This window comes from Anopheles cruzii, chromosome X (assembly GCF_943734635.1).
Source record: "Anopheles cruzii chromosome X, idAnoCruzAS_RS32_06, whole genome shotgun sequence".
In the NCBI taxonomy this organism is placed as follows: domain Eukaryota; kingdom Metazoa; phylum Arthropoda; class Insecta; order Diptera; family Culicidae; genus Anopheles; species Anopheles cruzii.
The window spans coordinates 3,086,800-3,202,623 of NC_069143.1; the positions used below are offsets into that span (position 1 = coordinate 3,086,800).

The following is a 115,824-nucleotide window of genomic DNA, read 5'->3' on the forward strand; positions in this document are numbered from 1 at the left end:
CTTGCGCAAATGTAGTGGCCGACCGAGACAGAATCCGTTACAACTCGCTAGAGACGAAACACCGCTTCTCGTGGCAAACATGCAAGATAAAGTATTGATTGTTGCAAAACTACGTATTCATAATTTGTTTCTTCCAGAATCTATATACGCGTTACAGCTGTAATAAGCAATCAGTGCATCAAATTGCAGCTTAAAATTTCCTGCTGTTGGTACAATTTGGATCTCGTTTGGTGGCGTCTATGTATTCTGACACTGGATGGGTTCGCCTGCTCATCGATCTGATACCGTCACATTAGTGGTCCTTCTTTTGTTTTCGTTAGAAAACAATAAGCCGAAATACCTAGATTGTCTCGTCGCTTAAAATCTATGGTAGAAACAATATGCAGGTACGAGATGGATGTTTTCGTCGACAGCGGTAGTATATAGGATCGAAGCTTAAAGATAGAATGAGTATAGAAATAAGTCCATGTGGGTTTTCATATCGTTTCATTCGCCAGTTAGTAATATTAAATCTCTCCAGATGGCACGAACACTAAAAGAGTAATAAAGACCGCAAACCCGGATCTAAAAACGAGCCTTCAATGAATCAACATGCGTTTTGAGCCGCCCTAGGGGATGTAGCAGTGGAAAACATAAACTGTTGAGAAAATGGTTGCCACTTCTACACTTCCCTATTGGCGTAAGCACACATAATGACCCCTGAAGTCGTCTCTCCGCGCACGGTGCCGGAGGAGATCCCTACCTCCCACGCAATACCAACATTTGATGACGGTGAGATCTATGGCACTGTAAAAAATACTTATAGCAAACCCATCATACCTAGGATAACAAAATTGTATCAATCACAAGAAACTATCGCAATCGGTTGCACTGAGTATCTTATCTAATCGCTCATGTTGACTACTGCTAGCGTATAAATGTGATGACAAATGTTTTCAAGATAATTGCTTAAAAGGCAACCTATTCTTTCATATCTGAGTTCAAATTAAACGTACTAGCGCGCATTTAGTTTTCTCCGGATATGGTTATCTAAAAATGAGAGACAGTTGAGAATTAGTTGATTTTAATTGTTTTTGGTATAGCAAAAGTATTTACCTTTTATCGTCGTCGATTTCCATTTCTCGGTGATATTATCTCTTGGTGCTTCAACCAAAGTTCTAATCCTTGATTTAGTATGGCTATATGCTATACCTTAATATTATCAATATCAATGGAATCATCACTGGTAGAATTATTCTACTAGATTTACCTTTTACGGACAAACAATTTTCTCTATGATCATTTTTTGCATACAAAAAAGAATTGCCACCTTAACAACGCTAAGGCACATGGTTTATATTAGACCTTTATATCAAGTACCTTAGAACTGGAATGTTTGCTATTTCAGAGTCATGGAAATTCAGCATGTAACGTCTATTCATCTTATTTCGATCGCCAATATTACAAACATGGAGGCAATTTGATAGTCTCGCTCACTATATTAGGTGAAAGAACATCAAAAACCAAATGAGCATACAGTATTTATAGAAGAAAATAGAAAGACCTCGTTACCTGGCGTTATTTGTACGGTGTCGCCCTGTATGTCTTATTCCTTTCCGTTCATTGGTGGGTGGTTTCATTATACTATCATACCCAAGATCCCAAACACGGTAACGTCCGTCTACGAGGGGAAATGCGAAAGAGTTCCGCAGTTCACAGACCTTATCGCCATTCTTCCGCTGTCCTTACTCTTTATTACCAGTTGTCACAAAAAAGTGCCTCGATCTATGTATCTGTTGTGTTATTAATCGATGGAATGTTCGATTAGCAATCTCTCCCGGCTTCACTATCTTCACTACTTCACTAGATGCAAAAGAGAACAAAATTATCGATAGACCTGCTATAAACATGGTCGCATCCCATCAGGACTAACAACAACAAGAACACAGCCCAGGACAAGGCAAAAACGTTACTATAATTTACGTTCTCATTTCATTGATTAATATTTCAATATATTTTTCATTAAAAGAACGAGTTCATTTCAAAATAGAATAAAAATTTTATTAGACCCTTTTCCATACTCTTCCATTAGCGCAACCCACTAGGGAGCGCCTGGGAGTTGGTAAATTTGGCATTAGCATAATACCTTTGTGAAACAACGTTTGAAATTTAACAAGGTGTAACATTCGTTTACACAACAAAGTGAGGATTGATTGTTCATTTTTTTTTTCGTGCATCTACAGCAAGAAATCTGCCAACATTACTGTACGTCGTTTGAATTTATCTTGGAATTTATACCATTGGGATTGTTTTATTCTAGACGAACGAAAACACGTTGTACTTGATGTTTTCTGTGTCATTCTTCAAGTCTGTGGTCCAAAGTAAACACAGCGAGTTGTGTCTTTTTCACAATACCGTTGTTTTCATTCCAATTACAATTCCATTCTGGTGGATGCTTTCGGCATAACATTACACACACTATAAAATCATCAACGAAAATATTGCCAGCACTGTTGATTTGTGTTTCGATAACATAAAATTGGATATTGTATCAGGAGAACCCTTTTATCTGCTTCAACGTTTGAGCTCAGCAAAACTGTCGGCAAGTTCAGGATATTCGCTCGTAAACATTGCTTAATCAATCACTTAAATCCTGCCACCGTTAAAATGTCATTTTGTTGCGTATTCTGGACAAAGCCGTTTTCCAAGTTATTTGAACAATACCAGAAAGATGCTATTTCATCAATATTTCTTTACAGTACTATGCTTACAAAATGCCGGTTCCTTGAGCAATAAAAAGCTCTATGAAAGAAAATTGCCGACAATCTTGACTATGATCTCTTCTCGCTTGCTGCCCAATTATATCGTTGGTCATTGTGGTAATCAAATTTTCCCGCTTGCCGATCATAGATTTTCATTAGTTTTGTCCTTCAATTTAGCTCTCTTCTTGCTGGTCATCCATTCGGGTAACCCGTACCTTCGCTTATCAGGACTCTTCTCGCTTGCCGAGCAAACCACTATTGTGAACCATTTTAGGAATCACAAAAATAACCCAAACCAATGTAACACAGACTGTTATCCCATCTTCATGCGTCTCTCAGCTTCCTCTTCGCGCTTGCCTGGGCTGTGAACATTACATAGTTATATTGGTCACCTCACGACCCAGAAAGTAACGGTCTTCTCATCTTTTTGCAAGCAATTTTTTTAATTGCAAACCGTTTAGTAGAATAGCCAAATAGGTTATTGGCTAGTATAAAAACAGATGACATTTTGTACGTTGATTTTGTAGTCCTTGTACGTGCGTTCCACATCGGAATCCAACGTTGCAGTGGGGCTGCCTTTCAGACGTATTATCGTGCTCGCTCTCTCTTATATTCGTGGCCATCAGTTATTCAACAGTATGTTTTAGACGAAATCTTATCACCATGGTAGGAAAATCGACATCGTATACAAATAGGTGGAGTGGTTTTGTGTGGTTTGTTTCTATTTGTTCAACTTATTATGGCTGACATCTGGGTGTGTTCTGATCATGTACACGTGAAAACGGGACTCGTTGGGGGCGCAGTACACGTTTGTGCTTGAGTGCCCAAGTGGCTCCCATACTCTTAAATGTTAAGAGGTGACAGCTCTGTTAAGTTTAGCCACCATTTTAAATTCGTAGTTGAGGTGCTGGTATCTTTCGCCGTTCCTGTGTCAGCCAGGCAGCAGTAGTTTGTTTTATGCCACAGTTTATGCCGGTGTGTTTCGTATAAAACCAGGATTTGCGACGTTTGTTGTTATGGGCCATTTGAAAGAGAGGATTCACTGCCGACGCATTTCCAAGAAGAGAGCAGAAAGGACTAGAGAATCCTTTGGATCCAAGATGTGCAGCATACTTCGATACAGATACAAAACTTATCAGCTTCGCGTTTTCGCTCCGACAGCGGTAGCCCAATTCCAGCTAAATCGCATTCGAAGATTCCCTCAGTGTCAGCTTTTTCACAGCATCTTTCATAAAAAAGACTGCACTTCATTTGCTAGTCAGCAACAGTAACTTCCTCCGGCGAGTAACATAAAAGTCTGCACACAATCTCGTCCGGTAACGCGTGAAGCAGCTTCAGTACCAGCGCTAGGACGTCATGACTCATCAATCCATCGCCTTTCCGTCGACATCAGTGGCGTTAGAGCTCTCAACTTGACTTCCAACTGTTAACGAATTTACATGTAATATATGGCCATTACATGCGTAATTGCATCGGGGACGATACATAGAATCACATCCTATTGCAATGTAACTTGTAATCGTATCACTGATGTACAGATTACAGACTCGGCACAGTCTATTATTAAAAAAAATAAAATTACAAAATAATACCCTGAAAGATGCATTTAGCTATCATCCAAAAGTGCGTGTATGCTCGTAGATTGGTTCGTAGATCAAATTTATCACAGATTAAAAACATGGAACATGAATTTGAGAAAATTACGAACTCGGACTCAACTTCAGCCAAAATTACAATATTTACTTACTGACCTATATAACAAAAAAACATCATTGTTAAGCTAAACATATTCCTGTGCATTGATCATTCGCACTTGCATCAGATGTGGAAATACAATGTTTCTGCATATTGTGACATATCATTCGATTGTTAAACGGAAGCAATACATCAACTCAATGGAAGGATAATGTTTCTATCTTCTCATCCCTGTTTCTTCATATTATTCTTCAAAAAATTACGACTGTTTCAAATAGTAGGAACAACAACTAACATGCGAGACACAGTACGTCAGCTATGGAATGCGATGTAACAAAGGTTTACAACAGCTATAATATGCAACCTTTAAGTTGCTCACATGCTTATCACAAGTAATAAATGTTACTTTTTCGTAAGATCATATATTTTCCCCTATCGACAATTGATAGCTACGATCAATAAATGTTGTATGAATATTGTAAAATCCTAGCAACGACGTTTACTTTACAAAATATCCATTGGACCATTTAGCTGAATAGGATGCGTGGGGCAGATGTTTTTAATTTTTGTCCACAATCCCGCCTGGGTCCAAAACCTTGCAACCCTCTTTTGCCGCTACCGAAATACGGTGTTTTAGAAAATATTACGTTCTCGGTGGGCAATTAAAATGTTTGTTCTCAAATTCGCACATGGTGTACCATACCAGTTATGATGCAAAATAGCTGCTATTTCAGACGTATGCATCTCAGTCACATTGGTAGTCGTTACTGGATATTTACCAGTCTAGATAACCCAATCAAAAGTAGGTACGTACTTTACTTGCGTATGTATGTAGGATGACGGAATAGAATAGAAAAAGAAACACAACATTCCCGAAAGCCTGCTGTTTAAAGGTATAGGTGCTATTTCAAGGCATTCAGTCTTATTTGCAAATAAAAATGTGTCATGGTTTAGAAAATATACCATATTTACCAGTCTACTTCATTCGTTTATAAAAACTGAACTTTCTTTTACAGCGTCTATAGAATACCAAACGCGTTTAAAGAGAAACTGAAAAATTGAAAAAAGGCAAACTAACAAACTCATGCGCTGTTATGTTTCAAGTTCATGAAATAGGAATAAACTCCAACTTGACCATGCGATGCAAATGTAAAACATGTTGCCCTGCATAAAATACTTTTCATCACAACGCTTGTAGAACATTATTCTATTTTCAAAATTCCAACAACCCTCCTTTGAAAATACGTTGATGTATCAAAATTTGCATCCTCCTTTAATTGGTGGGAAATTTCGACGAAACATGGATTGCATTCCATTATGTAATGGAACTGAAATAAATACGCCGCTAGCTGCAAATATACAGTTACCAGATTAGTTGTAAATAGTTATTGTTATACTATTAGTCTCCTAATAGTGAAAAACTAGCCATGAAATAAAATTTCAACCTACCTTCTATGTTATAAATGGTTCGTGGGAAGACGACAGCTCTTTATTCCTCACGGTTGATAGTAAGAGGTGGTGCATGGCGACGCCGTCTGAAAAATAAAATTTTGTTTGTAATATATTGTAAGCAGGTTTTACTAATATAGCATTAGTATAAAAAAAAAGTAGTCAACTGTTCTGTAACCGAGGCTAAAAAATTGCTTTATGGTACTTTGTATAAGATTGATTGAGATAAACGTTGTAAAAAAAGATTGATATTTTCACTGCATTAAAGTAACCATAGCTTTCCTTGCCTGCGGTGGCACTGTAACATGTGTGGCTCTTTCCAATGAATAGATAGAATTGTTGCTTGAAAACACAAAGTTACCTTTTCGACGAATGTATGTCTCATAGTGGCAATCTTAAAACGGCCATTTTCGATATCGATGGACAATCGTTTCATCATGCATTCATTAATGCATTGAATTTCTAAATAGCTCATTGCATTGCCGAATCAAACTTCCAACTACACCTGTACATAATACCCTTACGATTGCATTCAGAATCGTTTTGTTCCCATTGCAAAATCATTTCACGTCAGAAAATGTCGACGTTATGCCTATTGCCACATCGCACAATATAGTCAGCGCTCGTCTTGTTCTTCGACCAAGGTTGACCTTTTTTCTTCCATTTTTCTTTTCCTGTGTATACCAGTTTTTTCTTTGTGCGACTTACGACATTTTGAACGCATTGTTAAGCATCCTAGAGCAAAAGATTTAGCTCGATGCAGCAGAGGATTAGCTACGATTTCGCGGTCACATTTTGTTTTTCGATGCTATATTTTTCATATTTTGTACTACAGTATTGACTGGTTTTTGTTCTTTAATTGACTACCTCACGTCTGTAATATAGAAAAATTGCTATAACACGTAAATGTCTTTTCCTTTCGCATTTAGGTTAAACTGCGCAACACGTAGAACACCGGAAGGACACAATTGCGTCGTCGTCGTCGTCGTCGTGTCGTAAATCATGATTTTATTTGTATTGCACTCACACTGTTGATCGTCGCAATTACAACAATCCGCTCTCGCGGTTAGCCTTGAAGGTCTTCGTCGCAAACTACACAACTGAACTCGACGCCAGCACGCACCTTTCTGAGCTCTTGCAGTGTTTTGTTTGCGAGATATAGCCAACCACACAAAGGCAGGTCATGTTGCTCGCTCACTAGTGTGCGTATGCTCGCGGTGTACGACTGTGCACTCTACATGAATCAGCGGAATCCCACACACTGAACAAGTATGCTTCTTATTGTGTCTTTGGCATCACCTACCATCACGATCTGGAACATTCCTTACAAAAGGAAGGGCTGCCGCGCAATAAAAACCAGCGAATAAGAAGGGTTTTAAAGTAAACGCACAAACTGCGCACAAAACATCATTGAATTAACCAGGAAAACGGCAGAGATTGCTTTCTGAGGCAGCGCATATTCTCTAGACAACCGTTTGGTTCAGATATCTGCTGTTTGCTTGTATTTCGTATATTATGTAACAAACCAACATCCATTTATACCAACATATGTATAATAATGAATTGAAAGACACATTGCTCGATGTACCAAAAAGTCGAACACACGTACTCCACAAGCCAGAACGTCGTTGATTACCTTGATTTTGTTAAAGTTATGTTTGGCACGCACAACTAAAAAACATAAACCTAAGCCCAAGGCTTTAATTGGGCTTCATTCTGTGTTTTATGCTGGGAAAGCAAAACAGCTGATTTTATAGCGCTTGTGTTGGTTGTTTTTTAAAGAAAACATGTATTGGTACGCGATCGATCGTTGAAATGTATGGTGATAAGTATGTGTGAGAAAAGCGGTATCCCTCACACTACGAACCGTAATGTAGGTAGGAATATTTTACAATGCTGAGGATACTGACAATCGTTCGAAAGTAGCCAACAAAGCGCTGCTTGTCAGCTGTTTATTTATGGAATATGTTTTCTTGTTACAGTTTTGTTATGGATTTTGTAGGGAAACTCTTCTGTGACATGCCTTGAGTTGAGCATAGAAACTGGCCACAGCTCTTTGTAACTGGCGCAAAACATTCGCTCGTATGGATATGCTCAAAGTAGGACAGCTCATTTACAATAATGCATATCTTCTACGCACATGTAAACAGCAAAAGTGTAACAATCTACAGGTAAACGTGCCGTGCAGCTGTACTGGCTATGCATTTCAACAACGTACAGCACAGAAAAGCCCAATACCATATTTGGTAGTTAGTTTAAATCTTACGATTCACTGTAGTGCAGTGTAATATTCGTAAACAAATTACACCACTCAAACATTTACACTTCAATTGTTGATTTTTTCAAAACTATACTTGGTGGCATACTTTTATAAAATTAAACTGTTTAATTTTCAATATTATAGGTTAACCATAACTGATTATGAAATGATGTTAATTTGGTTATTCGCTGCTATCCTGATGCTCGTTTCGCCGCTCGGAAATTTCTAGCTTAATGCTTGTTGGTCATTGCACACTGCGCTGTGCAAAGACGGGCATAAAATTTGTAGTGAAAAGTCGCTGCAAATCATGAGTTGCTAGCAGCATGGCAACATTATGTTTCAACCACTACTGTTCGTACTTTGCGAGCTTGCCAACCGTCTTTAGACCAGTGGTACCAAAGAAGAAGTCTGCACGATTAGGGCGGCTTCCAAGCTTCCTATGGTACAGTTGTATGCTTGAGCTGGGCGTTTGACAACAAACCATCCATGATCCAAAACCATCCACACCATCCATGAACCCATGGTGTTCCGATCTACCGGTTTGTTCTAAAAGAAGAAAAGTCGTACTCAGTACTGGTATCATTCAATTGAAAACAAAATGAACAAATGACTCGAACTACAAAAACCTCGTCATCAAGATGCAATCGTTGTAATGGTCCCAGTAATGCTGATTGACTAAGTCAGGAAGCTTATGTCATCGTCCAATGGTAGAAGCGCGATCAGACCGGTAGGAAGAAATCGCTTCTAGTCGATCATGTTGCCTCCGGAGAAAACATCAGCCAACTGAAGCGTTGACACGATGAACACACTCATCTGTTTGCGAACCATCGAAGTATAGCCGTCGGGGACGGGAAAGAATAACTGAACACCGGATTGAGCTCTACAACTGCAACAAGCAAATCAAAATGCGGATAAAAATAAACGGATACATATGGATTAGTAAAAACATACACAGAAGAATGAGACGTTCCTTATTATTTTAGCTCCGAGCTAGTCGTTTCCTTCGAGCATGTCGTTTCCTCCGTAGACCTGTTGGGCAGCATGCTGGACAGCCAAAACAACCACGCCGAGAGGAGTGACCGGATGCGGATTCGTATCTGGCGGCTAACGTGCGTTTTTACTGCACAGTGTTGCAGCCATTTATTTTCGGGAAAAATTACTCAGGACTCGTCCTGACCTTTGGATGAACACTGTTTGTTCAAAGTTTCTAGCCAGTGCTGTGTTAGCCATTGTTAGATCGATGACACACTTTCCAACACTTGCATTAATCTTAACTGAAGTACATAGATTATATCAGATTGGTTTCGCTGAAGATATTGCTGTGCGTATTTCCGGGCATATGAAACTATCGGTTTGATGGAACGCACAATGCTTGATCATGATGTGAAGATGTATGAATTATGTTAAGTGTATGCTAAATTGTAGTGTAGTTTAATAAATGTATTTAATAAAACAGTTACGACCATTGCGTACATATGTAATTTTGCAAACTTGTATTAATGTAAACTGTAAATAAACTCAAACCGTAATATGATGGCATTTATGTGTACCGTTTAATGCTGCCGGAAGGGGCTTAAAAGTAATGTTCTGTCTATTCGAGTTTGATAAGTTTGGCCTCGATGCTCTTTTCATATTGTTGTACTTTACGCGCAATAAAAGTATTAATATATACTCTGTTTAAATGTATACCGAGTAAGCCGTCGTCATCGTCATTTTGCAACATGCTGACGCTTCCCCTTTTTCGTTCTCCGTCTAAATTGCTTCAGCGAATATTTTCCGCAGAAAGAAAAAAAAAATCAAATGGAAAACATCTTTCACTCTCATTTCCGCCCCCGAAGAGACGCTCGTTCTTTACGTGGGCGTTCTTCCACGATCCCAGCTTCCTTCCAGTTCCCTCCTGGCTAAGTGGTGCTCATTTTTGGGCGTTATAATAACGAGACGTATTTTGGTTCGCGCTGTGCGAAATACACAGTTCGGCCGCAGCACTTGCTCGGTCGTCATCATTCTCCGTCTGCTCCGGCCCGATTTCACCCATTCCACCCGCTTGCTGTGCACGGCCACTTCGGACTGTTTTTTGTCCAGGTGATCTCCTGCACGCGATGGCGTTGAGGAGCGTGTTTTAGGAAAGGAAATGATCGTGTACGGCAGCCCTTAGTCTGAGAGACCGCGAAGTGCCAGAGCGCCGTGTTGAGGATCGTACGCATGCGAAGGCGAAACCGAATCTCAGTTAGCACGAAGTGCTGCCACGAACCGGACTCGGTGTCCCACGGCGAACGAAAGTGGGTGACAGGCTTAGGAGAGGTTGCATTTGGCCCAGGAAACGCGATCTTGCATCACTTTCTTGGCCGAGCTATACAAAGAAAGTAGCTAGAAAAAGCAAAACGTGACTATATCGCGTCTAGTGAAATGGTGTGCTGATCATATGTCTTAAAAATTTATGGAGGATTGAGAAGGAAGAAGGAAGGAAGGAAAAAGGATTCAAAGTTGCAACCAACGCTTCCAGAGCAGTGCGTTTGTCAACCATGTGCTACATTACCGCAAGATCCATGTTTTCGTAGGGTTCGACTATGCATGTTTTATCACATCACAGGTTACAAACCGACCAATGCCATCATAGTAGCCCGACAAAAGTACTAGTGCTATTTTTCTAGTAATAGCAAACTACCTGACGTGAAGAGCAATGCATGAAATTACCAAAACTCTCCCTGACGTCTGTGCTCAAGGCGTCATCTTAATGAACCGTTTTTTAAATTCATTGGTTTCATGGTTAATGCAAAATTCAGCTTCAGTCAGCCGGATGTAGTTTTTAGGAAAAAGCATGCAAGCACACCAGCGCCAAGGCATTCCGATAGAAGCTAATTAGCAGCGAAAACAGATGGATTGTTTACAAATTCCAATTTCGAAGAGGAGTTGCCCGCTAGGCAAGGGGGTCTGGCAACTAAATTAGAAATGCCCTGTAGCAACTATCGAGAAGCTGTAGGGCGTTGCTCCTCTTAGTCCCGCTGTTTGTTTTTTTTCTACGATTTCAGTGGTGTTTTTACAATTTTACGCGTTGAGAAAAAACTTGGTGTACTGCCACATAAGGCGGGAGTGTTTGGGACCACTATTTGCTGCGTTATTTAAGAGCTGATTTTACTGACTCAATTGTTTGCTGGCATTCAGTTAACTTCTGCCTGTTGTTAATCTTAGTCAAAGTTTGTAGCGTTTGCTCAAATAGACAGCTCACTTGGTATATCTTCTAACGGAGAAGGCCCACACGGACCAGAGTTAGTGGCACCTAGCAAGCTAATGTAAATTTTCTCAACATTTTTTCTTACCTGAACACTTTTCGCTAGCATATACATGTTATATTTCAAAGCGCTGTATTGCAAACTCAAAAACAAATTCTAGCATCACAGGACAATTATTATGTGAGGTTTTGACTTCGTCTGAAAATGATACTGCTAAATTTTACACCAAAAGTATGATGCCATGATGCAACGAGCAATGGAAAAAGAAAGTATCTTGCCAAACGGATGTTGTAGGGATATACAATGTAACCCTCATCAGGACAAATTTTAAAGCACATAAACAATCGTCTTCCTGTTTCGAATGGCCACAACAGCCCTGTAAACTTCATCCGAATGCCGTCACATGTTTTTTAATGGTGCATGAACAATAGTGTTAACGTAGTCTCAGTCAAGTTCAAATAGAAATGGTACAAATCTGGTACAAATCTACCACGATAAGCTGTTTCTATTTTATACTCCAAATTGCAGCGCTATTTCCGTAACCAGGAGTCAGCATAAGCGTGCTTGATGATCGAATGATGCCTAGCGTTGGGAATGGATACGGTTCGGTTTTCTATCATTGTACGCCTTTCATTCTACTCTTCCTGTTCGATCTTACTTACACGAAAATTAACGTCTACCCGGGGGTGGCTTGCATCTTTTCAGGAGAATGAAATGCGCTGGGAGGACGAATATCGAATGTATTACCAGGAATCGGATGGAATCAGTGATCCGATGGACGATGCTGACCGGTTGCGATTGAGTATATCGAGCGAGAGTGACGTCGGCGGGGTAGAGATTTCGTCGCCGAACCAGCCGCATGATTTCGGAACGGACGATCGAGACGGACACAGGGAAATATGGAGTAACGGAGACATCGAGAGCTGCCTAAAGGAGCTGCCCGATGGTGAGCGTATCGCTGATTTCTTGGGTTGCTGTTTGGTACCGGTCGATGGGGATGTACTGCGAGAATTCACACAGCATGTGAATACTTTTGCGCTGATGGCCGTTTGGTACCGAAAACATGATCTGCTTCGCAAGGTTCTTACGGACGAGAGCGCCGACGTAAATGCGACAGATGCTGCCGGCCGAACAGCACTGCATCTGGCTTGCTACGCCGGCGATCACCAAGCAGCCGAAATGTTGCTACAACACGGTGCGAAGTCACAGTCGTGGGATAACGAACGGATTGCTACACCGCTGCACTGTGCCGCCAGGTTAGCTAACCGGTGCATTAGTTCAACATCCGGCGCCTATTTAACAATCAATTATTCAACACTTTCAACAGCTGTGGTAGTTTGGAATGTGTGACTTTGCTGCTCGCACAAAACGCGGACATCAATGCTGGTATAGAGAGGTATTCGCCGCTCCACTACGCGGTAATGCGCAACAGTAAACGGTGTGTGGAATATTTGCTTCTGCATGGTGCCAACCCAAATACGCCGCAAGTGTACACTCAAACGCCACTTCACGTGGCTGCGGCACTTGGCTACGCGGAATGCATGGGACTGTTGCTAAGTCACGGGGCTGATGCGCGGTCTCAGTTTGGTCAGAAAAAGATCACCGCCCTACACCTGGCAGCTTCCGAAAATTATCTGGAGTGCGTGAAGCTTCTGGTGGTCGCCGGGGCAAATATTAATGCTCGGAACCGAGACCAGCAGACGCCGTTGCACTTGGCCTGCCTGTCTCAGTGCCACGAAACGGTAACATACTTGATCGCACAACACGCCGATGTCCATGCGATATACCGCGACGGTCGGACGGCGTTACATGCCTCGATCGTGAAAGAATCACGCTTCTGGGACTGCACGCTCAGTCTTTTGAAGGCAAAGGTGGACGTGAATCGGGCGGATAACTTCGGCTATACTCCGCTCCATATAGCGGCATTGAACGAGTTCAGCACCTGCGTCTACATGCTGATCGAGTTCGGAGCCGACATTACAGCCCGTACAAACGGGGGCGTTTCCGCCTTGTCATTTATCATACGACGTACTCCTGAGATTATCCCGAAGTATATCGCAAAACTGGACGCAGCGATCAGTGTCAATAGTATACACGAGATTGGTGATGTTGACTGCGAAATACGACTCGATTTTCGACCGCTGGTACCGAACAACGACCGAGGTGAAACGGAACTGCTGCTGGCATTCATCGAGGTCGGTCAGAGACGCATTTTGAAGCACCCGCTATGCGAAACATTCCTACTCCTTAAGTGGCGTAGGATCCGAAAGTTTTTCATATTCAGCTTGTTTTATCACGGACTTTTTGTGCTGCTGTTCACGGCGTACGTTCTCGGAGTGTACGTGGAAGGCTGCCGAACCAGCGTCTGTGAAATGCCGCCGTACGTTCCACCGATCGGATACATCATCACACTATTCAACCTGGTGCTGTTGACAAAGGAAATTTTTCAAATGATGCACGGGTTCGTCAGTTACGTTCGCTATTGGGAAAATTGGCTGCAGTGGAGTATTGTAATAGGAATATTTCTCTGCACGGTGAGTGAAACGTGACGCGAAAAAGTGACGCGTTAGTTTGCTGCGTTCAAACAGGATATCTCCTTTCGCAGCACAACGCTCTCAGCGACATCAACTCAGTAATGACCTGGCAGCACCATGTGGCGGCGGTAGTGATTTTTCTAGCTTGGCTCGAGCTGATGATGTTGGTGGGGCGTTTTCCCATCTTTGGATTATACGTGCAAATGTTTACCACAGGTAATGTCGTCAACGTAAAAATGAAATTATTGTGTTTCTATTTCGCCTCAATCAACTCCATTTCCTTCACTATTTACAGTCGCTGTAAATTTTTCTAAATTTCTCATGGCGTACTGCTGTTTGCTAGTAGCATTTGGGTTAAGCTTTTGTGTCCTGTTCCCGAATCATATTGCGTTCAAAGAGATCCCACGATCGCTGCTGAAAACCATCGTTATGATGGCCGGGGAGCTGGAGTTTGAAGATATATTCTATGGCGAAAACTTGAAAATTGAATATCCGGCTACAGCGCACGGGATGTTTCTGGCGTTTGTACTGTTGGTGACGGTGATTCTGACCAATCTGCTTGTTGGTCTGGCGGTCAGTGATATACAAGGTTTGCAGCAGTCGGCCGGATTAGACCGCTTGTCCCGCCAAGCTGAGCTTATTTCACGTCTAGAGGGGCTGATGTTTTCCAAATTGCTGAGAAAAGCGCCGATACGGATATGGGTAATATTCCAGAAGATAGCGCTACTGAAAACGTCACGATGCCGTTTGCATTTTCGTGTCAAGCCAAACGATCCGCGGGAGAAACGGGTACGAAGATCACGATGCGATGATGCCCTTTCGAGGTGGCATAACAGTGCAACACGGACTCACAGGTCGTGTGTGTTTGAACCATTGCAGATTCCAAAGGAATTGATAACATCAATCTACCAGTTGGTGGCCGAACGGCGCGAACGGAATCAATCAATAAGGAGAAGACGAACGTATCGAAACATAGAAAGGTTTAACGATTTGCAGAGCGATGATAATGCAGTAACTTTGCGCCGGAAGCATTTTAAAACACTTAATAAGAACCGCACGTTTTCCGACAACCATTACGGCGGTGTCCGGCCAGATACTATGCCCCCAGTGCCGCTGTATTCGAGCTCAACTGGTTCGATAAAAATGCTCGAAGAAACGCAGAAGGTAATATTGAAAAGGTTAGATGCCATCAGAGAAGATCTCGATGTGGTGAAAAATAAAATAAAAATGATGTAAAAAGAAAGCGACTATCTGTTATTTGAACTTACCAACAACTCACACGTGAGCAGATCGCCATTCGTTAGTTCAACCGTCGACGTCCCGAATCAAATCACATGGCACTTTCATCAGCAGCTCGTTTCTTACATCTGACGCTGCTTTTAGCATCACAATTTGCTTATCATGTATTCTCATGTTGTTACCTGTAACACGGGCCGGGGAACAGTAGCTAAAAAGACATTGGCTGGACCATTTAGTAGATTTTCTTACTCAGCGAGCAAGCGAGAGCAGCGCTTACCGTTCATCGTTACACTTTGACTGCTTTTAACTACGGATCACAGTATCGACTTACTCGTTTCATGTTTAGTTCCAGCAACGTACAATCATTTGGCAAACTTTATCAAAAACAACACACAAAACAAACTAAACTGACAGTTTCAATTGTCAAAACTCGTTTGCCTAGTGGTTGAGGAGAGTTGCGCGAGCGAAAGTAAATGATCTACAATGGTTCGAAACACGGCTAGACACGCTCGCTTCCGGGTTATTCGAAGTCGATCACTGGGATTTTACGGACCAACGTGGAAGCAACACGCGGCCCCCGTGGTCAAGCATGAGACCAGAACCTGGTGGTGGGCCATCAGGAGGTTTCCTGCATCGGGAACAAATACAAGATTATCGTATAGATGGGTTGAGTCTAAACACCAAACGCCCTTGCAATAAACATAAACGTGTATCGACTTTAACAACAAATTCGTGCCTAAGCTATGCGACAAAATAAAGTCAAAATTTAAACCAAACGATTGATTTACGACAGATTTAAACCAAACGTCAAAATTTAAACCAAACGAATGATGTACACAAAACTTGCCACCGCCGCCCGGGTTCACCTCGGCTGCTGGACCGTTCGTTACTACTCTGCCGTTTCGATCATCTATCGCTACCTTCTCACCCATACTCAAAGTCCTAGGCCCCGTAGCCCTAGCAGCCCTTACTGTTCCGAATGGCCAGTTCTAGCAATGAATAAATTTGCAAAGGCAGCTTTTAGAGGACATATTACTCCAAATACTCTGTCACATGAGCGCATGGGGACATGGGCTTGATTTGAATGATTTGAATAAAATTACACAACTCAGAATGGTTAGGTATGAATTGTATGAACATTGCATTGTGTTCAAGTAATGCATTAATACGTGAAAATAGCAGACTCGAAAATATCAACATGACTCGAATAAGGGGGAATTGGGTTGTACGAGACTTCTTTTGCTCGCATTGGTTCTAATTTGTGTTAACTCTGTGGAGAGGATATAGTCTAAGGAAAAGCGGAAGAGCGAAAGAGCCTTGCGTACTATAGTTTGGTTTCATTTTACTTCGCCTATTGCATAACGAACTCGTCCTTGGCCGCCTGCCATCGGATGGTGTACTAGGTGTAACTAAAGCCAGTTGCCTACTAGCATCGCATCACCTTGTCTACACACAGTCTGGATGATACTTAGTCTATTCCTAGTTCCTGTATCCTAGTGGTTAAATTTATTTAACCAACAGAGAAACTAGGTAAACCGCAACCGCGTTTGTGTAGACAAGAGGGGGCGGTACTGGTGGGCAACTGACTTTAGGTGTAACGAACTGCACGGCACGTACAATGACAACGCGACGAAACGTTGCACAAGTTTAAACAGAATGCCTTGTTTCAACAAATAAGGAAATATGTTTTTTGATCCATAAGATCAAAAACCGTATTACGTAAAACGTAAAGCGTAAACGAAATAATTCATTATGAGCACAGTGTAGCCATTGACGCGGTTACGTTATGCATTCAGCACCGTTTCCTTCGGTATGCTGTAACTCGAAAAGCCGATTAAGTCGAAGACGAAAGCGACGAAGGAAAGCGGGAAAGGAGGCACGCTCGGAAGTGATCGGCGAAACAAAATGTAAACGTTACATTGTGTCGAAATCCCATGGCGTATTTTTTAATGTCACATAACTACGAATGGCGTGTGAGAGTTTATTAGTAAAATCGAAGTAACAGAGAGCGTTTTAACTTGGAAATTCTTGCTGAAAGCATACGGCGCGACAACGAGTAAAAAACTAGCTGGCCGTAGTACGGTGGAATACGGCTAAGCGGCTTAGATCTTCATTTTCACTGGATGCGGTCGTACGCCAACCGTAGCCGCCAGTTGCTTGTTAGAATTCAGCTCAACCGGTTTGACTGTGAAGCTACTCGATTGCGGCCAGATTGCCAAACGAAATTCAAACTAGTGAATTGACCGCGCGTCGCATAGAGCGGAAGGAATGGATAACTGTGACACTAGGGTTTCGGAACCGCTGTACGCCCAGGATGCCGAGTTAGCGGATGGTGGGGCGTTCGCCAAGAAGCGGGAACATCCGAAATGGGTCCGAGTGATCGTTGTTTGCATTTATTTATTCACGGTATCGTTTGCGGCTCTACTTTTATCGTTCTACTACATCTTCTTTTGGCAACCAAAAATCGAACAGTTTCACGACGATAGCCCAGAAAGACTAACGGCTAACTGTGATCAAGGCAACTAGTGGAAAACAATCAAATCGACAATCAAACTACTATCGCACCGAATATATTTATCAAACCAAAGTAAGTAAAATTAGTGCTCAGTTTAGTAATGTGAGTAAAAATAGTGCACAGTTTCATAATTTTGACATGAACATTTGAAATACTCTTAAGATTTTCTAGGACTTTGTGGTGAAACTGTTGAACAGAAAAGCCGTCAGTACCCTTCTCCGAAGACACCCTTCTCTAGTTCATTAATGGCAGCTGATTAGCTAGCCGATTGATTGATTGTTAGGGAATTGGTGTAAATCAATTAATCCTAATTTGGCTGATTAATGACATAGCATTTCGGAGTGCTTCCATTGCCGAAGAGCATTCCAGTGCGCAACTGATGCGTCGCGATTGCTAATGATTAACCGAAATTGAGGGACGAATCAAAATGTACTAAATACATTGAAAATTTTAAATAAAACAAATTTAAAAAGAGACATGTATTGGATGGTGCAGCTGCAGCAAAAGCGAATTCTGTTGTAGTCAACTGTGCAAATCAACACTCGTGCTGGTTATTACTCTAGGCTGGCTTCGTTTGCGCCAAAAACAGAGTCGTTTGCGCCAAAACAGTATTTTTCCGATACAGGTCAGATGCCTTTGTGTGTGCATGGTATCGACGTAAAATAATCCCCTTAGTAACGAAAATAAACGTGCATTGCCTCCCTGACCCTGTGATTTGACGATTTCCTCTCACCCAAACTCTCTTTTGCATGTTATTTCTCTCTTAGTCCACCACTTGTTTACACTTCTCTCTATTTTTCCAACAGTAGCCAACTGTGTTCTACTGCAATTGCAGTGGATGGCGAGTGGAAAAACTTTCCCGGAAGGTAGCGACCACTTGGAAAATTAGAGAATTTTCAAGGCACTTCGCGCTCAATCTCGCTTTCTCTCTCGCCCCGGCTCTGGGAAGTTTGTCGGTGACCCATAGAACAGCCACAGATCCTTAGCGGAACGACTGCGAACGGGTGAAGAAGAAGCATTTTTCACGATTCATATATGCTGAAGTAAATTATTGCTTTTGACAGTGAGTAATAGCAAAGTAAAGTGCATCGAACTAAAAACATATGATAAACGTGTCATCGGTCCATCGGGCGTTCACCTAACGGGTAATACTTAGTTTGTTCGGTTCGCGATCCGATCTAATAGGCCCGTACCAGGACATGCAATAGGAAATGCAGTGATTCAATCGCTCATCGCCAAACGGATCTAACTAGCTCTACCTTCAACCATCGTCACGAACCACGGTTCCAGCTGCATCGAAAATTGCTACTGTTGAGCACACACTGTTGAGCGATAAACGTAAAATGTAAATTTATTGCCACAAGGAGCAAACATAAAACAGATCTTATCCGCCTTGCGTGGTGCTCGTTCTGTTCCGTTGAATACACTCAACATCTGTCGTTTTGCAATGATACCGTGTTTTTCTCATTGAAGTTCGAGATTACTCACGGTCTCATAAATCGTTCATCAATACGCGTAAAAGTATCGAGCGTACCGAAAGGGATTCATTGACCTTGGAAGTCGCTGGAAAAACAGACACGCAGCAGACGTTAAAGTGTGGTCAATAAAACGGATAGGTTTTTCGCTCCTTTTTATGCACCATTTTTTTTCCTGTGGAAAAAAGTGGCATAATTGTGGGTCAATAAAACATTCGCTGCCTCACCACTAGCTTGGCGTACGCTTGTGTACGTGTGTGTTATAATACTGTTCAGCTCAAGACTCCATTAGCTAATATTGACTACAAGTAATTAAATGTGGTGGTTGCAGACAAAACAACAACACTAAAAATCGATAAATCGCGGTTGCGGTCTGGTTTCGAAATAGAACTCTTTGCAGCGTGCAAAAAAGCATTGCCACATGTATGCGAACTTTCTGCGAATATGCGCAATTGCTGTATTTTCAACAATAATATTTTCCGGATCGGAAAATATACTTTCACGGACGGTGCTGCAACTACAGTTCTTCCCGGCCAAGTCGGAGCACCGCTATTGAACACATTTACACTCGCCCGTGCACATACACATAGAAGCACAATCTATTTGCATACCACTTGTTTGTTGTTTAGCTTTGAATTCTACGTCTTTCAGAGTTGGTACGTTGCAATCCGATGCAATACACCGGTGAGTTTCATATGAGGACACCATGAGCTACACGGCGGAAGAGAAAATAAAACTAGCTGGAGAGGACTCGAAGGATCGTCTGTACGAAGTGAAGCAGAACCAGAAAGCAATCCGTATTCTAACGGTCGCAGCTTACGTGCTGTGTGTATCGCTAGTGGCCATCATGCTATCGCTGTACTATATCTTCTTCTGGGATCCCAGTACGAATCCGATGCAGCAAAAAACACAAACTATCGGTTGGTTGTAGGCTAACTTGTCATTATCATTATCATTGTTTTCGTATATTTAAGAGTTCCCCATATCCGCGCTTTAATACTTCCGCTTGATCGCTTTCGTTTTTTTTTTATCTTACAGACACCCTTATCATTCCGGAACACTTGGCTATCCGATTGGCTAACCGCAGCGAGATTCCTGCCAATCGATTTTTCCATAGCTTTTACCAGAGCCTCGTCCAGGATCGTCTAGTCAAGATCAGGAAGGAGGTACAAATTACGGAATCGGGCAACCTGACCAAGCTTATTGAGCTCTACCACCAGGAACAAGATCGGCATCGCACAGACAGAATGGTGGCGGCACGCAAACGGCAGCTTAAAGCGGCACTCTCGCAATCTGAATCGATGGGAAGTTTCAAGCAGCAGGAGATATTAGCCACCATCGCTGACCAAGATCAGAGTGCAATAATGGATGAAGATGACGCTGGAGATGATTATGAGCAGAGTGGCAACGAGCTTTATTCCAACCATACCACAATTCAGCTGGATGGTGACGAGTCGGAACAGTAACTAGCAACAGTTACAGCGTTACAAATAGAACTTATATTGGGCTGCACTCGAACACATGCAGGAAAGTTAAACAGGGATCGCACGCACGATTTACATGACAAATGTGCACGTAATTTCTTTGAATGGCATCCACCATTGCACATGCTCGCCTCTTTTACGAATGTGAGGTATACGCGCGAAACGAAAAAATGTTTTTTGTAAAATGTTTGTAAACTTGTTATGTTATAGTCTGAGTGCCCGTTTTTCGTAAGTTCTTTAACAGTAATAAATATTTAATAAAACAGAACTTTAACGCTCTCATAGCGTGGTCGATTTGAGTCGTTGGAGCATGAACAAATTATAAATTCTACCATCAAGTTCTACACAAGTATCGTTCTCAGCCTTTAAAATCAGCATAGCTTGCCGATCTGGAAACACAAATCTGTTAACAAACATTTTGTGACAGACCCATCATCGTAAAAATAAAAATATTCGTGATATAGTGAACTATGCAATAGTTGCCATTAGTAGAAACTCTGGTTTTGTAATTTCCGGAGCACCCGTATACAGATTGTCGGAGGGCAATCGAGGGTGAATTTGTTATTGGTTAATAAACATAAAGTTTGACCTGCGTGCATTACATATACATGTTGCAACACTTTATTATGTTTAATGGATGGGTTGGGAAAAGTCTTTGAAACATCCGAGGTCCTTCCGAGTAAAACTGTTCAACTGTTCCACGCTTTCTTTTCGTTCCGTGAAAAAAATGTATATACCATGCACACACGGTTTTCGTTCTTCCAGACAAGCCAAACGTATATTTGCTAGTCTAGCTCAATGGAGGTCTCACTGTCATCTATAATTTTCTTCAACCACTCCTCCTCGTGGGCATCCGGTTCACTGAAGCTCGTTTTCGTAAGTATGTTCACTGATTCTCGCATTTTTCCTCTTTGATGAGGTTCTTGATTGTTTTAATTTTTTAAGCAAATTAATCGCTGGAAAAAATTCTCCTACCTTACTGTCATCTTCCGCCGGGGGGTCATAGAGTTTATTGCGCCCCATATTCGGTTGATGGTCGATAGTCGGTGCGTTCGATTCATCTGGCTCTTCATGAGAAGATTTGGGTTCTTTCTGCTCCACGTTGATATTGGTTCTCCTGAACTGTGGCTTGGGAAGGAGAGGCAAAGATCGGAATGGTCGTTTGTTGATGTCTTGCACGCGCGTCTCGGTTTTACGCCCAATACGAGCCAGTGGTTTTTCGATTGGGGCTGTCGTATACCGATGTTCTGTTGCAGCTGTCTTTCCGATGCGATGCACGTCTCTACTATCTTCCTCCGAACGGTTCGCATCTTCTGGTTCCTCTACTGAGCTCATGCCGTCCTCGTTTACCGTTTCCTTGGCGCCAGCATCAGTTGCCACGTATGAAGTTGCTTGGTTATCACTGGGAAATAATGCAATGTTTCCATTCTCATCTGAATACCGCTCCGGTTCGAACGTTTCGGGGTCGTCGTCATCGGCATTCTCGTCTATAAAATTTTCTAATTTCGTCCTGCGTCTGGGATCCCCTTCCACGTCATATCGGCGACGCATAATGAAAATGCATGGCTTCATTTTGATTTTTACCGGCAGTGCCGACTTGTACTGCAAACCTATGCTGCTGAAGCATTCCACAAACTCGACGATCTCGTGTGTTTGAAGCAGAAAACGCATGTAATCCGTGTACTTGTCACGAGCTTCCGAAAGCAGATAATCGAAACGATCCAGCATATCGTCGCCCGGTTGAAGGTTTTCTTTTTTACTGTAGCTGCAGTGTAGCGGTTAAAAGCACTTAAGCCAGTGAGTATTACGGTAAACATTTAGTAAAAACGTGTCAACGAAGAGAACGCACCTCCAATTAGGATTAATCTGAGCGAAACGGGAGACGCCGCTCTGGGCAGACAGGTTATCAATGTGTACCGTGACGTGCACTTCGCCAGCCGCCAACCGATGGAATCTGTAGTGAATGGTAGAACGAATGCAGGCTAACTAACGCTGGTGCACTTACCCGGTGTCTTACCTAGATATAGCAACTCCACCGGGATAGTTGGTTCCTGCCACCAACAGGAGAAACATGGTCAACAACGTATTCCCCAGCAGATGGCCGATGCAAATGAAGGACAAAAATTTGTTCCAAACCGTCTTGTATCGGTTGATCCACCTGTGTAGAAGAATCAGACTTGAGTGATTGACTCACAAAGTGGCAGGCAGTGTTCAACTTACAAGCGATTGCATGCGCAAGCGGCAGCCACGTTAAATAGTGGGAAAATGTAGATAATAAAACGAAGCTCCTTGTGCGGCAGGAAGGAAAAGAGTATCACAAACACCACGGCCGGGATGACCAGTGAACGGGTGCGCGTTTCGGTGTACAGCCCGAACGGGACAAACAGTATGGAGAGTCCCATAGCGCGGGGAAGCGCAGAGTAAAGGTACCACAGAAGCGGTGCGGTGCCCCAGTCGGAGCTCTTGTTCTGCACAGTGTTGAACCAGAAGACCTCGGCCTCTGGCCACAGAATCCGCCGCCAGAAGAAGCTATCGACAGCGACGGTGAGCACCACGAGGAAGATTCCGGCGGGAATTGCTGTCCGCAGGAAGACAGGCAGTGCGATGCGCTTGTAGTACAGATCGTACAGGAGATAGAGCCCGAGCAGCATAGCTAGCTCGGCGCGAAAAATTATGATTGCCGCACCGGAGCATACGATGAACAGTTTGACGCTCCGGTTCAACCAATAGCTTATGGCGAGCAGCACCAGCGGCATCGCCATGATGTTCGGCAGCGGGCGGCTCATGTAGAACATGAAGTGAAACTGTGTCACGGTGATCAGCATAAACCAGACGCCGACCGTCACGCCGAACTTGTGCAGAATGGTGATTTTCAGCCGATTCCACGCGAACGCCACCGTGCCGGCCAAGGCGAATCGCACTGCAAAGTGACGTGGGGCATGAGGGGGCGCAGAATGCAATCGAGGCGAACGTGGCATACGTACCAGCATACTGCATCCAAAACTTGTTAATGTCCAGCGCCTCCAGCAGCGTTGCCAGCGGGCTCACGAGGAAGGTAATAAACAGCGGGCCCAAAAAGGTACGAGGAACTACTCCCGGGTACTCGTGGTGATCGTACTGAAACATACAACAATCGATCCGACAATCAGACGGGATGGAGTGTGGTGATCTGGTTTAGTTGTTTGGGGGGGGTGGTTAGCGTGTTGTTTACCTCGGAAAGATTGGCCCGGTGGTAGAGCAAATCGTGCATCGCCTGCAGATTGAAGCTTTCCTCCACCTTGGTGAACGGTGTGTAAACACAGTGGGCTGCGGCTATCAGAAATACGAGCAACGCCATGGCATGGGCTTTACTTGGCCTTCGGCATGGACGGTGGCTGCTCTGCTCTATCGAACGAGGGACATAGAGGGCTGAGGGCCAACACACCGCTAGCCTCTCACCGGCACAACACCACACAGTACACTTGGCCCGCTCCAGCAGGTGGGAGGGCGGGGGTTGGCGATGGTTGGCCAGCAGCGACCCGGGAAGTCGGAAATTCAACTACACCCGCCACGTGTACGCGGGGCAGGCACCGCGGTGTTTGCAGTGCAGTGCTGCTCCGTTTTGTGCGAGCAAAAAATAAATCTATCGCACCGTAGTTATTTTTAATAGCAATTTCTAAAATAAACTCCACAGGCACACACCGGTGCACCACTACACGCTGTCGCACCAGACCTATACCACTGTCGAGCTGGCCGCTGGGGAACGGCATCCGCACCGCATGGCCTACAGTTTGGCCGCGAGTTTTCTCGTGTTGATGACTTTTCCACCACGGACGGACGAAACGGGGCCGGGTACGTTCCGGACCGATCGGTGGTGCCAATCGCGCCAAACCGCGAATGTACTTCCCGGCCTATACTGCAACGATAATCCGGTCCGGCACGCACTCTGGCAACCGCCGCCGGGCACAGCAGAGTAAAAATAATCCACAGTTAAGTACCTAGAACGCGGACGATCGTGGGGCTAGAAACCCGGGACAGGAAACAATCGTATGCAAGCGTTGAAGAGAAGTCGCCCCCTAGACTGGTTGCTTGCGTGTCCTGCCGCCGACGTTCGGGCGGCACATTTTTGCCGTGAATTCAATGAACCGAAACCATCAAAAACAAATCATAACAAACGTCCCCGGACCGTTCGTACACACTCTCTCTGTCAGCTGTCGGTAGAGATCCTGAAGCCGAGCGGCGCGCGTAGTTGCCGGTCGAGTTGTTGTGGTGTTTGGAAGACGTGGCGGGTTTTTCGTCGGCGCAAATATGTTTAATTCCCGCACGAGCCGCGTCGCGTCTGTTCGAGACGCGCTGCGTCGCGCAGTGCGACCAGCTTGCGTGCAATACCACGCGTGCAGCCATAATTATGGTTATGGCAAGCTCACAGCATTCGATAGGCTGTCCACAGCACTGTGAGACGAGCGCGTGTGTTCTGCCCTCTGTTTACCAGAGACCGTGGTCTGAAATTTTCAGTCCCTGACCGAGGTCCGGGCTCGCTCCAAGCCCCCAAGATTGCCGTTGGTGGCCATGCATCGAATGCATCATTCGCTTCGTTGCCAGCGTGTGTGCGCTGAGGTTCGCGGTTCGACGTTCTCGCGCGAGCCATCACCACCCGAACAACAACAAAAACAACAACAACAACAGGTGGAGTAGTTGGCACTCCTCCTTGCTGGGCAAGCTTGCGACCTCCGGCTTGCTCATCGTCCGTCGTTAATTTGTGCCAAAACCAATCCAATAGCAGCAGGAACGGCGAATAAACAATGCGCCCGCGTGTGTGCGGCGAGTGTGGGGGTCTAATTTTAGGCCACGACGACCCGGCGACACCACCTAGAACCTAGCGGGTACACTCCGACTGGAGCACCCCGAGCAGCAGCACGACAATGCGCACCGACTGGAGGCGGGACATGGGCGAAGGCGCTACGAGCTGAACTGAGCTGTGGTGGTGCTACGCTCGAACTGTGCCACTAATGGGCCGGATTATATTTATCTTCTGGTCCCCGGCCGGGTCGTAGGCCGAACGGGCGAACGCTGGGACAACTGTCATCGCCCTCGCCCGTGGTCGCCGGTGCGGTCCGGCGCATCATTTCCTGCTCCGACGGATGCCGGATCCGACCGCCGTGACGCGCGGTGCGCGCGCCGTTTCCCAGACCCAGGCCAGCATGTATGTGGCCGCGACCTGCCCGCGAGCGGACAGGAGTCCCTTAGGCGGGGTTAATGGTGCGCGAGCGGTGCAGCGCGCGTGAGATGATCCGTGCCACCAGGGAAGGCCACCGGCCACGATGCACGGGGCACGGAATGATGCAAATCGATCGGCGAACCGCGCATAATGTCTTCATACGTTCCGGCCGGCCGCAGCTTTCGCTGAAGCGCGGATGACGGGGTGCCGTGGTGTGGTGGGGGACCGCAGGACGGGTTTGTTGAAATTTTCCGTTTGATCTGCGCGAGAAAATGGAGCTTCCGCGACACGGCTAAACGCTCAGCTCAGCTCAGGGAGCTCAGGGACCTCGGGGCTCAGTAAATTGGAAAATCTCACAACGTCCTGCCCGCAGCCGCAAAATGGCGTGGCCACCAGCGTTTCGTCACGCGTTTCGGAACGTTGAAAATTCGCCAATTAAGACGTCAGGACCGGTCGGTCGGTCGGTCGGCCGGCCGATTGCCGGCCGGGATTCGAAGCGGCGGGCCCCGATCATTATCATTATCTCATTTCATCCGCCATTTAGCGTAAAGTGGAAGACGGCCGCGGCCCCTGTGTGGGGCGCGCGCAATCGGGAGAAGGACCTGACAGGAACCGGGCCGCCCACGACAGTGTGCCGGGATCGGACCGTGCGTGCTAAGCTGCGCTTAGCTAGGACACGAGCATCGCCCATTACTTAGTTGCCGCTCTCTCTCTCTTGCTCTCTCTCTCTCTCTCTCTCTTTCTTTCTTTTCAGCTTGTCTCGTGGCTTGCCCCCGGGACAGGACAATGATAGATGACGTCGGCGTAGATTTATGACAAACGACACAAAAACCGAGCCGCGGAGGACACAGCAAAGGACGGCGCAAAAGGACGCTCCATGACGCTTGACACCATGATCCGGGCTGATCTGTGTTCGGCACGCTGTGGGCTTTGTAACCGAATCCTCGCCCTCGCCGCTCTCGACCATGTGCTGGCCGAGTCCTGGCACCCTTCCGAAAGGTCTGCCGCGGGTCCGTCGCTTTTCGTCTGTCGCGCGCACGGATACGCGCGCAGTTAATCAGCATAATGAAAAACAAACGACACATCGGCTGCGGTGGTGTCCGGTGTTCCAAACGGGCGCGCCGCTACACGGCGGCGCGCCCGTTGGCTCGTTAGCGACACACCCGAAATCCCTCGTCCCTCGTTCCGGCCGCCCTGGGCCGCGGTCCTGCGGAGGCGACGACGGTGACGACGGATGACAAACGCGCACGGCGCGTTTTATCTCGCTCCCGAATGGCGGTCCGCCGGCGCTATTTCCGCTTCCGCGAGGCGATCTTTCTTCACACACACACACACACACGCATACGCACAGGCAGAGCCTTGAGCCTTGAGAGGGCCTCGGGGCCATCCGGTCAACACGATGGAAGTTGTTTGCGAAGCCCTCCAGTCGGCATATTGGACGCCACTCGAGCAGCGTCCGCAGCGATCAATGTCGGGATGGAGAGGAGGAGCGAGCGAAGGGGGGGGGGGGGGTATGGGTGACTCTTCAAGAGCGACCCCGGAGGCGACGTGTTGACAGTGGCACTCGGCATTCTCGATAGGATGCACCTCATCTGGGGCCTCCACTCCACGCTCGGCGCTCGAATCACTTAACCCTGCGCTTACAGGACACCCGGAAATCGGTACACCTAGCAGCAACAGCAGCAGCAGCAGCAGTATCGGCCAATCGCATTCCGGGGAGTGTTGATAGCATCGAACCGGTCAGACAGTAACTGGCACAGCGTTGGAGCGACTTCTTCATGAAGAACGTATGTGAAGTTTCATTTCTGATCTGCCACTTACTTTTTTTTACAAGCCATTTAGTATCGACATGTCACAATGTTTTTTACAATGAAAAAAATCAAGTATCGTGCAGTGATTTAATTTCTAGTTTTTGAAAGCTTTCGACTCACCGACTCACCTTCACCTTCAATTAGTACAATGAAAGAGGGGTTTCTGAGTTTAAACGTGGTCGTAGTAGCCTTCAAGACGATCCACGTTAAAGTCGCCAAAAAACAGACACAACATCTGAAATCGTAGAAAAAATACACAATATCGTGTTGGAAAATTGTCGAATCTCTTAAAGACATTCACTATAAGGCCTAGCCATCTTATTGAGCACTGTAACCAATATTTTGACTGAAGAATTGGGTTTCAGAAAGATGTGTGCAAAAAATGAAACAAAAAGGCATTCGAGTGAAACTTTCTCGGCAACATTTAGAGCGTTTTCGTGGTTCTTCGGTTCCGAAACGTGTTCAAGTCCAGAAACCGGCCCAAAAAGGTGTTAGCATCAGTTTTGTGGAATGCGAATGCAGTTTTGTCAGCCGGATTACTTGGTAAACTGATAAAACAATAAATTTCGATTATTGCTGTAACGTTTCCGACCAATTGGAAGAGAAAATTCGTGAAAAAATACCCCAGGTTTGCAGAAGAAAAACAACCTCTTTCATTAGGGCCAATGCACCGTGTCACAAGAGCATTTTGAAAATGGTAAAAATCCATAAATTTAATTGTTCGAATTGTTGTTCGAATCTACCGTATTCAACAGATTTAGGCCCTGGTGACTTCCAGACCAAAAAAAAAATCATGCGTAAAAAAACGTGTTTCATCGAACGAATAATAAAGTGTATTTCAAACCATAGAAATGATGTTTTTCTTATGGAACCGCATAACTGATTGAACAGTAACCCAGTAATAGTAATAGGAATGATGGATAACAACATCGTCAAGGACACAGCCACGCAGTACAGGACACGCAGGTCAAGCACACTCCGCGCGGTCTCTTGGCGCGGCAAATCGCGGCCGCCTGTTGGACCTACAGAGTGAAATCGATTTTCGTCCTCCGAACGCTGTTTTTTTTGTTTCACCGTTTGTGCCCATTTTCCTACGACCTGGCTGGCTGGCTGGCTGGCTGCACTGGGTCTGTGACCCGTGGCGGTTCTGTGGTTCACTTCCCACCGACACACACCGCACACTGCACACCGCACACCGCACACACACACACACACACAATGGCTAAACGAACCGCATCGAGGCGGAAAAGGGATCTGCCCGGGCGGGCTGCCCGATCCGCGTCTGTGCTGAACGGCCGGGGTGCGTTCGTCCTTTGGCGGAACGGGTAGCCGATGACACGCTACGGCTAAGGGGAAAAGGAAGCGCCATCAAACCAGCACACACACACACACACCGCACACACGGCGGGGACGATTCTCGGGGGGTTAAAAAAGGTCGTGAGCGCGCGCGCACGCGGTCCGATCGCGTTGACAGATCGCGCGCTTTGACAGATCGCGTTGTTTTTGTTATTGTCCCTTGTCGCCGTTCCTTTCCCGGGCCCGGGGAGAACGGGTTGCCAACCGGCCGGCCGGCCGGCCGGGTGAGGGACCGGAACCGGAACACGCGGAAAAACCAGAATGGAACCGGACACACACACACACACATGGAACGGTTTGGAAAACTCTGGCTGGCTGGCTGGCTGGAGGCCGCCTCTCGGGTGGGTCAATTGTGTGTGTCAGTGCAGTGCCGTCCATCGAACTGGCCCCTTCCGCGCTTGGCCGCAAGAGCGAGACGGCGAATGGCGAGCCGTTCTCCTGGATGCGCTCGCTCTACTCGTCGCTGTTGTTCCGTTCCGTTCCGTTCGCGCGCACCGATCCGGTCCCTGCGGTGGCCACGCCCCCCGAGTGCGCCGAGCACGGGAGCGCGCACACACACGGCGCTCGCACGCACGCGGACACGCCGGGTGACGCCCATCGGGTGGTCGGGTTCGCACCGATCGCCATTCGCGCGCTCTGGCTCATTGTCAATTGCGCCGTGCCGTGCGATAGATAGGACGACGACGACGACGCTGCCTGCCGCTGCTGCTGCTGCTGCTGTTGATCGTTTCGCGCGCGCGCGACCCACCGAGTCTTATCACCGAGTACGTGTGCGCGAGTGTTAGTGTGTGTGTGTGTGTTTGCGTGTGTGCCACCGGGGGACGATAAGAGACGGCCGACGGACGGCCGGAAGCATTCCGGAGAACGCAGAACAAATCGAGCAGAGCAAAAGCACCACAATCAGCACCGCGCGAATCAGCACAGGAACGAAGCGAAGGAACCAAAGGAGGGGTGGGGATCAACGCGATCAAATCGGAAAGCAGCGCATGAAAAAAAAAACTCAGCGAAGCGCGATAAAGGACACGGACACTGTGAAGTAGTAGTGTGTGCGGGTACCGTGCTGATCTAGCGCCGCATGGCACCCACTTGCGGTGTGTCCTTGCGTCCTTGCGGTCGGGGACGCTGGAATGCGGGAATGCGGAATGCGACCACGCGCATCGAGGACCTCGAGGACGACCGGGTGTGGGTGTGGTGAGGAGGCGATCAGCGATCAGCGGACGTGTCGCCGTGCCTTAGCCGCCTCCCCGCCCTGCCCCCCTTAACGGCCCCGGCAGCACCGGCAACCGACAACAACAACAACCAACAACAACCAACAACAACCACGTGCGTGCGTGCGTGCGTGTGTGTGCAACGTATAGTACAAAAAGTGTAGCAGGCGTGTAGTAGCGAGTGAGAAGCGAGCGAGGACCTCCGTTCGGGAGCGCAGGATAAGAATGGTGAAACAATAGAGAGAGTGTGAGAGAGTGAGAGTGAGGTTTGGCAGGTATTTCAGTGGAACACAGAGTGCCGAGAGTACGAGCGTGCCAGCGTGTGTGTGTGTGTGTGCGTCGTGTGTCTGTTGTTACAGGCGACAGGCGAGGTCGGTGGTCAGAGTCGACCACCAGGATCTGCCAGTGCGTGCGTGCGTGCGTGCGTGCAAAGTGTGCGTGGAGCGCCCACTTTAGTCTTCAATCAAGGAGAGGTCCCTGGGACCGCGGGGGCCTAGCCAGCCTAGCCAGCGGCAGGACACCCACCCACCCACCCATCGCAACCACTACCGCAGCAACAACAACAACAATCAGCAACAGCTAGCGAGAGAGAGAGAGAGAGAGCGAGAGAAAGGGGTCGAGTGAGAAGTAGAGTGGAGTGAGAAGTGGAGAGAGAAAAAAGTAACGGAATTGCCACCAGGAATTAGAGCACGGTGACGTGAGAAAACCCCCACTCGTACCCCGACCATCGGCTGCCGGTATCCACAATCAACCGCATCGAGCCAGCAACAGCAATGGAGCCAGGTGAGTGCGTTTTTTTGTTGGATGGGTACTGTCGTCCTGGAAGCAGGACGCAGTGGTAATATATGGCAAAACGAGAAGCGAAGAAGAAAATGGAACGGAAAATCAATCAACGGAAATTGGGTGGCCGCACAGTTCGGGACCAGCAAGGACTTTTCGGCGGTGGACGCCATTGTGGCTTCGCGGAATTCTGCGCAGAAATCCGTGCGCGGGCCGTCGGAACTCATGACCCCCCTGCATGACCGGTGGGAGGAAGGGGGCTTCCGCCTCCTGCACCGGCCGCACTTCAGCGTCCCGGGGTCCCGTGGTCCCAGGGTTCGGACGGTTTCCGGACGTGTGAGACTTACACCGGACACCGGGGGAACTTGGACCGAACCGAAAAGAAATAGAGAGAGAGAGAGAGAGGGTGCCGAGAGATGAGGAGAGGAAAAAGCAACAAACAACAAAACAACAAACCTGTTTGGGCGCGCTACCGTGTGCGGTGCGGTGCGGTGGCGGCCCGAAACGCGAGGGAAAATTTGTTAATTTGTTAGCTACCGAGCGGCACCGGTTTGGGAGGTCCTTTGATTGTTTGGCGATTCACCTTCGCCTCTTCTGTTGGCTTCCGTTGGCTTCTTGTGTGCCCCTCTCTCTCTCGCTCTCTGTGTGTACCGTGTGTGTGTGTGCGGTATGTGTGTTTGCTCTTCGACGGGAAGAGGAAGAGCCCAGAGGAGGCGTTCGCATCCAAAGGTCATAATAGTGGCGGTCCTTCAGACGGGCGGCACGATCAGTCGCCTCCGCCACTAATCTCGCATTCTTGAAGGGTCCCAAATCAAACATACACACACCACACCAGGTTTACCAGTGTATTTACTCTACACACACACAGAGCCTGCTGGCACATTCAGCGAGACGCAGAGTAAAAGGGAAACAAAAATCAGAGAGTAGACGAGTAATCGGTAATCCCCACACCTGGAAAATTGGGGAAAACTCGGGGCCAGGGGTTTTGTGGTCCTCCCGCGATGAATGGAAGGCGTTGCATCGGGCTTACTGCGTTAGGTTTAACGTCTAAAGGTCTTCTGTCGGATTTCTTTGTCGAGCATTGGCTGGATATTGCTCCAAGATACTAAGATGACTACGATCCTAACCTACGAACCTGCAAGCTGCAAAAGTGTCGAGACTTTAGCACCTCGCGCGAAAGTGACGTGTACGCGAGGTGTGCCTAAACATTTTTACGACGGGTTTTGCTTCCAGTTTTCTTCGATTGCCGTGGTCGTGTTGCCAAAGGATAGAACGGTCAATAAAGAATATTTCCTGCAAGTTATGCGTAATCCGCCCGAAACGCCCGGATTTCTGGGAAACTCAAAATTGGCTGTCGCATCCCTGCTAACACATCGTTGTTTCTGCGCGATTTTTTTTACCAAAACAACACTCCAATGATGCCAAACCACCGTATTCTGCAGATCTGGCCTTCTTGTTTCGGGGACATTAAAGGACGACGCTACGCTACGATTTTGGAGATAAAGACGGCATCGGCGATGAGCCAAAACACGTCCAGCAAAAGGGCTGTAAAAAATTAACAAAAGTTGCAAAACTTTTTAAACACACCTCGTATTTGGAACGTTCCAGAGACTACGGCTACTGGCAAGGCACACCAAGTGCCCAGCGTCAACGCCAACAGCCAACACACTTTGCCGCCGGAACGTTACCGCCGCAGGAGCTGTGTGCCTTCCGTTCTTGTACAATTCATTTGCAGAGTGAGCAAATTAGAGCGCACTTTTTCATTTGGTCATAAAACAGAAACGGCTGTATATTTTTCGATGCTTAAACTTTTATTTGAAAGGTCGATTCGCCAAATTTATGTAAAAAACACTATTTTGTTTGCTGAAAAATGGGGAAATATGGAAAATTTATTTCCAAAGTCGTAGGTCGTCATTGAATCCTTGGTGGCGATGTTAATAATCAGTATTGTGGTTCGGAAAGTCCCACACATCATGCAAGAGAAGCCAATGCACCCGTGAACGAGTGACTGTTTGGTGCGCATTTTGGTTGACTGAGTTCTTCGGCGAAATTGAAGCTGAAAACTTGGACGGCGCTACGTGCCATACAGCGACAGCCAAAATCGGTATTTATGTTACGCGAACTAACCAGCAATGAACAGTATATCCAGGGTGATCCATCGAGTGGTCGGATTTTAATTTACCGACTGCTTGACTTTTGAACCCTTCGTCTGGAACTTCATTCTGGAAATTGAACACATTTAGTTTGACAGATTTGACGCCTGACGAAATGGCTTGCAGAAAGTTGGACAATATTAAAAACTTATTTGCAACCGTGGTGAGTCACAACATTGATCCGTGGCTACCACCAACTCACCAGCAACACACTGACCGACTGCTGGAGACGACGACACGATGAGAACCAGAGTTTCCTTCCTTTTTTTCCTCCTCCGTTTCGGAACGCTAATTGGCAGGCTGGGCGCTTCAACGGTTCAACGGGGCTGCCAAAACCTCGGAAGGTCCTCGGACCCTGCTCGGGCGCGAGATAAAGTTACCGCAGGCCCTCACGTCCGCCCGCCGGGTATCAGTGCCCGCTCCGCTCTTTCTGATCCCTGCCGCCGAGCAAGCGCAAGCGAGGACTTGGGCAGGTGTCGCGGGTGTTCCCGGACAGTTCCTGGACACGGTTCTTCGGCTTGTCGGCGGCTGTTTGTTTGTCCCCGCGATTAGCCCGAAGAGTCTGAGGTCGAAGCGGCCTCAGGGTGATATGATTGATTTTGAAATGTTGATTTGGCTACCGTTTAGTTTAGGAGGCGCAGCGGAGAGGCGGAGACCGCTACCGTGTTCGCCGGACTGGCCGCCGGATTTCTGAGGAGAGGTTTTAATTTACCTTCCCGAGAAAAAACGCCAACGAAAAAACCTGATCCCGGTGCCCTCGGTAATTTGGGCCTCGCCTTCGCCGCTTTTGCTCCTTCCGTTTTGTTGCTTTGTTTGTTTGTATTTTTTGCTCTCGATCCTCCCGGTTCGGGGCCCCGAGACCCGACAGGATCGAGTGCCAGGGCTCCCCGAAAGGAGCAAACGGACCACGCCACACAGGGAGACAGGCACAGGCTGAGGCGCTGCGGGAGCTGGTTCCTTTTTTCCATTTAAAAACCGCTGAATTCAAAACTGATGGAAAGGATATGGGGCCGGCGCGTGTATTTCGCATCCACAACTCGGGCCACTTGACAGGACCGTGTTCGGCGTCCTGTCCTGAGAGAGAGCTTACCGAGGGCCATCGGGGCTAAGGCTATTATCGATTATTGGTAATTATCCATTATCCAGGGACACGGGGACACGGGGACCGGAGTGTGGCCGGCCACGGCACACGGAGGGTGGGGTACTCCTCAAGTACCTGACCCACCGAGCTGTGTGTCGCGCTGTTTGCCGCCCTCATTGTTTCAAGTGGGCCCGCTCGCTCGCTCGCTCGCTCTCCCGGCGGTCGGGGCATCCGGTCCGGTGAAATGGTAATGGTCTTATGGCCCGAAAAAGGATGCCAGGATTGCTGTGCCGCGCTCTCATATTTTTGGTTTTTAATTTGACTATTCAATACGCTCACCCTCGTGCCATTGTGTCGTGTCGGCGGTGATCCTGGGTTTGGCCTTTGAAAAGGATCTCCTAATCTTTCGCTCTCTCCCCGGGACTCTCCTGTCCTGAGATCCTTCTGGTGATTGTTTTTTTACTTCACCGCCTTCGGCTCACGCCGCGCTGTTGTTATCTCGTTTTAAATCTGATTTTCGCCTTTCGAGCATCTTAACCGTGTGCGTGTGCGTGTGTGTGCGAAGTCCTCGTTGGTAACCACTTAGATGGCGGAATGAAGAGTTGCGCTGTGGACTCGTGCATCGGACGGCGGCCGAAGAGCCGATGGTCTGAAGCCCATCGGCGCGGGTATCGGCTTCGGTGCGCTTCCGGGCGTTCGGGATTAGAAACTGATCCTGCCCTGGCCCGGGCACCTCCCTCCTACCGCTCGAGGTACTCTAGAGAAAATGAGTAAATCCTTTAAACCGCATAATGGAACGAAACGGCTCCGAGAAAGGTCGAAACGGGACCCCGGAGCGGACCGGGGCTTTTTTCAACAGCTCATCAGCCGCATCATAATCAAACAGCGCGGCCCAACACACGCTCACACAATATGCACGTACGTACGGGGGACGCCCAAGCCTATAAGCTCAAGGATCTCGGGGATCGGATCGGCCCAGTCGCCGAGGCCGTTCTGTGTTCTTAGATTTTTTCTTTCCGTGTGTTGTTTCCCATTGTAATGAGCGACGGCCTTTCAAGGAGCGAAGGGCCCTTCGTGTGACTCCTTCCAGCGCAAGGATCGCTTCGACACTCCCGAAGGCGAAGACCTTTCCCCGGGGTCCTCCTGGGGTCCAAGCGTCGCGTGGAGGGAGGCCCCTGGGCGTGCGCGCGCTTTCGCCGGAAGGCTGCGTTTCGGATCCTTTCGCTTCGGCGGTTTGATCCTCTTTTCTGCCGCCCCGTGTAAAGATGGGCGTTAGTGATATGTCGTCGCCCCCGAAGGCGACGACCCTGATCACTCCTTTTCTTGGCTTGGCTCGGCTTGTCTGTCAGTCAGTTTTTTTTTTGTGTTTTTGCTTTCCCGTCGAACGGACCGAAGGTGATGACTTTCGGGTTACTACACGCACACGCACGCATGTGGGAGGACACAAACACGCGCACGCGGGGCTCGAGGGCGACGACAGTGAACAATGGCAGGATCTGGTTGCGTTGCGGTGCCAGGTGTGTTGGTCGGTAAAGTCATGGCTTGCGGCGGGCCCCGAACCGAACCGTGTGCTGCTCAAGGGCCGAGTGTCCTCCCGGTGCAATTGGTAACGTTCCAGCCGTATACTAGGCTGTTCAATAGGTTCGTAGCCTCGTTAAGAAAAACACATTTTTATGGTTTGAAATACACTTTACTTCATCATGGCCTTCCTGAACATCAATACACTTGGTCCAACGAGACTCCAATTTATAAATTCTATCCCTAAAGCGGAACGTCTTTAAAATACGCCTTCGCAGCTGTTATGACGTCATCATTTGATCGAAAACGTTTTCCGGTCACGTTTTTTTTCAGGTCTGAAAACAGATGGAAGACGCTAGGCCAAATCTAGTGAATACGGTGGATTCGAAATTTAATTCAAGGATATTTGCCAAAATGCTCTTGTGACAGGGTGCATGGCCCTGATGAAAGAGGATGTTTTTCTTCTGCAAAGCTAGCGTCTTTTTCACGAATTTTCTCCTTAAGTTGGTCTGAAATGTGACAAAGATAACCGAAATTTATTGTTTTATCAATTTGCAAGTAATCAGCCAACAAAATTCCATTCGTACCCCAAAAAACTACATTTTTGGGCGATTTCTGGACACGAGCCTCATTTCGGAGCCGAAGAACCAGGTTCACACCACTTTCTAGCACTCTTGTTTCGAATCAGGATCATGGTGATAGATGCAAGTTTCATCTATAGTGATGAATAGACTCACAAAATCCACTATATCCTATCGAAAACGCTCTAAATGTTGCCAAGAAAGTGGCACTCGAATGCGTTTTTGTTCCATTTGTTGCGCACAACATTCTGAAACCCAATACTTCAGTCAAAATATTACTCATCATTGCTCAGTTCACATACGCTCATATGAAGAGTGTACCCATTAGGGTGTGCTGTGGGTTTTTTGCTGTTGATGACTCACTCGTCCCCAGGATCCGGAAGAATTGGTGAGCTCCAACCTGTTACATCCAGCCAACAGCAGTTCGCATTCCGCAACATCAACAGCATCCGATCGCGTTGGTCGTTGCTCGGGGCCGGCTCAGTGCCAGTGCCGGATTATTGTCGCGGCCGCCGTAATCGGATACTGCGTACATAAAACGCCTCAACGGTCTACAACACTGCGGTGACGTGATGCTGGTGCTGCTGGTGACGGAATTCCAAAGAGCATAACAATGCGGTGATGCGATGTGGGGCTAACTGGAGCAGGCCGGATGCCGTAGCGACGCGATTTTACGAGCGACCCAGCGTCGCTCTTTTCGTGGATGGCGTGACCTCATTGCCAGCGGTCCAGCTGGCCACATGGACTAAGAAGTCCCGAGCCAACGAACGGGAGTTTCTTTCCGGGTTGAAAATTGACTATATTCTCCTTGTAGTTTGCCTCCAAAATTTGGCCTCAGCTTCAGTAGCAGTATCCTCTTCATTCGAGCGAAATTTCCCAACACCGGTGGGAGCAACCGGTTTCTTTTAGGAGGTCCGGTATCGAGGAACGGTATTTTTGCACCATCAAGAAGCCGTTTAGAATTAAAACACAAAATTGCGGTGCGGCATCGTTTCAGAAAGCACAAAGGCGAGAGAAAGTGAGCGGTTGTTGGTTGATGTTGCTGCTTCGAATGGCGTTTTCTTTGGAATCCATTACTCATCCATTCGTACAATGTGCCCAGCCCATTGCCACTTTTGTTTCTTTATCATGACAGAAACTTCTGGATCGGCAAACATTTCGTAGATTGTAGAAGATCTATTGTGTTCGATCCTCCAAAATTCTCCATCTTTCACTGGGCCAAGAATTCTTCTAAGGATCTTTCTCTCGAAAGCATTTAATCTGCTTTCTTGAGTCTGAGTCAGGACCCAATTCTCCGATCCACAACACAAGACAGGGTGGATCGTATCGTATCGTATGTATAGTCTTAGTTTACCCTGTTTGTACACAATTTTTGACTTGATTATGGGCAATATAGAGAAATATGTTCGGTTGGCTATTTGTATTCTGCGACGTATCTCGCCTTCTTCATTACCATCTGCTGCCAGGTTGGTACCGAGATGTACGTAGCTTCCGATCTTCTTCAAATTGTATTCGGCAATTGTGTTGATTTGGCTTTTTTGGGCGCTGTCTGCGGGACTATGTCGTTGTTTTATCCTTGTTTATTTCGAAACCTGCCTGTTCAGCTGCTCTATCCACTAGCACAAAAGACTTCGTGGCCAACAGTTGTGACCGAGACATGATATTAGTATCGACCGCATATGCAACTATCTGTGTTGATTTGGTGCAGAGTGTCCTCTTTGTGTCCGCACTGGAATTAGGCGGATCACTCGTTCCAGCACAAGATTGAATAGTATAGGAGAAAGCCCATCTCCCTGTTTCAGCCCGCTATCTGTCAGAAAGCTCGTCGATAATTCTCCGTAACAAAGCAGACAAGGCTGGATCATTCTAATTAGTTTGCTGGGAATACCCAACTCTACCAGAGCAGCTGTTGTAGGCTGTTTCTATCTATACTGTGTCGTAGGCTTGTTTGGAGTCAACGAACATTTGATGGACGTCGACGTAATATTCCCAGCATTTTTGGAGAATATTTTTGACACCGAATATTTCGGATCGGTTGTTGATCTTCGCGATCTGAAGCCACCTTGGTATTCCCCTATAATGGTCTCCGCTATTGGTCGCTAATCGGTTCTCCAGCACCTTAGCCCACAGCTTGTAAGACGTACATAGTAGAGCTATTCCTCTATAGTTGGTACAGCGATCTCCTTTCTTGTAGACTACTACTATGATACTCTTTCGCCATTCTTTGGGTATGCACTCCGTGGTCCAGATTTTCAGTATTAGTTCGTAACAACGTAATGGCTATATCCATGTTTGAGTAATGTCAGAAGGATCTGCTTTCTGCGAAAAGGGATGCCGGAAGTTTGCGAAAGAAAAAAAAGTGTTTTAAAATGGCGGTGGCCGGCGGAGGGTGGGAAAGCGCAGTAGAGTTGACAGTTGACAGTTGTGTGCGCAAAATCCCAATCTACCCAACCCCCCCGCACTTTGTGAGCTCCCACCGACCGCTTCACCGAACCACGCCGGTGAGTGGATAACAGGACCAGAACTTCTGTCCTGTCTGTGAAGTCCTGAAAGAAAGAGACAAGGAACCACTTAAGACCGATGGGGGACGAGGCTGGAAGGTGTTCCCGGTGGACGTCCAACGTTCGTCCCGAGCTTCAGGCCTGACCATAATCCAATTCCGCCAACGCTCCTGCCCATCGTCATCCTCATCATCATCCTCATCGTCATCTGGGCACAACGCACCGCGAGTCCGTTGGCATTCGGCTCGAACCCCCGCCTCGCGCGGTTCCCTCGCCGCTATCTCTCGTCCTGCATCTGCTCCCGGGGGAAAATTCATTTCGATTTACCATCAAAGGAACAACAACAAATCGATACCCATTTCCAGGGCCAGGGCCCAGATTCTTATCAGCGCGCAGGCCTCTCTGCTGCTGCTCAGGACTCTCTCACCTTCTTTCCCCTCCCTTACTCTCTCTCGCTCTCTCTCTCTCTCTCTCTCTCTCTCTTGGTGCCGTGATGCTGTCTGTGGTGGCGGAAGAGTGTACGTTGTTGTGACCGGAACCGAATTCGAGGCCAGGCTCCGGCACACAATCGCTCGCACTACCGGTCCTACCGGCACCCCGATCCGACCTCCAGATTGCTATCGCGGAACCGCGCCGGGCACGGTTTTGGCAATTTCATTTGGCCGTCGCTTTTTTTGTCTTTCGGTTTTTGGGGTTGTAGCCGCTTCTGCTGCTCCGAACAACATCAAACCGAACCGAGGGTAGCATAGCGAGAGAGAGAGAGAGAGAGAGAGCGAGGCGTAGCATATAATCCATCGACCGTATCTGGACCATAAGATCTATGGCTGCAAGGGCCACGCCGGGTGGGGGTGGGTAAAGTGCATTTCGCTGCTCCTCGTCGGGAGGGAAAAATAATTACTTCACTGATCGCTCACCTCCGCTCCGCTCGAGGGTGGGCCATGTGTTTTCCGCGCGCCCTCTGACGTGGGCGGGAGGGGGTGCGGAAGGACGGGAGTGCTGGCGGAGGGAAGGGTTGTCTTTCGGCCGCCTGGCGCGGCCCGGGCAATTTGTTGTGACAGTTTGAGGGGTTTTCGGTCGATGGCGATTGCGCCAATGTGGTCCCGCGAGCGCGCCCGGGAAATGGGTTTCCCCTTCTTGCCCTGCCCTTCCTCTGCACCACCGGCCTAATGCCCGCGATCCACCACACACGATAAGACGTCTAACAATCGCAACAATCGCAGGGCGCATTAACCATTCGGGGATACAGTAGCAGTAGTTGCTCACTCGAAGCTAGCGGTACAAAGAGTGAGAGCGGGGTGGGATGATGGGGGGGAGGGATTAGGGTTTCCCCTTGGTACGCCGGTAATATACGGTCCCGATCCGACTCGATAAGGCGGAAAAATCCTGCGGGCGCTAGCAGGACTCGGGCGAAAACCCTGGCACACCCTGGACCCTGGACGGAGGGTAATGGGTGCGAAAACCTGGTAGTGATCGCGGATCGTGATATCCCTTTTTTGGCGGGGATAGCTGAGTGAATACGAGGTGTATTCAAAAAGTTCTGATAATTTTGTATTTACGCGGGTTACGTATGTTCGATTTTTGTGTGTCTTTAGGTTGCTACACATGCCAGTGACTTACGGTGATAACTTTGGCCATTTTGAGTAATCAGTTCATATTTGACAGTTGTTTTACTGTGCGCGTGTTTTGGTCATCGTCGTTTGGGTTTGGTCGTTTTTTCTCTGTCCTAATGAAAGAGAATGTTTTTGTTCTGCAAACCGGGTCTTTCTCACGAATTTTCTTCTTCAGCTGGTCTAAAAAGTTACAACAGTAATTGAAATTTATTGTTTTACCAGTTTGCAAGTAATCCGCTAACAGAATTTTATTCGTATCCCAAAAAATTGATGCTAAGACCTTTCTGAGCGATTTCTGGGCACGAATTCGTTTCGGAGCCGAAGAACCAGGGTCACACCACACTTTAGCATTTTGTTTTGATTTAGGATCATAGTGATAGATCCAAGTCTCATCCATAGTGATGAATCGACATACAATATCCACTTTATCCTATCGAAAATGCTCTAAACGTTGCCGAGAAAGTTTCACTCGAATGCGTTTTTGATCCATTTTTGGCGCACAGCATTCTGAAACCCAATACTTCAGTCAAAATATTGCTCATGTTGCTCAGTGAGATGGCCTTATACTAAATCTCTTCCAGTGATTCGACCATTTTCCAATACGATATTGTGTATTTTTTCCACGATTTCAGGTGCTGTGTTTGTTTTTTGACGTTTTCGACGTGGATCGTCTTGAAGGCTACTACGACCACGTTTAAACACAGAAACCTCTCTTTTAATGTACTAATTGAAGGTGGCGAGTCCTTATACACTTTCAACATTCGTTCATAATTTTACATCCTTTGCTTTTAAACCTTTAAAAAAAATTGAATCGTGCAGTGAGCACGATACTTGACTTTTTTGCTATTGTAAAAAACACTGTGACGCGTCGATACTAAATGGCTTGTAAAAAAATGTCTAAAATTTACCGATTGAAATGAAACTTCACATACGTTCATATGAAGAGTGTACCCATAAAACAAAAAAGAATTAGGCTCGTAGCAGCGCCCTCTGTTATCGAGGCAAAGAACTTATCGAACACCCTAGTACGTAGACTACTTAAATACAAAATTATCAACACTCTTCGAACACACCTCGTACGGACGAACGGTCCTGAAACAGGTGTCCTTGAGCGAAATGGGAGTTTCCGGTTGTCAAGAGGCACTGTGGCCAGCGGCACAGACCTCGCCGATGGCCACGGGGACTGACGGGACCGGAGCGAAGTCGGGAGCCTCGGCCCAACTCTCGGAGGAACAGAACCTCCGGCTGTTCCGGGTCATTTGGGCGAGCCACCACTGTAACCCAACGTTACAGAAAGTAACAGAGATTGACATTGTCTCTGGTGTCGGGAAATTAGTATCTTGTGTCAACTTACCGATGGCCCCACCGATGTGAGTGAGGATGCCTTCGGCACGCTCTGTTTGCTCCTGCGAGGTGACGACAACTTTCTCCCCTCATATGCGAGAGAGAGAGAAAGAGAAGGACATTTGTCGTGCGCTGTGCGTTCTGAAATTTGTTCCATCTTCCTCTGTGGTGACGCTGCTGCTGCGGTTAGCCATATGGTTCACGCTGCGTCTGCGCGCATCATCGCATGCTTGTGTGTCTGTGTCAGAGATCTCGGGCGAATCTCTTTTAATCTTTCCCGGTTTGCGATTTGTTGCCGTGTTTTTTTTTGGCCCACAAATTGCTTGCTCGCTTCTTTTATTCGATTGCAAACGGTCGGAGACGCGCCGCCGAAAGATGCTGCAGTTCTACGCGACGAAGAAGAAGAACCCGAAACCGGAGGAAAAGACTCGAGACACTCAACCCAAATCGGGAACAAACGGGAGCAAAAAAAAACGGCAGCATCACCAAAAAAAAAAAAACGAAAACCGGGGGAAAAAAGATTCGCAAACCGACGTTCGGCATTCCTCGGCTGTAGGTTTTTGGGGGGAGTTTTGCGGGCCACTCGTGCCGGCCGTCTCTTTCGCACCGTGGCTTCCCGGCGGAGGGAAAGCGTCGGAAACCATATACCATTCGCCAGAGGTCGAAGAGAGGGTGCGCGCCGTATATTAGATTGCTGCTGTTGCTGTGTCTTTCATTTTGCTACACTTCTTCGCGCTTGTTGGGCGTTTTTTTTTTTGGAACGCTTTTTTCCACCGTTCCGCAGCCGGCGGAGAAGAAGGGGGCCATTGCAATCCGTATTAAAAACATAAACGGGAGCGGGTACACGCGGGAGCGCGCGCACAATCCTCGAGATGACTTTCCCGGCAAACTGCCCGGGGCGAGGCACCGAAATTCGATCGCGCCCCGGCCTCGACCTGCGGGGCCCGGGACACCGGCGGGAAGGGGGTTGTAGGGCATTTGGTGCAGGGATTTGGTTCTTTTCTTTTTCGGTCGGTTGCTTCTCCTTCTCAAGGAATGCACTTCTTAAACATTACACCTTTTTCGGGGAGTTGCGGTGTTTTTTTTTTCTTTTGCTATTTTGGAATTACCCTTGCGGTGGTGCCGTTACCAAATCACGGAGAAAGGATTCTCTTTGCACCGCAAAAAACCGCGTAACCCGGTGCCCCGGTGAAAAGCTGCGGTTTGCCGGGCGGAGCCGGCGGTGAGGCCAACTTTCCCTTTTGGGAAGCGCAGACAAGTAGAAGAGCCGAAAAAAAATCAAGGATGGATCGGCACAAGGATTGGCAGCGGAGAGTCGCGCTCTGGGCTCGCCACAGGACCACGCTCAAGGTGAGCGCTTTTCTTTCATTTGATGATATGTTTGGTGGTTGGCGTGGAGATACTCACGCCTCAGTCCTCGAGGTGACTGCGTATGCTCGCGAAGATTGTAGGATTGTGTTGAAAAAAGAGCACCCTTTTAAGGGCAAAATTAATTAAAACGCTTGCTTCACTTCACAAGATTGTGCTAGTTTTTGTTTTTTTCCTATGCTACAACGATCGCTCCATCGCTATAATCTGACGTGAGATGTGCTTGGCTAGAAAGCTTCGAATACTAACCGCCGGACGATTGGTTGGTCGTTGCGTGTATTTCATTTCGGTAGCTAGCTGTTTACTACTGAAGGGTGCTTCATTTATGATCTTTTTATTTCATTTGGGTATAAAAAACGGCTAAATATTTTACGCTGATTGAACTTTTATTTGGAGGTTGATTCTTAATATTTTTAAAATAAAGGGTGTTTGGGTCAAAAATTGGTCAAACATAAAAATTTGTAAATCAGTCAATATCATTCAACCCTCCGTCCTAAGGAATACGAATTGCCGGACCTTTCGTTTTACTTCTTTCATCAAATTTTGCACCGTTTTCTTGGTCGCTTTCTCTGCTACAGAACGTCATTTTTTTCTGAATTCCATCCAACTGACAACTGTTTTATGAGTCCTCGTGAGATTCCGGTTGATAATGACCCAATATTTTTCGATTGGGCGAAGCTCTGGGGTGTTGGGAGGGTTCATGTCTTTGGGCACCACCTGGACTTTGTTTGCGGCATACCACTCCATGGGCTTTTTTCCATAATTACAAGATGCTACATCGAGCCAAAACAGAAAAGAACTCTTGTACTTTTTTAGGAAAGGCAACAGACGTTTATTTGGACACTTTCGGACATAAATTTCCTGGTTGATGGTCCCGATCGCGATGAAAATGCCACTTTTTAAACCATAGGAACAGAAAGCCCGCATTCGAGATATTTCTTTGCGAATTTCGACAGCTTTATGTCCTTGCAAATCTCTCCTACATTTTCTCTTTCAGTTGCACTATAGTACTTCTGTCCAGGAAGCTGTTTAAGGTTTGCCTTGACGTAGGTTTCATCATCCTGCACTACGCAGAAAATTTCGTTAAAATCTCAATGCACAGATTCCGCGATCGTTTTCTGGCCGACATGTTTTGCTTGTCGTCACGATTTGAAGTCACTAGTTTCTTCTAGAATGCTAGACTAGCTCGTATTTGAGTTCATCGCACGGTTGAAAACGAAACTTCTAGCTTGCTTGCGACATCTCGAACGGAGAGTTTGGGATTCCGCTTGAAACAACTGATCACCCGTTTCGTCGTTTTTGTGGTCTCCTGGTTCCGACTTCCACCTGATCCAGTCTTTCTGACTGTTGTCAAACATTCTCCGAATACTTTTAATACATTGGTGACCGTTGATTTGGCCACATTCAATAATTCGCTAACTTGGCGTGCGAGTTATTCGGATTTTCGCGCCGCCATAGCAAAGTTTTGAGACGATGCTCCTCTTGTTTGGACGCCATTTCCACAAATGAAGGCCAAATGTCAAAATCGAATAATACGTATGATTCAAGACAAAAACATCTTTAAAACGAGAGGTGTACAGGATTTTTTGATGCACTATGAAAAATAATACGTCAAGCTGAAGTCGACAAATTTTTGACCCAAACACCCTTTAAAACAATTTTGGTCAAATGTCCACCACGATTGGTTTGGTAGTAGTCCATCCGGTCGACCTATTTTTGAGTACATTTTCGATAGTAACTGGTCCTATTCTGGCAATCTGAATTTCGGTCTTAAGGTCGTCAATAGTTGCGGGTTTTTTCGTGTAACATAAATATCGATTGTGGCTGTCGCTGTATGTTCTCAGCCAGCTGTTCTGTGTTTAAGTTCTCAGTTTCAGTCCAGTCCAGAAGAACCCAGTCAGCCAAAATTCGCACCAAACAGCCACTCGTCGTGGGTGCATTGACTTCTCAATGTTTCAATGTTTCAATGTTCAATGGTCTGCAGCTTTCCGGGTCCGGTGTTCCGGCTAGATTCCGGCCGTACTACTCCGGTCGCCGGTCGCCAAACTTTACTCTAGTGCTGCGCCCGACAGCCAACAGCACTTTCGATTGCTGAACTGTGCGCGCGGCAGCAACTGTCACATGTCAGCGTCGACCCACCGGACCATCGTCAACTCTTCCGGACCCTCCTCCGGGTCGATCAGGGCCAACTTCGCTTACTTCGGATATGGTCCGTCACCTGTCGGTGGCGACGCTAGTGGTGCCCGGCGGGGTAGTCGCGAAGGAAATGGTTCAAATTAAGGAAACCGAGAAATGCCGAGCCCGGTCTCGCTCTCTCTCTCTCTGTCTCGCTTTCCGGAGCGCGCGCGGTCTTTTCTGATCGGCCTCGAAGGGGTATCGGATGTCAGAATCCGGGTCAGAACCACCAGAGTTAGAGTCGTCGTCGTCGTCGTCGTCGTCGTCATCATTGTCCTCGGTTCTTTGCTATTTGTTTGTCATTTAATACCTCGATTAATCAACCTCCGCCGGGAGTCGGTTCGCGTCAGCCGCTCAGTCAATCAGCCGCAGCGAAGCGACGTGTCGAATCCTCTTTCTTCTTGCTGCTGTCGTTGCTGGGCCCGAGGGGGGCTGTGACTTGACCCCACGGCGTCTTCCCGGCGCGGCGTCTTGACAGCCAAAAACGAAAACGAAAACGAAAAAAATGACGTTCGCGCGGGAAGTGAAATCCGAGGTCCTGATCCCGCAGACGGTCTGACGGTGAGCCGGTGCTACCGGTCTTTGGTTACGGGTCGCTTCTGGTCGTCCGGAGAATGTGGGCCGCCCGACCTGGACGCTTGGAGTTGGCGTTGACGGTGGTAGGGCCGTGCTTTGTTGGTACGTGATCCGACTATCGCCATATCATCAGCACGTGCTCCGTGCGCTCGCCGTGCTGCCCTCGGGCGCCGGTGATCCGATCCCGGGTACCGGGTCCCGGGTACCAGGCGTCGGATATGATGCGCACTGGATGTCAAACGGGTTCTTGGTGCGATTCTCTAGTGAACATCGCTTGTAGCATCGTGTTTTGCGTTTGCCGAGAGCTGCGAACATTAGAAACCTTATCAACAAACTGACCACAGATCGTGACTGTCCAGCAGTGGACCAGAAATCACGACTCAATATTAGACCGCGGTCTGCTGGACACAGTTGTTCGCTGTATTTTTGATAGTAACTGGTGTCCGGAGGAGCTTCTGATAAACCACACCTTTCTGGTCAGACCTAGACAGACACACACAGCATTATCCTTTTGCCGATTTGCAGTCGAAGTTAATGTCCACGACTAACCCGAAATGTTTTTGTCTTTCGAGGAGTTCTGAAAGGAAAGTCCATTTTTCATCGCCAGTCACAAAATTGGACCAAATTGACAGCTAGAGCACAATCCGGCTTCATATCTGGTATTGTTCCATAATTGTTTCAGTAGCCCCGAACATCGATTGCCCAGAATTGAAGGCACACCAATCTAGCCTTCTATTAATGCTGCTCTATTGTTTTTCCAATCGCCGCCTTCAAACGAAAGGGGGCCAGAAGGCCAAATTCTCCAGTTCCAGTGGCCGGGTGCTTCACTGGACAGGACACTGGCGCACCCTACGGAAGGCGAAGATCTGGTCCTCAGCGGGAGAGTGGTGGGCGATCGGTGTGTGCTACCCATACCCCGTGTCCCCGTGCTTCACCGTTCGCACCCGGGGAACCGTTGTTACCATATTTCCTGCTGCTCCTGCCCTTCTCCGCCTGCCTGCCACACACGGTTCGGTCCCCTCGATGGCGACGACGACGACGACAATGACGTGATCATGATATGCGATTATTTATATTTGGATGACATTTACGTAATGAATTGAGCCGAAAACATAATAACAAAACGCGTCCTCCGTGCCGGCCCTCCGGCCTCTACCGGCCCCGGTTCCGTAAAACGGAACTACCGCTCACATCCGGGGCCCGTGGCAGGAAGGAGGGTCTTCTCGAGAGGGCCGCCGGCACGGCCAAGGGTTCGGCATTTTGCGGGTCGCCTGTGCCGCGGACAGGCGGCCATGTGTGTGACCCGTGGTATGTAGGGTCGCCGCGCGGCCCGCCCGGCCGCCCCTTGCGCGGCGCGACGACAGCCGACGCTGACGAAGATGAATAATGGCTTCGGCTTTTTTTTTTTTTTCGGTTCGGTAACAAGTTGTAACTTTATCATCATCATCAGCATCAGCCGTAGCCAGGGCCAGCGCCATAGCCAGGGCGATATACCATAGTGTTCTCCCTCCACCCCACCCTTCTCTCTTTCTCGCGCGCTTCTCTTCATCTGCCCGGCAAGGCCGGAAGATTTGCTCGCTTCTTGAAGGACCCTTGGGAGTTGAGCTCCGAAGGATCACCCTTTGGTAGGGCTCCTTTCCGCATACTAACGCTCTCTCTCTCTCTCTCTCGCTCCGCACGAGTCGCCTAAAACACACGGAGTAATTTGCATTTGCGCTCCGCCGTCGAGGGTTTCGTTCCCGGAATATGTTTTCCGCCAAAAAGTTGCCGGGAGCCTACTACTTTGTTCACCGAAAACGCTGCGGAGGCGGATGGGCGTTGACGGGGGGAGGTGGGGGTCGTGTGCTGGGGCACACACACACAAAAACACAGAGAGTCATTCGAACGAAACGAGATCAGAGTGAGGAGATTTCTTCAAATAAAAACTCGGCTCGGTTCGGCTCGGCTTTCCAGAACGCTCCTTTTCTGGAGGTGACGGTGACGCGATCAGAACACTCCTCGGGTCGAGAGAGAGAGAGACAGAGGGAGAGCGACTGAAGAAGATAAAGAAGTTCAACCTTCCGGAACCTTCCGGGAACTCGCCCCGTAAAGGGAGAGTTGGTACGTGAGCCAGAACGAGAGCATGAGGATGATGATGATGATGTCCCAGTGGGAAACATATGTTTGCAGCGATTTTTAGGGATGTAATTTTTCACCGCTCCCCGCACAGCCCGCATCACCGAACAGTCCCGGCCCGGCGTAGAGACCCGGGTCTCCCTTGGGAAGGGTCCTCTCCGCCGCCGTTCGCCGTCAAGTGGTTCGCGGGCCCGTAATTAACTGCCGCGGGCCAGTGACGTTACACCGATCCGACCAGAACCCGGACCCGGACGGCAGCCACAGGGAACAGGGAAAAAACGTAAAGAACACGCCACGCCGGAAAAAGGCGACGGACCCGCCCCGCCAACCCAGCCCACCCAGCCCGGTCCGAGCGACGAGCGAAAGTTGCTGACAAACCGTTTGACGAATCGATTTGTGCCACAGGATTCGGTCACACGTATCCAATCCGGCCATCAATCCGGGGTTCAATTGGTGGCCATTGTTTCGGGCCACCCAACCCCAGCGGTGGCCTCGGAAGCCGTGCTTCCGCCTCCGACACGCGGGTGCAGGTTGGGTTAAAAAATTCATTAACAGTAAGCTACCCGAGAGACCGAGAACTCCGAGGTTTCCCGGGGTTCGGATTGGTTGATCGCGGGGTTTGGTTTTGCGGGGTTTTGCGTCACGGCGGGAGGACCACACACGCGCCCCGCTAACGCACGGTGGGGGCGGTCGTGAGAGGGAGCAGCAGGCGGGAAGTGACATTTTGTCACCTGCGTTCCGGTCCCGGACGGTGTCCGGCCGGGGCGCGCGACGGTGGAATCGCAGCATAAATTAGCGGTGGCAGCCGCCGCCGCCGCCGGTGGCACGCCCCGCACCCTCCTCTGCCAAATCCAGCCGCCGGTATCGCCACGGCGTCGCCAGTCGCCTCTTTTCGGGGCCCGCTAATTGAAAACGGTCACTTCACCCGAACGGTCTAATTTGTTTTGTCCGGTTCGTCCCCCACCCCCCCCTTCTGTTCCTCCTCCTCCTGCGCCCTCTCTTAGCCCTCTTTTCTCTTCATCCACCTGCCCCACCCATTGTTCGCCCAGCCCAGCGATTTGTAATCGCGGAGATGTCGCGGCTGGTTCCGCAAACCCAAAGAATAATCTTTCTGCTGTTGCTTTCTGTAACGGTGTGCTTTTGACCGGGCGCACAAACGCACCTTCGCACCGACAGTGGACCAGGTTCTGGACCACCAAAAGGACATTAGGGCAGGATGAACGAGGAGACAATAGGACACAAACTAGGCACCCCAACAAGGATGCGCCGTCGGCTTGCCGGCCACTGCACTGAAGCCCTGACGCTGCGTTGCTGACGGTTGACAGGTGAGAGGCTGCACCTGTCATTCCGTTATCATCATTCGGAGCAGTGCAATATGACAGGTCCGTCAGCCAGCTCTCCTTGGTGGGAGGTCGATTCGTCTGGGACTTGCCTAGGGCCCACCACCATCGCCGTGGTCGTCGTAGTTGCCGTCGTCGCCAATTAGATTCAACATACCCCGTCGTCGGTGCATCGACGAGGACGTCAGACGCATTGTCCTGGAGGGTCACCCTGGAAACCCCGCGGATGGATGGCGCCCACGGGCGCTGGCGATTGTTTTGTCGGGTCGTGGTTTTTTCCTGTTCACCTCCCTCTGGATCGCCACCGCGGCGTGTCCCGGAGGTTTGATTGTTTTATTTGATTCGATTTGTTTTGGCGCAGAGAGCGAGAGCGAGGCCAAGATCCTGGTCGGGACTAATGCTAACTACTCCGGCGAATAATGAACTGAACCGCCTTCCCCTCTACATTGATCGGATCAGAACGAACCTCCTGAAGGGCCGCGCAGGTGAGGCAGGGGACGGGGCGCAGAAATCGTGACAGATGGGTGCGACAACTGGTGCTCGGTGGTGCTCGGTTCCGGGCAATTGTTGCGTCTGGTTGCGGTTGCCAGTTTTTGGTGGCATTGGTTGGTTGGCTGGCTGGCTGGTGGTCTCATTCCGTCGTGGTCGTGGTGGCGCGGGGCCCGCAGAAAGAAAGAAAGCAAGGATTATGCGATCAACTCGGCCAAGGAAATCACATTACAGGCTAATGGGATTACCCGTCATCGTCATCTTCGCGTGTGTAGCGTGCAATGGCGTGCACACACACACAGACACACACACACTGGCACACACTTAACGGACGAGGAGCACGGGGATCCAGCACGTGATAGGATCCCCACCAATGGTCAGTCATTTTGTGTGGTCAACGGTTTTGGTTTTGGTTTCTTTTTTCCCCATTTTTTTGCCTTGGCCTTGTCAAGGTGACTGAGAGAGGAAGAGTTTGGGGGTAAGGGGGTCGTGAGCAGGACCTCCCCTGGGTTTGCTTCCCGCCGGTGCGCTCGACGCCACTCTGCGCGGTACAGGTGGAAGGCTCCCCCTGGCACGTAGATCCTTCATCCGCATGCCCATGCACACACACGCACGCACACGCGAATGAGTGCAGGTGCAGCAGGGGTGGGTCTGGAGCGGAAAGGAAAAAACGTCGAGTCGAGGAAATAAACATTGCATCACGTTAATTAGGTGCTATTTGCTTACCATAAGAGCCATGATACGCAAACAGAGTGCAAGGACCTGCTTTGCCTGGCCCTGCCTTCCTTCCTAGAGCTGCCGGTGTGTAAATATTGTTTGTTGACTCAATTCCGTGTCCCCCTTGGCGAGGAGAGGATCAAAACTCTATCACGCTAATTTTGATCCTGCGTGCAAATAGTCGAACCGAGCCGTGCGTGCGTGCGGCAGGACCGTCGGTACTCCGGGCCCTCTCGGACGTCCGGTGGGGGGTAACGTGAGCCACACACACAGACACACACACAAACACACACACACTGGATCACTGGCGTGCCACGTGATATCCTTGTCCGCCGGCCGGCAGGCCGATGGTCCCAATGCATACGGCTCCGATTTCGCACCAGGCCGCACCAGTGTCAGGACCTCCGTCAGGACCAACAGACGCAACAGGACACGCTCGCGGAACGATCGCAGTGGGTCCTGTTTCGTGGCACATGATATTCCCAGTTCCCTTTTTCCGGGATCGGAGTACCGTTTCCGGGCGGTCCGGACCACACACACCCAACACCGGGAGTCAGGAAGTCGACGCACACACACGCACGCGCGTGTGTGTGTGTGGGTGTGTGTGGCGGTTTGGCAAATTTGACGCTACGCGGAGGGGCCAGCGCCCGACCGTCTCGTCTCGGGGGCGATTGCCGAAAGGGGACCAGCATAATTCAATTAACCACCGCGCCGCACGCGCGTCGTTCGGAGGACACCGATCAAGCGCAATAATGGCTTCGGGAGGCGAACGATTCATTTTGGTCCTGGCCGGGACGGACGCTGCATGTGACACGCGCGATAAAATCGCTTTTCCCGATAAAATCGCGCACTCTCTCTCTGTCGTGCGTCCGTCCGTCCGTCCGTTGCCCCCGGGCGATATCGAGCGGCCGGATACAAATTGTTCCACACAGCCCACCACCCCCACCAGCCCAGCCCGGGCCCGGGTCGGTTCGAACGGTTGTGTCGTAAATTTTTATTGGCCATACTTAACGGGATCTGACTGCTGCTGCCGCTGCCACTGCCGCTGCCGTTGCTGCCGTTGCTCAACAAGTCCTTTGGGCGCTGGCTGAAGGGGTTCGGCGCTGGCTGGCTGGCTGGCACCGAGGGAGGGAAGGACGATAAAATTGAACGATTTATGGCTCAACACTCGGTGATGTGCGATGTTGCGGCGATGTTACTTACGCTACCGTCCGTCCGTCTGCGTGCGTGAGCGAGAGACTGCCGGGAAATGGCCATAATGGGTCTCCGGTTTCCGGTTCTGCACGGCTCTTTGGGGTACGGAATCGCAGCCTGCAACTCCAACCGGGATTTTCGGGAACCGTTCACGCGAGAACTGGGCCAGACCTCAGTCAGACCTCAGTCAGACCTCAGTCACGACACTCCCCGACTGTCACGGCACTTGCCGCTTCGAGCGCTTTCGAGCCCCCTCTTTCGAGTAGCTGGGTGGGTTGGGCTCATCAGGACCAAATCTCGTCGGTCGGATAGCTCCGCAGGAGTCCGGGAGTCGAACTGGAGGGACCGTGTGTACTCCGACTCCGACTCCGACTTGCTCCTGGGTTGCCATTCCGGACGTGCTGATAACCTGTTGAACACTCGCTCCGGCGCGCTCGCCCGCTCCGTGGGAGTCGCTGAACTAATTGAATCGAATTCAACGACTCCCAGTTTGCCGGTAGGGGTTGCTCTTGCTGCGACTCTTGCTGTGGCAGATGAATAATGGGTGTCTCCGGCGGGCGCACACGGCACGCAGGATTTAGGGGTTGCGATAACATTAGTTTTATGTCAGTTTTATAGTGCTTTCGAAACTACTACATTACGGCGCCCCTGTTTTCCCGAGCTGGGGTGTGTCCGGGATCGCGCTCCGGGTTCGGTTTGATTATTTTCCCCTCGTGCACCCAGCCCGTGCCGGATCGACCCGCAAAATCTGACGCTGCCGGCAAAGTGCGTGCACCCGCCGTGTGTCGTGTGTCGGGTGTGTGTGTGTGTGTGTGTGGCTAGCCAAAAAAAGGGTAATGTGGCAATTTGTTATCCCGACCGTTTGTCCGTTCGATGCGGCCGTGTGGGCTCACGCTGCCCGGGTTCCCCCATTTACACGGGTCGTGGTCCCCCGGGAACCGGTCCTTTCTCGGTCCGGGGACACAGAACGGGCGCCATTTAAAGGTTATTTGCTGGCCTTTCTTTGGGCGATGGCGATTGCCATAATTGAATACAATCAGCACCAAGCCCCGGGTCGGGTCGGATGCGCTGCTCCAAATTGAATCCACTCCAGTCCGTGGAGCCCGGCCGGCCAGCCGAGTGGTAGAGAGACCAACAAAGAGAAAGAGAAGGGAGGAGCAATTAGTGTGCTGGCGCCAATTTGTGGGCCGCCAAAATCTGGGCCGCCACTGAGCGCAACGGCGCGAATGGGTTTAGTGTAGTGTATCGAAAACAAAAACAAAACACAACACGCGGTCTTACGTCACACATCAACTGACGGCGGTGCGTTTCCGTTTGTTTACCAACCGACCGACTGACAGCAACCGACCGACTGACAGCAACCGACCGGCAACTTTGGCAGTAAAGTGTCTGTGGCTCGCTCCGGTTGCGCTCCACCAACAACAGTGGCATGCGTTGTCCGAAAACGCACCGCAAGATGCGAACCGTTCGCGCCGCTGGTCCGCCTGCCACCGCCGTTTTCGTCTTCGCCGGGCGATGCATCGCGCACGCATCGCGCACGCATCGTCACAACAATAATATTAATAATTGCCCGGATTCAGCCGGACCGAGCCGAGCCGAACCAGAGAGTGTCAGCAAAACTGAAAACAACCGCTAGACCGATCGCAGACCGTAGACGCGTGCAAAATTATGCGCCACCAGACCGGACCGGACCGTAGCCGGTTCCGTCAACACAGACAGCAGCGTCAGCAACAACAGGCCGAGACGATGGCTTCCGGTTGCCGAAGCGCGGTCCGGGCGCGATCCGCGAACCCACCGGGCGCTCCACGCCGAAATGCCACGCGCCGCAACGTCCACGTTCCCGGGCGACACAGTTGAATGTAATTTATCCGTACTAATTCAACAATGAAGTCAAGCAGTAAAACCACCCCTAACGGTGGCGCCCGGCGCGCCGGTGACATTAACCAACGGCCTGGCCTGGTGGAAGCGAATACCGATCTGAACCCCGCCACCACCACCACCGGTGCCGCCGCCGGCGAACCGATTTCACGACTCAATCAGACGTTTATTTAATTACATCCACTAGAGTGCCGCGAGGAAGCGAGCGAGCGGAAGCAGGGCCGGGCGGAGGGGGGCATACAATAAAACGGTAAACCCCTTCGGCCCGTGGCCCCGGGCCCCGGGGGCGAATGGCGCGAACATTCGCCCCGGGTCCGGATCCCATCCGAGGCCGGCCGGAGGGTTGAACCCGGTTCGCGCATCAACCTCTCCACGCTCCCTCTCTCACTCCCTCGCACCCACTCCTCTCTCTCTCTCTCTCTCTCTCTCTCTCTGTTTCTCTCTATCGCGGCTCTCTGATTTTACATTTCCCCCAAGGCAAAAAACAACAACAACGACGCGGAACAGGCGAAACGTCAAATGCGCGGGCATAACTCACGCCGGCCGGCGGCACCGCACCGCCGTCTCTGCTTTTTTAACCCACCAGGAGTCGGCGTGGAAGGGGTCCGGCGGTGGCACGGAAAGGCACGCAGAGTCCTTGCTGCCGGGGACGATGATTTTTGCTTCCTTTTTCTTTTTTTTGTTGCTTCCTTCGCCGATCTCGATTATCGCCGCCTCTCGCGCCGAGGACTCTTTCGCTTCGGCTTAATTCACTTCGGCTTTCAGGCGTTATCCTTTTTCCCATTGTTGTTGTTGCTGTTGGTGGTGGTGGTGGTGCTGCTGCTGCTGCTACCCGGGTCCCCGCGGAGGACCCGGAGCGGAAGATTTATTCGGCCCAGGGCCACTTGAGGCCCACGCGCGTAAGTCCCCGTGGGTACGCAATTCCAACCCGCCCCAGTGCAACCCTTGGGTGCCGAACGGACCCTCTCCGCCGCCGGGAAGGTGTGGCACGGTGTCAGGAGCCGGTGGTGGTGTTGGAGGTGGCTGGGAAATTCCACACCTCTTTCGTTCGCACTCCGGCGAACGTCACGGTTTAACAGCGTTGTAGCGCGCGCGTTTTGTACCGCGTTTTGTACCATTAGTTTTGCGTGCGTGTGTGCGCTCCTTTGTGGCGCGCATCCTGGTTCCCGGTTCCCGGTCACGCCACGTCGGCGATGCAACGGATGCGGTTGATGCAGAACGAATCGGCCGCACTCGAGCCAATGACATCGGCCACTCTCTGGAGAGCTCGGTCCTTCCCCGGCTGGCAGGGGAATTCGCAACGCGCGATTTTGGGCTCACCACACCAGACCCTCTAACGCCCACCCGAGAAGGTGGTGACTGGCGCCTCAGCCTCGGAACGCCCCGGGTCCTGGGATGACGGCGGCCTCCTAGTGAAGCTCTTGATGCTGCCGACCCCCACACCTGCCGGGCTGTGGAGAAGTACAGGGAGGGTGGTGGGCCCCAGTAAACACACAGCCGGAATGGACCGAAAACCAATAGAGGCCTGACCCGAGAACCCGCGCTTTCCCGCGAAGAACTGTACAAATCTTTCGCTTCGCCCTCACCGCCGCCGCCGCCGCCACCGAGAGATTAACCTGGTGGCGGTGGGGCAGGTTGGTATCCTCGGGACATGGGGTCTGTGCTGTGGGGAACACCACCGCCACCGGGGAACATCCGGCCGCGGCGAGAGCCGAGCTCATTACTTTAGTTTTAGTTTCGCTTTCTTACGCTACCCTCTGTGGTCTCCATCTCTCTCTCTCTCTCTCTTTCTCTCTCTCTGCGCTACCGCCACAAAAAAACACAACAAAAAAAAGTGCCGAAAGCGAGCCCCGAGGCCCTCGGCGTAAGTGACTTGACAAACAGAGCCACCGAGCGGCGGCGGCGGCGGCGGCTAGCTTCTTTCTTTGCCGCGCCGAGATCTGGTCATTTGATGGTGTTTACCCCCACGACGGTAGCGAGAAGAGGGGACGGACAGACGGGTGAAAGGGGGGACTCTTGTCGGAGGATCCGTCGGCGGCGGTGTCCCCTGGTTTGGGCTGCTTCTTCGGTGTTTAATTAATACCACCGCCAGCCCGCACCGGGCACCGGGCAGGACACCTTCTCCCGCATCGAGGAGGCACCGGGCAGGAACCGGTTCCGGGGCGGGGTGCTGTATCGGCAGGTTGCCGTGTCATAGATGCTGCCACATACACCTCTCGTAGCTGGCCTGATGGGCGGCAGGTCCACGTCGGATGGGCACGTCCACTGTCCGGGCTTTGTTGGTGTGCCATATGCTCGAGCCTCGAGACGGCGTCGAGTGTTATTAATTGGTAAACATGGCCACCTCTCCACACCCTGCCCCCACCCTCCTTCACCCGTTAACAGCGGGAGCGCATGTACACACAATCCCCGGGGCCCGATCCCGGTGCTGGTGCTGGACTGGTTTATGGATCATCGCGAGGTTGCGATGCAAGGTTGATGTGTGCGCCGGCCAGGATGATTTATTTGCACCACCAACTTGCCGGCACTGGCGCACCCTGATTCATCGCTCCAACTCCAACCCAGCTTGAGCAGCTTGCAATCTTGTCCATTTGGTGCCCAATACGGTGCTCTGTCCGTGCCGTGACAATTCTTGATAGTCTGACAGACTTGACCTCAAACACACTCACACTCAAGACTTACGGGACTCAGACTCAAGGCGCTCGAGAAATGGCTCTCGTAGGCCATACACATATTTGTTTTTCGGAAGTCCTGCCCTGTCTGCGCCGCGAGTCTAGAGCTAACCGAATTGCCCAAACCTAACCTAACTGATGACAACAAGATATGGAACCCAAGATATCGTTTCGTTAAAGTCAAAGAACTTGTACACTAGATCGAATCTACTGTCCATAAAATTTACCAGGTGGAACCTGTCTCGTAGTCTTGTGGAGTACATACATCTTGTGGAGTGGACTCCTAGTCGAGTCGAGAAGCTGGCAGTGCTACCGGTGATTGCGCTATAAAGCAGGGCTAGTCCCAGGTATTGGTATCCCCGGCCGCACGGTCGGACGTCGGTCGGACGAGAAACCCCAAGAATTCTCCGACTTCGACCTACAGGTCGATGACCACGATCGAGTGCGAAGTTCCGCCAACTAGCCTGTTGATCCTGGCGGCTCGTCTGAGACGTCGAAGGTGAAACACACAAACAGACAGCACCGCCAACAGCGTGTGGCTAGTATTCGGGGGTGCGCGCGTTGATTTTGGACAAACATCAACAGCAACAGCAGGAGCAAGGTAATGCGTCGGTGCCGCCGGTCCTTTCTTCTTCGTGTCGTCCGCCACCGGTAGGCACGCACTGCACCGACGCAGCACTTGCACCTTGCACCCCCCGGTTCCCCGCGTGACAACCCGCGATCCCCCGCCTGCCCTACCCGTCCACCGGCTCGCTCGCGGATGAAGACGTTAACTCGCGCTCCGCGCACCGCATTATCAACGCTAAATGGAGCCATTAATAATGAATGGCGGCGGTCGAGTGCACGTACACGCGGTCGAGTGTCCTTGCCGCAGTTCCCTGCCGCACCCTCTCCTCACAAGGGTGCCCTCCGTTCGGGTTCTTTTCATTTCGGCGACCTCGACCTCGAGTGGCACTAATAAAAATATCGTCGGCACACGGCCACCGTCACCGCGCGGGCTGGAAGCGCGCGCCGGTACAATGCTTTTCCTTGTTTTCCCCCACCCCCGGCTCACCTTCTCCTTCCACCGCCTGGCGTGCGTGGCCTGCGAACCGGCCGGTCGGACGGGCCGCGGCCAATAATTATTATGTTTTCCAGCTCCGCCGCCAAATAGTCGTTCACTCTCTCTCTCTCTCGCTCTCTCCTGCTCCCTCTCTCTCTCTCTCTCTCGTGCTCCTTCTGGTGGCTGGTCCTCGAGAGTGCCTGCTGAGGCTGTAACCACCACCGCAAACCCTGGCAAGGCAGGCAGTGGCACAAAAGGCAGATCAGTGTCGGTGCCGTGCGGTGACGGTAGCGGGGCGGTGGTGCGGTACGGGAAAGGGATCATAACGCGGCGACGTGTGCCCGGCCGGCCGGCCGGCAGGCCCACCCCCCGGCCCGCAGGCCCACCCCCCGGCCCGCACAGGTTGAGAAATTCAATAAAAGGATCGCTTACGCTATTTAAACGTAATTTGGCATGTGACAATTTTATGACACTTAACCGACACAAGAGCTCCTGCCCCTTCGAGAGAGCGAGACGATGGGGTGGCGGGTGGAGGTGGGCAGGCAGAGAGGGGGCGAAAGAGAACAGGGAGCGCGAGGGATGGGATTGGGATTGGCGCGTGGCGCAGGACTCCGGTGGCGGAGATTGCGCCACGTGGCCTATCCCGACCGGTGCCGTGTTTCGCGCTTCGGACCGCTTTCCCCGCCCCGCCCGCCCGACCGTCCACCAGACCAGGCGGAGCGTAGGGTGCCCAGAGACCAGACGGAGGAACTCATCATCATCAGGCGCAGCAGCAGCGGCAGCGCCGTCATCATCATCGGGTGATCTGGATTATGTTCCAGGATGTTTGGGCGAGGCGCCGCGAATGGCCGCGATTATTGCCGGCGTCCGCCCGGGGAAGGGCTTCCCAGGCCTAGCGGCCCAGAAGCGGTCCAGAAGCCAGCAGCCACCGCGTGTGTTTTCGGTTATTAAAACCATCAGCCCGCACCGAGCGAACCGGGGCCCGGTTGGCGCGTGTCGGCTGAGAGTTCCGGGAGCGTGCCAGGGGCCCCCGGTTCCGTCCGGAAGCGGTCGGTCCCTCGCTCCCGGGAATTGATCGATTTCCGCCGGGCAGGAGCCAGATTTGCCGCCGCCGGAGCGTCCGTTAGCCCAGCCGACCGAGCTGTCGCTGACAGCTCGCTTCGGGTTCGACTTTTGACAGCTCGGACCGCCGGCCGCCCGGGTTTGGTGACTCAGCGGCTTAGCGCTTCGGTTGGACCTCCCCCCTAACCCCGCTCTCACCATCCTTCTATCGATTGATGCTGGGCCGACTGCGCCCAGAGCTGCGCCGGTTTGATCAAAATGTCGCCACCATTTCCGGTTGTGTCGGCACACGTCGCTGCTGTCAGCGACGCGGCACAGCCTCTTGATGGCGCCCTCAAGAGGCCTAGAGCCGGGCCGGGCCGGACCAGGCCGGGCCGACCTGGGCCGGCTACCTGGCGGCGCTCGAGTGCCGTGCCGTATCGAGTGTGTTCATTTCGGTTCTGTTTGTTTTGCTCCTCGGCTGGCCGGCTCGATCGGCTGGCCAGCCTGAGTGGTCTGACCAGTCTATCACCTCCGGTCACCTGCGAGGCTGCGGTGGTGACGGTGGCGGCCTCAGCAGCATCGGCAGCGGCGGCGGCGGCTGTGTTTAATTAAATTAAACCCTAACTAAACAAACATTTTATTATCCCGGCTACCGGTCAGCCAAGTCAACCGGGACGCACCGGAAAGGCACCGCCGCGCGCCGGTGTCGTCGCCGCACACACACACACACACACGCGGACAAATTTGTCCTCCTTTCAGTGCCAGCGCGGTGAGCCGCGGTCCCTGCTAATGGGCTCTCGGGTGAATCGGTCGGTCCGGTCGGTCGGCTTCAAGCACCGCACCGCACCGGGTTCGTGTTTGGTTTGCTCGAAAGCCAGATTTCCGATACTCTCCCGCGCGGTCCGCCGACATTCGATCGTTTGATTGGTGTCAGATCGGGGCGTCCTTTGGCGGGAGTCGGCGACGGTTTCCCCCATCCACCGGCCGGGTCGGAAGCGCTAAGCCGGGCTCCGAGCTGTTTAACATGCGTAAATGAAAGCTAATACGCGATATTTAGAAAACGCCGCGCCGCGAGTTCCACGAACACGCGTCGGCCCACGGGGGGAGGAGGGAGCGCGGTGAGGTGCAGGTCATTAGCAGGTCCACGAAACGTGATCCAGCCCCCGGCTTCAGCCCAGCTCAGCCCAGCCCATTCGGCTCGCTTCAGGTTCGTTCCCCGAAAGAGCCGAACAGCTTTCTTCGGAAGAATTCCGTGCCGTTGCCAATCGATCACTTCCGGACCGGAAGCGCACGGGGCCACAGGGCGTCGGGGCGGGGTGCGTGCCGTGTGTAGGTGATAATTGGAAACCGGGCTATCGGAAACCGGGTGGCCGCACCGCGGATTAGCGCGGGGCTTGCTGGGACTTTGCGATTCCCAAGAAACTCACTCCGCGGCGTCGTCGTCATCACGACGTTTTCTTCGTCGGAAGCCGGAACCGCCGCCGCCGCCGCCACCGTGGCAGTGCGCAGGATCCTATTTATGATTTTTCCCTCCCACTCGGCGCCGCCCCCACCCGACGTGCTCCATGGCTTCTGCGTGGCGAGCGTGGGGAGATTGACGGAAAACGCACCGAAACACGCCCACGCGCACCCACATCCTTGGCACATCCTTCGGTGTGCGTGCGTCGGGATCGATAAACGGAGCGGGATGGGGTCGTAGGTCGCTTGCTCTCACTCGCTCGCACAGGCGTTGAGCTGGCCATCCTGGTAGCTGGCGACTATGGCCGATTTCGGGGAAATCTCTGGGCAATTGTACGCCATTAGCGGCGAAGCTGTCAAAATTCAACCACCGCAAAATGGCACGGAATGGTGGGCATTGTGCCAGCCGAGGCGTGAGGAACTCCAGTTACTGGACCCTTCACTCCAGTTACTGGACCCTTGCTGTTTGGCTACGTTTAATGTCTTTGACCAGGTAGTTTGGTGTGCTGTCACCTGTTTTAACGGTTGTCCTAAAAAGATGCAACCATAACAACGTGTTACACATGTGCTGAAAAGTACCGAACCTATTAGGTGTTTGAATGAATTAGTTCGGTTTTTATTCGACATTTGTGACCTACCTACAACAACAAAACGTAACTTTCAAGAAAGTATTGTCCGTCGTTAGCTACTACTTTCTCCCATTTTTGAGGTAATTGACGGGTTTCGTATCGATAGAACTCCTCGACTTTAGAGGCGATCCAATCAGACACCCTTTTTTCAATACTTTCATAATTAGTGAATTGCTGTGCTGCCAAATCGTTACTCATGCAACGGAACGAAATACTAGTCCGAAAGAATACAGCGTATAGTATTGAGTACAGCGGGGGCCCTACAGTTCCCATCCGACATTTTCGAGATAAGTTTTGCCCGGTTTTGGAATGTGTGGTCGAGCGTTGTTATGTTGAAAAATCAACTTACCATGTCTTTTATCCCATTCTGGTCCTTTTATCGACCAAAGCTTGCTTCGAACGCATTAATTGTTCTCGATGGGATTGTCCATCAAAAATTTCATTAGGTTTTGAAAGCTCACAGTACACCACACCTTCTATATCCCACCATATGCACAGCATAACCTTTGCGCAGTGAATATTTCACTTTGGTAGCGATAGACCTGGTTCACCTGGAGGCTGTGTCCAGGCCTTTTTGGGTTCTAGGATTCTCGTTAACAACTCCCCTTTTTATCACCAGTGACGATTCTGTACAAGAACCTCTTTCTTTTCTGCCGTGCAAGCAAATGGTTTTCCTTAGTGTCAGTGTCTCTTTTTTTCAATTCATGTGGAACCAATAAGACATTTTTCTAATCAGTCCTATGGCACTCAGACGATGGGAAACTGTCGTGTGGTCTACTCCTAACATATCTGCAAGTTCTTTTCGTGTTTGACATGCATCCCGATCGAGCAATGCTGCCAACTCTCCATCATCAACCTTTTTTGAGCCAAAATCACCACTTTTAAACAGCGCAAACTACATCTGAGACTTTCTCGCAGCAAGAACATGTACACCGTAAACTTCCTTCAAAATATGATGACTTTCGGTAGCCGTTTTCTTCATGTTGAAGTAATCCTCGGAAAATACTTTAACAGAAACAAAACATGACATTTTCACATTATTATAAAAGGAGTTATTTACACTTCAACAAAAAAACCTATACTGCCTAATGACAGTAGCTATCAAACACATATTTCATAAAAAATAAATTTGTAAAATTCAGTGAGTGCCACCTATTGTACAACCGCACTAATTAATTCAAACACCTAATATAACACAGTAGTCTTATTGCATTCATCGCTTTTTCCGTTAGTACTTACTTCAAAAGCAATTCGGATGCCATGATATCCACCTCATAAGTTTGCGAGTTACTGTGCTAAGAGTGACACTACTTCTATTACGTTCAAAGCAATCGATCAAAAACAAATAGCGTTCAAGCGAAGCCATGGTTCGAAGAGTTTTTTAAGGACTCTAAAGACACTCACATAGGACTCACTTTTTACGACAGTTGTGCACAGACCTCAAAAGAAACGCTCGCCGGTAACAAATTTCACTCGATCACTTCAATTTTGAACGCAAGAAACGCGGGACAACAATTCGAACGATTCCTTCCAAGCTATTCCAGTGGAATTCCGAACATCCGTTCATCCGCCGGCTGGTTAACCATCGGTTAACTTCGGTTAAAATCGGTCGGTTGTTTGAGGTGTGACACTTGGCGCAAATTGGACGGTTGTAGCCGAACCCAACCTACACGGGTTAGCCTTTTAAAAAGGGCCGTGTTGAGCCAATTCTACCACCGAGCCAGTGGGTCACTGTAATTGTAATTAAAATTGTTTATTTAAAACTTGACGAGCGTAGAAGCTTAATCAAGCACGGTTTCTTAAGATCTACTAACAAACATTTTCCTTAAAAAATAACCCGTAGAACGTGGGCAAGTTCAAACATGAATTAAGACTTACAAACATCGGCTACTGACATGCGGAGACGTTGCCGGAAACTGGATATGAAATTATGTAGAGTGTAGAGTCGAACCGGACCGCTGGGACGAGATGTGTGCCGGAGTCGCGCCGTTTCGGTGGTCGCCCTTTATGTTATCCGTCGTTATCTGCTGTCAAGTGTCAACCGAGTGCCGACGCGTCGGGTATAAACGATTGATCCCGTCCGTCCGTCAGCAGATTATTGGGCACCGAGCATCATCGCTGTGTGTGTGTGTGCTCGGCGTAATCAGGCCGACGAGGTCACACACAGCACACAGCGTAACTCGGTCGCTTCTCGAACGCGCTTTCGATTTGTTTTGATTTGCGTGGCTTTGTTTTGGTTTGATGTTTTCGGCCGTCCGTGGCCATGCGCTATCGGGCGGCGCAGTTGACGTTTGACGTTTGGCCACCGTGTTTAGTAGCCCCGGTAGTAGCAAGCTAATTAAATGGCCCATTAAGTGCCCGGTCCGGTCGGTTCGATTTGCCCCGTCGCCGGTTTTCCTTGCCCGTGGCCCGTTTCTGCGAAGTCGGGCCGCCCGAAACCGGAGCCGCCCGGGGATACCCGACCCGACCCGACGCAATCCGGACGAATGGACGAACCATCTGACCATCGGCTAGTCCGCGAAATCAACCCCCGCGTGTCAGGTGTCCCGGCTTCCGCAATTCCACCCTGTGAACCCGCTTTTCAATTACGCTCAAGGACCGCCGCCCCCGCGGTTCATTAAGGGCTCGACTTTTTGGCCCCGATTTCGGCCCCGGGAGGGTTTCGGGTGAGGCGCAAAAATCGCATTTTTCCACCACACCACCACTGCTGCCACCGCCCCTGCTGCTGCTGCTAAATCCAATCCATCTGGCGAGGAAAATCCAATCCAGGCGGACCCGGCCTCTCGGGCCCTGCACGAGAGGGCCACCTGTGAAGTGGAACCGAATCCTCTTGACTCGGGCACAGCATCCCCGCCCCGCCGGACCCGCCTGCCTGCCACCGCGGGGGCGAAAAGCAGTTATTTTTTCGAAACATGTTTCACCAATATTTTCTCGGCTCGGTCCCGGGTACCGGGTCCCTTTTCCAAGCACCGAGCCGGAGGCCCGCCAGCCAACCGTGCCGAATCAGCCGACGAGTGGTGACGAGGGGAGAGCGAGAGCAGGGCAGGCTGAAGGCTGAAGGCTGAAGAGAACATGCTACGCTCAGGCGCGCCCGAGCAAAGGGCGCCAGTTGTTGGAGGAGATATTATCATAAAAATATGATTACACACTCACTCTCGCACGCACACCCCGTTATTTGTGTTGCCTCCTCGCCTCCTCATTTCGGCGGCCGTAGTCGTCGTCCTCGTCGTCGCCGTTTATGAGAATATAATCATCGTGGAAATTATCAGCAGCCACTCGACTCTCTCTCTTTCTCTCTCGCTCTCTCTTTCACTCCCTCTCTCTCTCTCCCGGGAATCCCTGCACGGTTCGTGAAGTGTGCACAAGGAAGAGTTATTAGTTTTTGTTTTCTTTCTTTTTCTTTTTTTCCCGTTTTTCCGTTTCCGGCTTTCCCGAGGCGTCATCGTCGTCGAGTGCACAGCGCCGCAAAATCGCTTTTAATCGGTTTTATTCCCGCTCTTAAGCGTTTCCGCGCGCGGCGGCCCCGTGGCGGGTGATGGTTCACCGTTTATCGGTTAGCACCATCGATTGCTACGCCGCGCCGTGCACCGTTCAAGTGGTCGTGACAAGATTTGAGCCCGTCAAGTGTGTGTGTGTGTGGGAGGAAAATTATGGCGCACTCCAGGGCCCGAGGTCCTCCACTTGAGGAGGCCGGCGGTAGTAAAAGAGTTACAAATTAGGGCACCGCAGCGCGACTCGAGAGCTGTTGGAGCGCGCCAGAGCAAGAGAGAGAGAGAATGAGCACGAGGATATTTACAGCAAAAATAATTAACAGCCACCATTGTGAGGTAGCAGCCCCGAATCCCATTTCATGGCATATTAACGTTCAATTTAATTTTATTGCACCAACGCGCTGGGGCGACACAAAAAACCCCGCACGCGTTTGGCACGGCTCGACGCGAGATGATCAAGAATATTCGCAGTCAGAGTCGGCTACACCAGGGAACCCGGGGTCCGTGAAGTAGTGCACACCAAGTGCACAGTTTGGTCCAACCATCTCGCTGAATCTGCACTCAAGGTGAGCTCAGAGTCAGCTCACCATTGCGATCTGCTACTGGCCTTCTAGTTGAGTCCTCAGTTCCTCTCGGACAAAGTCCTAACGTATACAACACTGGACCGTGGCTTGGGAAGCCCCCCGTTACTTCGTTTTCAGAACAGCTTTCTGGCAGCTCCCCCAAGAGCTGTCACCCATTGTCAGGCTCGCAGTCCACACTGGTATCAGATATTCCTGATACCTAGGCATCAGATATTCTTCCACAAACACACGGGAAAGCGTTGGTCCAAGAGCGTGATTGCTTTCCCTCGGGCTCGGCCCCGGTGATTGAGCACTCCGATCAGGAACGGTTCCAGGAAGTCCCCCTCGGAGCCCCGGAATCAGCACCGGAGTTTGTATATCGTTGGGCGGAGTTGGGCGGAGTAACGTCACCTGTTACTGGGGGAAAGAAAAACAAAAAAAAACCCTAGAACCCAAGACGACTAAGCCGTGTGCCGAGCCGACGCTGATGATGAGCGCAACGAATCGTGGCACTCGCCCCGATTCCGGGGATGCCGGACACACGCCCCGACCCCGACCCCGCTGCTCCTACTACTGTACTACTTCGCACTTAACTGCGCCAGGATTGATTTGCGTAGCAAATTGACACACGTCCCGGGCGCGAGGGCCCGTACTCCGGGCCGTGTGTCCGCGTTCGTTCCGTTCGTTGCAAATCGCGGATCCGTCCGCTCGTGGATCGCACCCGGCTAATGTCGGAAGCGAATCGATTAATCGGCTTCCCGGGCCCGGGGTTCCGAAAGGCTGTTCGGCAGCCGAGACAGTGCACTCCATTGAACCGAGCCGACCAGAAGAAGCAGCCAGCGCAGCCAGGTTTTTGGGGGCTCCCCAGGAACATCCCGGGCCATAAAGTTCCGCAAATAATGGAGAAAATAAAACTGGTCAGAAAAGCGGGTCCAGGAGCCCGGAAGGTCCAAGGTCCCGGCCGGGGTCCAGAAGATTTGGGCCACAGATTGACTGGGTCGCCAAGTCGCCAAGCAAAGACACACACTAGTTCGGTAGTCTGGTCCGGACGCCGTGAATGAGCTACATTCAAGAGTGCAGCGACGACGACGGCCATCCGACGAGAGGAGCCGGCTCCAGATCGTGGCGATCGAAGCGAAAGTCAAGACGGAAAGCGGAGAGAACACAAAGCCGAAACTGTTGTCTAAACAAAGAGCGACAAAGAACGCACTTGTGCGCACTGGGCATTACCAGGCTTCTCCGCCAGAGGGCCGGCAGTCGCAGCCGAGCGTGGAGTCCAATCGCTCACCGCTCGCCATTAGAGCGCAATATAAATTGAACGGTTCATGAAGATTACAACCACAACACGCCGGGACGCGAGGTCCGATCCGGGTCCCGGGTGTGGCCACGTCCCCGGGGGGAGCAGTGAGTGAAATGTAAAACAAATAATTATATGCCATGATGATAATCGCTGAGGCTCAACGTCTGACCCGGGCACTGTGGGGCTATCGGCGCACACCGCTTCGGCACACCCTTTCCCGTGCGCCTCCAATCCTCCGGCCCGACCCGTACCGTACCGTATCTGCAGAGCTCAGAGCCGTGGCCTCGTGGCGTGGCCTCGTTGATAGCCTACTCTCTGGGCATGCTATTGATCTCTGTGGCGCGGCGCTCGGACGGGAACTACTGCTTCAGAGCCCCCCTCCAGAGCTCTGCTGCCCTGCAGCGTGCGCACTTATCGCCTAGATGCTTCCGGGCCGAGACGCGGAATGTGGGGCCACACCGCGATAAGAGGTAGTAGAGGTGCCTCCGAACTGCGCGACGGCCGAATGGCGGAAGCGGATGACCTCCGATCCCGAGTCCGACCGCCGTCTGAGTCATTCTCTTGCTCAGTCTGTGTCTGTGTCTGTGTGGTTTGCGAGGTGCCGTCAAGTAAACGGAGCCATCTCACACACGGCATCAAGGTCTTCCCTTCCTTACTGAGGTGTACTTTAGTAAGCGGCGCCCCGGAGTTCGCAGACTATTTTTCCCTGTTCATAACCGGTTAGAACCGCTGAGTGGTCTGTGGGCTCTATATAGTGGGTCTGGTGGGACCAGACATAATCTCTGTTGCTTTCTGTAACAGAAGAACTCTCTCTCTGGAATCCAATTCTTGTGCAGAGGGGAGAGGGGGCACGCGGAAAACACAATGCAGTCGCAACTTTGTTGTCCGCGGAACAACCCGAAACAGCCGGACCGAGAGAGTACCGTCGGCACTTCGGTGAACTTTTGAGACACAGCTTTCAGGAACCGCCGCCGCCGGTGCTGGTGCAACACATCCCGCTGTGTGTGTGTGCGTGTGCGCGTGTAGAGCGCTAATGACAGTGATTTATTAATTTCATCCTATAAATTTATCAGCAATCCGTCCTTAGATCCTTCGTCTCGGCGGCGGCGGCGAAAATGGCGGCTGCGCCAAACCACGGGCCACGGGCAGCTGCGCGGCTCTCGCTGTGGCTGTCATATGAAACACGTGTAAAGCAAATCGTCGTCCTCACCGCCAGAGTCCCCCCACCCCGCCCCTGCCCGCCATCGGGGTAGTGGTCCGTGTTGCTTCTCGTTGTTGCTTTATTTTTGGTTGCCATTCCGCGTTGCGTTGCGGTGCGTGTTATGCGAACCGCGTTTTGCGGTGCTGCCGGTGCGCGCAATTACTCCGCGTCTGCCGGATTCTGGGTGCACGCTCGCTCGGATCATTATGGTATTTCTCTTCGGCTTATTGCTTCAGGCCCGGCCCGGCCCGGCGTTTGCCGGCCGGGCTTGTGTCAAACGGGGAACGCACCTCGGGGACGTGGCAGCAGGTTCCCCGACCACCACCACGTCTTCCATTTTGCGAGAAACGCACAAATTACCGAGTAAAATGATTCGCGTACGGGCGTTGAAAAGCAGGCGTTTGCCACCATAGTGCGGCCGAACTCTTGGGCCGCCTTCGGACGAGAACGACGGCAAGACGGGGCGCGGTCCAGCGCGGCGCGGTGCGATGACGAAATGGTGCCCCTGGAAGGGAGGGAACCAACAACAACAACAAGAACGACAAGGCGACGGCGAGAAAACTCGCAAAGAGAGCCAACTCCAAGTCCCGGCCGCCCATCGCCCAAGACATCATGATCGATGACGCCACGCCAGTGCCGCGAACGGAGGGAACGCAACCGAAAAGGAACTAAAACAACAATAAACCACACATGCACACACACACACACACGTGGGGCACATGATGGGCGGAAAGACATAAAATATGGGAAATGAGATGAGGAGACCCCGCACACACACGGGCGGTCTTTGTAATAATTTGTAAAACGTTATTAACAAATTGAATTAATTAAAGCACCGCCAGGCTACGAGACGGGGCTGGGGCTGGTGCTGGGGTGGAAAAGAGACGCGGAGAGACACGACGCGGTGGGTTGGAGGAGCCGCGAGGACCAACTATCAACAGCACCGGCGGCTCCGGCTCAGATCGTCTGTCTTCTTCGTCGTCGTCGTCGTCGTCGTCGTCGTCGTCGTATGCATCTCCCGTCTCCCGTCGAACAAAGATGCAAATTTAGAGAGCAACCCTCCCCGCCCCCACCCACCTCACCAACACACCCTACCTCCCTCGCTCTTGTTCGTTCTCGCTCTTGGGGATGCGCATCCTCAATGTCGGCAGCGCACAACACACACACACACTGGCTGGGTGGGTACTGAATGTTTCGATTCGAACGATTTAATCTGTCTCTGGCCGCCGCCTGGCTTACGCCTTCCGCCCGTGCCCACCTGCCAGTGCCCAGTTTGCGGGGCGGTTGTCGCGTTGTGATCTGCGCCGTACGGCGGATCGTACGGCACCACCGGCGGTGTGTCCAGTGTTTACCAGTGTGACCCCACGGACCCCACGGGCACACACCACAGTTAATCATCCGGGTCTGGCTGGCCACCTTCGCTCCGGAAGCTCCTTCTTCGGACGGATCCTTACCGGCGGGCAGTTCCGGCGAGCAGTTCACGTTCGCGGCCCGCCAACGCCGAGAGCCGCGCGGAACTATCGGAGATCGCGGGCCCTGGAGCCGGAGCTCCTTCCATTCCAATTGCCGCTAGGTGTGGGACCTTATTGTTGCAGTTTTAATTCGACCAATTTGTGACCAAACTATCGACTGTTTCATTATGTCTAAGCACGATTTTAAATGAACGCCAAAAATTCAAATTAGAAGTAAATTTAATTTTATTGGGTTTGAGCGCTCTGTTATCTTATTTGACGGTACTTTTTTATATAATTACATTCCTGTTAACCGCATGCCAATGATCGAACTTTTGAACGAACACGCAACACGCATTAGCTTTTGAACAGACCGATTTCAGACCATTTTGAACACTTTCTTCCAATTTTTGGCGAATATTTCAATGGTGTTAGTTGGCTATACATGGTTGGTTTCAATCGGTCTTGTCTGTGGACAATTTGGTGGTCAAATGTGCAATAAGTTTCATCGTCCATAATGCCGCAAACTCGTTTGTCACGAAGCAGTTGATCATACAATTTACGGGCTCTTGGTTTAACGGATGCAGCTTGTTTTGCACTCCGTTCGTTAATGACTTTTGAACACGCATGAACAAAACTTTATCCATCGGACCCGCTTTCCGCCCAGATTTCATTTTATCCTGAAAGTTGCTTTCTTCTTTGAATTTCCTTTTTTGCTCCCTTTTTTCTCTTTTTTGCAAACTGATTCAGCAAAATGTTGGGAATAGTGCATCGTTTGTGCAAAATCTGTTTGCACTCCTCTGGAGAAATGACTCGCATTTTCACAAAAGCTAAGGAAACCTGTGCGTAGAATACACCGGTTTTGGAGTTAAAAGTGTATACTAAAAGAATCTGTCGAAATTGACACTTTAAACGTCATGTGGAGTGAGTAGTGATCTGTCAAAATCTTGCTTAGACATAATGAAACAGTCTATACAACAACAAAACGTACTGTCCGTCGCTGGCTACTACTTTCTGCCATCGTTTAGGTAGTTCCTCGATTGGAGCCATCCACGCAGGGATCCTGTTTTTCAAGACTTTCATAAGAAGTGAACCGCTTTGCTGCCAAATCGTTACTCATGCAGCGGAACGAAATACTAGTCCGAAAGAGCATCTTCTGGTGAATACAAGGGGTGGGGGGGAAGGTTAACAGTTCCCATCGGAGCTTTTGATTTCGGACGGTTTTGCGATGTGGGGTCGAGGGGGTTGGGGTTTTGAAAAAGCTTATCATGTGTTTTATCCCATTCTGGTCCTTTTTTTGGCCACAGCTTTGCTTTCAATGCGTTAATTGTTGTCGATGGGATGGGTCCATCAATAATTATACTAGGTTCTAGCAACTCCACACCAACCCCACAAGCATAAAAGCACCTATCATATTCCACCATATGCACGGCATAACCTTGGCGCAGTGAATATTTCGCTTTGATTACGATGGACCTGGTTCACCTGGAGGCTGTATCCAGATGGCTTTTTGCGTTTAGGATTATTGTAATAATTTCCATTTTCAATCACCAGTGTTGGGATCGGTACAAGAACCCCGTTTCTGTTTTTCGCAAATCGCAAATGGCTTTCCTTCTTTCAATGTTTCAATTTTTGTGGAATCCATAGGACATTTTTCTAATCATTCCCACGACTCCCAGGGGCGATGGGAAATTGTCGTGTGGTCTAACTGTCTAACGTTTCTGCAAGTTCTTTTTGCATCTGACATGCATCCCGATCGAGCAATGCTGCCAATTCTTCATCATCAACCTTTTTTGACTGTCTTGCAAGCCAAAATCGTACAACCGTACAAACCACATACGACACGTTCTGTCAATAAGAGGAAGTTCACCAAAAACTTCCATTGAAATTTGATGACTTCGGTGTTTTTCATATTGAAGTAATGAAAGTGTTGTTTACACATTGACCAAACACTCTATACTGCGTTAGACGCGTAATGATCGTAGCTGTCAAACAGATATTTCATTTAAAAAAATTGGTTATTGTTTACGCGTAACGTAAGTAACGCCATCTTCTGTAAAACGGCAGGAATTAAGTCATACACCTAATACTACAACGACTACTAGAGTACGACTGCTAGACTGTGGAAGCATATGTTATTCTCTGACTCTTGGTAAAAAGATGGTCCACGCTCATTACGCCCAAAAAAAAAGCGCCCAACACCAACCTGGCGCCCTGGCTCCAGCTAGCGTACCAAGCGACGAGGCCGCGTCGAGACCGAGGCGTGAATTCGATCTCTCCGTAACACTCTGTCAAACTGGTTATGGTTTTAGCCACGATCGGCTGCGGTACACCGCACCGCAACTGATCAGCGCCTTAAAGTCTTCGCACCCAATCTTCGCTCGGGCCGTTGTTCTCCAGTGGACTTTGACAACCGCTTACAGATTACACCACCCCACGCCATCTAGTGCCCCGGAGCCCCGTGTACTGGGCTGGGCTGGGATCGCATGTCCTTCGCCTGGAAAACCCGGGAAACCTGAAAACATGGAAAAGTGACGTAAACCGCGGCCACATCATCGCGGCGGCCGTTGCGCAGCAGACCAGGGATAGCGCCCGCCGGGCACGGCCAGGACACGGTCACGACGATGTTTCGGGTTTGGGTTTTTTAGGCGAAGGACTTTAGAGTTGTTGCGGAGCCGGAGCGAGAGAGAGAGAGAGAGAGAGAGAGAGAGAGAGCGGAACGATTGGCGGTTTGATTGCGGCCGCGGCCGGCCACACAATAATTAGGGGGCCACGGCCGGCTGGCTGGCTGGCCATGTGTCAGGATCAGGCGCACCCCGGCCCCGGGTAAGCCGACGACGGGGTGACGGGCGCGCTGTAGCTGACGGCTCCTCCTCGGAGCTGCTCTGCTCTATTTAACGAGTGCGGTCATGCGTGCTGGAGCGACGAAACATGGTAATAAGCTTGTTCAAATAGCGCTCGCTCTAAAGCGGTCTGCTGCGGAGGGTTCCGTACCCCGCCCTTCCCCCTACGAGTGCTACTCCTTGCGGACCAGGCCAGGCCAGGACAGGCCAGGCTTCCTCCATGCCTGCCACCGTTGGGCTTATCGTTAGCCCTATCGGGCTCGGGGCTCCTCCTTCCCCCTCCCCCCCCGCGCCACGTATTGCTCGTGCTCCTCCACCGCCATTCGTCCTTCCTGCGAGGCACAGGGGAACCGGCACCACAGCCGCCGCCGCCAGGAAGGGAGCGCGCGCGCAAGCCTCCTCTGTATGTATATATATATATATATTTTTTTTTCCTTCCCTCTGTCCTTTCCCTTTTTTCTCCTACTTTTTTTTCCCCGGCTGCTGTCGCCGCGTTTTTTCCGCCCTTCCGCTCCGGGGTTTCTTTTCGGGGTGGGATTAATTTTATTCCCCGCCCTTCGCGACCGGGGGCCGTCGCGCGTAATACGCAATTCGTAATAAGCGCTCGTCGAGTCGAGTCGAATCGAGGGTCGAGGAGCAGAAATTGTCGGCCATCTTTCCTCCGCCCGTGTGTGTGCGCGCGCGCACAGAGAGTGAGACAGAGAGAGAGGGAGAGAGAGAGAGGTAGAGACAGAAGGAGCGAGCAACGGCAAGCGGCGAGTTTCATTTTGCGAGATTCGATTAAATTCACACCGCGTGCGTACACCGGCACACAGACAGAGGCCAAGTTTTGAGTTGGTGTGTTTTCGGTGGAAAACATAAAACGCGAAAGGTGACGGTAACGGGGGATCGCAAGCGGGGGGCGCAAGATGAAGAGAGTCAGCGGGACGAATCGACGGGATCGACGGGAAAAATCCGGGGCACCGGGGCTGACCGGGTCCTCTGGGGCACGCGGGGGCACGGCGGGGGGGGATTAAATAGGGTATGTGTTTGTGTGCCGCGTCCAGGAGGACGTCACAGGACGTTTGTGCACCGTGTGCAGGATTTTTGGGATTTTCGCTCGCTCCGCTCCGCGGGAAGATTTGATTCGAGGTCACGCTGCGCCAGCTCACTATTGTTTACCAGGCCATTACTGTGTGCGTGTGTGCGTGCGTTTGTGTGATAAGATTTGAACATTCGTCTTCGTCTCGTTCGAACATTCGATAAGATTTGAACATTGCGTGAGTCTGAGAGGCTTTCGTCGCCCAAGAAATCCCCTCAGGAGCAGCAACACACACACACACACGGGGTGGTGGTCCCCAGAGTTGGGTAGGGTTGGGCGGTGGGGTGGGTTGTGTAGGCGGATCGCAACCACAAAATGGTGACCACCCCACTATCTGCTGCTACTCGGTTCGGCAAAATATTTAGCGCTTCGCCGCCCGCCTGCCTCGCTGTGGGCCACCGGGGGCGGGTGGAAGGGTGGACGGGGTGGAGAAAAATGCTAACGGGGGAACGACGGAATGGCAACGAAACCGGCGTGGAGGAGGAGAACCCACGACCCTCCATTAAAACCCGCACGGCAATATGGCACGGTTCGTTGGGTTTCGTGATGCTGTCGAGGGACGCTTGTGGGTGGGGGGGGGGGGAGGTCGGCGGTGCGAGGCGAAATTCCCCTCCGGTGTACGGCCCACACACAGCACCAACGAGGCCTTTAGGCCTTTTTGGAGGATGATGATAAAATCGATAAAAGAAAATGGCGCGGGTCGCGGCTATGGATCCCCGGGGGGTGCGGAGAGGGGATGGGGGGGCGCGGTATCCCATCCCACCCCTCAGGGGGTGCTCGATAAAGCTGCGCATGTCCACCACCAGCTCGTCCTCGGGCCCTTGGCCCCGAACCGAGCCTGGGTGCTCCGTGTCCTGCGACAGATTATCGAGGCTGGTGAACACTTCCGGGGGTGGCAGCAAAGCAGGGTGGACGCGGGGGGATGGTGTCCCTGCAGGGAAGGTCCATTACCTGGACCCCGCGCGAGGAAGCGAAGCGGAATCCGGGCGCCTCATCCGGACGCGCTGCCATCATTCATTTTTCGGTCGGCGGGGAGCCCGGTGCGGTCCGGGTGGGGGAGCCCCGGAGCGCTATGTTAGCCCCGCTAAGTACTCCCTAAGTCGACGCCTGATGGCACGGCTGATCAGCCCTTCAGCCGGTGTCGCGAGGTCGCGGCGCGCCGATGAGCCATTAATTACCGAACCGAACCGAACCGAACCGAGCACCGTTCGACCCGCCCTGTACCGCTCTCTGACCTCTGCCACCCTCTGCGCACTCTCGCACTGAGTGGAGGCACGCGCCTCGCCTATTTATAGTTCAATCAAGATGCCTTCAAGAACCACATTAAACGCATAGCTCCGCTCGGATCTCGGCTGCTTATTGCCTCTTATCTTGCCGACGCTACCTACCGGCGGGGGTTGATGGGTGGGCGTGAGAGACAGATGGAAAATCGGTTAACAGGCCAACCACCGGGCCAGCCAGGCCAGGCGTGTGCGCGCGCTGGCCCGCTAATGAGCCCACCACTCTCGCTCCTCGGCGCCGTATGGCTTCCGGTCTCCGGAGGATGTCGCGGAAGAATTTACGACAACACAACAGCCGATTGACAGGCCAGGTCTTGGTATTTGGGTATTCCCCCCTCGAAGTGAGGTGCAAGAGTCATTGCAATCGGAAGTGGTGAGAGTCACCACCAAACCCGCCAAAGACAACCCGACGTCATCGTCCAGAGGACCAGAGGATGATATGTTAGGTCTTCCGCGATCCCGGTTGGACGCGGTCTCGGTGCGATGACGTAGCACGGGAAGCGTGGTCTGGAACTGCATTCTTGCAGACTCGCAGTTCCAGTGGTTCCAGTTTCGCCAAACAATCGCCACCATTGTGCTCCAAATACGTGCACACCGCAGCGTGGCCGAAGAATTGGAGCAACAGCCCGGACTCGTCAAGTGTTTCCAGCCATACACGGCGGGGTGGGGTGGGGTGCGGGGGTCTAGACCCGCGCGAACCCGCGCTTTGACCAAATGTGCACTCGTGAATGGCCGAAAATCAAATTGTTCTTTTCCACTTAAAGAGCCAGTTCGCCACGTGGCTCCAACGCGTTTAGTACTCCTTTCGAGTACTAAAAACCGGGTTTTGACGTACTTGGCGCCTAGTGGTCGACTTTACTGACCCCCCCCCCGGTGGTGCCCTAACACATTGCGCAACTGCTCGAAACTGCTCGAAACTGCTCGAAACTGCTCGAAAGTGCTCGAATGATGGGTTAGGCCCCGTTTTCCGGTGCCCGCTTGGTAGCAATCGGGGACTCCGGACTCGGGCTTTCGTTTGCCTGAGGCTTGCCTCAAAAAAACCCAGCGGTTCGGTCTGTATTACAGTGCAGAAAATCCAAAACCACAATCACCGCACCCCCGTGTGCCCCGGAGGCATACTGTCCAACCGCGTGCGCACACGCAACAATGTTACCGTGTGGTGTCCCGTGTTTGAGGTTTTCCTTTTCCTACCCCGCTCGTTCACACACGCACACTCTGCCTCTCTTTCTCTGATTGTCTCGGGCGCTCGCCGTTTGTGCGTTCCGAGTTTTCCGCGTGTTTTTTTTTTTTGTTCGCCGCCGCCACGCCGTTCGCCCGTTGCTATTAATTTAGTTGCGGTTGAGCGGCGCTGAATGCATTCCAATCAGATGATTTCCTTCTTTCCCCCCCCACACACGGGCACGGGCCAGTTTTTCCGCTGTCGCTGCTCGCCGTACTCGCCTCGTCTTATGGGTGAGCTGGAAAATGGTGGGCTTTTCACGCCCGTTGATTTACAGCGCGCGCGCCATTCGATTCAATTTCAATTCATGTTGCCACCCCGCACCCCGCTGCTACCCCCGCGGCGCTTGACGATTGAATTTAAAACGGGCCACAAAAAGAAAAGGGAAAAGGCCGACGGAAAAACAATCGGAAAATGGTTGGAAAATTGCGAAATATTATACACATGTGCGCCGCGCAAACTGTCGCGGGCTAACGATGGGTTTTTTTAGCGCGCCTCGGCGGCGAAACAATCGTTAATTTGCAGCCTAAACCCGACCGGGTCGAAGAAAACCCGCGCCCAACACACAGCAGAGAACGCCACTCAACGCCAATGTCACCCTCAACTCGAAACCTCTTCGCGGGCGCGCCGCGCTTTGAACTTTGCGCGCTTCGCTTTGTTCTTTTGTTTCGGGTTGGACAAAAAAGAAATCGGGCACCAAAAAAAGGCACCAGGAAAACGGTGGGATACAGAAGGAGGCGGGCGGAAGAAGAAGTCAGGCCGGCGGCACCCCTGTTCGCGCGTTTTGCTCTCAATTAAATGCATCCCACTGGAGAGTGTGCAATTAGAGGGCCGCGGTTGCAGCGCCCTTCAGTGCAGCTCCGTATCCTGCGGTGCGGCGAGGCTCAAAAAGGAGCAATCCGGGCTGTGGCGTGGCGTGGAACTTTTCCAACGCCCATTCCGCCCCCGGGGGGTCCGTGGGTGGGTTTGGTTAAGCTAATTAGGGGCAATGCAATCACCACAGGGCCACCACCAGCACCGAGCGGTCGGCCCCGAGGCCTGAGCCACAAACGAGTGAACCAATCTGTCGGGATGTTAAGCGAATCTTCGTGAATTAACTGTACTTGCGATACGAAGCAGGTTTTGAGAATTGTGCCAGCATCTCTCAGGGCAGTCGAAACGCATGAGATTTCGCCCAGTCCCCAAATGGTCTGCAACCGAGCGCAATTGAAGGCCAAAACTGCAAAGACTGGGCTGGCTGTTCGCAGACCTCCGAAGAAATGGCAGACCGGCAAAAACTGTCGTCCGAATGGCGGAGAATATCGATGAAACGCTGAGGTCCATCTGGAGCCAAAAGCTAGAACCGGCGGAATGATTGTGTGACGACCGCTGGAATGGACGTTGATGGAATGGAATGAATGGAATTAATAGAATACTGCCTTTTGAACAAAAACCGACGCATTTTCTTTGTTTTCTCGGGCCCCGGGACTTTTCGATCCCAGCAGAGGACGCGTTACTCAAAGTGGTGTGATGTAGTGTATTCAAAACGTTCTGGCAGTTTTGGATTTACGCGGGCAACGTATATGCGATTTTCGATTTAGATTTTGTGGCGTTAGGTTGCTACACATGTTGCAGTGACTTATGGTGAAAAGTTCAACCATTTTGATAAATCAGTCAATTTTTGACACCTTTTTTTGCTTGGACGTGTTTTAGCTCATCGCCGATGCCATCTTTATCTCCTAAATCGTAGCGTAGCGTCGTCCTTTCATGCCCCCATGCCGTTTCCGGAACAAGAAAAGGGGGGTAGATCTGCAGAATACGGTGGCTTTGGCATCATTGCAGTGTCATTTTGGCCAAAAATTCGCGCAGAAACCACGATGTGTTAGCAGGAGCGCGACAGCCTATTTTGGGTTTCCCACAAATCCGAACTTTTGATTGGATTGGATTGCTTCGGGCGAATTACGCATAACTTGCAGGAAGCATTCTTTATTGACCGTTCTATCCTTTGGCAACACCTCATGATGCACCACGACCCTCGAATCGAAGAAAACTGTAAGCAAAACTGTTCACATTTGACCAAACTTGGCTTTTCGACGTGCACATCTTCTCGGCCCTCTGAAAAAATTTTGAACCACCCATAAGCGCAGCTTTTGGTCTTAATAGCTTCATCGTAAGCCACAGTTAATATTTCGAGTGCGTTCGAGCTCTTAACTTCGTTTTCAACACAAAATTTGATAAACTCTCTTTGCCATCCATTTTTTGGAAGAGGCAAAAATCGCCGATGAGCCAAATCTTGTCAAAGCAAAACAGCTGTCAAAAATTGACTGATTACTCAAAATGGCCTATTACTTTTCACCATAAGTCACTGACATGTGTAGTGTAATTTGCACACATAGTTTCCCAGGAGAATGCCTTTCCAAATAAACCCATCCTAGATTTGTCAACAAGTGCTGAGCAAAGAAATTACTGCAACACTTGAAGACGTTACAACACATTAACCATTCCCGCGAACCTTATCCATATCCATCGTTTAAAGCAATAACCTCTAAATGGTTCAGCACCGATGGGAACGCAGAACCACTGAGCATGCAAAAAATCGCCCGATTACCACACCATAAACACAGTTTCAGCATGCGGCGCCGAGGCATTATTCTAGTCATCTTACGGCCGACGGTTCATAGTCAACATCCACTCGTTTACCTTTTCTCGATGAAAGATCCATCGTCAAAATTGACAAGAACGAGCTTAGATTTAGAGTGGGAAACTACTACTATGTGTGCAAATTATACTACACATGTGTAACCTAACGCGACCAAAAAAATCAAAAATCGGATATAGGTAACCCGTGGCAATTCAAATGTTACAAACAAATTTTGAACACACCACCGTATTTTTGCTGCGCGCCTTTTTGGCCGATCGTCGTCGATCACACCGAACATGTCGTATCTGTTCGCAGCTCGTAACCTGAAATGAAATAATTTAAATTCAACGCACTCGCACGAGGTCGACGACGAGCACAAGAAACCCCCAGAACCCGGGCTGCCTTTCCGGAGCGGGAGTTTTTACTGACGGAACACTGACCCCTCTTGGTTGCGCTGCTGCCCTAGAGTCTGACCCCTAGGTTTCGCACGCTGCCCGAGGCAACCGGTGGGCCCGCCGCGGCCGTTTAGACCGGGATTTGCGATGGTAAACGGCCGCAAAACCGCACCGAGCCGCCGAGGCTAATCCAAACATCTTCGTTAATCCTCAAAGCGGTGCGTCAATCAATGCGTGTGTGTGTGTGTGCCAGGGATCGATCGGGGATCGTCGGATCGGCCGACGGGGCCCCGTATCGGCGGATTCGGAGTCGCACCCCGTGGGAAGGAAGGATCCTTCGAAGAGCCTAGAACCTAGAAAATAAAAGAGCATGGAGCGGCGGCGGCGTACATGGCGGCGGCGGCGTACATGGTGGCGGCGGCTACACAAAACACAATCCATAATCCGTAAATGACCCCGAAGGAACCGAGGGCACCGTCACCGCCGCCACCAGTGCCGCGCCGCGATGTTCGCCGAAAACAACGCGGGAAAAATAAATAATCGCAACCGAGGGCAACGGAGGGCAAGCAACAACAACCAAAAAATAAGGGAAAATGGAAAATTTGTCACCCAAAAGGGAAAAACAACAGAGCCGAAACGAAACGCCAGGCAAGCAGGAAGGGAACTCTCCTGCTACTCGGCTCGGCAGCTCCGCAAGCGGCGCAAGCGATGAAAAACTAATTACAAAACTACAAACAAGCCGAATGCCCCGCAAGAGGCAGCACACGACACGGACACGGAGAAAGCAGGAGAGAGGGAGCGACAGAGAGGAAACAAGGGCGATAACTTAAAATCAAACTGAAGCCCTTGGCATCTCTAGCGGACCACAGCAGATCTTCGAGATCCAGTATGAGCGATCCGTCGAAAGATAGCGCGACCGCCGATAGGATGTGCCCGTCCGTCTGTGATCCTGCGGAAATTTGAAAGCGTGTGTGCGAGCGAGAACGAGAGAGAGAGAGAGACCCAGCCCGGGACCCCGGTCTTTGCGGGGGTCGCAAGTGAACGCTTCAGTCGCTCCTTTGGGCCTGTAAAAGTAATTGGAAACATTTTCGGCTGTTCGGGACGAGATTTTTATTATTGTTTTCCGTGTGGTGGTTTTTCGTCTGCCCAAGAATCGTCTGGCTGGTGGGCTGGCTGGAGGCCCGCTCCCAGCCCTGCCCGCCATCCCTTCCCCGGCGGTTGGTTCAACCAGTCGTTTCGACGCGGACGAAAGAAAACTGACTGTTTTCGGCCTCCGAACCCGTGGGCCATTTTGTGTGGCAGTGGTGGCCAAGGGTGGCCCCGGGGCCGGGGGGGGGGAGGGCTCGATCCAGGGCCCGCGGGCGCGGGTGGGGACGCCGGTCGTTTGTTGGAAGCGTTCGAAACAAATCTCGGGCGATCGTCGCCCAGCGCCCGCGTGGTTCCGACGAGAGCGACGACGGACGGCCGTAAATTTCTTATTACTTACACATGTTTTCCCAAACGGAGCCTTATGCCTGCCTATGGACGGCCTTCACCTTCTGTTCGCCGCCGCCGCCGCCGCCACCACCGTTTGGTGACAGTTTTTTTGGGACCCCTCTCTCGGGCGCGCGCAGCAAAGAATCCTGCCAGCCAGCCTGGCAGGAACACCGCACAGCGACAAGTTCCGAGTACCACCACCACGGGGACAACAGTCGTGTTGGAGTCGTGTTGTCGAACCTGCTGCTGTGTAGTTTCCCGTTTGTAGCGCTTGTGGCTGATTGACGGACTCTTTTCGGACCCTTTTTCCGTGAATTTCCGTCAAAGATTCCGCCGCCGATTCGGGCCGCCAAAGAGTCGGGGCCGGCCACACATGCCCCGTGCGGATGGTTTTCGCGGTTTTTTTTGGGGATTTTGGAGAATAGTATCCCGTGTGTGCGAGTGTGTGTGTGTGTGTGTGTGTAGCTCATAATGTTTTTTGTGGATTATCCGCGCCATGCCTTCCTGCACCGGAACACTTCGTACTTTGGCTGCAGTAAGTTCAACAAACTGGATTTTTTTTCCCAAATTGTATTTTCCAACAAAAATCCAACGACTGTAATGCGTGTGTGTGCGAGTGTGTGTGTGTGTGCCTGTTTGCGGAAGGTGAAGGGGAACTGATTGTTTTTTTTTTAACCGCGTTCAAACAGCAGGTCGGAAAGGGAGATAGCCCACATCGGGCCACCACATGGTTGGCTCGGCGCGGTTTGACAGTTCGAGACCGACCGAGAGCTAATCGCACTATTTCCGGGTCCGCGGCCCAAAGAGGTCCGCGGCGGCTCCTTCTTCATTTTCGAAGAAACGCGGGCAGCCAGATTCGCCAAAAGGCCCCAAACACGTGACTCGTTCCCATGGCTTCGTTGCCCATTTCGTAAATGTTAAAGTTTTTAGCAACAATGCTGCTTACCAATGCTTACAATTTCCAGCAAGAAGTTTGACGTCTGAAAAGTCAGCGCAATCGGTAGTTTAAATATCGAACACTTAGGAGATGGATCACCCTGCATCACTTAGCGCTATCGACGATTTTTGGGTCACAAACTTCACGGGCCGCAGCGTCCCAAGTTGACCATCATTCCACCAGCAAGTTTCGGACACGTTACTCCAACAACCAACCACAATCCACGTCACTCCAATCAACTAACCGACCTGATCCCGATCCCGATCAAGATCAAGACCCAGAGGGCCCAGATACCGACGGTAGGCCAACATTCTTGTCTGGCGGGCACTCCCTCCCAGGTGTGTGTGAACTTCCGGTACTGCCGAGTAATTTCCCCAGCCGGGCCAGGACATCCCCAGGCATCCCAGGCCCAGGTTTCGCTCGCCCGGCTCGGTGGTCCTCGGAAAGCCGAAGAAACCTTGGTGGCCCCGCCAGCGACAGGGCAGCGCATTTGGCGGCCATTTTCCATTCAACCGTGTCTCCGTCCCCCGCCGACCCACACAGCCCACCCAGCGCACCCGGGTCCTCAATCCCGGGGTTTTCCCTTTTTTTTGTATTCCTGCTTCCTGCTTCCTGGTTTTGTTCGGCTCTGCCTCTGCCTGCCTGGTGCTGCCAAACGCGCTTTGATGTGCATCGTGTACTTCCACTTTGCCACCGTTGCGTAGCTGTGCCCCCCCCCCCCCCCCCCCCCGCCCCCTTGTGTTACAACCAACGTTAGCACTTTCCATCGCGCCTTCGGCTTCGGTGTGGAACGACGACCGGGCGTACGACGCGACTTTCTGAGGCGTTCCCATCCGAGATCCGACGGCAACCAGCGACGGCAAGAGCGAGAGACCGGGAGGCCAACATAGCGAGCGAGCGAGGGAGAACGGGAGAGAAAGGGAGGAAGCGATCGATCGGAGAGATAAAGTAGGATAAAAATGATGCACACGTTTGCGGCGGCCCGAAAAAGGGTGCCATCCTTCGGCACCTTTTCGGCTGGCGGCGGCGGCCGGGTTCGTTTTCACCTTCTCTGCCGGCACTGACGCACACACTGACACACTGACGGAACCACACCCTGCAATAGGGGCCCTGTTGGGCTGCCGGGGCTTTCCTGCGTTTGTGCGTTTATTTCTCGACAGACCGACCGACCGACCAAACGGGGACGGGAAACGACGACCGCCATTAAACATTTTCCAACGCGTCTCGGGGGCAAGGATACGCCGATCACGCCTAGCCTATAGTGTCATGTCTCGTGAGCTCGCAGGCCGAATGAAGAAATATCACTAGCTGCCATAGCTTCCTAACTGAGCGTGGACCGCTAAAGTGAGAGGTTGCCCCAAAACGGTCCGTTGAGATTTGGAAAACGGTCTAGGGTCTCGACTGTGGAAAGTATCGCCGAGCTAATGAGAAAAAAAACCCGAGTCGAGGAGAACGAGAAGCCTCTAGTTCTTATTCTTGGGCCCATTCGTTCGTGTGCTCGGTACTCGATATACGCCAACTAGCAACGTTTGTAGAATTTTCTACTCCCGCTCTAGTGTTTCGTTGTCATTCTCTCACACGCAAAGAGCGGCCATGTTGGGATTATTACGCCAGCACGCCAATTACTTCCGCATGTTACTTGACACAGCGCAGCGCAGCGGCCCTGAGATCGGACCCGATTTCCCAGATCTAGCGCATCCAAAGGCCCAGAACGAGGAGGAGCGGAGCGTAGAGCAGGCTCACATTACGCCCGGTCCGGTTCCGAGCACGCTGCCGCCGTTCATGTCCATCCATGAGCGGCTAGCTACCTAATTTAAGTCCGTATGCCTGCCTCTCGACGCAGACTCCTACGACTCCCCGCAGAATGGGAGTCCATGGAGTTCACGGTCCTGTGGGGCAGCTTGTAGCTTGGTGGAACCTTGGCGGCGGCGGCGGCTGGCACCAAGCCGTCTACGGATCCGGGAGCACGAACCGAGTCTCCGATTTCACCCGCCGCGCGCAGATTGACGATCGATGGCTGCGGATTGCTCTCTCTCTGTCACTCGTGCACGCCCTCTGCTGGGGTCACTGGTCACGCCGCGCTAACCACCTAACCCATCAAACCCATAACCTGACCTAAATCGAACCGAGAGCAGAGCAAACGGCCCAACATGCCCGGTTTAGTGGAAGGACCACAGTGACCCTTCTTTCGACCAAACACTGATTTGGTCCGTCCGCCCTTTCGCTGCTAGTTACAGCGTTACAAACATGCACCGTGCCGCTTAATCATTGTTGATTACCTTCATTTCTTCATAACTCTTCACACCTTCGCTCCAAATTTGTTATACATTTGGCCCATTTGGCGCTCTGTTTTTGAACATCCAATTGACGTTTAAGACGTCAAACTTCATTCTGAAAATTGTAAACATTTATTATACGTTTAGTTGACGAAATGGGACGTCTTACGATTGACAAAGGCTGGGAAATATTAAAAACTTACTTCCGAAGTAATAGGTCTTCAACTCAAACTTCAACTTCAACTTTGGGATTCTGCAAACCCACACATCGTGCAAGAGAATCTGACTGTCACTGTTTGGTGCGGGTTTTGGCTGAGTGGATTCTTCGGCGAAATTAAAGCTGAAATCTTAGACGACAGTTGGTTTCAACAGGATGGCGCTACCTGCCATACAGCGACAGCCACGATCGATTGCTTGCGCCGCATCTTCGGACAGTGAATAATCAGCAGAAAGGGTTTTGTGAATTGACCTTCAAGAAGCGCCGATTTGGGATCATTGGACTGTTATCTTTGGGTATCGGTGAAAGACAACAAACCAGCAACTATTGACGAACTCAAGACCGAAATTTACATTGCCATTGCCGAGATCGGACCATACATAGTCGAAAATGTCAAAAAAGGGCAATCGAATGGGCTACTGCTAAACCAACCGTGTTGGACATTTGACAGAAATTGTTTTTCATAAAAAAAATCTAAGAATCAACCTTTCAAATAAAAGTTCAAGCATCGAAAAAAATTAAGCCGTTTTTAACCAAACCAAACCAAAAAAGAGTCCGGGATGGGCCATAGATGACTTTAGTGATCGATATCTCGCTCAGTATCGATCGTACAGTTTCCGGTTTAGGCTCGTTTTCAAGCTAGGCCGCTGAAATTATGCATGGTGTTTATGGTGCCGATACTCTAACACGCTAGCTACGTGTAATTTTGGTTTCGTTGATCCGCTTCAGTTATGTTTTTATGTTAAAGAGATGCACCTCGCACAGGCAGGCACGTCGTCGAAAACGTCGATAAATCCACAGAAATAATCAAAGTTGATCGGCTTGTTAATAGTCGTAGCATCGCCCAGAACCTAAAGACATTGTCTGTCTGCATCAGACAGTTTTAAGCCATTTGCGCAAAGCTGGATTCACAAAGAAGCTCGATGTTTCGGTGCCACACCAATTAACGCAAAAAAACGTGATGGATCGAAATTCTATCTGGGAACTTTTGGTCAAACGAAATAAAATCGACCCATTTCGTAAACGGATGGATACTGGGGATGGGAAATGGGATACATACTGGGTATATGGTAGGTCTTGAAAGAAATCGTTTATTATGAATTGCTTCCGTGTGGCCAAACACTAAATTCGAATCTCTAATGTCAACCGCTGCACCGTGTGGAGCTTGCGATTGACCAGAAACGACCAGAATTGGCCACCAGAGGAGGTTTTGTGTTCCAACAGAACAACGAAATGTGACGCACGTCTTTAGTGGCTCGCCCGAAAGTCCGGGAGCTTATTTGAGAAGTTTTAATGCAACCGCCGTATTGTCCAGTCTTTGCACCAATCGATTGACACCTTTTTAACGCATTACAAAATTTTCTGAATGATCGAAAATTCAGATCAAGAAAGAATTGTGAACAAACGACCAAGAATTCTGCCAGAGAGCCAGTTATGAACCTACCTTTCAAAAGGCAACACATTTTCCAACAAACCGGTGCACATTTGACGCAAATCGGACCATTGAAAGCATCTTGATAAGAAGTTTTGAAATTCACACAGTAAACATCGCTTTCTTTTTAGTCAACCTAATAAATAGTGCCTCAATACGCCGCTGAATTGCTCCCAATTGCTGAACACAAGTTGTTACGGCGCGTTTTGCACCGTATTAAAAGTTGGCTCGTATTTAATGGGTGGCCTGCGGTTCGGCCAGGACCAAAACATTACTTTCTTTATTCAACAGTCTAAGTGTTCGAAATAGAAAGCGTAAAAAGAATCGCGTTCTCGCCTCTCGTTGACCTTGTATATTTTGTTTCTCTGGCGAAACATCGCCCAGCGCTCGCCCGCGGCGATGTTTCCGTTGCTCTTAAACGTCGCCTGGCGATGTTTCTGTCGTTTTCAAACGTTATAAACAACGCGAAGCATTTGTTTATGACACAAGTATTTTACTTAAAACTAGCTGATCCGGCGTTTCAGAGGATCCGGCTTCCCGCGTGACGTGTCCGATCGACTTCCTCTCTCGCTTCTCGTTGGCAAAACCCGCGCCAACCGAAAGAGAGTTCAAGTTGAACGCAAATTATACCGTGTCAGCCACCACAAACAAACATATAGTACTTCCAGCGTTGCGGAGCTTTCTTAGGGAGATTTTGGAGATTCCTACTGTACCCCTATACTGACCTTGCTTCCTGTTTTCTCTGTCTGTTTCTGTCGTCCTCAAGAAAATCAAGCCCAGCAGTACGGCGAGGTGAACCAGCTGGGCGGCGTGTTCGTGAACGGGCGGCCGCTGCCGAACAGCACCCGGATGCGGATCGTGGAGCTGGCCCGGCTCGGCATCCGGCCGTGCGACATCTCACGCCAGCTGCGCGTCAGCCACGGCTGCGTGTCGAAGATCCTGGCGCGCTACCACGAGACCGGCTCGATCCTGCCGGGCGCGATCGGCGGCTCGAAGCCGCGCGTCACCACGCCGAAGGTGGTCACCTACATCCGCGAGCTGAAGCAGAAGGACCCGGGCATCTTCGCCTGGGAGATCCGGGACCGCCTGCTGTCGGACGGGGTCTGCGACAAGAACAACGTGCCGAGCGTCAGCTCGATCTCGCGCATCCTGCGCAACAAGCTCGGCGGCATCGGCCATCACCACCAGCACCACCACCAGCACCAGCACCACCAGCATCAGCACCAGCACCAGGGTGGCGGCAACGGTGGCGGTGGTCTCGGTGGCGGTGGAGGCGGTGGCGGTGGCGGCGGCTGCCTGGGCGGCGGTGGCGGAGGCGGCGGCGGCGGAAACCACGTGACGCACCCGTCGGCCCACCTCTACAACTCCATCTACCCCACGTACTCGTATACGGCTGGGTCGCTCAAGTCGGAGCTCTCGTGCGGGGGCAGCCCCTCGCCCCCGACCGGCACCACGCCGATCCGCAGCCCGCACGCCGGCCACTGCTGGCCTTCGTCCCACTCGGTCACCGACATCCTGGCGAACGTGCACCACCAGGCCGCGGTGGCGGCCCTTGCCCGCAACGGAGCCACCCCCGGGTCCCCTCAGTGCCACGGGACCCCACCGCCGCCCGGCGCCCATGCGTCGCTCGTGAGCGCGGCCGGCGTGATGGCCGCCGGCGCCGGCATGAACGGGTCGGCCGCCAGCGCCTCCGCGTCTGCGGCGGCTGCTGCAGCAGCGGCGGCCGCAGCGGCAGCAGCGGCGGCCGCCGGCAACGCGGCGGCGATGCACCAGCACCACCACCATCACCACCACCACCAGATGCACGACACCGTCACGCCGCAGTCGCCCAACTCCTACAACTACTACATGTACTTGCAGAGCGGCGGCATGCACCACGGGGGCCTCGCCAGCGCCTCCGGCTTATAGGTCCTTCGGTGCCGCCGTCCAGCATCCGCCACCGACCCCACGCCCTCACTACTGCTCCTCCAGCTCCTCCAGAATGGCAACGGCGGCTGCGGCGACGACGGCGACGGTGGCGATGGTCACGGTCTCTCACGGGCACTCTCGGGCACGCCGGGCACGGCCGGGAAATATGCCAACGCCAGCAGCCCGACACGACCCGACACGCCGCCTCCGCCTCCGCCTTACTCCGTTCCGTTTGCAGAATGCTGAACGCGCCGTGTAACGAAATCGAGATCGATCGAGAGAGAGAAGGAGAGCCCGGGGGACGATGTGCACGGCAGAACGGCAGAAACGGCAGAGAGGACACACTTGGCACACCGAACGAACGAAGAACCGGAAACCGAGAAAACAAACCAACAAATAAACAAGCAAACACACGCACAGCAACACGAAAACTAGGACTAGGGCTAGGATTGTTGTCGTTTGCGCGGGACGAAAGCGGAAAGAAAAGACAAATATTTACAAACAAACCCCCGGTGCGGGGCCGCGGCGGAGGGCCGCGAACATTATACAACTAAAGGAATGTAGCAATTAAGAAAATTAGCGAAAAGCAAAACCGAGCCGAAGACCGAGAAGAAGAAGAAGAAAACAAAACAAAACGAAACGAGGATCGATGTGACGAAAAGTTAAAATTAAACACTTAAAACAAAACACAAAAATGGTGAAAACAAAGACGAAACTACATGCAAGCAAGCAACAAAACAAAGCAAACAATCGAACAACCTAACATTTCTCGCTGGTAGTAACGCGAGCGACACAGTAAGGAGAGCATGCTACAGGCAAGCACCACTAATTAACACACGCGATAACAAAAGTACAAAATCAAGCTGAAACAAACAAAGAAACACTACAGGGTGTCTCCAGCGTACCTCGTGCCGGCCGGGCGGCGCCAATTTATCAATCAGAAATCTTATGAACTTGCAACTAATGTACACTCGCCCCCCTCACTCCCCGCCTGGGCCACCGCGGCGGGGCCATCCGCTCGATCATATTCGCCCCGCCCGCCCGATATTTCCGTTTGCAGTGCGAAGAAAGTATGCGCGCGCGCGAAGTTCATTGCCGCGGTTTGTTCCTTCGGTTCCTCCCGTTCTTGCGCACCTGTTGCGACCTCAGAATGTCACGTTCTTGTGAGTAGAGAACGCGCCCTAAGCAACACACAACACACAAATATTCGAACAGTTCGATAGTTCCAAAGAGTCCAAACAAACAAACAAAAACACTGAGCAAAAGAGTGGCGGAAAAAGGCTCAAAACAAAAGCTCAGCCAGCCGAAGCCAGCCAGTAGTACTAAAGGGGAACCAGCTTTGCGAAGCAACGTACAAAAGTGCAGAAAGTGCGCATTAAAGGTAGCAAAATCGAAAATCAATCAATGAAACTCATACAGAAATCAATCAGTCAATCTACAATACTCAAACGGTTGTTGGGATCTCGGTTTTTTAAACTTCTACGTCATACGTAAACGCGGAAATGGTAGAGCTAAACTAACAACGCATCAGCGCAAGCTAAATGAAAGTAGGGAAAACGCGAGCAGGACGAACAATCAACAACCATTCGGGACCTCAGGAAAGGGCGCAAGACGGCAGAACACGGGACGTTCGGGACCTTATAATGAAAACACAAACAGACGAACCGGTATTTGAAATACGCCATAGGCTTGAAGGAGACCGTGAGAGAGAGAGAGAGAGAGAAAGAGAAGAAAGTTTAGCTTAATATATTTAGCCCACTAAGTCGAGGTGCAATTGCTACTGCAGCGCCCGCCATCAATTGCCATAAACCATAAGGACTAACAAGCAAGCAAACAAACACACAAACAAACAAACCAACAAACCAACAAACAAAAAAACCAACAAACCAACAAACCAACAAAGCAACTGCACAACACTGTGCCGTTTTTCGTTCGTTTATTGTTTTTCATTGTCAGGAGGTGAAAATGGTGAAAATGGAGAGATAGAGCGAAGAGGGAAGAGACGCGTTTTGAAACGAGAAATTATGAAGCAATAACTACTGCAATTCGGAGCATTACGTAGTGAGTGGTAGCATCCGCCATGTATCCGTGAGTGAAGGACAGCAAAAGATAGACAAAAAAACCAGAGAGAGAGAAAGTAATGGATAGAGAGAGAGACGATACAGGAGAAGGGGGTCCTATAGGTCCGTGTCCGTGGGCTTGGGTGGGCTCGTTCAGACGATGGCCTCTCCTGCGGAGTGCTGCGGCCGAGATGAAGATGGTTGAATGCATATATACGTACCTGCGGCATATATATGCTTGGTGCACTCCTTCATACTGTATAGTAGTCTATGAAAAATATAATACACACACAGAGACACAGACACACACACACACACATAATACAGATATATATCTATATATCTATATATATATAATATAAAACATATTATATATATATGAATTACAATATTTTTATATTTTATGTATTGTATTTTTACTGTAAATAGTATTTTTTCAAACGGATGTGTGCCTTTCTGCGGGCGAGATGATCATGCTGCCAACCGCGCATCCCGCTCATAATGGCGGCCACGAGGGTAGAGCTAGGAGCGTTCGGGGTGCCCCGGAGGAACGTTGCGCAATGCTCTACGTGACTCGTGAGGCGCGGGATGGACTGCCCCCTTAACGTGGGGTGCTGTGGAACCTGATCGTGGGCATGGCATAAACTGAAAACCAAACACCTAAAGTAGCACACTAAATAGCTACCAGGAGTAGCCGTTGTAGTAGCCGTTACGTAGTAGTTTACGTCTGTGCTCTGTACAAAACACCTCCCGACGAACCGCACGGATCAGAGGGGCAGCAGAAGGACCACACTGCTGAGCGTTGCTGAGCTGAACGCAGCAGCAGCAGCACACAGGAAAACTACCTCATTTTGTAGAGCCGAACTGATGGCGACGATGATTTATGAGTCCGTTTCCGGTGCACGCGCGTTCAAATGCACCACCCCCCGTCCGCGCGCAGAGACGCAGTTTATAAATCATTTGCACAAATGCAAAACTGGGCAATGAAAGCGAAACTAACGCACGCGGTCGCGAAAAAGCTAGAAACCGGCAAACCGAAAGAAGCACCAATAAATGGTCGAAAGAGACGCAACAACAAACACAACGGCAACAGCAGAGTGGAAATAATCCGGAAACGGAAACGCATACCGTATGGGGCGTAAACGTAGCGTAAGAGAACGCGAATTTACGCGCGTGTGTGTGTGTGTGCAACAGTGCAACAAAGGATAAGAATTTAAGCTATGGTGAGCCACCGGTGGTCGCCGGTAAAAAACCAGTAAAACAAGCAACTCGCGACTTGTTACAGAAACTGCAAAGTAAGAGCATCAAAACTGAGATTTGAACAAACAAACAAACAAACAGAACAGAACACTAGAATTCATAACAAAACAACTAAAGGCACGCAAACAGTAAAACAAAGCTAAAGAGAGTGAAAAGGTGTAAAAGAAAAAGGAAAGTCTTCTTAACGCCGCTCGCTGATTCTCTGTATTTTGTGAGAGAAAGAGACACAGAAAAAGAAAAGAGAGTGAGAAAGAGGGAGAGAGAGAGAGGGAGAGGGAGAGAGAGAGAGAGAGAGGGAGAAAGAAAGAAAGAAAGAAAGAGAGATTGGACGACATATAGTTAGTAGTCAGAGCGTAGCGTAGTAATTGGTCGTGCGACACAGCAAAAGCAAAGCAAAAACCAGTTTTGAGTGTTTTTGATACAAAGTAATTTATATTTAATTTAGTTTGATGTGTGGCAACAGAAAACCATGCCAACAGAGAGAGAGAGAAAGCCAGAGTCCCTACACAGTGAGGGGGAGAGAGCGTGTGAAGGAGGAGAAGCGGAACATTACTGACACACTATGGTTATGGAAATAAAGGCGGCGCGCGATGTATAAAAATTAATGAACCACAGGTCGTGAGTCGATTGGTTTTATTTTGCATTCCACCACCGGACGGACCGGGAGCCGAGGCCGAGCCGGGGGTCCCGGATCCCCTTTTCTACACGCGTAAGACGGTGTTAATTGGTACTAATGACCGTGTGCGTGTCGGTCGGTTTATTGGCGGCGGCGGCAGGATTAGGATGCTGCAGCCGTGCACCGCCGCGGTTGCCGCGGATTGCGTGCGGACCCCCGGCCCGGCAGGATGACCAGCGGTGTGGTAGAGCGGAACACCACCACCACCACCGGACACATGTGCCAATGGGACTGGGCAAATATTGTGACAGCTCGTTCGATAGGGAGCAGCCCACGGGGGCTCCAGATGGCTTCGGGCCACATCAGGATCGGTCGATCGGGCGGGCACCAGAGAGATTGGGAGGGAGCTCACTCTCTCTCTCTCTCGCTGTCGGACTCTCTCGCTTGCTCGATTCGTTTTCTTAATTTTGCGTGTCGGCAACCCTGGAAAACAGATCTCGGAGAAGGACCAGAAAATGTGCGTAAGCCGGCCGCTCATCGGCATCGATCTGATCCCCGTGTGTCTGTGGGTGTGTGTGTCTGTGGGTCCCTATTATGGGTTCGTTTCTTTTCAATTTGCTACTTATTATATGGGAGCCCTCGGGGAAGAGTGGTCTCTGTATCGGGAATGGGAGATCTCCTCGAACTCCTCGGTCCTAATCCGCTTAGCCCGCGCGCGCTTCCCGGGCCAGGGAAATTGCAACACCGCATACCCCGGACACACACCGACCCGACCGGGCCCCGGCGAACAATGCTCGATCGGGATACGGCCAGGATACGCTTCACTGGCGCGCCGTCACCGTTCCAACCGTTAGCTCCGGACCGGACCAGACCAGACCGGGGCGTTTTGTTGCCCTTGGAGGGATACGTGGACCGCGTCCCTGCAGGTCACGGCGACGACGGCGGCACGGTGCGAAGCAAAGGCCACAGCATGCTAGGGCATTTGCGTAATGGACGCGGCCAACTGCTGTGGACCGACCGACCGACCGACTTCCAGGCAACTTCGAGTGTCGGAGGTGCGGCGTGTTGGGGTGTTGCTATGGCGCACGAAAGAATGTGACGAGCGTGTAGGTGACTGTGTAGGTGTCGCAAGTAAGATGATTAGCGTGCCCCTTTGAATGCCCCGAGACCGAGGGCGCGCGGCGCGGGCCACTTGAGTGTCCACCTCCACCGGCGAGCGATAAAACAGTTCCGGAGGAGCGCAGCCAGACCTGTAGGAAGGGGCTGGGCGTTGCCATGGCGGTGGCCCAATCAAGATGAAACGAGATACCGATTTGTACATTTCGCCAGTTTGCTGCGGGGTCCTGCGGTCCTCCGGCACGAAGCGGCAATAACTCAATTATCCGCCACCGGCAATAAGGGAACCGGGAGCTAGTTAGGCCTGGGTGGACCTGTTACACGCTGAGCAGTCCTGCCGCGCTGAGGCTGATGCCGCAACGGTGATAGGGTCTGGCTGGCAACTGGCCAGGCCTTCGGTTCCGCAAACAAGGACAATGAAACGACACGTGACACCGTTACAGGTGACAGGACGTAGTGTGCTCGTGGTTTTATTAAACTAGAGTGAAGAGAGTGAAGAGGTAACGTGACGTAGTCTCATCGGTAGTGCCGGTGCCGGCTCTCAGTTGCAGTGCTCGGTCGGGTCGACGGAGCTGTTGCGCACCCAGCCGAACATGTAGTACCCGCAGACGGCCCCCAGCACGACGGCCAAACACAGCCAGTAGTTGTACGTCATCACGATCAGCATCAGCAGGTAGGAGACGATCACCTGCACCAGGTGGAGCAGACTCTGCACGAGGTGCACCCGGCTGAGCAGGGCCTCCCTACGGGATTGAGGAACACAGTTGATAGAGCACTCGGTAGGTAACGCAATCGGCAAGCCCTATTTCCGCCCCCGAGAAACGGCACCGTTACAGAAAGCAACAGAGACTAACAGAGACTGGCTCTGTGGGCGCGAGTCAACCCATTCTCAGTCTGGTCTGGTCCAGTTCCAGGTCCAGGTTCTAATATCCGGTCCGTTTTTCCGGCCCGGCCCTCGTCGGCCACCGTCGTCGAAGCATCGAACCCGTTAGGGCTGCGGAGGGGAGAGAGGGGACGCGGACGCGGTGGCGAAATCTTCGCGTAACAAGGGCGCGTGCAGGCAGCTGGGCAGCCCCGCAGTGTGCCGTGTCCGTGTGGTGGAGGCAATTTATTATCGCCGTTTTTCCATACCCAGCCTTTGAATCCTTCGCCCGCACCCTTCCGCGAACGCGTGCCTCCGCCACTCGGCCAGCACCACTTTGCGGAAAGAACAAAGGCTCAAATCGGTAGCGGCCGGCCCGGGCCGGCGCGGTGTGACCGAGAGATGAAAGCGGTGAACGGGTGAACGCACACGACAAGGGCTGCGCCGTGTGCCGGGGTTGGGGCGGACACCGGGCGCCTTTCCCGTGTGCCGCGTGGCCGTGCTTCAAATCCGCCGTCCGCCGGGCGCCAGGCTCAGGGGATCGGAGGACGCCGGAACCGAAACGAGGATTCCGGAACCAGCCGAGACGCCGTCCTTTTTTAGTTTAGCATTTTTTTTTTTCATTTTATTTTACGACACGTGCTCCGGGAATCGATGTCCTTGCACCACCACCACCACCACCACCGGTGGTCTCCTGCGCGCTCGTTCCGATTACTCCTAAAATTACTCCTTCATTTCGCGGCTGTTAAGCGAAACGATCAAAGCCATCGGCTCGAGCGGTGCTGGCTCGGGTCTGGGCCTTTCCAATTTTCTTCTTGCGTGGTGACACGCAGGACACACCGGTTCCCGGTTCACCTCCCCGGGGGTTCGGGATGCGTCACACAGTACGAACCGGAACCAACCCCAGGCCGGAACAACGTCGATTCGAACGTTCGAACCCACACACATACGTGGCACGTGATCCTTCCCCCGTCCCGTCCCACCCTTCAACCCCCACACTCACCTGAAGGTGCGCTTGGTCAGCGGCGAAGCGGGCGCAACGCAGCCCGGCTTGCCGGCTCCGGAGACGTGCAGCAGTTCGCGCGCAAACTTGAGACCCTCGTACAGGAACGCCAACAGAAAGAAGCCAATGGTGGCGCCAACGAAGAAGCCCACCTCGGTGGTCACCCAGCTGGGGAACAGGATCACTTCGCAACTGCCACCGTGGAACTGTGCGCGCGCGCGAGAGAGAGGGAGAGACGAGAAGCCGTTTCATGCCGTCTCTGCAATAGGACTTATCGGCGCGCTACTACTACTTACCGCCATCTGCATCGGGCACGCCATCTCCATATCGTCAGGTCCTCCATGGACGTGGTCCATGGTGCTAGGCGCGCCCGGGGAACTTGTTAGACCGAAGACAGAGCAGGAGAGCCAGTGGATGGATGCTATTGATTGCAGGTACGGCCAAGGACGGCACGCGTGGACGGTGTCAGGTGACGGTTGTGTGTCTGGTGGCACCTCGAGTGCAACATGAGGCTTTATAAAGTTGGTCCATTCCCCCCACAGTCCGCAACCATCTTCTTGCCCCCCATAACTCGCGCGTTATCGGTCGTGGACGCGGTCCGGATTGAGCGCGCGTGTATAACCGTGGCCATCGATTGCCTCATGCACACCTTCAACACCTTCGGCGGTGACCCGCATCGGCGTCGAGCACTTTAGGAAGCGCAGCGGGCCATCCGATACGCCGATAAGACCAAAACCGAGCGAGTGTTCGCCTTTCTCACGCCCCGCCGGGGTTTCCAGTACCCTTATCTGCTGATCACTGCCGCCTCACCTCACCTGCTCAACAACACGGTCCACAACAACGCCCAAGTCCAAGATGACCGATCCAGAGTATCGGTTATCAGCCGCTGAACCGCCGATAGTGCGTCCGCTTCTTCGTCGGCGTCGGATACGGGCTGCGCTGCTGCGAAGCCACACCGATCCACACCGTGCGGAGTCTATCCAGTGACAATCGATTGTTCCTTAAGCGCCCGGCGAGTGGTCGATAAGGTCGCAAGTGCCGTTGGTGCCGGGCGCAAACCGCTCGCAGTTGGGCTGTGTGCTCCCCTCGGCCGTGTGCAACGCCAAACCTAGCTCACCTATGGGAGTAGGCATTACAGGAGCTACTCCATTCGCATTCACCTTGTTCTGTAAGGACGGTGCGGTCCCAGCGCTCTTCCATTCTCTCGTTTATCGCGAATCGCGCAGATTGTTTTCTTTTACAGCATGCGACACACATTTGCCAGCACAATTGACAGCACACCCTTTATAGCACGCTAAAGATTGTGTGCAATAAGCGTAACAGGAATGACCGAACGCGGCGCTGCTGCTTCCGAATTGCAGCAATCGAGGCGCAGTTTCCACATTGTTTTGACGTATTACCGGCTCGAGTTTTTTTTTCCACCGAGGCACCGACTAGGCGCCACACCGTTTTTAATTTATCAACCAAAACGTATAACTGCATGAAAATTGAGGCACTGGAGCAAACCATCCCTAACCCGGTGATCCTTGGATCCATACCCTTAAACGCCCTTGCAATAAACAGAGACATGCAGGCGTCACGCAACAACAAACCCGAGGCACGGCACGACGACAGCTTTCCTTAGTCTGAGCGTAAGCTGTTGGACCAAATAACGTTGAAATTGACTTGAGTTTTTCGATTTGACGTATGCATTCGCGCTTCAATTATTTTATATGGAGTTGACTTCAAATTACCTTTTGGTCGCAAATGGTTGTCTCTCATGAGCCGCCAAAGTACGGGGTTGCATACGACGCCGATATTGCATACAAGTGTACCGATTGACTGTCGGAACCCTTACCGTTTTCCGTATCGTTCCACCATTAGTTTGGTGTAGGGCAATTGAGAAAACGTCACTTTCAGTTTTCGCGCACCATCAGCACCAACAGCCTATTAGTGGAATACGGTCAAAATGTACACATTACGCTACGGTCGCGAATCGCTGCAAGTGCCTGTGGGCCCTAACGCGGTGGAAGAAGTTGCAGCTGCAATTACAGCATGGAAGGTAAACATCTAGCCATAACGCGGGGCAACAGCTTTGTGAGTCGCTAGCTTCAATGTTTCACCACATTGCACTTTTGCAGGGGTTTTCGCCGAAGGACTACTACATCACTCAGAATGGCCGTTCGATTGCCAGCTGGCAAACGGTGTCTTGCAGCGCACCGTTGTGCATCAACGGCAGGCTTCCTGGGGGCAAGGGTGGCTTCGGTTCGATGCTGCGCGCAATCGGAGCGCAAATCGAGAAAACCACCAATCGGGAGGCGTGCCGTGATCTGAGCGGGCGCCGTCTGCGCGACATCAATGAGGAGAAACGGCTGAAGGCGTATCTGGAGAAGCAGCAGGAAGCGTCGGAAGATAAGCGAGCTAAGGTTGAGAAGAAAATCGCCAAAATGCTCGCCAAATCGAAGCCCGAGTTCGACGACGAACAGTACGAAGCTGCGCGCAGTGAGCTGGTCGTCGCGGTGGATGAGGCGCTAGATAAAGGATTGCAGCAGTCGGTCACAGCACAGTCACTGGTGAACGAGGAAGGATCGAGCGGCACGTCCCGTTCACGGCCTGTGACAGCAAAAAGGAAACATCCGGCGAACGGAAGAGACATCGCAAAGCGAACGCGCACAGACGTATGGCTCGGGGCGGAACGTCTTTCCTCGTGTAGTGAGAGTGATGCTTAGTTCCGTGGTTCGAGTGGTTCCGAAACTCGGCTGCCGTACGAAGGCGGTGCTGCACATTCCGACGAACGATCAACCTACGGTAACTGATATCTTCGTCGCGAATGAATATAGTTCTAACAGTGACTTTAAGGATGGTACTTTTTTTTATTGACAAGTTCTTCGTTTCAGAATGAAACGTAGCGTGTCATGTAAAAAAATGTAATGTAAATTTATTGTAATCTATGTTTCGTCTGTACCTGTCTTAAATATGGACAGCGTGTTCCAAAAGATACAAAGGTACTTGTCCCACATTCTTTCTTATAGTATAATCATAAAATAAATTCATTAATACTAATGAACCAACAACCAACGTAATCATCAATATTTTTTATTGCATTGAATTGATTATTGTTCTAATGCTATTTAGAAAAGTGTGATATACGAACGATGAATGAACGATCATTTACACACCGTTCGGTGCTTGTGTAGTCGCTCTCACGTAAAAGTCTGGTGGACAAAGAATTTAATTTTGCACAGAATTTATTCATAAACAAATATAATTATTCTTAAACACTTCCATTTACACACACCGAACCATTTTTCATTGTAGAAAAATGTGTTTTCTACATGTGTTTTGCATCTATAATCTAGTTCAATTTCATTATTTGCAGCACAGTCCCTTCTGTGGAAGGTATCAGAGCGACGGCAGCGAAACCAGAACAACTGATTTACGTACATACATTGCGATATTCTGCCGTCTTCTCATGCTGCTGCTCCGTGTGTAGTTTGAGGAAAGTACCGCATACGAATATAGATAATATGTATGTAAATATGTTTTCCGCTTATAATTCCAAAACCATATTTCCAATGACAATCGATGTATCACTCTGATAGGTAGGTACTAGATGTGCTTTTACTGTTAATTTTTCCTTCGTCAGGCACTACACGATCTGCGTGTACCATTCTTGTGGAGGGGTTTAAAATGTTCGTTTTAACTGATTAAGTTCTGCACATTTACTGTTCGAAACTGCCTATAGAACTCTGTGCCCACTGCCGCTCATATTCACTTTATAGTTTGATCTCTGTGATCTCTCTAGTAACCTATCTTTGGATTCGGCTTTTGTGAGCATTTGTTGAAATCTTTTCACAAAATAATGAAAACCGGTTGCGCGTCCTGCCATTCTCCATGGCGTTATGCAGCACTGTGAATTCGCTCTTGTCTGGCATTTGAGAAAAAAAAATACGAACAAGAACAACGCTAACTCAGTGTGTTCTGTTTGCGTTTGGTTTGATACGGTGCACTTACTTTTTTATAAAATTGTATTAAGATTGAATGGTATGCCGTCTAGCCCCTTTAAACCCTGTAGAATCCTTAACATGTGTGTTGCTGAAAGCACATATATCTCCGTCCTAGGAGGTGCCAGTGAAATCTACGCTTTGCATTGTTCTGGTTTGGCTAATAGGTATACTGTTTGTGCATTTTTTGTATAGTCATTTTTAATCCCACGTTTAGCTAATTGTTCTTGTATATATCAATCCGAAACATTGATACCTGTTTCCTGCAATATTTAATCATGTTCTTCGATTTCTATAAATATTCGTTTTTATATATGGTATTTTTAAGAAATAGTTTCTTTCAAATAGCATAATATGTTTTTTTTCTCTCGTTTTCATAACAGCCTGGCCGTGTTTCATATATTGAAGCTGATTATTAGAAACATAAATTGACAAGAAACACGTAGTTTCTAAGACCTATTTGCACAGTAAGAAAAAACACTGCGGATTATATTCTACTTTTACATCATACACCATGTGCTTATTTTCGTTGAAAAGTTCATGAAACCGACTTGTCCTCCTATTCAAACGATAGCCGCAAACCCGGAAACTCCGGCATCTGAAAGATAGGCTTTAATACGCTGGCGACTGTTGAACGCTTTTCAATCACAAGAAAAAAACTGGTCTTACCTTTAATTGCACTAATTTTACTTTGTGGTATGCCTCAACCCATTTGGGATGGTTGAAATTCGCCTAAATTCGGTTTAGCAAAGCGTTATTTATTGCAGCTTCTAGAGTTTGCAAGTTTCATGACAAATAAAACAATCAGAAGTGGTGCGACTAAAGTCTAAAACATAATAATCAACATTGCAAGACACAGTACCGGACGCATGTAATAAAAGATGCCGTAACTGCTTTGCTTACATGATTTTAAATAGTTTGATGGTTTTGATTTTAAACAAGGTTCTGGAAAATCGTATAAACCACCGATTAATGGAGTAATCCCATGTATAACAGCAACTAGTTGCGTGTAACAGAAAAAATTAAACACGAAAGTCTCGGTGTTTTATGTTCCATTCGTAAAATAACACTAAACATTAAAATCACCTCGAATTCAATCGGAAAGGTTTTTGGAGACATATGGCACAGTGAAGCGTCTCTTTAATTTGCATACGCGATACGCTTCGATAACGAAACTGCTACAACGATAAAACATATCCAAGTAGCGCTCGATTCAACAGTTATATCTCACAACTGTGCCTTTCCGAACATTTAAACAGTTAATTTTGTTTAGTTTAGTTAGAGATATTACAACATTATGTGCTCGGAAACATCTACATAGGTCAACTGAATTGACATAACTTAGCTTCGACAAAACAAATTACCGCGATAGTACATAGAGGACGACCGACTACAGAAACACAATCGACACCCGCGACTACGCGTTGAGCTGTTTTTGCACATCTATAATATTTAAATTTCAGTTGCTCCCACGGTTGTAATAAACTGGAAACGGTAAGACACATACGGATAATTTTCTTTTCGTTTTTCATTTAATGAAAACCCTGTTTTATCTAAGCTTTTTATTATCGACCCTATTCTTTTTTCTGAACTTCCTAGTCCCTACATTCAAACATTTCCGTTTCACTTCACGTGCTGTGTATGACTGCTGATTTAGTCCCACAACTTGTTTTTTTTATCTTAGAAGAACGGACTGGGCCGTATTTATGCCACAACTTGTCGTAACAATAACATTCTTCATTCTGCCCTGGGGGAAAGGAAAAGACCTTTTCTTAGATAGAGAACGACAAAACAAAAATTGAACTTGATCTTGTCGTTTCTAGCTTTCATCAACAGTTACCCTTTTAGGAAACGTTGCTATGTTTTATCTAGCGTTTTAATGTTTGTAAATATGTTAAAGGGAATTCGTGTTATCGATTTAAAATTAGTCATTAGGTTCATTTCAATATGCTTTCATTTTCTAGATTGATACGAATGCATACAATATTGAAAAAATCCAGTAATTGAGTTCATGGTCCATCGCTTGTCGCTTCAACTTCGTAGACGTATATAAATAACTTAATATATTAGTGCTGAAGTACTAGGCATTCCGTACACTTGGTGGCCATTGTTTGATGATTTCTTGCTAGGCCGATCGGGTCTCGTTGCGACCAAAAATATATCGTAACTTATTTTTTGTTTGTCTCTCTCTCTCCTTAATTTCTCTTTCACTCTATCTTTGTCTCGCTTTTGTATGGTAGTTTTAAAATCACAACACATATTCCATTTGCTATCGTCATCGTATATCGTTTTGTTTCGTTGTTCAACATTCATGACATTTCAACTAAGAAGGCTTTCCACTTACTTGCAGCAGGCAGGACTCATTTAAAGGCGTCTTTCATGTACGGGGGAAGAAGAGGGATGTTAGAATACACTTTTAATACACCTAGTGCTTATTCGCGAAGTTAGTGATAGGCGAAAATGTACTACAATCGCATACGACACTGGCGATGCGCCTGCGTTCCTCAAGCCGCGTTGTGCTTTCAGTAAAGTTTAAAGTTCAGGCTCGTAAAACAAAGTTCATTTCAACATTATTAACTACACGAAAGACAAATAACGTTTTATTATACAAAATTTAGTTCACAACATTATGAAGGTTGTCTAAATGAAATTGTGGCAATGTGGGTATTATTGACACAAAATAATTTGTTTCACCCTGTTGCAAAACAAAGTTTATTATCTGCAAAACATACCATTACACTCAGGCAGCATTGCCTAACGCATTGCCTAACGTAACGTAGTACCTTCTACAACCTTCAGCGTTTAGTCTTGGCCGTTTTTGAATAAATTGAGCTAATTTTGTTAAATTACACGGGGTCTTTTCAGTTACTCAAAATTTCACTGATTCGCAAATGTTCTCAATGGTTGGCAGACCTAGACTTTCTGGTGGATAGTCTATCTCCTTAATATCGCCATTCTACAGGTACTGCATGACTACTTGTACTTTGTGGATTAGTACATTATTCTATTGTAGAATGAAATACTGAAATTAATAAGTCGTTTTCTATCAGGAATGATTATTTCTTCCATCATGTTTTTGCAGGCTTTCGGGACAACATGATTGAAAAAGATTATTCACTTGCCAGTTCCATGACGGAAATGCATCCTGAGAGGAAAATAACTTGGTAATTTGCTTCGTAGTAGTGATTAGGCCAGCTCATCAAAGAAATGCTGACCTCTTGACTGTAATCGAATCTTACCATCAATTCATCCGTTCAGAGCACTTTTTTCCCAGAAATGAATTAAGATGCTGTTAAAAACATATGATGATGGTAAAATATCAATCCTTCTCCAAATTCTCATATACCAACTGTCAACTTTCTTTTTCTGAAATCAAACAGTTGTGAAAGTTACGTGGAGTTAAGTACGTGTGTCTCTGAGCGTGTTCAGGATTTTTGAGAATGGATTTGAATGACCAACGAGTAAATTTGTTTAAAACAAGATTTCAAGGGGTCGCAAACCTTGCAAATGTTGGGAAAGTGTCTCCGTAGCGATACTTTAATAAAAACACAAAAAGCCGTAAAAATAATTAAAAAAATAGTTGAAATGAACCGTTCGTGTGAATTAAAACGCAAGGATTTGTGAGCGAACAACTTGTGGATCTTGCACGACGATAACGCACCGTGGCATATTGTCATCATTACCCGCCAGTTTTTGGCTTAAAACAACACGAATGCCATCCAACAACCACCGAATTCAAATAATTTGGCAGGTAGCCTATGACTTCTTCCTGTTTGATCCAATCAAAAAGCCAGAGGAATGCGCTTCAGGAGTCGAGATAAAATAATGGATAAATCAACTCCAATGGAGATACCAAGCATCGAGTTTAACAAATGGTTTTGAGGATCATCGCATCACGTGTTGGCATACGTGCGTTCCAGTCCTTGGGGACTACTTTGCAGGAGACAATATCGATTTTGACCAATAAACAGATATCGCATAAATAAATGAATTTCGGGCACTTTTTTATAAGGTACACTCGAACTTTTGTCCATTTAACGTTCATCGTCGTTTAGTTTTAGTTGTTTCGAGGTCGTCTTACACGCTGAAGAACTTAATAAATTGGCCAATATCTTATGAATTCTTCTCCACGCGTTTCTTACCCATAAATCTGCATTTTGTAACTCATAAATAACTAAATCTAATCCAGAGCTTGTAATATCAAGAAAAAATTGAATGCGAAAAATTAAAAGAAACCTTGAATAAACTTTGTTTTGCAGCGCTCGAATTCACAAATGGTCAAATTTACTATGGTTATGATTAATGGCTGTGGTGTGATTAATTTAATCACAATTAAATCAATCTCATAATCTTCTAAAGGCGGTGGAAAAGTGAATACCCACATTTGTTGCTTAAATTTAATCAAATATTCCAATGATAAATTTTGTTTGGCGTGTCGCTAAAGTCTGTTGTTTACTAGCACCGCCTAATCTTGGCTACATAAAGTTAGACATAAAGTAAAGACCCCGCACAGTTTGTTAAAGTTGCATTAAGAACGTAAACTACAAAACGCAACCCCACTCGTTGTGTTGTACATGCGTTATTCTGCGCAACTTCAGTTTTTTGTATAGAATTGATACTGACAGCTTATTATATTATATTATATTATATTATGCCATTATACCATCACCAAGGCGAAGACTATTCTTCACGTGCGTAATGGGATTATAACGAACTAAGGTGTCACGATAAAGTATTGCCTGGACGATAGTCAAGATAGTCAAGATGCGGCGGTACTTATAAACAACTGACTTTACGACCCACTATACGCCTGAAATTTTCTTTTTGGGCCACATTGCAACTTGATAATTAGTAAGAAAACAAGAACAAGAGTTCGAAGGAGTAGTTGTCTATCAATTAAAAAGTTCACGTAGAAAGGTTCATCATCAGCATCATTTATATATTAGATTTACTATTTTTATCGTCGCAAATGGGGTACGCAAAGTGAGTTTAAATTTAGCCAAATCGATAAAATAAATTATCAACTGGCCTACGCAACTAAGCTATTAATGTTAAAAACACAATGGGGCACATAAATAACATTAGCTCGTACATCAACAGCCTCGTCAATCAACGGATGGGATCCGTTAGGCCTTTTGTTAAGCATTATTTAAACTATTTCATCCTATCATACCTCTCACTCATCGCATTTCATTGCACTTGTATATCAGTATACCATCTAACTTTATGATATTGCAGGGTCAGTTATTCTCGTGCCTGGTCCGTACGTGTCAATGGTAGCAGTTAGTGAAAGGGTTTGTATATAAAAAAGAAGATCACAAAAACGAACTGCATTCTTCATGACCATATCGGACGTAACTTAAGCAATGGATTACTTCGTAATGAAACCAAAATATGAAGCTTCGCAGTCTGGCAAGAAACGAGAAAAAAACAATTTCATTCAAAAATACATTCAGTCATGCCAATATTTTAAGTATGGGGTATTTTTCTAAACCACGAAATCTCTAATCAAAATATAAAAAATGGTATGTAATATTATTGAAAACGTAACCTCATGGCATTTGTCATCATTATTGTCTCCATCACGTGTTGGTCACCATCACTTTAGAAAACCAATTGAGCTTCCACAGATCATACCGTGTGGACCACTGAAAAACGCAAAACGGCTCAAGACATATTTAACCATACTTTCGAGGCCATTATTATTACATTCGAAGCTTAACATCCGAATTAGTAAACAGATGAAAATTAGAAAACAATTTGTGTATTTTATTTCATTGTCATATTTCCATGCTCAAAATCGTACAAAAAAGCCAAGAAATGTTTCCAATTATACCACTTTCAATTATATTAAACTAAAGTCTTGTGTTTTGCTTCGATTAGAGGTTTGACGTGAAAACAAAACCTTAAAAAAACTAAAATCTTTTCAATGATACATTGGCTAGCGAAACAAAGTTTATTTCAAAAGAAAAAAAAATCTATTAAATGCAAAGAAATGTCTTTGAGTCAATAAAAGATCAGCCAAAACATAGATTAGGACGTGTAAAGATTATTCCTGGCCTTTTAGGGATCATTGATACACACGAATAATGTTAGCCATGCATATACCACGCACACAAAATTTCTCTGGTGCTGAACAAAGTTCCTTTTCCACAATGCATGCCGCTTAGCTTAGATATTGCAGAACGGCGGGATTTTGTCATGTCATACGGCCCTCAATTATTATTGTTGACCAAGCTGTTAAAACAGTTACAGTTCATTGAGCAAATTCTAATAAATTACGTCACATTTTTTCAGCTACTCGATTACCTATACCAATGAACATCATATTCTCAATAGTTCGCTGCCCTGTGCATTGTGGAAGATAGTCTAAAACCTTAAATCTCCATCCTAGAGGAACAGCATGACTACTTGTGCTTTATGAATTGGTGCATTATTCTGTTGTAGAATGAAATCTTGACCAACAAGTCTGTCATCATGTTTTCGTAGGCTTTCAAGTCAACTCCCCACAACTGTGGTTGAGTCTTACCGACAATGCACTAGTCCAGAGCACCTTCGCCCAAAATGAAGGTAGTATTTAAAATATGCTGATGGTATAATATTATTCTTTTTTTTTAAATTGGCTTACTTAGGTGCTTGAACTTTTTGACAGATTATATTGTGTAGGTCGGATGTCTGGCACAGAAGGCACAACTATACCTTCTGATTGATGTTTTTGTTGAATAGTTTTGGAAGATAGAAAACAATTTCGAATTTATATGTTTACTATACTTTTATCAGTATGCTTTGGTGTTGATTTTTTATGCCCATCAGCTTTAACACGATAAACACAACCTTCATTACTAAAACTCTTGGTTATTTTATCGATTTTTGCCTCTCTTTCGTCAAATATTTTTGGCCAAATATGCCAATACGCCATATTTATATTTATTTGACTATTTGACGATCTTCATCCGTTAGCTTACATTTTTCCGAGTTTCTATCATTTTACAAGCGGGGGAATAAAATTCGCCGTGCATTTCTCACCCTTGGTTCTGCTTTTAATTACCAAACCGCATAAACATCACGTTATTATGACTCATAAATAACTAAATCTACTTTTACTGCTATTATATCTAGCCAAATGAAGGAATAAGAATTAAAAAATTAAAAATTTCATGCCTCAAATAAACTTTCTTTCGCATCGCTCAAATTCACCTACGGTTGCAAATGGTTGTACCGCTATACGACATTGAAGCAACATGTCATTTAATCGTCATAATTTTGCTCTAAGATTCTTAAACTAACATTAAACATCTTAAAAAAGCTATTCAAAAAGAAAATATACGTATTTCCACATATTATTCATATGTTCAGATGATAAACTTTGTTTCGCTAGCCCCTGCGTGATGAAAGAATCTAAAGATTTCAAACATAGACATTTCTTTTACTACATTTTGAAAAAGCTTATACAAATTTAAAAGATACTTGAACAAAACTGTTTTTTTTTTTTTGAAAATGTATGTACAATATTGTGCCCTTAAGCATTTTAATGGAATTCAGATTCTAAATGTAGGACGCGTTACCCATACAGTTATACCGATTGCCAATTTGAGTTTTCTTTTAAACCCTTCAGAAGTAAGCACAGTCGAGCAAGGACATATCAATACATTTTTTACTGGACAAACTTATGAAAAAGTACTGAACGATACTAACAATATGCAGTCATTCAAACTATGTTGGTGAAGTCTACTAGAGTCTCTTATCGTGTCGTCGATTGTCGTTTTAGTCAATTTTATGTTAATAAAATGACATTGAAGTGATTCTAGATGCATATCTTAAATAGCTAGGAGCATCATCTGCATGATCATAACCATAACCTTCGCTCCGTTCCTGTGCACAGACTGCTGTGTAGAAATACGCAAAAAAAAACAATATTTTAATTCGATGTTTTGCGTTAAAAGTTGCGGGAAAGACGATACTTCCAGGCAATTTAGTTTCAAATTCCATTGAGGTGTACCTTCACTTCATTTTTAATTTCACTACACACATTTTTCTTAGTATTGACGTATAGTGCGTTCGGTTCAATGTTTTGTTTACTAAAATTCTGATCAAAGCAACAAAACGATTATTGTTAAATAGCAGCTTTTGGTACGGCTAGGAAGACTGTTCATTTTATCCTTACCATTCTGAGATCGTCGGTCAGGGAGTCCTGTGATTCCTGTACTTCAAAAAAGGCTTAAATAATAACGATTTGAATTTGTCTGGTATCCGTATAGAAAAACAAAACGTATGCCCAATGTAGAAAAAAAATATTTTACAGCACACCGGCTGTGATGCGTTCGGCTAATGAAACTGTGTAGAAAATATACCGATGTTTTCTAACTCGAAATCGGGTACCTGACTGAAGTTCACGTTACCATAGCTGCACGCATCAGGGATCGGTTACAAAAGCAATGTCCGAACGTTGTTGAGGTTTAACGGAAAAGAGCCCAGGGCAGGAATGGTAACATAGAAGGAGAAAAAAATAAATCAAGACACATATTCACAACAAATAACATAACATACCCGATTATCGTACTACTAAATATACTAAAAAGAGAAGCCTATTCGTAGCGTTTTCTTTAAAATTGTATGTAAAAGTTGAAGGGAATTATATGATAACGTTATTAAAGACAAAAATAACGACCGAAAACTAACAGTAAGAACACTAACACCAACGATTGAAGTTAGGCACGAAGGCAGGTTAAAGTAAGACAATATCAAATATCAAATATTTATAAACATCCAAAATGAAATAATATTGGAAATAATATAATAGCATATGGAATGAAGAATATTTTTGATTATAATGATCATAAAGTGGATCATCAAATATCTACGGCGTCGTTGATAAAAAAAACGCTGCGAACTTTTTGTCTACATACTTTGCATACATAAGCAAAAAAAAGCTAGGAAATAGATAATTGAGCAAATAACTAAATATATGTGTCAGAAACAGTAAATGAGTGAAAAATGTATGTTTAATTCGAGAGAAAGTAAAAAAAAATGAAAGCATGTACGTATATACGTAAATGAATAATTTTGCCACTGAGAATGAAGCGCAGAAAAGTTACTTTTAGCGACTCTATAAACCAAAAATAAACGATTATTTACTTTGATATTCATGTCTTCGCGAATATCACTATAATTAAGTTTCACTACCCTAATTTTCTAACTAGAGTAATTTTTGTGTAAAGTACTCGTACACATTTAAATAATAGAGCACATGCTAAAAGGACAGCGCTGGAGCGCATGGAGAGCACATGCACATGCTTCGTTACTATAAACTTTAAGGTAAAAGTTAAAATAACGGAGAATGGTGTTTTATCGGACATTTGCTACTGTTGAATTTACGATTCAAATATTTGTCATTTATATTGGTTTTACATTTCTTTATAATTTCTGTCATAAATCTAATGCTCTCTCCAGTTTTCAACACATGGTTGTTTAAGCTCGAAATTCATCTTTTCAAGGGTACTTTTCAACGCTAAATCTAATTGATCGTGTTGTAAGCTTTTTATATATTTTGTTTCGTTGCATTACGCGTTGTAGTAATGATACATTTACACGAAACCTGTTCAGACGAATCGACCGTGTAAAATTCTACCAACAATAAACTTCAATAACACGAGTTACAAATTTGTGTACATTAAAATTGAGTGATAGTGAAGAAGGAAGGCTCTTGAAAGCTTGTAAATACAAACATAGACGTCACATGTCACGGATGTTACATTGATAATTTTTTCTATCATATAGTGTCCTATTTTTCAGGTTTGCTCTGAGTGATACACATTTGCTGTCGTGTTACATGAAAAAATGACCCACACAAATTCAACACGATGCAACCGCAAGCATTCACGATGTTAATACATTAAAGAGAATCTGGATTTGAGTTTGTGTTGCATTAAATTCTTGTATTAGTATTATTATATATGAGTGCTAAATATATTGATTTACTGCCGAATTTGTCATGGCCTATCAAGTGCATGTGTACTCAAATTAAGCAATTCAAAGTATACGATAAAGTGAAGCAGATGAATGTACTTGTTAGAGTTGACAGTTCCAGAATATACAAGTTTTGAAACTCTTCTAGCTTTTTGGCTGGGTTCTCTAGAGCAATCCGAAAAAAGTGCAAAAGCTTTATGGTTGAATGTTTCAATTGGCGTATACTGCTTCGAAATCCGGCATTTTACAAAAATATCTTAGTATGTAAAAGGATATTGGTGATTGGTGATTGGTTCCAACGGTTAATGATTAGCTTAAAGTGCTTGATGTGGTAAAAGGATCAAAGTAAAGCAGACAGCTTAAGCTAGGATCTACAATCGCCCGCTATGAAATATTCCCCAGCTTGCTTAACCAGCATTTGAGTCGTGTGTGATAAAATGCCAATAATATTTGCAGAAACTGCATAAATTTCTTTCGAAAACTTTTATATAAAAGATTTATATTAAATGGCAGATAACACGGTCTACCAAAAAGTCTGCCTTATCCTTCGCCACTCACACCCACGAACTGCTTAGTCCGTTTCAACCCCTGCAGTAGTCCTCCTCTCATACGATCCAACGTGGTTGGAACAATGACAAGGGAATTCGAAAAGTTGCATTTATTTTTCATATCGGTGAAGTTAACTAATCTATGTATCATTAAAAAACAAGGTCGTTGCGCACATATCACTCAGCCCTACAGACGATTACTGAGTTACTCCAAGGATATCAGAACATTTTATGTTTCGTGTGACGAGCAGTCCAAAGGACGGAGACTGTAGTACTAAGGGTACTGTTTGCCCTCAATCGGTGATACCCTACCATCATCACACACGTCCTCCCCAATTATCCCAGCAGGAATTATTGTTATTACTATTACTATAATTATTATTATTATTATCGGACCAACCAAAATCATCTTCCAAGTTCAGCACTGGCAGGCTAGAGCATATCGAACTAACAGTACGAACCACCGCGGTACTGTCAGTCATGACGTCGTCGCCAGCGTCAAATTTAGATTCTTGCGGTCGGCCCGAATTCGTTCCGACGGTGAATGAAAATGCTGTCGACATAGATAGTAATGGTAAGGATTGCTGTTGGTGGGCTTCCTCGCAGCAAGTATCCATCACAGAACCCGTGGTTTGCTCATGCAGTTGTAGCTGATGCTGTGAATAGTTGGTCGGCAGCTGTTGTTCAGCATCGTATCCTGCCGGATGAATCGGTAGGGGAGCGTGCTCTGGGGAATAGGTGGTACTCCTGATAGATGACAATGCACTTGCCGATGATACTGGGCGCAGCGGGCTGTAACTGTCATATGATAGCGCACAAGGTAAAGACCCGGATGTTCCGTCGTGCTGTCCTGCCACACCATCCGCCTTGACGTGTAGATCAGAGGTCGCAGCGTAACGGTGCTGGTAACCCAAGGTACGAATTTCCATTTGCTGGCTATGTACGTTTGTTAAGCTGCATAAGTTGCAGTTTACGTTGTGTAAGTTGCATTGTTGCGGAAACAGTTGCATTGTTTGATTCGTAAAAATCACGCCAAATGGGTTTTGGGAAAGAATAAACAAAAAAAATTAAAAGATAAAAAAAATCACTAACCACGCAGAAACATCTACTCCAGAGAGATGCTCCTGCCAGCAAAAAGCATTACTGTCACTGAGCCATAGTTTTTGCGAAATAAAAAGGCTCCCGCTAAACCAGTTAGAGAAAAATGTTGAATTTTGCATTATGCAAAAAACCAATGTAGCATGACAAACAGAAACAAGCAGGCGAAAACATGTTGTACATTGCACATATGGAATGAGTTGCATAAACAAGGCACTGCGCAGACAAAATCACACGTTGGCTATACCTGCTATATGCGTATCGAAACACTAACAAGAGGTAGGCATCTGCAAGCGATGTCAAACAGTACTCCTCATGTTAGGTTTTGCTTCTGGCTAATAAACCCCTTAGAGCGTGAAATATGTAAGTTACACTAACATGTACACACACACAGGTAGGTATCAACATTAGTACAAACAGCTTTTCCTGTAAATATGATCCTTAGTGTTTATCGACAACTGTGGTCAATTCCTGACAGCTCAACAATAGCACAACAATGAAAAGGTGATATTCATCTATCTCCTTAAACAGTTTGACGATGCGGTATTTTATTGAGCAGATGGAATATGGCATCCGAAATACAGTGTATTGTTAGTCGCCCATTCAGCTCCACAACGACAGTTACACCAAAGTAATGCAAAACTTTTAGAACAGTTCGTCTTGTGTTGGATTTCCGACATTGGAATAATGAAAATAGAAAATTTAATCTCATAAAAAAGAAAATAAAAAAACAATGATACGGTTCTATAGGCCAATTATCTTACACCAAGTTCAGATTCGATGAATTGCACATATTCGACCACTAACATACTTCTATTTTCTTTCTGATAAGGGGAGCAAATACTCGAACTACAGCCGAACAAACAAAAATAGAACTGTGTGGGACTCCGCTCGAATAGTTTGATGGATAAGTACCAAACCTCTCACCTTGATACCGTATCCCACCTCTTCCGGGAACACTCTCAAGTTTGCTCCGTATGTAATTTGCTTACATATTAGTTAAACATAGTTAGTTTTCGTTGGCTATTATGAATTTAGTTAGTTAGCATGTTGATAATTGATTATGGCGCTTAGATGGTGGTGTCTAATTACTGGGTCGTCTTACTGATCCATTAAACAAAAAATGAAACAACGCAACGATTTGCATTGGAGGTAAATACTGTTAGATTGTTTGGAATAACGCAAAATTGGCACAGTTTGCGTATGTTTTGTTATGCATTGTAACAAATATAATGTCGGAAAATGTAACAAACTTGTCAACAAATAATTATGAATGAAAATACCTTACTTTTCACATGTTTTTCATGTTTCCGCCAGTAAAGTATTGTTCATTTGCATATAATATTCAGCCGAGATATGAACTAGCACTATACATTGTGCATTGAGTTGTATCTGTATCTGTCAATGGCGTCATTTTATAGTGATGGGTTGTACCTGTTTTAACATATTTCGCCAAAGGAGTCAGGATTGCTTTACCAACATAAAATTTACCACAATTTGTTAGTATCGCAAGCAATTGTTTTAGTACAAATTTAATGACTATAGATGCATTATAGTACTATTTTGATAGCTGCAAGTGAATTAATAAACAAATGCTTATGTTAGTGAGTGCACTACATTATACAAAATTTTTAAAATATACCGATAGATATACATTACATACAATCGAATAACAATTTACTCGATAGTTTGTTATGTGTATCAGTTAAGATTCGAATGACGGACATGATTTCACATACTTTAACATAGCATCAAACTAAAATGTTTGTTAGTTAGGAGGAATATGTTAGTGTGAACAGTATAAGCAAAGCAAGACACACGGAACAAAAATATAACTAATTATTCATAAGAGTAGCTAAAACGTAAAGCACAAGCCGCTCGTAGATGCTAACTATGTTTGAACTATAAGCAAATCAAACTGATCTACAAAGCGAGCAGCTTGATGCAATCGACGATAGAAAACGATACTATGATGCGGCAATGATATACCAAAAAGTAACAGTCATGATGAACAAAAGCAGGCGTTTAATAGAAATAAAGCCAAATTATTGTGGTAGCGTAGTGATATAGCGTAAAAGATAAAATTCTTCAACATTTACTTACCCTGTGGAAGGAGTGTCACGTGATGCATCTGGAGATTGAATGTTGTAACTCGGAGTATTAGGGTAGCTGTTCATTTGGTTACTGGTTGGCCCCGGCATCAGCACTGCGCGCACTTCTGACGCAATATAATTTTTGTTGCGCGGGGGACCAACAGGTGTTGTGTAGCGATCGAACGCTTCGTGCTTCGGCTTATTGGGAAACAAGTTGTTGCGTATAACAGTTTGGGTTCACTCCACCGCTGTCAACTCAACCTAGGCCCGGTCGTGCTTAAAACATTTTTTAACCGTTGATCGCAGCGACAAACAACACAAGTAGTATAAATCGTCAAAATCGCGAATGCGATCTGAGAGCGAACGAGTGGAGAAATCTTTAGCGGTGAACGGCTGAATATGAAGAATCTGTGGTTGCCCGTCGTTGCCCTCATTCACCCACGCGATAGTAATACCACCTAAAAAAACAATGTATAATGTGAGTGACAGTATGTAAAGAACACACGAAATTTAGCGTAATGTGTAAAGTAAAACTAAGGGCAATTTATCAAAATGTTTAAGCTCAAAAGCATCTATTTTAATTAAAGCTTACCGAGCTCACTATCCGAAAAGCGTAGCAAGAAGGTGCCACGGGAGCACTTCAGAAGGTAATCTTCAGCCTTCGATTTATGGATAAACCCGATGATGCTGCCATCCATCCACGGTCCGCGAAGATGCTCGCGAGTTACCTTCATGGCGGCGTAGAACCATTCCCAGAAGGTGAATGAACGATCTGGGATCGGTTCTTTGCAGAACTGCGACCACATTATAGTTAAATCGTTCGGAACCGGAAACGGTAGACTGGTTTTGAATGCTTTCTCGCACAGAAAGTGCATGTTTTCCGAAGTCAGCGAGCGACCAGTTGAAGCACGGAACTTCATGTTTAACGCATCTGCCAGCTTGTTCCAACACACCTTATCTGGCACTTGGAAAGGGATGCGATTGACGTCGGCGAACGCATTGTCCCATGTGATGGTGGCCCACGATTGAGGTTCCTGGTTACCGTGTACGATAACGACGACCGGTAGCGAAATAGTCCAAACCTATTCAACACATTGGGAGAAATTAGAACGTCGGCGAAATAGGCATGAAATGACTGTGAACATTATTACCGAAAATACTACGTCTCCGTGACCAATAGCAAAGCTTGATTGGAACAGAAGGGCAAACTTTTCATCCATTACGCACTCCGTTCCTTTTTTCTCTGCCCGTTTTATCTTCTTTAGCTGCATATTGCTAAAATTGTGATATGTGCGAATAGTGAATTACGATCATTTTTACCAATCAACTACTAGACTTTTCGTCATATTTTTAACGCACGCACCGAAAACTAACGGACAGTTGCTTGGTCGTCTCGTTATATTCGAGATTTCCAATATTGTTCATTATTTCGCCACACGACTGTTCTGAAGCTTTGTTTAATTGTTGTGTTTGCTGGGCCTGCGCTTCTATAAGAAATATTGATCAATCAACATTAATCAGCTGCAACATTGAAGCAATTACCAAATGAAACGGATACGTTTCGTTCGGCGATTCATTGCTTCATTTGATTTGAAACAATTTTGAGCATTTTTGTTCACTTACCAGAAATAATAGAAACCTTCACCTGCGGGTTCACCATTTTGATGTTGAGTGTGTTGCCGACGAGTAAGCGGACAGTAGCGGCGAATCGAGTGTTAGTTTTCATCACCTGTGGCGGCTGCTTCTCAATAATGAATGTACTTGTTACAAGTGTTTTTAGCAAACTGGTAGCGTCTTCTATCTCCTGGGATAGTACATCCGGTACATCTTCTTGCTCTACGTGCAGCTTAGATTTGTTCTTGATAGCGAGACGAATTTGACCTTGAGTATTCCAAATAATGTCAGCCAGACTTTCGCACCAAGCCTGAATAGTGTCCAGGTTGTTTGCACTGATGGTAGACGCGCCGTTTCCAGCGAAACCCTGGTTGATTTTCCATTGGGCAAGATACTTGTTCAACACTTTGTTCAGCATCTCATTGGTGATCAAGATCGTTTTCCTGAAGTTTTCAACCAAAGCAATTCGCCTGCCAGAACACAATTGCAGTCGATCGCTGACCATCTTCTGATGTTGAGTGATTTGACTGTGTCGATGCGCTCGCATCTCCGGATTCTCTACCGCGTCTATTTGTGCACGATTCTTCTGCAACTCGTGCACCTCCAGTAATAAGTGCTCGTACTCTTTCGTCAGATTACGATTGTCATTCTCGTTGGACCTCACCATGATTTGTAGCTGCTGTAACGTGGTGAAAACCTCGTTTACCTCGGAGTCTTGTACCGAAGCGCACTCCTCCGGATATGCGACACATTGACGTTCGCGTTGTAGACAGGTTATTAGGTGATGGTATAACTGGGAGGGATTGTGTGAAAACAACTGTCGAAAGTTACGTGCTGACTCGTTCAGTCGTATTTTAATCGTGATGTTGTTCTCCGGCAGAGAAACTGCTTTTCGTTCGAGTTCATTTATCAACTGGTTGACGAAGTTCGCAGCATCCTGCTCGCACGCACCTTCCTGGTCAGCAAACACGGGAGCATTTCTAGGTATATGACAAAGAGCGCAGAAAGGCGAACAAAAGACATATACAAGAGTGTACACATTGTACTCAAATCAATAAGATATTAAATACGTACAGCAGGCGTTCCTCGATCCATTCCGCCAGATAGTGGCGTACTTCGATGGGGAAATTGGCCCCATAGATGAAACGGATCTGCTCTATAATATGGCTTGGAAGTTGATTTACCCGGGCCCAAAGCGACATGGTTATCCCACCTTTTGACGGAACGTTGTTAACTAAAAATTCGTTGCGGCGAACCAGTTGTTGAACTATTAGTTATTGGCTGACTATTTTGTAATCTGACCGAAACGTAATGTAATCGATGACGTTCTCTAGTGTACATACAATGGAACACAAACCGCACTCAGTGGGAACACGAAATCTTGCTGAAAGCATAAAGAAAACGGAAAAGAAAGTATTAGCCGCAACAAGTCAAAATGATACGTTCCCAAAAATTTATCAAAATAATCGTTACCACTGGGCGACTAATGATTGATGCCGAAAGGTCTTCAGATACATAAACGAAAAAGAGATAGCATCTCACTGAACCCGTTCTCAGTTTACCAATGAAGCTCAATATTACATAGGGAATAAGCAAGCTGCAGACAACCAACGAGAGTAAAAACAACAACACAATCCAGAGCCCTACCATCAACAGCAGGGAGCATTTGTGGCGTACTAATAGGTACACGAAAGTTTGACGTCGTCCCGATCTAGGGTCAAATCAAAATCTACAGTCTGAAGAAACTATTTCACTTAAACGTCGTGTCAAGACTAACATTCGTTACCAACACGAATTGTACGCACTGTTTAAGCGTAAAAAATTCCCCTGGCTCGAGTGGGCCGGTCATGTTATGAGAATGGCGAACGACGAAGTAGCCCATAAAGTCTTCTTAGGTCGTCCAGAAGCCGCAACGTAACGTGAAGTGGGAGAGGACGTGGTGGTCCCTTTAAAGATGGCAGTAGTGCATCGATTGCATTGCGAGAACGGCAGGCATAACGAATTGATAGATTAAGGTGTTCAACTCGGGTGGCACCCACCAGTTTCTGTTGCAGGTCAGGACCTCTCGGCGGTTGTACAGGGTGGCAACGTGAAAGTGATACACTCATTCGAGAGCTCATCGTTTTAATTTTTACAGCTGTAGGTCCGATCTTTGTTTACTATTTGAAGATGTACTATGTTTACAGTCTATTCATATGTGATAAAGTCTGTGCTTGTGTTTCGTTCACCAGAAAATTGTAATAGATTCTTAAAGAGAACAAATCAAAATCTTGCATCTTCAAAACATCACAAACATTCAGATATGGAGGAAGCTGTCACAACTGAACTTGACCAGATTATTCGTGTACAGGACCATCAAACGGTTCAAGGAACCTGGTACTGTTGTCCCCACAAAGAAACCGGGGAAAAAACGGGCTGTACGGACTTCAGGGGTAATCAAAGCGGCGAAGGAGCGTATTCGACGAAATCCAGCCCGCTCGAGAAGAAAAATTGCACGTGAGATGAAAATGATTCACACCTCCATGCAAAACATAATCAAGAAGGATCTTGGATATAGCCCTTTTAAGAAACAGAGGATTCATGGATTTTTTCTCAAAAATATTGCCGACAGGGTTGCCAGATCTCGGATGCTCCTGAAGACGCACGCTGCTCACAAGATAATTTTTTCGGACGAACATTTTTTACTTTAGAGGCAACTTTAAACAAGCAAAATGATCGTGTCTATGGCGGAAGTCTTCGTGATGTACCAGCCGAAAAAAAAGGGGTCGAGAGGTACCAAAATGCATCAGCTGTGATGGTTTAGGGAGCAATATTAGCAAAAGGGAAACTACCACTGTTATTCATCGATTGGGGCGTGAAAATCAGCAAGGAGTACTAGTTGGAAAACGTTATCAGAAGCCATTTGCTTCCTTTTGCCAAGGAACTTCATGGAGATGAAGATTTTTGCTTTCAGCAGGACTCAGCACCTGCGCATAAAGCATTGGTTGTTCAGAAATGGTGTAAACAAAATTTGCCATGTTTTATCAGTTCCTCTGAATGGCCCCCATCGTCTCCAGATTTGAACCCACTTGACTTCAGTCTAGGAAAGTTAGACAACGTAAAGCATATGAGTTTGGACACTTTAAAAATCGTTTAGTCAAAATTTGGGATGAAATGCCGAACGAAGTCGTGCGTGCGGCGTGTGATGTTTTCGAAAAGCGACTTCGGGCCGTAATCAAACATAAAGGCGCAAGATTTGAATTGAACTAAGTACATTGTAACTTTACTACTTTAACATGTTATTAAAACTGCAAGAAGAGAGAAAGAAATTTTTTTGTGACTTTTATGACATAATTTAAGTGTATCACTTTCACGTTGCCACCCTGTAATTGCCAGGTAAAGTCAAAAGCAATACACAAAACATACTACTTTTCATCACACAATATAAATCCTCGGATTGTCATTGATTGAATAATG

The 115,824-nt window shown here is 48.7% G+C and overlaps 7 protein-coding genes and 1 long non-coding RNA gene across 14 annotated transcripts in view; 4 read left to right on the forward strand and 4 right to left on the reverse strand.

Annotated features, from left to right (window-relative positions):
* Positions 1-4,460: 4,460 nt before the first annotated feature.
* LOC128269022 (uncharacterized) lies at positions 4,461-7,039 on the reverse strand. The gene is made up of 3 exons (XR_008269179.1): positions 6,913-7,039; positions 5,886-5,971; positions 4,461-5,785 (listed from the first exon to the last, which is right to left on the reverse strand). It is a non-coding gene; the product is annotated as an uncharacterized LOC128269022 (long non-coding RNA).
* Positions 7,040-11,969: 4,930 nt separating this feature from the next.
* On the forward strand, positions 11,970-15,145 carry LOC128269012 (transient receptor potential channel pyrexia-like). The gene is made up of 6 exons (XM_053006348.1): positions 11,970-11,996; positions 12,081-12,631; positions 12,703-13,909; positions 13,981-14,125; positions 14,205-14,698; positions 14,789-15,145. Exons 1-6 carry the CDS (start codon positions 11,970-11,972, stop codon positions 15,143-15,145), a joined length of 2,781 nt encoding a protein of 926 aa, XP_052862308.1.
* A 1,966-nt stretch (positions 15,146-17,111) lies between these two features.
* LOC128267186 (uncharacterized) lies at positions 17,112-21,213 on the forward strand. 6 transcript variants are annotated; one of them, XM_053003985.1, is made up of 5 exons: positions 17,113-17,735; positions 18,470-18,529; positions 18,613-18,808; positions 19,790-20,058; positions 20,177-21,213. In XM_053003985.1, the coding sequence occupies exons 4-5, from the start codon at positions 19,845-19,847 to the stop codon at positions 20,602-20,604; spliced, it is 642 nt and encodes a 213-aa protein (XP_052859945.1). In that variant the 5' UTR covers positions 17,113-17,735; positions 18,470-18,529; positions 18,613-18,808; positions 19,790-19,844; the 3' UTR covers positions 20,605-21,213. The 6 variants fall into 6 exon arrangements, with proteins under 6 accessions (XP_052859952.1, XP_052859945.1, XP_052859938.1 ...); XM_053003992.1 differs by having other exon boundaries at positions 17,112-17,735; positions 18,470-18,726; XM_053003978.1 differs by having other exon boundaries at positions 18,470-18,808.
* Positions 21,214-21,407: 194 nt separating this feature from the next.
* LOC128277441 (probable Dol-P-Man:Man(7)GlcNAc(2)-PP-Dol alpha-1,6-mannosyltransferase) lies at positions 21,408-24,536 on the reverse strand. Its single transcript, XM_053015899.1, is given in 8 exon segments — positions 21,408-21,523; positions 21,526-21,558; positions 21,561-22,387; positions 22,472-22,576; positions 22,640-22,780; positions 22,843-23,542; positions 23,607-23,739; positions 23,834-24,536. Coding segments are annotated over 8 exon segments (2,181 nt in total). The 5' UTR covers positions 23,960-24,536.
* A 6,431-nt stretch (positions 24,537-30,967) lies between these two features.
* On the forward strand, positions 30,968-86,149 carry LOC128277452 (paired box protein Pax-1). The gene is made up of 2 exons (XM_053015910.1): positions 30,968-30,977; positions 85,008-86,149. Exons 1-2 carry the CDS (start codon positions 30,968-30,970, stop codon positions 86,147-86,149), a joined length of 1,152 nt encoding a protein of 383 aa, XP_052871870.1.
* A 5,541-nt stretch (positions 86,150-91,690) lies between these two features.
* Positions 91,691-93,452, reverse strand: LOC128270312 (high affinity copper uptake protein 1). Its single transcript, XM_053007716.1, has 3 exons — positions 93,363-93,452; positions 93,067-93,272; positions 91,691-91,944 (listed from the first exon to the last, which is right to left on the reverse strand). The coding sequence occupies exons 1-3, from the start codon at positions 93,420-93,422 to the stop codon at positions 91,743-91,745; spliced, it is 468 nt and encodes a 155-aa protein (XP_052863676.1). The 5' UTR covers positions 93,423-93,452; the 3' UTR covers positions 91,691-91,742.
* A 1,482-nt stretch (positions 93,453-94,934) lies between these two features.
* On the forward strand, positions 94,935-96,549 carry LOC128273599 (splicing regulator SDE2-like). Of its 2 annotated transcripts, XR_008269268.1 has the most exons (3): positions 94,935-95,107; positions 95,187-96,050; positions 96,425-96,549. XR_008269268.1 is itself a non-coding variant. In XM_053011605.1 (2 exons), exons 1-2 carry the CDS (start codon positions 95,015-95,017, stop codon positions 95,772-95,774), a joined length of 681 nt encoding a protein of 226 aa, XP_052867565.1. In that variant the 5' UTR covers positions 94,935-95,014; the 3' UTR covers positions 95,775-96,137. The 2 variants fall into 2 exon arrangements, 1 of the variants encoding a protein (XP_052867565.1); XM_053011605.1 differs by lacking the exon at positions 96,425-96,549 and having other exon boundaries at positions 95,187-96,137.
* Positions 96,550-102,843: 6,294 nt separating this feature from the next.
* LOC128271987 (signal transducer and transcription activator-like) overlaps positions 102,844-115,824 on the reverse strand; it is a 17,697-nt gene continuing 4,716 nt past the window's right edge. Inside the window, exons 2-9 of the mRNA XM_053009694.1 lie at positions 113,443-113,752; positions 112,378-113,348; positions 112,118-112,241; positions 111,906-112,029; positions 111,347-111,836; positions 111,078-111,212; positions 110,765-110,969; positions 102,844-105,453 (exon numbers count right to left, since the gene is read on the reverse strand). Of these exons, the coding sequence (XP_052865654.1) occupies positions 105,375-105,453; positions 110,765-110,969; positions 111,078-111,212; positions 111,347-111,836; positions 111,906-112,029; positions 112,118-112,241; positions 112,378-113,348; positions 113,443-113,570 (2,256 nt within the window). The 5' untranslated portion in view covers positions 113,571-113,752 and the 3' untranslated portion in view covers positions 102,844-105,374. The remainder of the gene's footprint in view (positions 105,454-110,764; positions 110,970-111,077; positions 111,213-111,346; positions 111,837-111,905; positions 112,030-112,117; positions 112,242-112,377; positions 113,349-113,442; positions 113,753-115,824) is intronic.

Coding starts and splice junctions, on each gene's coding strand:
- LOC128269012 (XM_053006348.1), top strand. CDS start 11,970: ATGGATACGGTTCGGTTTTCTATCATT. Junction 11,997..12,080: donor CGGTTCGGTTTTCTATCATT/GTACGCCTTTCA, acceptor GCATCTTTTCAG/GAGAATGAAATGCGCTGGGA. Junction 14,126..14,204: donor CGTGCAAATGTTTACCACAG/GTAATGTCGTCA, acceptor CACTATTTACAG/TCGCTGTAAATTTTTCTAAA.
- LOC128267186 (XM_053003992.1), top strand. CDS start 19,845: ATGAGCTACACGGCGGAAGAGAAAATAAAACTAGCTGGAGAGGACTCG. Junction 20,059..20,176: donor GCAAAAAACACAAACTATCG/GTTGGTTGTAGG, acceptor TTTATCTTACAG/ACACCCTTATCATTCCGGAA.
- LOC128270312 (XM_053007716.1), bottom strand. CDS start 93,422: ATGGACCACGTCCATGGAGGACCTGACGATATGGAGATGGCGTGCCCG. Junction 93,273..93,362: donor CGTGCCCGATGCAGATGGCG/GTAAGTAGTAGT, acceptor GCGCGCGCACAG/TTCCACGGTGGCAGTTGCGA. Junction 91,945..93,066: donor CTGACCAAGCGCACCTTCAG/GTGAGTGTGGGG, acceptor TCAATCCCGTAG/GGAGGCCCTGCTCAGCCGGG.
- LOC128273599 (XM_053011605.1), top strand. CDS start 95,015: ATGTACACATTACGCTACGGTCGCGAATCGCTGCAAGTGCCTGTGGGC. Junction 95,108..95,186: donor CTGCAATTACAGCATGGAAG/GTAAACATCTAG, acceptor GCACTTTTGCAG/GGGTTTTCGCCGAAGGACTA.